A 144179-nucleotide genomic window follows, 5' to 3' on the forward strand; every position below is an offset into this window, starting at 1 on the left:
GAATTTCTTTATTTTCAGATATTAACCCCATTTAACCCTCAAGGGCTGACATTTCTTTCTAAATTTGTCTTACATAACATCTTGTGCATAAATGACCAATCATTGAGTGAAATTTCAACTTTCTCCTATGAACAGTTTCAGAGGAATATTTTGGTTTTCAGGGTTTTACCATCATTTCATACCTTTAGGGGTGGAATTTTTTGAAACCCTTCCTTAGCAAGCACTTAGACTGTGATAGAAATGTATCCCCAAAATCTCATTTCTTTATGTCCAGTAGTTTTGCCTTGGCATTGATTGACAATCAGCCAGGACATTCCCTTTTACGAGTGTATATATATATATTTTAATAATTTAGGAATCAAGTAGGTGAATGAACTGTGGTAGTTAACAGACCATGAAGGACCATTCAATCAAGTTGGCTTGCTGTATCAATCTGAAAATCATAGATCATACTAGAAACATTTACATTTATGTTGAGCAGGTTTCTCACTTAAATTTTACTTCTATTTAACCATGACAAACAAGACTAGGCCTACATATCTCTATTTAGTCCCATTTAATTTACCCATTTCAATGTTAGTAAGGAACTTTTCTTATTTCTTACAGTGCCTTATAGAACTTTAACAGCAACCTTTGAGAAACTCAGTGGCTAATTACAATACTTCCCAGGGCTGCCTTATCACCATTTGGTGCTGAAGATAAAGGAGTTACTGGTAGGTGAAAGTCAACCAGTCACATAAATGCATACTTACTCAGACAAGCAAAGTTAGGTTGCTTGTTAGTAAGCCAGTGTGAGTTTCTTGGAGAAACTGGTAAGTTCTTTTTATGTAAGAGACTGGAATGGCATTAGAATTCTACCATAATTTGCAAAACAAAACAAAACAAAACAAAATTGGAGATATTGAATTTTTAAACAATGGCAGACTAGTTAAAAAGTCGAATCCACAAATAATCATGGATTTTATAGAAGACATTCTGAATTGAATTTCCAGAGACAACTAGTAAGCATAAGGAGCAGCAATCTAGTATACTGCAGTATACTCTTCAATTAGCCCTGATTTGTTCATTCCTACTTTCTACAGTGATTTTACATTTTTACTCCTTTCTTTAGGAGACTGCTTATGAATTGTAGGCATGTAGTGTTTCCCAGCAGTTAAGTAGCATTTCCCAACAGTCAAGTTGCAATTAACCACTTTTAGCAAGACTTTGATGCTAACTGCAGGGTTCCAGGCTAAATGTGGTACAATTTATTTTCCACCTTTCCCTTCTGGCAAACCCAGGCCAGTCTTTGTTCTCCTCTAAACTCTGCAAAACTAATGTACTAGTCAGCTTCAAGGCCTTAATTTTCCCGTCTTTCATGAACATTTTATGGAAATGTTTGTTTTTATGACCATTTCCCATTTTGAAGAGTTGAAGATTTACATTGTACTTGTTGTAGTAGGATTGCCTTCTAGGAAAAGTTGTCATGTAAGATTTATTACAAACTTCAAGAGGGTGTATTTATTATTATTATTATTATTATTATTATTATTATTATTATTATTATTATTATTATTATTATTATTATTATTATTATTATTATTATTATTATTATTATTATTATTATTATTATTATTATTATTATTATTATTATTATTATTAAGTGGTTTCTTGGATTGATATCATTGGATAAAATATATCTTATTGCTGTTATCATGTGGTTTTCCATTTGACTGTCTCAAATTCAACTCCCAGCTACAAATTAAAGGATGAATTTGAGTCAAGATAGCCTTAGGTAATGTAACTGGAAAGACATAGTTTAACATTCCAATGTTATCCATCCTAGAAGTTTTTTTTCATCTCTGGTTGAATGTCATGATGGACATCATTGTCATCATCAGTTTCATCATTATTTCTCCATTCCAGCAAGATAGGTGTGGGAAGGGATAATGATCTTCCACAAGACCCTGTTTTGCCACCAATTCTCCCAGTGGCAGCTGACATTAAGGAATGCAGGGTCACATGCTCTACTTGATATTTCTTATTGTTCATATTATTATTATTATTATTATTATTATTATTATTATTATTTTAAAATGCTATTTGTTCGGGGCGTCGACCTAGAAAGATCTTTTGCCCCTACTTGCACCATATGTGAGGAACCTGCATGCATTTTGTAAATGGCGGAAGTATAAAGTGCTGAATGTGAGGAAAGGAACATTAAGGACGTCACGAACACCCAGTCCCCAGGCCAGGGATATTAATCATTTACAATTAAAAACTTCTGACCCAGCCGGGAACCAAACCCGGGGCTACCAGGTGACAGGCAGACATGTTGCTCCCTACACCGCACGACTGGATATTCATATTATTATTAGTTTAATGCATAATTATTTCTTAGTAACAAAGGTCGACTGAACCGATTCATTAATATTAAGATCAACCCTAGCACCAATCTCGCAGTGAATATCAGAGCCATATCACTCTCCTTGCAGGTGGAGTACATCTGAACCCTGCTAGGGGCATGTCAGTTCCTTCCAGGTTGCTTCCAAGATGCCACAAAGTAAAACATGTAAAGTCAAAATTCACTTCGAGGAGGACATGCTCGCTTTTCACCTGCAAAGGCCACTAGTGCAGCAACAAGCTGAAACTTTGAGAACAGAAGTATTCCCCTTTCTTGTGAACAACTGTGCATGTCTTAAATTCTGTTTTATATATTACAGTTTTATGAACATTCTTTGAAAAGAATTAATGTATGACATGCTAAAAATTAAACAATTAGGACCACTTAGACCAGGTCTTTCAATTCAAGGCACATATCATTCTAAAAATAGAACATATAATCTGTCTTTGAGTCCAACCCTTCGTAAGGGTGTAGTGGCATCATGCGACAAGGAACCTCTGCTTTGGGCATGGTGACTTGCTTGCTGTAAGCTCATCCTGGTCAAGCTCTTGATCTGGCCTATCCATCGCAACAGGTGCACGTCCTCTAGGTCTTTGGCTCTTGACATTTTCCTCTATGATAAGTATTTCCATTGCCTCCTGTCTTCTGGCAATATGGCCAAAACATCTGAGTTGTTTTTGGTTGATAAGGATCAACAGTCTTGTTCTGATGCCAAGCTGTTGCAGGATCAATTCATTAGTACGGTGTGCTGTCCATGGTATTCGCAGTAATCTCCTATAGCACCACATTTCTAGAGCATCAATCCTGCAGCAATCCACCATCTTCATTGTCCAAGTTTCTGCTGCATAGGTCACGATAGGGAAGATCAGAGTTTGAATGAGAGTGAGCTTTGTCTTGGAAGTGATGGAGGTGTCCTTCTAGATGCAAGTAAGTTTTGCTGTAGAATTTCTCACAATCGCAATGCGCTTACGGATCTCAGATTCACAGTCTCTGGTATTTGTGACAATAGATCCCAAATACTCAAAGCGACTGACAACATCATAATCAGCAATTCTTGTTATGGCAAGTCTGTTGTTATTAAAACAATCTACAATAGTCACTTCTGTCTTTTTATTGTTGATTTCAAGACCATATTCTCTGCTTTGCTTGTCTAACCTCCACATGATGGTTTCTAGTTCATGATCATCTGTTGCAATTATCAAGTGTCATCCACATATCTGAGATTGTTAATTTTCCTGCCAACAACTGTGATGCCAACACTCCAATCCTTGAGAATCTCCTTCATAATGTACTCACTGTATACATTAAATAGGAGGAAGGGGGGGGGAGAGAGAATGCAACCTTGTTGCACTCCAGCAGTAGTAGAAAAGATGTCTGAGAAGTTGCAATTAACTCTCACTGTCACAGTGTTCGAAGAGTACAATTGCTGAATCAGGTACACTAAATGTCTTGGCGTCTGCATGTCAATGAGTATGGCCCAGAGCTTTGACCATTTCACCTTATCGAAGGCTTTCTTGTAGCCCACAATGTACAGGAACATCTTGACATTGTACTTCCTTGTCTTCTCTATGAGCTGCCAGATGTTTAGGATATGCTCACGAGTTCCTTTGCCTGGAACAAACCCGGCTTGTTCCTCTGATATTTCTGGAAGTAAGAAGGTCTTCATCCTCTCGTTCAGCACCATGAGCAGACTTTACTGGCATGGGAGATGAGGGCGATCATTTGGTAGTTGCACAGTCAAGTGGAGAACCTTTCTTGAACAGCGGTACAAAGATAGAGTATCCGGCCCCGCAGTGTAGGGGGCAACGCGTCCACCTGTCAACCGGCGGCCCTTGGTTCGGTTCCCGGCTGGGTCAGGGGTTTTAAATTGTAAATGATTAATATTCCTGGCCTGGGGTCTGGATGTTTGTGTTATCCTTAATGTTCCTTTCCTCACATCCAACAGTTTACACTTCTGCCATTTACAAAATACACGCAGGTTCCTCACATATGGTGCAAATAGCATTTAAATTTTGTAAAAAATAAAAATAAAAAAATAGAGTGGCACCACTGGTCCGGCCAACTTCCAGATGTCCATGTAATAATAGATAATTAAAATTTAACCAAAATATTTGTAGTAAATATAACTGGAAATGTGTGTACAGATTCTTTTGTTTTTTGTTTACTCTATTTTGTATATTCTGTTTGAAATTCGTGTTGTGTGGACAACAACTTACTGATGTTTCAGACTTAGAACACTTGGATGACCGAGATCGATAGCTGCAGTCGCTTAAATGCGGCCGGTATCCAGCATTCGGGAGATAGTAGGTTCGAACCCCACTGTCGGCAGCCCTGAAAATGGTTTTCCGTGGTTTCCCATTTTCACACCAGGCAAATGCTGGGGCTGTACCTTAATTAAGGCCACGGCCGCTTCCCTCCCACTCCTAGCCCTTCCCTGTCCCATCATCGCCATAAGACCTATCTGTGTCGGTGCGACGTAAAGCAACTAGCAAAAAAAAGAACACTTGGATGACAAAATCAAGATGCATGAAACCTGTAAATACCATTTACTAAACAAAATGTACTTTGCAATGTTAGATCAAATGGATATAAGCCATCAAATAGATGATTATAGATTGTCAACCAAGAACAACATGAGCAAATGAATAAAAATAGACACATTTTGTCAAGATTAATAGATTGCATATAATTTTGTGGGGCTCATGAATTAGCACTGAGAGGCCATGATGAGCAGAAAGACAGTGGAATCCAGGCATATTACATGGACTGGTGGAATTTGTAGCCTCCTTTGGCATGGCTATAAGAGGACACATACACAACTCAAAATGGTTTTAAAGTATATCAAAACAATTCAAAATGAAATCTTAGATGCAATTCTTGATTTGTGTTAATAAACAAGTTGATGAAACTGATTACTTATCTATCCAAGTTGATGAATCCAGTAATATGTCGTGTGTTTTTCGAAGGAGAAATTCATGAATTCTTCTGGGGTTTCTTTAAACTTGAAGAGACTAGGCGAGTTGGCCGTGTGGTTAGAGTCACGCAGCTGTGAGCTTGCATCCAGGAGAAAGTGGGTTTGAACCCCAGTGTCGGCAGCCCTGAAGATAGTTTACCGTGGTTTCCCATTTTCACACCAGGCAAATGCTGAGGCTATACCATAATTAAGGCCATGGCTGCTTCCTTCCCATTCCTAGGCCTTTCCTGTCCCATCGTCGCCATAAGACCTATCTGTGTTGGTGCAACGTAAAGCGAATAGCAAAAAAAAAAAAAGAAAAGAAAAAAACTTGAAGACAGAAGTGCAGATGGAATTAATAATTATGTAATAAAAGAACTAGCAGATGTTGCTGTAGATAAAGACCCAAGTAAAATGATTGGACAGACTTATGATGGTGCAGCAGTCATGAATGAGCAACTGGAGATGTACAAAGGAAATACATCCTGCTGCAAATTGAATGGGTGCTTGCAGAAATGGGCTAAGCATCATTTTATCAGAACAGAGTTAAAGCAACATTTGCAAAAGTCAAGAAATAATTATACCGATACTAAAATATATAAATTTTTGTCATTATTTTATCTTATTTTAAACTTATGTATGCTTCTGATACAATATAAATAAATAAATCAATAGTGTGCAGTATAATAGAACTGTATTAAACATGAAAAGTTCTTGGAAAATAGGATTATAAAAAATTGAAGAGAAATACCACCTTCAGGAAATTGAAATAATAGGGATAATGGTTGGAGCTCGCAGTACTATACCCCGTCACTTCGTTGCCACATGGAAACACTTCCAACTCCCAATGAAGCTCATCCCCGAAATTGCGACTCTCATCCTCCGAGGTTCCATCAAGATCCTGAGACACCACCTCTACAGCTACAGCTCTGAAATGCCGCACTAATTATACTATTCCTTTATAATTTAGAGTTTTCTTCAATTAATAGATCTGTACAGAAAATTTGATATGTTTTACCTTGTAATTAGTGGCAGCCTGTAAATACAGGAGGTTGTTCCTAAGTAAATGGAAATGTATATAGATAATAGTTTACCTCAGATTTGTAAGCAACCTTTATTTTATGATCGTAAAATACCAAAAAGAAGGTGTTTTATGTACAATAGACTATATATATAAAGGTGCTGCATACTTATTTTGGGAAGTTACATAACTTTCCCTCATAGGACAATCATCAGCCATATTGGTCATATTCTAATGCATTGGAGAATGATTCCTCAGCAACTTCTTGGCCATTGCCAGCTGCCATTTCTCTGTAATAGTGGTGATATCTTGGAGGGACATATTCAGTTCAGTTAAATTTTCAGTTCTGTATGTGCTTAGTAGTAACATATATTATTGTAATTAGAATACGTCTGAACGTAGTTTAAAATTATTGTAGAGTACTGTACAGTAGTATACAAGTAATATCTTGTTAGAAATTAGCATACTTATTCTGCCGGCCCCTTGGTGTAGGGGTAGCATTCCTGCCCCTTACCCGGAGGCCCCGGGTTCGATTCCAGGCCAGGACAGGAATTTTTACCTGGACCTGAGGGCTGGTTCAAGGTCCACTCAGCCTACATGGTTAGAATCGAGGAGCTACTTGACGGTGAGATAGCGGCTCTGGCTTAGAAAGCCAAGGATAATGGCTGAAAAGATACGTCGTGTTGACCACATGACACCTCATGGTTTGCAGGTCTTTGGGCTGAGCAGCAGTTGTTTGGTAGGGCAAGGCACTTCAAGGGCTGTAGTACCATGGGGAGGTTAGCGTGCTTATTCTATTATTGTAAAATAATTGTGTAGTAAGGTAGAGGTATCCGTAGAAATTCTTTTACTAGAATTCTGCAGTTATAATTAGGATAGGCTTAACTGCAGTTTAGAATTGTGTAATTCTTGTGTATTCCTTTTGGTATTCAGTAATTAACGGCAATTTTTATCCTCTTATGGTGTTGTAGGATAAAAATAGAGTACAACTAAGTAGTATTTTAGTGTAGTAGTATATTAATCGCTTTATTGTCGTGTGATCTTTGTGTACTATCCTAGACTATATTTCTTTCCTTTCATATTTTTTGCACACAATAAGTTATTTTATTTTTCCTTTTCTTTTCATTTTTTCGTAAAGGATGGCTAAGGAATGCAAGTGTAGGAACTGTGGGTGTGGTGAGACATTGAGGAGTATGGGGGAGGAGTTGGAGAGTTTGAGGGAGATAATTAGGATTCTCTCAGAAGACAGGAAGGAAGGTAGGTCTCCCTCAAACAATGTACAGGATACAGTGGGTGTAAAAGAGGGATGGGAAGGAAACAGGGAATTGTAGAAGACAGGTAGTCCAACGTTCTAAGGGGAAGGAGATTGCAGGCTAAGGGCTCTATTCAGGATCAGAATTCAGGACAGGCGTCAGTGAGAAATTGGTATGAGTCACTGCAGGTAGAACAGCAGAGGGAAGATGAGGAACACGGAACTGTTTCTGAGAAGGGTAAATGTAGAAAAGGGGAATGTACAGTACAGGATAGGAAAAGACAGGTGGAACAGGGTCGTAGGTGGGAGAAAAGGGAGCTTCTGCAGCTGTCAGGAAAGATAGGGCTGACCAGGAGGGGAGGGTATCAAACGAGGTGGGCAGGGTCGAGGCTCTGGTCATGGGGGGTTCGATTGTTAGACATCTGGGAAAGTGTGTGGAGGAAAGGGAACTAGGGTAGAGTGTTATCCAGGAATTAGGTTGAGGCAGATGTTGAGGAAAGTAGAAAAGAAGGAGGAGGGAAAGGAGAAGGTGGTAGTGTTTCACGTTGGATTTTTTTTTTTTTTTGCTAGTGGCTTTACATCACACCAACACAGATAGGTCTTATGGCGATGATGGCATGAGAAAGGCCTAGGAGCTGGAAGGAAGCAGCCATGGCCTTAATTAAGGTACAACCCCAGCATTTGCCTTGTGTGAAAATGGGAAACCACGGAAAACCATCTTCAGGGCTGCCGACAGTGGGATTCGAACCCACTATCTCCCGGATGCAAGCTCACAGCTGCACGCCCCTAACAGCACTACCAACTCGCCCGGTTTTCACGTTGGTACCAACAATGTAAAGCAAGCAGGTATAAGTACCAACATAGTTGGGGATGTGTGGGATCTGGTAAATGCAGCACGGGTGCAGTTTAAGGAAGCAGAGTTCGTTATCAGTGGAATAGTGTGTAGGAGGGATACTGACTGGAGGGTGATTGGGGATTTAAAGGAAACTATGGAGTGGGTATGTGGGAAATTGGGAGTAAGATTTCTACATCCTAATGGGTGGGTAAGAGAAAGGGATCTGCGCTCAGATGGCCTTCACTTAAATAACAGTGGTACGTATAAGCTTGGAAATTTGTTTGGAAGGGTAATAGGGAGATACATTCAGGGAAACGGGGTGGTCTAGGGAGCGGTGATAAGGTTTACAGGGATCTGGAAGTCAAGTAGGGATGACATAAAAATATTAGCATAGAACTGTAGAAGTATTGTAAAGAAAGGAATAGAATTAAATAATTAAATAATATATACTTAACAGATATTGTAATACGAGTTGAATCATGATTGAGAAATGATATAATGGATGCATAAATTTTATCATGTAACTGAAGTGTGTATCATAGAAACAGGATAGGAATGGTGGGAGGGGGAGTATTCATTTGTATGCTACGAAAAGTTAAAGATGGCAAACATGAAATTTTAAGTGTAAGGCTCATTTCTGATATTAATAGGCAACTTGATGTCTTTGCAGTGTACAAACCGGGAAAGGGTAGCGTTGCCACTGATTCAGAATTATTTGATAAGATAAAGAGCTATGTGAGAAGTGACATGGAAAGGAATGTGATTCTAGCGGAGATCTCAATTTACCAAATGTCAATTGGGATGGAAATGTGAACGATAGGAAGCATGAACAACAAATGGCAAATAAACTAATATGGGAAAGGCAGCTGATTCAGAAATTAACGGAACCAACTAGAGGGAAGAATATCCTGGACGTGGTGCTGATAAAACCAGATGAGCTGTATAGAGAAACCGAAGTAAGAGATGATATCAGTGATCATGAAGTGATTATTGTTGTAGTTAAAAATAAATGTGATAGAAAGGAAGGTTTTAAAAGTAGGACTGTTAGGCAGTATCATATGGCTGATAAAGCAGGCATGAGGGAGTTTTTATAAATATGATCGGTGGAAAACTGGTAAATAAAAATGTAAACAGTCTCTGGGATGGGTTTAAAGCAATTGTTGAGGAATTTGAAAATAGGTTTGTACCTTTAAATGTGGTGAGGAATGGTAAAGACCCACCTTATTATAATAGAGAGATATAAAGAGACTAAGAAGGAAGTGCAGGTTGGAAAGAAATAGATTTAGAAATGGCCGTGGAAGTAAGGAGAAACTGAAGGAACTTACTAGGAAATTGAATCTAGCAAAGAAGTCAGCTAAGGATAACATGATGGCAAGTGTAATTGGCAGTCATTCAAATTTTAGTAAAAAAAATGGAATGGTATGTATAGGTACTTTAAGGCAGAAACAGGTTCCAAGAAGGACATTCCTGGAATCATTAATGAACAAGGGAAGTGTGTATGTGAGGATCTGCAAAAGGTGGAAGTATTCAGTCTGCAGTATGTAAAGATTGTTGGTTACAAGGATAATATCCAGGGAGAGGAGGTGACTAATGCTAAAGAAGAATTAAAATTTACATATGATAACAATTACATTTACAATAAGATACAAAAGTTGAAAACTAGAAAATCGGTGGAATTGATAAGATTTATGGGGATATACTAAAGACATTGGGTTGGGATATAGTAAAGTATCTGAAGTATTTATTTGATTGTTGTTTGCATGAAGGAGCTATACCAAATGAATGGAGAGTTGCTATATTAGCCCCTGTATATAAAGGAAAGGGAGATATACATAAAGCTGAAAATTACAGGCCAGTAAGTTGGACATACATTGCATGTAAGCTTTCTGAAGGCATTTTTTCTGAATATATTAGACATGTTTGCAAAATTAATAACTGGTTTGATAGAAGGCAGTTTGGGTTTAGGAAAGGTTATTCTGCTGAAACTCAACTTGTAGGATTCCAGCAAGATATAGCAGATTTCTTGGATTGAGGAGGTCAGGTGGACTGTATCGCAATTGACCTGTCAAAGCATTTGATAGGGTGGATCTTGGGAGACTACTGGCAAAAATGAGTGCAATTGGACTAGAAAAAAGAGTGCCTGAATGGGTGCTATATTTCTGGAAAATAGATCTCAGAGGATTAGAGTAGGCAAGGCTTTATCTGACCCTGTAATAAGTAAAAAGGGCATTCCACAAGGCAGTATTATTGGACCTTTATGTTTTCTATATAAATGATACGAGTAAAGAAGTGGAATCCGAGATAAAGCTTTTTGCAGATGATGTTATTGTGATAGAGTCTATATAAATAAAATTGTAGAGGGTCCGCTGTCTGTACTTTCTTTTGTTTTGCCAATTTTTCAGATATTTATCCGTTTTAGGTCAACTCAAGACCGAATCGGTGGTTTTTACTTTTCGTGTCTGTTTGTTTGTCTGTTTGTCTGTTCCACCATCACGTCGAAACGGCTGGATAGATCTCAACCAAACTTCATATTTAGAGTATACTCATCCCGGGGAAGGTTTCGATATGCATATCATTTTAAAATCTTCGAATAGACGGGGGTTTATAGGAAAACCAGAATGGTTTTTCCACCATCACGTCGAAACGGCTGGATAGATCTCAATCAAGCTTCATATTTAGAGTATACTCAACCCGTGGAAGGTTTCGATATACATATCATTTTAAAATCTTTGAATAGACGGGTGGTTTTCCTCCATTTTCTCTTATACTATTGATTTTCTGTAAACTTCGTTTCCCGTACGTGAAACATCTCTTCATTATAAACAACTTTCGTTTTGTTCATAATTTACCTTACTCTTCACATGACGGAGAAATTTACAATTTTCTGCTGGTATCATGCTCTGCATTGAGTGACCGACAGACCGACAACGAACCTACAGGTTACCATGGCAACGTCTCTGACTGCATGCCAGCAGGGAAGTAACGTATTGCCATTTTCCTCATCATGCTTTTAAATTCGTGGTTGTTCCTTGGGTAGAAGGCAATAGAGGCATCAATCGGCCTATCTGCGGGATATTGGCGGAATATCATTGGAGGTTATAACCGCCCTCGAATAGATTAAGTAATAACACCATTAGTCATCTTCTTATTATTTGTTTATCTAAGAATCACTGGACCTAAATTTCTCCTCTGTTACCGCTTTATTATATTCATAACTCACACTAGCATAATTTATTGAGGGGCATTTGATTTTCCAATACATTCACTTGGCATTTACATATTTGTCGTTATCCAGCTGTCCTCAGTTATAATCCATTTTCTATTACTTTCGACTTTCTTAACTGTATTATTTTCTTCCTTAATTACGCTGTATGTACGCGAGTGCTATAAACTACTGGATGTATTTCCACCAAGATTCATATTTAGAATACACCTGTCCTTGATAGGTTTTAGGGCAAATATTGTTTCTAAATCCCTGAACTGACTGGGGGTTTATACAAAACCGAAACAGTGATTTTGCACTTCCACAAAATATACACAACCAAACTTAATAGAAATCTACCTACCTTGGTAGAAATTAATTTCTAAACCTTTTTTCTCATGTGCATCATTTCGATACGAGGATTAATAAGGGAGACTTAACTCAGGAGCGGGTGCGTGTAAAGCTTATTCCTTACAACTTGAAAACTACTGAAGACATTCGAACCAAAATTTATATTTAGCATCCACCTATCCAAAGGTAGGTTTTAAACGTAAATAACAATTCATGTTCCGGAATGGACTGGCGGTTTATAGGGAACCGAAATGGTGATTTTACTCTTCCACAATATATACAGAACAAGACCAACCTGACTGGAAATCGACCAAACGTGATGGAATTCCACCTCTAAACCTTTTTTGCATGTGCATTTTTTCGTCAGGAGGATTAATAAGGGAGATATCATGAATGGTCACTTTTGCAGGTTAAGTCCAGCGGACATAGCCCAAAAGGTATTTTACATGGAGCAGATTTCTTATCTATATAAATCAAATCATAATGACTGTGTGCCTCTACACTGACTATTTTGGCGAAATTTTCGTACAGCTTTCCGTTTAAGGGGTAATAATGACCATCTCCATAATTTTTGGTTTAGTTTCCTAAAAGTCCTAATTTTTACCCGCCTTGCCCAAAATCCAGATTGCGGCATAATCTGCCAAAAGATAAAGAAGGTAATTGAAATTTGATAAAATTATACGTTTTAGCCTGTAATGAACGGAAAACATCCAAGATCATTAAATTTTTCACTTTTTATCCGCGAAGAATATCGAAATATGCAGGCAATTTTAATGATGGTGCAGACCTTCGGAAATTCCTATCACATAACGGATTGCACAATCTACGTTCAATTTGGAATGATCTAAAACCTTGGTCTTATGACTTTTGCCGTATCTGTATCTCTTTTACGTTTGATTTTTCTCTATTAATCGATGTTAAGTCAATTTGGAATTTTCACATGCATAATTCATACTTTCAGTTACTTATATCAAGTACAGAATCATCAAACTCTTCACGAAAATTGGCCCACCCAGTAGCTATATGTTAGCCAAATGCTATGTATGTAGCTGTCACATAATTATCCGAAAAGTAATGTAATGTGAGATAATCTTACAAAACCTTTACCCTGTTCCACGTTTCTAACTCGATCTGACCCAAGAATAGATGACATATCATCGGACCAGCCATTTAGGCCACTAAATCCAGCGTGTCTTATGGTATAATCCTTTGTCGATATGACGTACGTTTAGTAGCAGTTAATCTGTAAATGAAGGTCTTCAATATTGTAAACACGCATATATTTTCGTATGTCGATCTATATATATTCGCTGATGTCGATTTGTAGCGGTCGAGAAAGGGTGGGTCTGCTATTGTAATCAGTACTCCCCACACCGACTTTGACTGATAGTAGGAAAGGGTTCCTTCTCCAACTCCTGTGTAACTGTCATTAGTAAGGAAGGCTTACAATTGTAATGAATAGTTCACTTCTCGATTTGACTTGCAGAAGGCAAGGGAGCATGCAGTTTTGTTTAAAACTTCCCTACCCGATTGTGTTTGGCAGTAGGCAAGGGTGCCCGCCATTATAAAGAAATGTCCTCATCTAAAATGTGATTGGCATTAGGCATAGTGGCCTGCTATTTTGATGGAAACTCACCAACTTGGTGTGACTGGCAGTAAGCTGGCTGGCAGTAGGAAAATGGGCCTGGCATTATAATGATAACTGCACAACTCAATTTTGAGTGATAGTAGGGTAATTACCTGCCATTATAATAGAAACTCCTCAACTATAATCTGTCTGGAAGTAGGAAAAGGGGGCTGCCATTTTAACGAAAACTCCCCAAATCGATTCTGTCTGTGTAGTAGGCAATGGGGCCTGCAATTATAATGTAAACTTCCCAACTCGATTGTGAATGGCAGTAGGCAAGTGAGCCTGCCGTTATATCACAAATCCGTAACAAACAATTTACATTGGAAACAATGTACGGGGACCTCCCCATGCTCTTTCTCGGATAACGCTAAGAGACATGCAATTTTAAAACAATCTTATTTACTGCATGTACACTATTTACTTCGATATTCGAATACAATGTAGAATACCGTAGCGAAGCACGGGTACATTCGCTAGTAATAAATAAGTTACAAGATTGTGAACAACCGCAAAATGACCTCGATAATGTTGTGAGATGGACAGCAGGCAATGGTATGAGGATAAACAGGGTTAAAAGTCAGGTTATGAGTTTCACAAATAGGAAAAGTCCTCTCAGTTTTAATTACTACATTGATGGGGTGAAAGTTCCTTTTGGGGATCATTGTAAGTATCTAGGTGTTAATGTAAGGAAAGATGTTCATTGGGGTAATCACATAAATGTGATTGTAAATAAAGGGTATAGGCCTAGATCTCTGCACATGGTTATGAGAGTGTTTAGGGGCTGTAGTAAGGATGTAAATGAGAGAGCATATAAGTCCCTGGTAAGACCCCAACTAAGCTAAGCTAGAGTATGCTTCCAGTGTATGGGACCTTTACCAGGATTACTTGATTCATGAACTGGAAAAAATTCCAAAGAAAAGCAGCTTGATTTATTCTGGGTGATTTCCGACGAAAGAGTAGTGTTACAAACATATTGCAAAGTTTGGGCTGGGAAGACTTGGGAAAAAGAAGACTAGCTGCTCGACTAAGTGGTATGTTAGATCAAAAATTAGATGGATGGCTTGTCCGGCGTTTGCTCTATTAACCAGCGTTTCGTCTTAGGTCTGACACTAGACTCTTCAGAGTGGGACATGTCAGACCCTACCCACTGACGCTGGGGTGTATGCAGGTGAACTTATCAGAAGCTTATTTATGAAGCACAGTCTGATAACTGCATACGGGAGATAAAACTCCACAATGGAATTAATGCCCGCCTAGCAATTCCAAATGGAAATTCCAAGTTCCCATGGAGGGAATTAGATTCTTTTCCACCAATAGAGCATATAAAAAATTAGATCAAAAATTAGACGGATGGCTTGTCCGGCGTTTGCTCTATTAACCAGCGTTTCGTCAAGTTCACCTGCATACACCCCAGCGTCAGTGGGTAGGGTCTGACACGTCCCACTCTGAAGAGTCTAGTGTCAGACCTAAGACGAAACGCTGGTTAATAGAGCAAACGCCGGACAAGCCATCCATCTAATTTTTTATCTAATTTTTGATATGCTCTATTGGTGGAAAAGAATCTAATTCCCTCCATGGGAACTTGGAATTTCCATTAAGTGGTATGTTCTGAGCTGTCAGCAGAGAGATGGCGTGGAGTGACATTAGTAGACGAATATGTTTGAGTTGTGTCTTTAAAAGTAGGAAAGATCACAATATGAAGATAGAGTTGGAATTTAAGAGGACAACTTGGGGCAAATCATCATTTATAGGAATGGGAGTTAGGTACTGGAATAACTTACCAAGGGTTCAATAAATTTCAAATTTCCAATAGCTCCATGGCTAAATGGTTAGCGTGCTGGCTTTTGGTCATAGGGGTCCCGGGTTTGATTCCTGGCAGGGTCGGGAATTTTAACCATCATTGATTAATTGTGCTGGCATGGGGCTGGGTGTATATGTTGTCTTCATCATCATTTCATCCCCATCATGACGCGCAGGTCGCCTACGGGCGTCAAATCGAAACACCTTCACGTGGTGAGAAGAATATGTCCTTGGACACTCCCGGCACTAAGAGCCATATGCCATTTCATTTTTCTTTGAAATCATTTAAGAAAACGCTAGGAAACAACGGATGGGGAATCTACCACCTGGGTAACTGTTCTAAATGCAGATCAGTATTGATTGATTGATTAATTTTTCAGGTAGTTCAAGCAATTCCTTAAGCTTTTAAGGCTTTTTTATCCTTGTACCAATGTACATTTGTGGCAGCTCAATATCAGTGGATGATGGCCAAGCACCAATTCTGTTCCTTTTGTTAATGTCAACCAACATGATCATATTCCTCAAAAATACTGTATGAATATTTAAGAAATGCTTAAAATGGTTTATTTCTAAATAGACAGCTTGAAAGTTTACTAATTAGTAGTCCTTGTTACTTTTTCTAGCAAAAGTTAAGTGATCACTAACTTATCATTTCTCATTTTTACTTCTTGATATGGCTTCTTTTACTCTAGATCCTTTCTTAAATCCACCCATTCATCCTGCACAAAAATACAAGAAAAAGTCCCTTTTTTTTTCTTAACTCAACCTAAAATCCCTCCCACAGGGAAGATATTTATGGGCAGGAACTAGATAAAATTCTGTTAGCCCGATTTTGCAATAAAATATCATAAAATTTACAAATTGATATCTCATCACACAGGATTTCCTCATGTAAGCCCAACTCACAGAAGATAGTTTGAACCTTCTGCAATAGATGGCAGCACATAACTCATATTTTAAAATTTATTGGCTAGCCCATTTTTTTTTGTTTTGCGAGAACCCATTCAATTATTCATTGCTATGCTCACCAAGCAGATCTGAATTTTACAACATTTTACACAAGTCTGCATGTTTTTCTCTAATTTTAAAGACATGGGTCCATGACTATTTCCCTTGCATCAGGCTTTGTTCGATTGCAATAGAACAAGAATTTCTTATTATGGCTCAATTTTTCCATTCAGTGATGCCACATGTAGATACACCTTTCAAACAAATTCAAAGGAAAAATATTCTCCCTTTAGATATTCCTCTTCTCTAGGATCTTTTTGTATCTGATTCATTCAGCTGTTGATCCGCTATTTCATCTTTATCCATTTCCCTCTCTTTCAAAGTAGACCTTGGGCATTCTTGTGATTGTCATTTTCATCATTTGGCTGAACAAAATGACAGAAGCTGATTCCTTCCTCATCCCAGCCTGAATGAATTACAAATACATATACTAGTACAGATAACACAGCCATATAGCGGGAGGGGGAGGGGGGCGATTCTTACACACTTTTTATTGGCAAAATATTCCCTTACCCAAATGCAACTATATTGGGAAAAACATGGTTGCTCTCAATTTTACTCTCTTCTTCTCCACCACTCCTCGCTTAATGTATTTCATTCTATGTCCTTAGGTAGTTCTTAACAACATTCATCACAATCTGGATCTTATTTGTCCTCTCTTGCTTTTCATTTCTAATATCAAAGTTTATTTTGGTGCTCTTCCTTCAATCATCTGTTTAAAATAACTTATCTGAATCATCTCAGACTGCTTCTCTTTTTTCTCACTTATATTCACTACCCTTGTTTCTTTCTGTAAGTTTAAATTTTGCATGGGGCTGCTTGGAGGCAATGGCAAGGGCATACTTGATTCAGCTGGAAGAATGTGACCTTTTCTTCTCCATGTCAGGAAGTCAAGAAAGGAAAAAAATTTTCCCTTTAGATATTCCTCTTCTCTAGCATCTTTTCGTATCTGATTCATTCAGCTGTTGATCCGCTATTTGATCTTTATCCATCTCCCTCTCTTTCAAAGTAGACCTTGGGCATTCTTGTGACTAATAGAGACTAATAGCCCTGGAGATTTCTCAGTCTACAATGAAAATGTGTACAGTGACAGGCTACATTTTATACTAATAATAATAATAATAATAATAATAATAATAATAATAATAATAATAATAATAATAATAATAATAATAATAATAATAATAATAATAATAATAATAATAATAATAATAATAATATCATTATTGGTTTTACAAGGGAGTATCAAATATAAATGTGATTTTATTTTTATTTAAATTCATATATTGAAAAACACAATGCAGTTACAATTTATTTTTCCACATAGTTTCCTGCCCTCATTGTAAAAAGAACAGGGTTATGTCACCAGCCAGTTGTGCACGAAGTCTTCCACATTCTCGTCATCTTCAAATCATTGCCCTCCTAGAGCTTCTTTAAGCGGTCTGAACAAATGGAAATTGCAGAGCGATAAGTCCGGGCTGTAAGGAGGATGATCAAACCTTGCTGTAACCCTTTGACAGACCTCCAAATGTCTCAACTTCAGATTTTTGGTCAAAAATTGGTCTGGAACACACTTTACAGAACTATAGGCCTAGGTCGATTGTGATGATTGCTGGACAGCTCCCATAACTGATTCTGACTTTTTCTGCAATTTCTGATACTGTCACCCATTGATCGTTGTCAATAATGTCTATAACTGCATGAATGTTTTCGTCTGTAATGCTGGTCCGAGGATGGCAATTGTGTTGCTGACTTTCCACATGTTCTGGTCCTTCCTTGAACACTTTTTGCCAGGCAAACACATGCGTCCTTGACAATGTTTGATCACTGAACTGTGCAGTCAATCTCTGGCAAATTTCCGCTGCTGTAACTCCATCACGAGCAAGACATTTTATAATTATGAGTTGCATACTGGAGGGGTGCACCTGTTGCTCCAACATCGTGAGCGTTACTGATGAAACAGTGGGAAATATCTAACAGTATGCTCTCCCCACTTCTAACGGTCCTGCCTAAGCATAGCAGAAGCGTGGGGCTAGTCCTACCAACTGTTGATGTTCAGGAACAAAAATGTCCCACTAAGTCCTTTTTCAGTTTTCGGAGATGCCAAGGTGCCAGATTTTTGTCCTGCAGGGCTTCTTTCATGTGCCAATAAATCTACGAACAAGAGGCTGATATATTACCATATCTGAAGTACTTATTTGGTTATTGTTAGCATGAAGGAACTATACCAAATGAATGGAGAGTTGCTATAGTAGCCCCTGTGTATAAAGGAAAGGGTGATAGACATAAAGCTGAAAATTACAGGCCAGTCAGTTTGACATACATTGCATGTAAGCTTTGGGAAAGCATTCTTCCTGATTATATTAGACATGTTTGCAAAATTAATAACTGGTTTGATAAAAGGCAGTTTGGGTTTAGGAAAGGTTATTCCACTGAAGCTCAGCTTGTACAATTCCAGCAAAATATAGCAGATATCCTGGATTCAGGAGGTCAAATGGACTGTATCGTGATTGATCTATCTAAGGCATTTGATAGGGTATATCATGGGAGACTATTGGCAAAAAAGAGTGCAATTGGACTAGACAAAAGAGTGACTGAATGGGTGGCTATATTTCTAGAAAATAGAACTCAGAGAATTAGAGTAGGCAAAGCTTTATCTGTCCCTGTAATAATAAAGAGGGCAATTCCTCAAGGCAGTATTATTGGACCTTTATGTTTTCTTATATCTATCAATGATATGTGTAAAGAAGTGGAATCAGAGATAAGGCTTTTTGCAGATGATGTTATTTTGTATAGAGTAATAAATAAGTTACAAGATTATGAGCGGCTGCAAAATGACCTTGATAATGTTGTGAGATGGACAGTAGGCAATGGTATGATGATAAACGCAGTTAAAAGTCAGGTTTTGAATTTTACAAAGAGGAAAAGTCCTCTCAGTTTTAATTACTGCATTGATGGGGTGAAAGTTCCTTTTGGGGATCATTGTAAGTACCTAGGTGTTAATATAAGGAAAAATCTTCATTGGGGTAATTACATAAATATGATTGTAAATAAAGGATACAGATATCTGCACATGGTTATGAGGGTATTTAGTGGTTGTAGTAAGGATGTAAAGGAGAGAGCATAACATTCTCTGGTAAGACCCCAACTAGAGTATGGTTCCAGTGTACAGGACTCTCACCAGGATTAATTCAGGAACTGGAAAAAATCCAAGAAAAAGCACTCAATTTGTTCTGAGTGATTTCTGACAAAAGAGTAGCGTTACAAAAATGTTCCAAAGTTTGGGCTGAGAAGACTTAGCAGAAAGGAGACGAGCTGCTTGACTAAGTGGTATGTAATAGTTTCAAACAGATTTATTAAAAACCACCATTCCAACACTCTACAATCTTTATATTTAGGATACAATTGTTACATAGATGTTAATGTGGTACATGTTTCGCTTAACTTTGTAAGCATCTTCAGCCACATATAATCCAAAGTTAAGTCAGGGCCCTGAACCAGGTTCCTCATTAAGGTCTAATTAATTCCAATAGTACTAGGTAGAAGAGACATAAAAATTTTATTTGTGGAGTAAGCGATGCTTAAAATATACTGGTAACTGAGATACCTTTAATGAACGTGTCAATAATATCATATATACATGGAATAAAATACTAGTATAACGTCTAACGGTACAAGTTGATTATATGTAGAGTAATCAAAGTCATAAAAGTTGTAACATTATAATTGGTTTTTACAAAGTTTATTAATATTAGTGAAGCATGGATTAATTAAAACTCACAATTAAAATCTTTAAGCTTGATAGAAATGAGAGTCAGGTACATAGAAATCACAGTAGAGTTGTTGAATATCAAGTAGTTGCAAACATTGTTAAAGGCGCTTGTAATGCATTAAAGTATAGAAGTGTTGTTCCACTTTCATTGTAGTGTACTGTAGTCATGAGCTATTTTACGTAGATTCAACGTATGGAGAGTTCAACTAAACCTTAGATGTAAGAGATCACAATGTGAAGCGTTTTGAATGCCCTTATGTTGAAGAGAGGTGACTGGCTTTGTTGGCTGCTTGAGAGATCTGTATTCTAAATATAAGGATTGTAGAGTACTTGTATTGGAATGGTGGTTTCTAATAAATCTGTTCAAAACTTTTATATTACAAACTCCAATACGGTGATCTAAATGAGATTCATAACTTGTAATAAGTGGTATGTTCCGAGCTGTCAGTGGAGAGATGGCGTGAAATGACATCAGTAGACAAAGAAGTTTGAGTGGTGTCTTTAAAAGTAGGAATTTTCACAATATGAAGATAAAGCTGGAATTCAAGAGGACAAATTGGGAAAAATATTCGTTTATAGGAAGGAGATTTAGGGATTGGAATAACTTACCAAGGGAGATGTTCAATATATTTCCATATTCTTTGCAATCATTTAAGAAAAGGCTAGGCAAACAACAGATAGGGAATCTGCCACCTGGGCAACTGCCCTAGAGTGAGTGAGTGAGTAAGTGAGTGAGTTATTTATTTATTTATTTATTTATTTATTTATTTATTTATTTATTTCTGTTTTCTCAGAGCATATAGACCTGTATAGCCTGTACATCTGTTGCACAGAAGGGATTTGACTCAACCTTGTGCCATGGCTTTATCTCTCATTTTGGATTACAAGGAACTGGTTTTGTTTCATGATGTAATGCCTCTCTCGTTTTGTTATGAAGCCAAACATAAGTGAATGTTAGATATGATTTAAAAAGACTTCCAAAGTAATGATAGGATTGAAATTTCCCTTGAAAATGATCTCTTTCTACTTCTCCAAGAAAATGCAAATCTGTCATACAGAAAATTCTGCAGAGATCTAAGGAAATGTAGCCTAAAAGAGAATAAGGCAATTGATATAACACTTCTGAGCTTGTAGTTTTACATGACATTTTATATTGTGATCATAGCTACAGAACCTTCTGTTTAACACATTTCAAATCAAATCAAAAATACTTTATTTGCGAATGAGGTGTCTATCTCGGTGGCAAATGTTACATAAAAATACATTATTATCAAGCACTAAATTTTAAATTAAAAAGAGAAGAATACATTTCATAAAGTACAGTATTATACAATTTACACTAACAATTTCTCTATTAAACACACAGCTCATCCTTAATAAATGTGTATTATTTACAAAATTCTACTCATAATATCTTCTGTACTTACAAACATATCAACTCATCTACAGTATTTGGAATTACTTCAAATAATACTATACAACTGTATAAGATTAAAATTTATATTGCATTTTTTTAAACCCATTTGGTCCCTAACAAGCATAACGACCTGCTGCGTCTGAATGAGAGCCCTTTTTGCCGCCGCTTTTCAGAGTTCCTGAAGGGCCTTCACAGCTACTGTAGCAGTCCCAGGGCTCTCAAAGTCCCGACTGTAGTTCACCTTTACAGGCAGTCCTCTACTTCAGCTATCCAATCTCCATAGATCAGTGGATGGAATTAATTTATTCACAAAAATTATTTATTTACCATAACCTGCATAGGTTGAATGCCCTCTAACATTTATTTTGTCTGTTGCTGTTCATTGTTTTCTTGAATATCTGTACACATTTTGGAAAAGGATCAAATATTTCCCATGGTAAACTGTTCCACTTTTTCATCCCCTTCCCAGTGAATGAAAATTTACTCCAATTGCTTCTGCTAAAATCCCTTCTAATTTGCGATGGTATGTATCAGTGTGGTATACATATTTTTTTCAGAGGCCATTATGTATCACATGCTTTCACACAGATTCGTATCTCTCTGCTTCTTAGCAGATTTAGTGAGGAATTAAATTCTTATCATATAGCCACATGAGGAGTCAATGTATGGGATAACTATCAGTCGTACATGGCAGTAACAATGTGGGACATAAATGACTAGAAATAATGCTCAATACTATCAATAATGGCAGGAATACTTGTTGAGCATACACATTTCTTCAGTCTTCCCGACTGCATTATAATGATTACGAGATGAATGAATGCCTCTAAACAGAACTTGACTGTCATTTGAGGTAACTTTGTCAAGAACAAGAGGCAGACCACGTGTGCCACCAGTGATGCATACCCAGCTTTTCTGTGGGCTGTCATGTTCTACAAGTGGTACACGATTAAACAGATGGAAAAGCACTGTGAATATACTGTCAGCACTGTTAAGAAAAAGTTCCCCCCCTCCCAAAAAAAAAATCTGTATGGCAGGGAGGAGTAAAAATAACATTTAACTCCATTGTGAATGTGTGAACTTAGAATCCAAATCACAGGGACCTGGCTTTTGATTTCAAACACTTCTTGTCGAAGCACCCACAACTTCTGACCCATAGTACAGGAGCTGGTTATTTGGCATTGGTGTGATGGAAGATGATTCCTTCAACAATTTACTCCTCAGTAACTTGTACTTTCTGACAAACTGAAAACAATCTTTTATTGAACTAATAGTTTCATCGTAAAATCCTTTGCTCATTCTTTGGTTAATAGTCATATATCATTGATGTTGTCAGGGAGATCTTTGCAAACTGAAATTGAACAAACCACTTTCCTTGTTCTCAGTCACTGTACTTTCTCCAAAAGCTGCACAAATCTTCCTTCACGATGGTGAAGCATTTTTCTCTTTAAGATGACAAATCACCCGAAAGTACCTAAAACTTATACTTTCCATGTTTAATGAACATTTAAGCTAATAAGATGCATTCTGAGACACATCTCAGTGAGACAAAGACATAGAGGATATGAAATAAGGGGAGATTTTGGCAAACTCTCCATTTTACGTGTGTGGTGGACATGTACCTATAGAATACGCAGCAACAAATCTGAACAAATGTACAATATGTTATAACATGGCAGTTAGGCAGTTTTTGCAATAAACTTTCTTACATGTAAATAATGGATAGTATATTTCAGCCATACAACCCCAACCCACCGACTCCCAGGATTTTTACATAAACTATAGATACATATGAAATATTACAATTATTGTATGTATTATTATATAAATTTAAAACAATTAATATTTGTATTTCTTTCATTTTTCAGTTTGCCTATGCACACATTTTTCCTGGGTGTTAGAAGATGGGCTTCCCTTGCATCTTCAGCCTCTTATTTAATAGATATACACTTGCTATACTTAGCGTTGTGTTGCTTCTAAAATTCTGGCTGAAACTGACAACAGGGAGATGCAAAAGTAGAAGGCAGTTACATGGAAAAACTGTCATAGTTACTGGAGCAAATTCAGGTATGTTAAAGCAATGATTTATTGCCTGTGTTGGCTGACAAGTATGTAAGAATTCTGGTATGAATTCAGTCAAAGAGATTAATTATCAAAAGATAGCTTCAGTTCGATGATTTTCAGATAACATAAGAGTTACTAAGAAAATTAGATTTCAATTGATATACCAGAGTCTGAACCCAGCTCTCTGAAGACAAGTGATGTAACCAGAGAGAAACATCTTGCAGTGCCTTGTGCTTTGTTATGTACCATCCTCTTCCCTTATCCAACTCCTGCCAGGTTGGGACATTTATGGCACTTGAACTTTCTCTCTCCTTCCACTATTCCTCTTCCATCATTTTGTCCCATGCAGGTTTCTCACTGGGCAAGTTGGCTGTGCGGTTAGGAGCGCGCGGCTGTCAGCTTGCATCTGGGAGATTGTGGGTTTGAATCCCACTGTTGGCAGCCCTGAAGATGGTTTTCCGTGGTTTCCTATTTTCACATCAGGCAAATGCTGGGTCTGTACCTTAATTAAGGCCATGTCCGCTTCCTTCCAACTCCTAGGCCTTTCCTATCCCATCGTCGCCATAAGACCTATCTGCGTCGGTGCAACATAAAGCCACTAGCAAAAACAAGGTCAGGTTTCTTCTTCTTCATGCGCTCCTCTTTATTGAATCGATCCATCTTGTTCTAGGTCTCCCTCAAGCTCCCTTTCCTTCAAACTTCATCTCCATCATCTGTTTCGGTATTCTTTCTTTCTCCATTCTCATTACATGTCCAAACCATCTTAGTTTACCCCAAACCCCATGGCACTTAACGCCGTTGAAAGGGCTTTGGCCTGCCCAGCGACCACTGCTCAGCCCAAAGGCCTGCAGATTAGGAGGGGCCGTGTGGTCAGCACGACGCATCCTCTCGGCCGTTATTCTGGGCTTTCGAGACCAGGGCCGCCATTTCACCGTCAGATAGCCCCTCAATTCTAATCACGTAGGCTGAGTAGACCTCGAACCAGCCCTCAGTTCGAGAGAAAAATCCCTGACCTGGCCGGGAATCGAACCCGGGCCCTCCAGGTGAGAGGCAGGCACGCTACCCCTACACCACAGGGTCAGCCAAAAGGGAACTGAGCCAAGGCATGTGGTGTTCCCAAGTTGTTACCCATCCAAATACTGACCACGACCAATGTTGCTTAACTGCGGTGATCAGATAAGCACCGGTGTATTCAACATGGTATGGCCGTTGGCAAAAGGGAACTGAGCCAACAGCACATGGTGTTCCCAAGCGGTCACCCATCCAAGTACTGACCACGCCCAATGTTGCTTAACTGTGGTGATCGGACGAGAACCGGTGTATTCAACATGGTATGCCCGTTATTTTGAATACACTGGTTCTCGTCCGATCTTAGTTTACTTCTATAAATTCTTTCATTTAAGTATTCCATTCTGACCTCCCTTCTTACATATTTGTTTCTCAACCTGTCTTTCCTTATTTTTCCTGTCATACTTCTTAGGTATTTTGCTGATTTGAATTCTACTCTCCTCCCTATTTGTCACTGTCCAGGTCTCAGCCCCATAAGTCAGTAAGGGCGCATCATAAATTTTGCACATTACCAGTAGCTCTTTATACTTCCTTGGTACTTCCTTATTCCAGACAAGGTTTCTTACACTCTGGTAGAATGCATTGCTCTGTTATGTCCTCTTGCTAATCTCCATGTCCAGCCTTGTTTTCTGTATTTAAAAAAAAATTATATTTGTTCATTGCATCGACCTATGAAGATCTTTTGCCACTACTTTCACCATATGAGAGGAACCTGCATGTAAGTGGAATTGTGTAAGTGTAGAGTGTTGAATGTGAAGCAAGGAATGTTAAGGATGACACGAACACCCAGTCCCCAGGCCAGGGATATTAACCCCTGATCCAGCCGGGAATCCAACCCAGGGCTGCTGGGTGACAGGTTTTGATCACCAGTCTTTCTTAATGCCTTCCCTTTGTCTTTCTCCTCTTTATATCACCATAGTAGAGTATTGCTTTTCTCTGCACTGATTTTCATAGCATACCTTTCAATTTTCTCAGTCAATGCATCGAGTTGCTCTTGTAGCTTTTTGCTGTTCATTCCTCAGACCACGATATCATATGCAAATAGTAATAACTTCATCTCTCTATTACCATATGATTCCTTTGTCTCCTTTACAATTTTGTCCATAACCATCAGAAACAAAAGAAGTGACAGCACAGTCCCCCATCTTAGATCAGTTTCATTTCTAAACCATTCCGTCTTTCCAACTGGATTCTGTATACTGCTAACACAGTTGTTGTACATTGCTTGCACTACTTCTACAGTTTGTGTACCCAGTCCCTTTTTGGCCATAGTTTCCCCAACCTCCTCTCCTGGAACACTATCGTATGCCTTTGTTAGATCTAGGAATGTCATGACCAGATCCTTTCCACATTCCAAATTCTTTTCCATTAATTGACCCATGCTGCAGATTGGGTCCACTGTAGATTTTCCACTACTAAAGCCATACTGTTCCTCTTGCAACACTCTTTCTAGTTTCCTTTTCATTCTCTGTAATAATGTTTCCAGTTTTTTTCCACTTGTGATAAGAGTGTGATTCCCCTACAGTTATCACACATATTTTTGTCCTCCTTCTCAAAGACTTTCCCCAGTCTTCTGGTGCTCGTTTCTGTTTTAACAATCTGTATACCCATTGTAGTCCAACAAGGTCTAGGAGCCTTTAAAATTTCTACACTAATTTTATCCATCCTTGGTGCCTTTCCTATTTTCATTTTATGGACTGCTAATTCCACCTTTAACATTGTTATATCATCATCTACTGTTGAGGCATTGCACTGTATTACTACTATTTCCTCTGCACAAGTTCTCACATTCAGCAGGAGTATTTACTCCTTCCATCTTCTCTTCATTTCTTCTGGATGTGTTATCAACTCTCCACATTCCTCTTCCATCAGCTTTGTATATACTCTTTATTGAATAGAATTTGTTTCTGAAATTTGCAATTTTCTCAGGTATTGGCAAAGAAACAGCACGGGACTTAGCTAGAAGAGGTGCACGAGTCATATTAGCTTGTCGAGATATGGATCGTGGTAAGGAAGCTCAAGGTAAGAGTGTCAGCAAGAATCTGTTCCTCATAAATGTAATCTATTCTGGCCAGAATTCCAATACAATAATTGCGAAGTAATAGAAAGTACTGTATTAAAATGTAGTAAATAAGTGATATTTATTTTTGTGCAGTCTGTTTGAAGTACTTTCTACATATTAGAGAAGAAGAAAAAAGCACATGGGCATTGCATGCAACCGGTCTTGTGACTGAAGTAGTGTGAATTATCAGACAAGGGTATACTGGGCATCCTTGGGCTATTAGTCCACACTTGAGATAATTTTCTACTGTATCAGTCAGTTGAAGGTTTCTAACTAAACTGGACAAGGCACATAACAAACTTAAGCAACATTTACAGTGACAAATATCTCTTGTTGCAACGTAAGTTTCAAAGCCACTTGTCCATGGAGAAACACTGCACTGAGTGAGGTGGCTATGGAGTTGGGGTCACGTAGCTATCAGCTAGCTTTGGGAGGTAGTGAGTTCGAGCCCTACTGTCAGCAGACCTGAAGATGGAATCCTGTAGTTTCCTGTGATTCCCCACCATTTTCATGGAGTTGTACCTTAAGGCCATGGTCACTTCCTTCTCAGTCTTTTCCTTTTCCATTCCATTGTCACAATAAGACCATTTGTGCCAGTGCAATGTAAAACAAATAGCAAAAAATTAAAAATTAAAAAGGTAATGGAAACGAGACAGAAAAACTTTCACAAGTGTGTTTATAAGAGAATATAAAATACTTCATTTAGAATGCCAGTGGTTCATGAATTAAACTTGAATGATCCAGATACTTTATCTAATATTTGCTGATGAATTTTACATTCTAAATGGAACAATATAGTGGACTTCATACATTTTCATTGCTAGCAGGTTAACATTGCACTGCCTTATAGGTTGTCAGGTAATTCAGGACAGGAAAAGGGAAGGAAGTGGCCATGGCATTAATTAAGATACAGCCCCAGCATTTGCCCAGCATGAAAATAGGAAACCACAGAAAACCATCTTAAAGGCTGCCATTGGTGAGTTTCACATCTAGGTCACTCCAATGCAAGCTGCATGACCCATACTGCACAGCAAACTTGCTTACTGATTTCACTCTCCTTTCCAACTTAATGTCCCAATACAAGATTTTGGAACTCCTTACAACTCATGAAATCATATTATGCAATGAAGCAGCTGGATAACGTTGCACAATTAGAGTGACATAATTGAACGATAGCTTTTAATTTGTTAAGATAGAAGCCATTCTTTTCAGCGTCGACTTACAGTGAAGTTCGGAAACTATGTGAAGAAGAATATGTAGAACATATGAAATACTCACTAAAGATATATGCACTTACGGTTGGGTAGTAGAACAGTCCAAATGTTCAAGAGGTGTTTGATGAATGGTAATCTCAATCAGACAGTTTACAGGAACAGCCTGCTAGACAGTTTATAGGAACAACTTTCTAGACAGTTTACAGGAACAACCTGCTAACTGTTTGGACTGTCAAACAGATCACAATGTTTAATGCACCTACCCTGTAAATACCAAAATTCTTAATCTTATCCTTTTAATATGGGAAAGCTGCAAAGTATCTGTTGACCTTACAAATGCCACTGTTGTTACTCTTTTCAAAAAAGGTGATAGTAGAGTTTGTGATATCTATCATGGTATATCATTGCTATCTATAGCTGTTCTTGCTAGAATTTTTCTCAATTACCTGCAGATTATTTCTGAGAGGATCCTACCAGAATTGTAGTGTGGTTTTAGAACCATCAGAGACACAACAGGTATGATCTTCTATGCAAGGCAAATCCAGAAAAAATGAAAAGATCAACAGACTCCTTTATACCTAGTGTTCTATGACCTGGAAAAGGCTTTCAACTCAGTCCCGAGACCAGCTACATGGACAGTACTGAAACACTTCGGCTGTCAACAACATTTTTTAGATCTGGTCAAGGCTCTTCATACAAACATGTCTGGGCAAATCATTCATCAAAATATTATCTCCGATCCATTTCCAATCGGTCATGGATTGAAACAAGGATGTGTGTTTGCTCCAACACTCTTCAATCTTTACCTGGCTGCCATGCTACATGGAACATCTACAGACAGCCAAGGTGTAAAGGTCAGATATCGCATTCATGGGGGACGGTTCAGTCAGGCTAGACTTTGCTCCCAAATGCTTACTAATATTACCTCCAGTATGGAATTGCAATATGCAGATGATGCTGCTGCACCTGCTGTCACAGCTGGGGAGCTGCAACAGTCAGTCAGTCATTTGTTTCAAGAGTGCTTGCGATCGTTTTAGTCTCTCCATTAATGTTCAGAAAACCAAAGTACTCACACAGCCTGCACCTGAGTCAAACTGGAGCAGGTTGACCACCTTTTGTATTTAGGAAGTATCCTTTCAACAGATGCTAACTGCTCACATGATGCGAATAGGAGAATTGGTGCTGCCTACCCAGCATTTGGGTGTTTATCTCATTGTGTCTTCATGACCTAGCTGCCATGCTACATGGAACATCTACAGACAGCCAAGGTGTAAAGGTCAGATATTGCTTTGTTGGGGGACTGTTCAATATGGCTAGACTTCACTCCCAGTCCATACTAAGATCATGGTTTACTGTGCTATTGTCATATCAACACTGCTTTACGGTTGTGAAATTTGGACCACCTACCATCAGAATATCATAAAGCTAGAGCACTTCCATCTGCTAAAACTTAGATCCATCTTGAATATCAAATGGGAGGACCATGTCACCAACCTTGCAGTTCTTGAGAAAGCATGTGCTATATACATTGAGGCTACCATCATTGGCCACTGCCTCAGATGGATAGGGCATGTCCATCACATGAGGAATACCATGCTTCCTTGTCAATTCCTGTATGATGAACTCTTCTCGACACAAGACTTCATGGAGCCCCTTTGAGGCATTTCAAGGATCAGCTAAAGCATACTATGAAAAGAGCTAGAATTAACACTCAATCCTTAGATACGCTTGCTGAGAATAGTACACTTTGGTGGCACACTGTTTCTACATCATTTACTGTGTTTGAAGGGGAATGACGTAAACGTGAAGATGTTAAACATCAAGCACAGACGCTCTGTTAAGCTCAGCCCTGTCCTCCCCCAGCCATTCCATGTGATTTGTGTGGACGTACATTTCATGCCAATATTGGGCTACCAAGTCATATAAAATACACTGACTGACAGTGACAATGCAACACCAAGGAGGAGTGGTTCGAAAGGGATGAAAGTTGGGGAAAAAACAGAGATGGCACGGACGAATAATTGATGTTTATTTCAAACCGATATGCAGGTTACACAATGCGCACGGCATCGACTCAGTAGGATGTAGGACCACCGCGAGCGGCGATGCACGCAGAAACACATCGAGGTACAGAGTCAATACGAGTGCGGATGGTGTCCTGAGGGATGGTTCTCCATTCTCTGTCAACCATTTGCCACAGTTGGTCGTCCGTACGAGGCTGGGGCAGAGTTTGCAAATGGCGTCCAATGAGATCCCACACGTGTTCGATTGGTGAGAGATCCGGAGAGTACGCTGGCCACGGAAGCATCTGTACACCTCGTAGAGCCTGTTGGGAGATGCGAGCAGTGTGTGGGCAGGCATTATCCTGCTGAAACAGAGCATTGGGCAGCCCCTGAAGGTACGGGAGTGCCACCGGCCGCAGCACATGCTGCACATAGCGGTGGGCATTTAACGTGCCTTGAATACGCACTAGAGGTGATGTGGAATCATATGCAATAGCGCCCCAAACCATGCTGCCGCGTTGTCTAGCGGTAGGGCGCTCCACAGTTACTGCCGGATTTGACCTTTCTCCACGCCGACGCCACACTCGTCTGCGGTGACTATCACTGACAGAACAGAAGCGTGACTCATCGGAGAACACGACGTTCCGCCATTCCCTCATCCAAGTCGCTCTAGCCCGGCACCATGCCAGGCGTGCACGTCTATGCTGTGGAGTCAATGGTAGTCTTCTGAGCGGACGCCGGGAGTGCAGGCCTCCTTCAACCAATCGACGGGAAATTGTTCTGGTCGATATTGGAACAGCCAGGGTGTCTTGCACATGCTGAAGAATGGCGGTTGACGTGGCGTGCAGGGCTGCCACCGCTTGGCGGCGGATGCGCCGATCCTCGCGTGCTGACGTCACTCGGGCTGTGCCTGGACCCCTCGCACGTGCCACATGTCCCTGCGCCAACCATCTTCGCCACAGGTGCTGCACCGTGGACACATCCCTATGGGTATCGGCTGCGATTTGACGAAGCGACCAACCTGCCCTTCTCAGCCCGATCACCATACCCCTCGTAAAGTCGTCTGTCTGCTGGAAATGCCTCCGTTGACGGCGGCCTGGCATTCTTAGCTATACACGTGTCCTGTGGCACACGACAACACGTTCTACAATGACTGTCGACTGAGAAATCACGGTACAAAGTGGGCCATTCACCAACGCCGTGTCCCATTTATCGTTCGCTACGTGCGCAGCACAGCGGCGCATTTCACATCATGAGCATACCTCAGTGACGTCAGTCTACCCTGCAATTGGCATAAAGTTCTGACCACTCCTTCTTGGTGTTGCATTTGCTCTGTCAGTCAGTGCATATTCCAAAGCAGTGTGAGTTTAAAAATGTAAACTGCTGAATAATTTTACTCAGATATGAGTTTCAGCTGACGGCAACAAGTCCATGATGAGATGCAACAAATTTTCCAAAATTTCCCATTCTGCCAACTTGTGCTTGGATATACCATATTTATCCTCATATATCCCTCAGCAGATTAGAGCAGATGCAGGATGCAATAGTTATGTAGAAATCAAAAGGTTAGCACAGGATTGGGTGACATGAAGAGCTGTATCAAACCAGTCTATGGACTGATGACTCAAATAACAACAACATCCCTCCCTCGTGTATTTCTTCCCTGGCTTTCTAGCAAACTATTTTAGGTTTTTTTATTTTATTCACATAATTTTTTTTTGTCATCAAGTTCAGAAATTTAACTCTTCTAATTTGAAATATGAACTCATCCAATGAGTTCCCCTAATTTAAAAATGGAAATTGTCCATGAAATATAGTAGTCATTGTTAGTCCCAAAGTTTTCAAGATGGAAAACCTGCAGTGGAATGAAGATGTATATTTCTAAAGTTAAATTAGAAGGATAAAAATATAGTGAAAAGAATGCTTTCAAACCCATGAGTAGACAATTTGCCATTGAACTAAGATTAATTTGATATTAAAGGAAGAAGAATGATGCATTTATGAAGATGTATACAAAACTAAGATCATTTCATGGACAGAAAAGCAGAAAAAATCCAGAAATTGATAATGAACTGCTGAATTATGTAGCGGAACAGAGAAACAATGTATAGCTGTATTACTTGAAATGATTCAAGTCAGATGACAGCCGAAAATTCAAAGTGAGCACACAATGTCCTGTTCATTTTGTGAGGCAAAATTGGCTCAGTTTGAAGAGGAGAAAACTCTTGTGCAATGACCGCCCGAGGATTACATGGACAAGGTAATGGAATTTTACAAATTCATGCTCCAGCAAGGAAAACAATATGACTACACTCCCAATCAGATAGGAAATGCAGACAAAAACCCTGTATTTTTGGACATGCCCCACAACACTGCAATAAATCAAAAGGGGGTATTTTCCACAATAGTAAAAACTAAAAGAAAAAAATGAAGCATATTGCAGAGTTATGTTGTCTGTGACTGCTGTTGGTAACTAGTTGCCAATTTTAGCAACTTTTAAATGAAACACACTGCCAAAAGATGATCTCCTGAATGTTATTGTAGTTACGGTCCAAGAAAGAGGATGGATGCCATTTGAATTAATGAAGGACTGGCTCTAAGTTGTGTGAAATTGCTGCCCAGAAGCTTTGCTGAAGAAAAAGTAATTGTTGATTTCAGACAACTTTCACACATATTTGATAGATGATGTGAAAATAGAAATGTACATGTCCAACACTGTTATCATACCAGGAGGACTAACAAGTTTTCTGCAACCACTAGATTTTTCTGTGAACAAATTATTCAAGGACTATCTTTGCAAGTTCTACAATGAGAAGGTGTTGATGTGGTAGCACAATTTAACAGAAACCAGAAAAATACAGTGACCTTCTATTGAAGTGATTTCCTCATGGATTGTGTGTAAAGGGATCTTGATTTATAAAGCAAAGTGCTTCATGAAGACTGGAAATTCCAATGGGCTTGATGACTCAAAGAATCATGCAACATAAGATGATGGAAAGATCAGTGGTAAGGATGAAGATGACATACGTACAATAGAAGACAACTTGAACAGTAGTTCTAGCTGCAGTGAGTGATTTGAGGTATTTATGTTATATTTTAGAACAAAATTGATGGAAAATAGGAGCACTGCTGGAGCAGTATCACTAAAAGGTGATTTGGTTTTATAAGGGATGACCTTGAAGAGAGAGTAATGCAGAAAGAGAAACAATTGTCATACAATGGGCAGCAAGCTTTCTTTAAATAAACAGTTTTATGGTATTAATGTAGACTTTTTTGATTTGCTAAACTCTTCCTGTAACACTTTTCTTCTGAAATAGAATTCTCACACAATTTTCCCTTAGGAAAAATATAGGTTCTTACAGTCAATCAATACTATGAAATATTGGTTATTTAAGCAAACATGATTCACCTTGTTTAATGGCTTCTTCAGTTCATCATTCTTTGTATCAAGAAATTATAAATCATTATAGTTCAATCATATACAAAACAAACAGTGTGCATTCAAGATGTACATATGTCGAATCCTTGTCCCGTTTCTCTATGGGGTCAGGTATGAAGTGAGATGAATCTTTGTAGCATGTTTTTACGAGTAGATGCCCTTCCTAATGTCAGTCTGGCAAGGCTGGCACTGATGCTGATGCTGATGTGTAATTATTTGATAAAACAATCAGATAAGTGGGGAACAACATAGAAAGGAACGTTATTGTAGCGGGTGGTCTGAATTTACCAAATGTAGAAAGACTATTTTCATTGATCTCAGCACAAAGGACTGATAATAGAAACAGTTTCAATGTGGAATCAGTGAAAATCCACTTAATGGTTCAATATAATCTAAAGAAATATACACCGCCAGCCGAAAGTTTCTGTACAAAGCATATGTACCCGCACGAATATGTTTAATGATTAGAGACGGGAATTTGCCTATTTGCCTATTTTATTCCTGTGTTCAGAAACGTAGCCTTTTGAGATATAAATCCGTATTAGGGTCCTTTAGGCTAGATCTTATTGGTTTTATTGTGCCTATAAATGCCTATTTCAGGGGTTTGTGCCCATTGGGAGTATAATTACCTATTTGATGCCTTTTGAATCTATTTTAAAGAAGCCAATTTTCTTCCAGTGCATTATACAGTATTGTAACTGATGTGCGCAACAGTATTATCTCCTCATTTCTCAAGACCTGTTTACCCCACGAACAAAAATGGGAATTCTTGGAAGTCACCAGAAATAGTTCTTGGGAAATTTCCGTCAGGAGAAACAAGGAACAATTTGACCTCAAAGCCTTCAACCCCTCCAACCTTCCAAGACATATGCGAGAACCAATCAACGTCGAACCCTTATACTCCATCCTCGATGTGAACTGTTGTACGTGTACGCTTTATCTTCACAACGTGTTGTGATTTATTGTGAAGAAGTGTGCCTGAGGCAATGCCCAAAGAAAAATCACCAGGCGAGTTGGCTGTGCACTTAGGGGCACGCAGCTGTGAGCTTGCATCCGGGAGATAGTGGGTTCAAACCCCACTGTCGGCAGCTCTGAAGATGTTTTTCCGTAGTTTCTCATTTCTACACCAGGCAAATGCTGCGGCTGTACCTTAATTAAGGCCACGGTCACTTCCTTCCCACCCTTAGGCCTTTCCCATCCCATCATCCCCATAATACCTATCTGTGCCGGCGTGACGTAAAAAAATTGTAATTGCAAAGAAAAATCATGGTAGTCTTACTGGTTGAAGCGGTGGATCACAGGGGATCCCAATTTCACTACGGATGGGAAGGTAGTCTTCTGCCAAGCTTGCTGTAAGGAGGTAAGTTCGTTTGTTCCTTTTATGTTTTTGTGGCTGAACTATGATTGCATTTCATTGTAGCATTTATAGGCCTATTAATTTACATATTTTGGAAAGTTGTTTTGTTGCAATGATGCATTAATCATGAACTTTCAATAATTTATACTGCCAAAATATAAATAATCATTTAATTACTGAATGAGGAGTTAGAACGCTGGTGGTATCTTGTCACAGAGTGGATGAAAATTAAAAATCGGTATTTTGAACTCTGATTCAATTCCTGTGAAAATAGAGATTTACAACTGAAATATTTTCTTTCTTTCTTTCTTTCATAATCTGTTTACCCTCCAGGGTAGGTTTTCTCCTCGGACTCAGCGAAGGATCCCACCTCTACCGTCTCAAGGGCAGTGCCCTGGAGCGTGAGACTTTGGGTCGGGGGATACAACTGGGGAGGAGGACTAGTACCTTGCCCAGACAGCCTCACCTTCTATGCTGAAGGGGCCTTGTGAAGGCATGGGGAGATTGGAAGGGACAGGCAAAGGAGAGGGAAGGAAGTAGCCGTGTCTTTAAGTTGGGTACCATCCCGGCATTTTCCTGGAGGAGAAGTGGGAGACCACTTTGAGGATGGCTGAGGTAGGAATCGAATCCATCTCTCCTCAGTTGACCTGCCAAGGCTGAGTGGACCCCGTTCCAGCCCTCGTGCCACTTTTAAAATTTTGTGGCAGAGCCGGGAATCGAACCTGGGCCTCCGTGGATGGCGGCTAATCATGCTCACTACTACACCACAGAAGCGGACTGCAACTGAAATGTAATTTTAAAAAATAATGATTAACTTTCACCAGCGCTATGTGCAGGCTCTAGTGAACTCTACAAGATGGCATGGCTTGGACGGTGAAATGGTATATGGCTTTTAATGCCGGGGGTGTCCAAGGACATGCTCGGCTCGCCAGGTGCAGGTATTTCAATTTGACGCCCGTAGGCGACCTACGCGTCGTGATGAGGACGAAATTATAATGAAGACAACACATACACCCAGCCCCCGTGCCAGAGAAGTTAACCAATGATGGTTAAAATTCCTGACCCTACCGGGAATCGAACCCGAGACCCCTGTAGCCAAAGGCCAGCACACTAACCATTTAGCCATGGAGCCGGATGGCTTGGCGTGTTTAACAAGGCTACAAAGACTATCTTTACAAGACCAGGCCAGTGAAAAGACCGTTGGTCTGGATTGGTGAGGTCCGGTTAGTAACCGTTGTGCTCGGGGGGGAGGCAAGCAGAGAGAGCCTGGGATGTGTAAGCTCTAGCATCCCATCTAGAGTCTTGCTAAATTGTGACAAAAAGTAAGTTTATGGGCGCATGTCACGGCAATTTCAAATCGCACGGTTTTCTAATTTTCAATGAGGGTGGTGGCCTTGTGGGCACACATGATGCAGGATCTATTGCAGGCAACAGAAAATAGTCTTCATGACAACTGACCCGGCTCACCAAATGCGGCGAATAGCAACATATAAAATGTTCACAAATCTGAGATTTATAGTGCCTCCGTTGTAATTCTATGTAAGAACTGATAGGGGCAGCTTGGCGAGTTTCTGGCAAGCATACAAGAAGGATCTTTTCTCCACACTATACAGGTATCGTTTCACATCATTTTAATTATATTTTCACCCGGTGAACTCGACAGGAAACTGCTAGATTATAACTGAACATTTCTGAGGACATATTTCCATCTAAATTACAAATACTCTTGTTCCTACTTTTGCTCGCATCTGGAAGATAGTGGGTTTGAAACCCCATTGTCGGCAGCCCTGAAGATGGTTTTCTGTGATTTCCCATTTTCACACCAGGAATTAAGGCCTTGGCCACTTCCTTTCCATTCCCATCGTCGCCATAAGACCTATCTGTGTCGGTATGACGTAAAGCAACTAGCAAAAAAAAAGAGAAAGTTGGTACTTTATTTATACTTCTAGAAACATCACCTCTAATAGTCTTTCTCTTTTTTTATGAAACAAATGCATGTTTATACTGTCCGACTCGTTGGCTGAATGGTCAAATGTAACAAAGGCTTTTCAGTCTGTCAAACACACAGCAAATACAATGTAAATTATAACACTATAAACATATTTTTTTATATATGTACAGTGTTGTTTATGTAGTGTAAACTTGTCAATGATAGAGAGGTTAGTGATAACATGAAACAATAATGACAATAATAAAAATATATACAAGTATTAATATAATGAAAACTTACGTACTTATCTAGACTGCCGATGTTAAGTCCGTTGTCACCAAACACTATTTCAGGCTGAATGGTCAGCGTACTGGCCTTTGGTTCACAATGTCACGGGTTCGATTCCCGGCCAGGTCAGGGATTTTAACCTTAATTGATTAATTCCAGTGTGGCGTTTTCTGCATTAGAAATCATCCTAGGTAGGGCCCTCATTTTCACAGACATGCAGGTCACCTAATAGGCCCTCTATGAGTAAAAGACCTGCACTAGGCCTCTCCGGAGGCCATACACCATTATTATGTTTATATGAAGCATTATTGCCAATTAGCCCAGCTGTAGAATTATAAGAACATTGAATTTTAAGTTAATGTTATTATTTTTCAGATCAAATGTGAAAAGATACCATATAAATCCACATAGAAATACTGTGATGCATTTGACACGAGTACAGAAAGTGTTGTCATCGCAGCTTTTCTACCAGTCCACTGTGAACAGCGACCAACACCAGTTGTCTATAGACCTGTGCACTTCAATATCCCCCTACATAAACTGGAGCATCTTCAAACTTCAACAAGCTGCCAGGAGCAATCACTGAGTTGGAGACGAGTGGTTTTCCCCCAGTGTAGTCATTTAGGCTGGCCCCGTGGTATAGGGATAGCGTGTCTGCCTCTTACCCGGAGGCCCCGGGTTCGATTCCTGGCCAGGCCAGGGATTTTTATCTGGACCTGAGAGCTGGTTCGAGGTCCACTCAGCCTACGTGATTAGAATTGAGGAGGTAACTGATGGTGAGATAGCAGCCATGGTCTAGAAAGCCAAGAGTAACGGCCGAGAGGAACCATCGTGCTGACCACATGACACCTCGTAATCTGCAGGCCTTCGGGCTGAGCAGCGGTTGCTTGGTAGGCCAAGGCCCTTCAAGGGCTGTAGTGCCATGGGGTTTGGTGTGGTTTTGGAGTCATTTAGGGTTGTGGAAGAAGTCAGGAGAAGGTCTGACCGAACCTCTGGGAAGGTAGCCGCTATCAGCAAAAAGATCCATAAGGGTCCTGCAGCGGAATCCATGATGGAAAGTGACGGTAAAAGTAGCCAGGGTGCTAGGAGGTGAGGTAGATGAAGCGGTTGAACTAAAACCAGATGAAGTAGCTTCATTGTAGTTTTGTCCAATCACTTCCTGTGATGTTGAGAGATTTCTCTCAGTACAAAACATTCTGCCCGACAGGAGAACGAGATTGTTACTAGAAAACATTGAAACATTGCTTGTTGTAAATTCCTTTTTTAGTAATTGAGCGTGTTATTAAATTATAAGTTTTTTTTTCATGCCTATTTTGTTGCCTATTTTGAATGTTAGTGCCTATTTACATGCCTATTTTGGCTAATTTAAGAGCCTATATGCCTGCCTATTTTAACTGTTTTTTGTGCCTATAATTCTTGTCTCTATTAATGATTGTGTAATGACAGAATATATCACTGTAACCAAGTTTTGAAGGTTTTCGGGCAATGGCAATGAGTTTATGTTCAACGTTCAGCATTAGGAAAAAAAGCATCCTACTGTATAACACCTACAGTGAAACATAGAGGGGGCTCTGTGATGGTTTGGGGTTGTTTCACATTCAGTGGAGTTGGTAGACTGCATCGAATTCAAGGAACACTGGACAAAAATGGCTACCATTCTATCCTATCTCGTTATGCTCTTCCGTCTGGACAGCAACGTGGGTTTGTCCTCCAAGAAGACAATGACCCCAGACACATGTCTCGCTATTGCATGAATTATCTGCAAAACAAACAAAACTCTGGGGAATTGTTTTTAATGGAATGGCCCCCCACCAATGCCCAGACTTAAATCCAATTGTGCTGCTGTGGGAGTAATTGTATTGGAAAGTCCATAAAGAGTGTCCTCCTTCATCAGAAAAGCTGTGGGACATCTTTCGGAATACCTGGCAAAGTATACCTGCATCAATGTTAGAAAAAGTTGTTCTGAGAATGCTGCTTGCAGCAAAGCAGGGTTTCTTTGATGAGAAGAGAATTTGATGTGTGTGTTCTGATGATCTGTGAGAGTAAATATGTACATATTGTCTATTTCTTGTTCAGATGTAATGTAAAAACATTTTGTTTTATTGTAAAATATTAGTTTTAGAATATATATTTGTCAATTCCTTGCATAGATATGTTGTTTTCTTTTAATCTTAGTTCATTCTTTAACAGCTCAAATCTTGTCTGGTAACTTTTGGCTGGCAGCGCACATGTGTTTCATTTTATATGTTAGACACACCAAAACTCCTGAAAAGCAACTGAATCTTCAGAAGAGTACCAGCAAGACATATAAATTATTTTCATTATTTAAATTTTGTAAGAATTTACTGTATAATATAGAAATGGATAAATTTTGTTTATTTGTGTGAAAATTAGAATATATAAGTTTAAATTCATGCTCTCAATGGAGGATGAGAGTGGTTTAAATTACAAGATCTCCCTATAAAATTGCTTTCTTCAAAAAAAAAAATAATTGTGAAACCCAGATACAAGAAAACTAAGGAACAAGTCATCATTTTGGCTTGCAGTAATGCAACTGGCAACCGCAAGGTTAGGGTTGCATTAATAGGGAAATCACAGAAACCTAGAGCTTTCGAAAACCTGAAGAATCAGAAATCATTGCCCCTCCATTACATACATTAGAAGAAAGCATGGATGAATTCAGAAATCTTTAAAACCTGGTTCCAAAATGAATTCATACCAGCTGTAGAGAAATATCTCAAAGACAACAATTTGCTGAGAAAAGCTGCATTGCTCTTTGAAAACATGCCTTCACAATTGCCCATACCTCAGTCACTTTCTTGTTGTCAAAGCCAAGGGCGAGACTGACAGAGGACAATGGAAGTAGCAAATTTGTTTTAGTATATACCAGAAGACACTAGGTCTCACCAGCAAAGGCAAAACAAGTGGGAAAAATGTTGGGAACAACTTCTCCAGTGGATAATCCCCAGTGACTATAGTATATTCATATTAATTTTAAACTGTACAGTTATTACCCTGTTGTTGTTCATTTCCATGGTTGAGTGGTTAGCATCTTGAGATTTGGTCCTCAGGGCCTTAGTCATTGAAATCCAGCAGACAAAGTTTGTTTTCCAGGTGAGGGATGGCACCAAAAGGCATCTGTACACTAGGTTTGGGGCAGTCCGATTGAAATCTGGCAGTTAGGTATAAAATGTTTTATGCCTTAGGTATAATAATAAATAGCCTATCTGAAGCATCAAAGTGCATTAGGTCACGGAGCTAAGGAGTACTCCAGAAGCAGCACACATCACTAGTGTTACCACTCTGTATACTGCATGCTTCTCTCTCAGCAATGCCCCATCAGAACACTGCTGGAACAGGGTTCACTCATCCTTGTGAGACCAATGTAAAGTTGATTCTTCTAAACGGCTATGAAACATAGAAAGTTACAAAACAGATCAATAATGAGCTACAGGTGTTCATTAATAGATGTCTGCATGTATAACAAATGTGAAGTGGCCAGACATAATCTCAAAGGAAGATCTTTGGACCATGACCAATCAGCAACCGATTGATATCCAGATCAAGGAGAGGAAATGGCGCTGGATTAGGTGCACATTAAGGAAGGTGGATGGAGATGTTGAGAGGGCAGCGCTGGACTGGAACCCTCAAGGCATTAGAAAGCAAGGTCAGCCCAAGAAGACCTGGAAGAGGACGAGGATAATCAAAAAGGAAATTGCAGAGTTTGACAACACCCGAAATGTTAAGAAAATGGCCTGGAACTGTACTGTGTAGAGAAATTTTGCCAAGGCCCTATACTCCAGAGGGAGCAACAGGAAATAAGTCAAAGCAAGTCAGTTGGGCAACAAAATATTATATAGACTCTTTAGAGATAGGGCAGTTTGCTATTTGTGTTTTATATTATGGAATGATACAGATTTTACTTTGTTTGTTTCAGATGATATTATAAGGAGTACAGGAAATAAGAACATTGTCATCTATAAAGTAGATGTAAGTTCATTAAATTCAGTTAGAGAGTTTGTTAAGACAGTCAAAAAATTTGAAGATCGTCTTGATATCCTGATTAATAATGCTGGTGCTTCTGGAGTTCCTTATAAAAAGACTGCTGATGGACTCAATTTACTGATGCAGATCAATCATTTTGGACCATTTCTTCTCACAGTACTCCTTCTTGGTAAGTAACATGTTTCTGGAACTACTTAGATCCATGAATAGTGGTGTTTATGATTGCTGACTTATCAGGCATCATTGGTATATGGAACCAGACAAGAGTCACCTCCAAAACTGTCATCATCATCATCATCATCATCATCATTTTCCAATTCCAGTTTCCTGGGTGTGGTGTACAACTGCTCATCATCTCTTCCTGTCTGCATACAACTTCTTTTCCAGGTCATCTTCCCATCTGATTTCATTGTGCCTATCCAGCATTTCCTTCACCTTCCTGTTGGTTGTTTTCCTTGGACAATACAGCTGAAGTATTTCCTGACAGGTTCTTACTCTTCTTGGTCCAATATTCCTGTGCTCACTCTTCAGTTTCTACCTCATTTCTTCTATCACTCATTTTTTGTTTTACTTGATCTAATTTTATTTTCAGCATATTTCTTTCTCTTACTGCTGTCTTCACCTGGTCATTCCTCCTAGGCATTTCATTTTATATCAATTTTACACTTGTTTTCCCACAGATTTTGTCAGCTTTCTTTACAAGAGTTTCTTTGAACAAGGTCCATTCTTCTTTTACCCCTCTAATCTCAGTTTTGAGTAATTTTGTTGTTATCCTTGCTTGGCATTTCTGTTTCTTCTCTGAGTCCTTTATCAACCAGATCTTGATCTTTGGCATTTTCATGCACTTATTTTTGGTGACATGGACATCTTTAAAATCAGCTATTAATAGCCGATGGTCACTATCTGGACACTCACTAGGTATCTCTGACATCACTAACACACTGACCAGTTTTGCCATCAGTGATGATGCGGAATGTCATGGTCTTGAGTTTTCCATTCCAACTGTATCTTGTTTTTTTATGATTCTTCTTCTTCTGATATGCCCAAGTTGTTTTGCATGCAGAAATCAATCAAGTTGTCTCTTTTGGTGTTTCTGCCCCCAGAGCCATGAGGTCCAGTTATGTTTTCACAACCTTCTCTCTCTTTACCAATTTAGGCATTCAGATCACCCATAATTATGGTGTTCTCCTCCATTGGTTGTTCTTCAAGTTTGGTAAGGAATTCTTCTTTTTCATCTGCAGTACATCCTGTTTGAGGTGCATATACTTTAAATAAAGTGTGATGCATATTTCAATCTCATAATCTCATCTGGATGATCCTATCATTCACATAGGTGACATCTGCCTGTACATCTAGATCTTTGTAAAGGAGGAGACCATTTTTGGATTCGCTCAAGTTCCCAATCCAATATACTGCTAACATATATCCATTTCTTTCCAGAGCCTTTCTACTTTGTCTCACTCAACCCCAATATTCAAAGGTTGTGCCTGTCCATAAGGTCTACGAGTTTTTTACATTTATTAGCGAGAGTATGCTGAAGGTTCCAATTCTGAGCTGTTTTTTTGGGTAATGTATGTCTCTTCCTGCACCTCCAATGAGCTTCAGGTTGTTGGCCATCATAATTTTGTGATTTGTTTAAAGAGTTGTCATGTCCAGTAATTTCACATCCGAGGCTTGTTTTAGTTTTGAAAGCAACATTCATTTACCTTGGTGCAGTTGGCTTGCTAAGCCTAACACTGCAGAGGTTTTTTTGTTAGGTATTCCCTGTTGTGGTGCCCTCATTGAACTGCACACCACGCACCTACATCTACAGTCAACATGGCAGAGTGCAGCGCTGGATAATGACGTCATGCCAATATCAGAATAAATTGGCAGTCAGGATGAGCTGCAACACATTGCTGTACCTCGACCCTCTACACCGTACTCCAGCCACATAGGGTATCCCCTATTTGAAAATGTGGTCTGGACAGGTAGACTGACACATGTCGTGAGGTTTCACCTCTGCATGCGCAAGTGTAACCTCTCACTGTATAGTCTTCTTTCCTTTCAGCATTCTCGTGACATATTCTATGTCCCATTATACATTGTACAGAAGGAATTCATTCCTTACTCTTGATTTCATGTGCTTTAAGATAGGGCTTCCAATATTTTTTTGTGTTCCGGCAATGAGAATATTATTGTGACTTAAAGGACACTCAGGAACCAACAACTGTCATTCCACTAATAAGCATCATTTAGTAAATAAAGTACATAGTTAATTTTCATGGTCACCAATGAGAACAACCTTTAGTTTCAGTGCAATTTAAAGTGAATGAATACTTGCAAACTGGTGAATTAATAAAAATAAGTTCATGTTTGTACAAGTATTTGCTTTTGTACACAACTCGAAAATCTCCCTTAGCCTTTTATAATATTTTATAAAAACCCTTTTAGTGCCACGCCTATTTACATCTGCTATAGTAAGAATGCCACCCAGTTTACAGGCCAATTCACAAGATTGAAAGTGATGAACCATAATTCCCCCCCAATTATAAAGTCAGGTATTGGATCATTACACAAAGTTGTTCAGTAAGAGTGGCAGTATTGATACTGATAACACACAATGTCAACTAAGATCTGATTTGAGGGGGAAAACATAGTTTTCAGTAAATTAACATGAAGCAGATTATAATCTTTCAGATGTGAACATTTAAAAATTACCTATTAAATTTAGGCAGTCACCTAAGGATGGTGTGGTAGGATGTTTTATGATGTGTACTCATAGGTGTAAAAGGAAATAGGATTATTCCTTATTGATGAAAATGAAAAACTACAACTTGTTTCCCAGTCATTTGACCAGGTCAGGGGTGGAATGAATGAAGCTCCCATCTCACGGCAAGGAAAATAATTGTGACGGCTGCCGAGGCCTGTCGCACTCCTCTGGGGCAATGATTAATTGCTGACAGATGAAATGAAATGATATTGAAGAGTGTTGCTGGAATGAAAGTTGACAGGGAAAATAGGAGTACCCAGAGGAAAACCTGTCCCGCCTCCGCTTTGTCCAGCACAAATCTCACATAGAGTGACCGGGACTTGAACCACGGAACCCAGCGGTGAGAGGCCGACACACTGCCGCCTGAGCCATGGAGGCTTTACATTCCTTATTGGTACACTTAAGCAAATCGTCCTAAAATTATTTCCATAGGTTAGAGATCCCTCAGATATTGAGCCAGTGGTGAAGGTTTATTTTCTGACATCCACTTCTCTTTGATAGCTTCAGTAGTAGATGATAAAAATTTGTAGTCCTGTCATTATTTTACTATAAGAATTTTCCTTATACAGGGTGGTTGGAACAACATGAACTGGATATATGAATGTTAGAGAGTTGGTCATACTGATAAATAATTTTTAAAAAAATTGATATCTTACACCAGCCATTTTATCAGCTGCTGAATTTAGCCAATCATATTGCTTTGTGGGCAAATTCAAATGGGCTTTGCAAGGCAATATTGCTAAATCCAGATGTGGTTTAGGACCGACGTGAGAGTATCAATCAAAGAAAAAACTTGGCCAGAGGAAGGATTTGAACACAGACCTCCAAGCTGACATGATCGCACCATAGCGAGTACACTATGGTCACACTGACTGAAGCCCACATTGTATTTATGTTTGATGCTGATTTCTTGGCATGACTTTCAAGCCGGTCTTAGGCCATATGCAGATTTAACAACACTGCTTCATAAAGCCCATTTGAATTAATCTGCAAAGTGATCTGATTGGCTAACTTCAGCAGCTGATAAAATTACAATAGTGTGAGATATCAAATTATTTATCAGTATGACCAAATGTCTAACGTTCATATAACCAGTTCATGTTGTTTTTGATCACCCTATACAGTGTGAGTTTTCTACCCCTTTGAATTTTAGATCTTCAACCACCCTTCACACGTCAAGAGCATGGAAGATCTAAATTCCTTTGTCTACTTGTGATATTGTACCATGGGACTGACTAGAACTTGCAGAGGAAACTAGCCTCTAAGGTTAGATGACGTCATATGACATCATCACAGCAAGATAGTTGTAAAAACATACCGTATATGCATCCGGTGGTTATAAAATGCACCTATATGTAAAACAATGATTTGACATATTTTAAAATATGAGATGAATGTTGAAATCAATAATACAGAGGTATTAAAAGTGTTTGATTTGGTGAAATGGAAGTGAACACACATTAAGTATAATTTGTAGATGTTTGACATGTGTTGTTGGCATGACTCAGTTGGCTAAATAGCGTAGGTACTGTCCATCGTGCCATTCACTGATGGTTCGAATCTCCCCTCAGAAGATTTTTGGTTTGTTTTTGTACCAATATGATAATAAACAAACAAAGTAAAGATAAACAAAATACACAAACATTGACTAATTAAAATAGATGGTGCTTACTTGGGGATTCCTGCAGCCTGTAATCAAAAGGAAGAAGTCTTAAATTATACTCCCTGTATTATTATGTTATACTTACATTATATTATCTTCTGCATATTTGTTTGCTTACTGTTTACCCCTGAGTTTAGCTGGCCCTGCAGTGTAGGGATAGCCTGCCTGCCTCTTACCTGGAGGCCCTGGGTTCAATTCCCGGCCAGGTCAGGGATTTTTACCTGGATCTGAGGGATGGTTCGAGGTCCACTCAGCCTATGTGATTACAATTAAGGATCTATCTGATGACGAGATGGCGGCCCTGGTCTAGGAAGCCAAGAATAACGGCCGAAAGGATTCATCGTGCTGACCACATGACACCTCATAATCTGAAGGCATTCAGGCTGAGCAGCAGTTGCTTGGTAGGCCATGACCCTTTAGGGCTGTTGCTCCATGGGATTTGGTTTTACCCCTGAGTTTGGTTGTTTAAAAAATAATGCAGTTCAAATCCAATTTCTTGCATGAGCTGCAGCTATCAAATAGTGAGCAAGGTTGTAGTGTATTTTAATTCAGTAGCATATTTTCACCTATGAAGAATGATACAGAAAATGTGACACATAATACAATAATGGTTCATGTTTGTGGGTTACTGTAGTCACGTCCTAGTTCGTGAACCATGGGCAACGGCTGAGTGGCCTAGTAAGTGGACCTGAGAGTCGGGATACCAGTTGCTATGGAATGGGAGTGGGCATTTCGGACATATTCTGAGTCGTGGCCCTCCTTGTGCTCAGGCGGCTAGGACTATAAAATTCACCGGTGGTCCATAACCCGTTAGAGGAGAGATCCTCACTTGGACTATGTGCAAGTAGGGCAGCATCCTGCTTCATGAATTTACCGAGCTCAGAACACTTTAAGCAAGCCTCGGACCTATGGGAGTAATGGAGTCCCACTCCCATTTGACAGGCGAGGGACTCCTTGGAAACAACTTGGCAAACGAAATGGAATTCGATGGGGAGCTATCAATATTAATGGGGCTTATGGAAGAAAGAAGGTAGAACTGGCTGAGTCAGCAAAGGGGATGCATCTGGATGTGCTAGGAGTAAGTGATATTCGGGTAAGGGGAGATAATGAGGAAGAGATAGGAGATTATAAGGTGTACTTGACGGGTGTTAGAAAGGGAAGGGCAGAGTCTGGGGTAGGGCTCTTATCAGGAATACCATTGCACGCAACATAGTTTCTGTTAGGCATGTAAATGAGCGAATGATGTGGGTAGATTTGTCAGTGGGAGGAATTAAGACAAGAATTGTGTCCACCATGTGAGGGTGCAGATGAGGATGAAGTTGACAAGTTTTATGAAGCATTGAGTGACATCGTGGTCAGGGTCAACAGCAAGGATAGAATAGTGCTAATGGGCGATTTCAATGCGAGAGTTGGATATAGAACTGAAGGATACGAAAGGGTGATTGGTAAATGTGGGGAAGATATGGAAGCTAATGGGAATGGGAAGCGTTTGCTGGACTTCTGTGCTAGTATGGGTTTAGCTGTTACGAATACATTCTTCAAGCATAAGGCTATTCACCGCTACACATGGGAGGCTAGGGGTACCAGATCCATAATAGACTATATCTTAACAGACTTTGAATTCAGGAAATCTGTTAGGAATGTAAGAGTTTTTCGGGGATTTTTCGATGATACAGACCACTATCTGATCTGTAGTGAACTAAGTATCTCTAGGCCTAGGGTAGAGAAAGTGAAATCTGTCTGCAAATGAATAAGGGTAGAAAATCTCCAGGACGAGGAAATTAGACAGAAGTACATGGATATGATTAGTGAGAAGTTTCGAACAGTAGACAGTAAGCAGGTTCAGGATATAGAAGGTGAATGGGTGGCATACAGGGATGCTGTAGTAGAAACAGCAAGGGAATGCCTAGGAACAACTATGTGTAAAGATGGGAAAAGGCGAACATCTTGGTGGAATGATGAAATGAGAGCAGCTTGTAAACGTAAAAAGAAGGCTTATCAGAAATGGCTCCAAACAAGGGCCGAGGCAGACAGGGATTGGTACGTAGATGAAAGAAACAGAGCGAAACAAATAGTTGTTGAATCCAAAAAGAAGTCATGGGAAGATTTTGGTAATAATCTGGAAAGGCTAGGTCAAGCAGCAGGGAAACCTTTCTGGACAGTAATAAAAAATCTTAGGAAGGGTGGGAAAAAGGAAATGAACAGTGTTTTGAGTAATTCAGGTGAACTCATAATAGACCCCAGGGAATCACTGGAGAGGTGGAGGGAATATTTTGAACATCTTCTCAATGTACAAGGAAATCATCATGGTGGTGTTGCAAACAGCCAAGCTCATGGGGAGGAGGAAAATGATGTTGAAATGTTGGTGAAATTATGCTTGAGGAAGTGGAAAGAATAGTAAATAAACTCCATTGTCATAAGGCAGCAGGAATAGATGAAATTAGACCTGAAATGGTGAAGTATAGTGGGAAGGCAGGGACGAAATGGCTTCATAGACTAGTAAAATTAGCATGGAGTGTTGGTAAGGTACCTTCAGATTGGACAAAAGCAGTAATTGCACCTATCTACAAGCAAGGAAACAGGAAGGATTGCAACAACTATCGAGGTATCTCATTGATTAGTATACCAGGCAAAGTATTCACTGGCATCTTGGAAGGGAGGGTGCGATCAGTCGTTGAGAGGAAGTTGGATGAAAACCAGTGTGGTTTCAGACCACAGAGAGGCTGTCAGGATCAGATTTTCAGTATGCGCCAGGTAATTGAAAAATGCTACGAGAGGAATAGGCAGTTGTGTTTATGTTTCGTAGATCTAGAGAAAGCATATGACAGGGTACCGAGGGAAAAGATGTTCGCCATACTGGGGGACTATGGAATTAAAGGTAGATTATTAAAATCAATCAAAAGCATTTATGTTGACAATTGGGCTTCAGTGAGAATTGATGGTAGAATGAGTTCTTGGTTCAGGGTACTTACAGGAGTTAGACAAGGCTGTAATCTTTCACCTTTGCTGTTCATAGTTTACATGGATCATCTGCTGAAAGGTATAAAATGGCAGGGAGGGATTCAGTTAGGTGGAAATGTAGTAAGCAGTTTGGCCTATGCTGACGACTTGGTCTTAATGGCAGACTGTGCCGAAAGCCTGCAGTCTAATATCTTGGAACTTGAAAATAGGTGCAATGAGTATGGTATGAAAATTAGCCTCTCGAAGACTAAATTGATGTCAGTAGGTAAGAAATTCAACAGAATAGAATGTCAGATTGGTGATACAAAGCTAGAACAGGTCGATAATTTCAAGTATTTAGGTTGTGTGTTCTCCCAGGATGGTAATATAGTAAGTGAGATTGAATCAAGGTGTAGTAAAGCTAATGCAGTGAGCTCGCAGTTGCGATCAGCAGTATTCTGTAAGAAGGAAGTCAGCTCCCAGACGAAACTATCTTTACATCGGTCTGTTTTCAGACCAACTTTGCTTTACGGGAGCAAAAGCTGGGTCGAGTCAGGATATCTTATTCATAAGTTAGAAATAACAGACATGAAAGTAGCAAGAATGATTGCTGGTACAAACAGGTGGGAACAATGGCAGGAGGGTACTCAAAATGAGGAGATAAAGGCTAATTTAGGAATGAACTCGATGGATGAAGCTGTACGCATAAACCGGCTTCGGTGGTGGGGTCATGTGAGACGAATGGAGGAGGATAGGTTACCTAGGAGAATAATGGACTCTGTTATGGAGGTTAAGAGAAGTAGAGGGAGACCAAGACTACGATGGTTAGACTCGGTTTCTAACGATTTAAAGATAAGAGGTATAGAACTAAATGAGGCCACAACACTAGTTGCAAATCGAGGATTGTGGCGACGTTTAGTAAATTCTCAGAGGCTTGCAGACTGAACGCTGAAAGGCATAACAGTCTATAATGATAATGTATGTATGTATGTAATACAATCTCCAATTCCCTCTACTCTTCATTAATTTATGTCTACAACATTGGCATCACCTACTAGGATGGTTTAAATTCACAGTCTCAGAGAGTATTTGCATAATATCCAAGTTTGTTAATGAAAGAGAATTTGCTTCATGTGTACAGTAGCATATGGAAATGCCAAGACAATCTTATACATATTTATATAGAGAGTAATATAATTAATAATTTTATGTACTTGTTACCAGAATAGAACATGGTATTGAAAGAATAGAACAACCAAATACAATGGATTAATTACTACAAACTAGCCTAAATTAAACATCTTTGTTTTATGCATCCCTTTATTTATATGACCACAAATCTAGTCTGTTCCTTACTTTTGCTTTTGAATCCTGAAGTTAATATATTTTCTTGTCATTTTATTTCTGTTTCTCTTCTATAGATTTGTTGAAAAAATCTGCACCAAGCCGGATTATAATGGTGTCATCCATCTTGCATGCACAAGCGATACTGGATCTTGATGATTTAAATTATGAGAAATCATATAGCATAGCTACTGCATACAATGACAGCAAACTGGCTAATATTTTGGTAGCCAATGAACTTGCTAGGAAGTTACAAGGAACAGGTAGGTATTAACATTTTCCATCCCATGTCCAAGTTAATTCTGAACCAAACATATATTCTACCATCCCAACCACGAATTAACTCTGATTTCAAATGTCACACTCTCTCCCAGTCCCCAGTTGCTGCATTTCTGTTATTTTTTTTATTTTTTATTTTTTTTACAAGTTGCTTTACGTCGCACCGACACAGACAGGTGTTATGGTAATGATGGGATGGGAAAGGACTTGGAGTGGGAATTAAGAGGTTGTGGTCTTAATTAAGGTACAGCCGCAGCATTTGTCTGGCGTGAAAATAGGAAATCGTGGCAAAGCATCTTCAGGGCTGCCGACAATGGGGCTTGAACCCACTATCTTCCGAATGCAAGCTCACAGCTGAACACCCCTAACTGCACGGCCAACTCTTTCGGTGAAGTGGTATCATCTGATGTTGTTCTGTGAACAACAACAACAGTAATAATATCAACAGAAATGGCATATGGCCTCTGGAGATGCTTGGTACAGGTCTTTGAGTTTACGCCCATGGGTGACCCGAGCGTCTTTGAGGATGAAGCCCTAGCTACAATGAAACCTAATATTGAAGTCAACCATTCCTTGAGCAAGAGGAATTAACAAATGGGATTCAAACCCGGGACCCCTTGTCCAAAGGCCAGCATACTAACAATTTGACAACAGAGCTTTGCAGTGCTGTGTGAAAATGACAGTTGATTTAATTCATCACTTGACAATATTCCTACCATAATTCTATGACTTGTGATGAATGTTGACAGCTGTCTTCTGTCTTCCTACAGGTCTCTACCCAGGCTTAATGAAAGCATGATTCAGAATGATATTTTAGGTATTGTCGGGAATGGTGGTAAGTGTGATTTTATGACGATGGTGAAAATGAGTTTGTAGTGAATGAATCTGCAGAAATTGATCACACAGTTGTTCAGTTCCTGTGAAAGAGGCCAGAAATTACATTTGTTAATGTTTTTCTACCATGATTGTTCAGTAACTTTGTAAATATTTGTAACATCTTTTTCAACTACTTTAGCCCATTTGGCCAGTGCAGAAACATCTACAACCGGGCGAATTGGTCATGCGGTTAGGGGTGCGCGGCTGTGAGCTTGCATCTGGGAGATAGTGGGTTCGAATCCCACTGTTGGCAGCCCTGAAGATGATTTTCTGTAGTTTCCCATTTTCACACCAGGCAAATGCTGGGGCTGTACCTTAATTAAGGCCATGGCCGCTTCCTTCCAACTCCTAGGCCTTTCCTATCCCATCGTTGCCATAAGACTTATCTGTGTCGGTGTGATGTAAAGCCACTAGCAAAAGAAAATCCATCTAGGAAAACCTGGATTGGGCATCATGAAGGTGAATTAAACTTGTACTGTAAAGGTTAAATTGTGTTAACATTAACAAACCAAAGGAGCAAATATTGTTCAGAAGAATTATTACAAAACAATAAGTTAAATTGTATAAGATCCACCTTTTCAATACAAAATATGTTTTTGATTAAAATTACAACCTCTTTTTATTAAATGGTACCAGTTTCAACATCCATGGACATCATCATCAGCCAAGTAGGGTCATTATAATAAGATACACATTAAAGTTAAAACACATAAAATTGACCCTCATAATTAAAACTGTCTATAATAAGTTAAAATACAAAACATATTTATGCTAAATGCCCAGGTTTGAATATGTATTGAGTACAAGTTTGATGACTTGTTAGTCACAAATAAAATAAAAAACTGAAGCTGAGAAGCCTCACAGAATATAAGTTTGAAGTTTTTGACAGTCTTAAAATTTTAAATTTGGGTGCTTTGTACAGCATTGGCAACCAACGTATGTAGAGAAATGTATGCTAAGTGCGATGCAGTAATGTTAAATATGTTGAAAGAAGTGGATGATGTTCCTCTGTGAGCATGAAAACAATACTAAGTCAGTAGATAATACATATAAAAACCATTTTCGTAATATGATGTTATGTCGTATTTTACTGGAGCGAATGGATCTTGTGACCGGAACTGTGTGTTGAAGAAGTTAAAATATTCTCGATCCAATGCGGGCCTGTAGTATGAAAGATAAAAACGAGTTAACCTCGGATAGTGGAAATGGGGCAAGAAAGTAAAGCTTTGTACAATTTAACTTATTGTTTTGTAATCTCTATTCAATACGGACCAAACATGAAATTCTTGACTTTAAATAGAAGAATTATTAGCCATAGAGTTATAGTTGTGTATGATCCTCTGAATGGCCAAAAAATTTCTTGATACAAACCTTTGTGAAGTGAAAATTCAGCAATACAAGCAAGCAAATTGATAAGGGTTGCATTTAACTATACCTCTAAACAATTTGAGATTTAAATTTAAGTTTACATTACCGGTCACTTTACCAATAATAATAATAATAATAATAATAATAATAATAATAATAATAATAATAATAATAATAATAATAATAATAATAATAATAATAATAATAATAATAATAATAATAATAATAACAATAATTGTTCCGGGGTTTATCGTGGAACACAGAGGTGAAAGAAGGTGCCGAGGTGAATGAGTCTAACTACAATATCAAGAATTGAATTTAAAACATAAACAGAAGGTTATATTTTTGAAAAACAACAAACTTAACAACTTTTTACTTAGTGAGATAACAATGACATTTCAAGTACAAAATAGCAATGGAAAAACAAGACTTAGAAAAATCCAAAATTTCAGAACTTTAACACTCTTGGGCTACAAGCCCCTAGTTTACAATTTGTGAGCTCCCAGCTGAAGTTTTACAGATGAGCATAAATTTGTTCTTAGGACAGAAATCTCCTAAATTCCTGGAGCACTTGCTCGCAAAATACAACATCTAGCCTTAGAGAGGCATACAGTAATCTTACTTTGAAAAAGAGCTAACAGGCTCTCAGTTTTCCAAGTCTATTCAAGGCAACATCAACTTACAGTTCTGGCCTCTGAAGGCACAACTTACAATAGGAAAATGATTATACAGGGGTATAACCTAGTGGGCCTTCATGTAAAAGGAAAAACGGTTAAATAAATGGCATGAACAAAAGGGAATGGAGGCGAATACCTTGCCCTCCTAGATATGAACACTTAAAACCTAAAAGGGCACTAGGGCGATGAAACAGGGGCTATTTCCAAACTATGGAGGTGACTCGTATAAGAATAGATTAGAACATTACAGAAAGGAAGAAAACCAGTTACCAAACGTAGTCACCTCAAACCAATATGAAGGGGAGCTCGAGAAGGTACATCACTCTCTATCCCCGATTTACGGTTAAAGATTTTATGAAGTCTTTACATTAGCCTGCTGAACGTTACATTTTTAGGAAAACTAGGTTACATAGTTAATGATTCGGACCTTTCCCTCAGGTTAAACTGTGGAGCTATCAAGAAATAAAGATGTTATGAGGCCATTACCTTGTCGGTGTACTGCTGCCTGCAGAAAGAGGCGCAGCCCGCCTCCTGCTTTGACACACACACTAGTTCAGATGACGATCAATAGCCCAAGAGACAAGAAAATCTGCAGTTTATAAACCCTCAGGGGAAGTTCGAGACCATTCATGATTAAGTAGCCACACCCTCTCAATTTTATTGGTTCATATAAAAGTTGCACTGAAAACCGAAGAAGAAGAAGAAGAAGAAGAAGAAGAAGAAGAAGAAGAAGAAGAAGAAGAAGAAGAAGAAGAAGAAGAAGTAGAAGAAGACTGTGATTGGTAGAAAATTAATTACAGAAATTAGGGATTGGCTGGATTCAAAACTGGCAGAAAGAAAAGGTAAATATTGCCAACCCAAAAATAAATGAACATCAATTAGTAAAAAAACTTATGAATACAAAACTTCTTTAAATCAAAAGTTCTTTCACTTCACACCAGGGTGCTTGATCATATTTTGTTTGTAGTGACATCTATGGAAGAAAGTCCAAACTTCTTGATGAATGGCAAACAAAACAAGTAGAAATACAGTCAGTTCAGGAAAATTCACAATAACAAAATTACATTATGGTCCCGGGCCTGGTTAAGGATAGCATACCTTTCAAAGAATTAACACATTTATTACAGATGCAAATGCCTTGCTGGGTTTTCCTTTGGTGTGTTAACATGTACAATTAATGTAAAAGATACATGTTTTAAGGTTTAAGTCAGCCTCAGGCTTTAGAACAAGTACAAAAGGGCCGGGCTTCATGCCCAAAAATATAATATAAAAATTACAATTATAACAAAAATATGAAAGCAAGTTTTAACTCTTCAGTGCTCCCTTCAGTTTTCAAGGCATCTCGTGCACACAGTGACTCTAATCGCTAACACGTACAGACTCACACCTTTGCTTATTTTCTCTAAGAGTTCACAAATTTTCGTAATTCTGAACACCACAATATGAATCCTACATGAAGGGTCACAATAAACCCTAAATACAGTGAGATATTACCATATGGGAGCTGCCTCCAACCAGGCTTTACTCCCGATTTGTTTAAGGCAAGGCATAAGGTAGTTGTTAAGCATCAACATGCAACATCAACCCAAGGTCACTCGACTGCAACTCAATAAAAGGAGGTGAGTTAATAAACAACTCAGCTCACAGCCAATTTAACAGGGAACAAACCAGATATACTCCAACATTTTAACCCAACTAACCTCAAAGGTGGCAGCAAATTCCGAAGTGCCGGGACGTGTACATATATTTAAAGGGCACTGTAATACAAACATCTCATGTTAACAAAGGTTACACAAATCGTAAAACGTTATCCTCCCTTCGTTACCCCGCGCTGAAACTCCAAACTTTATTTAGTGAACTTCTTACCTCCAACACCATGGACAGTCAAGGGTTCAAAACCCGAGTGAAACCAGCCGCTCTCACTCCAAGCACAGAGTAATTGCCAAGCAGCTGGCTACAATTCAAGTCCCCAACCTCGCCCTCAGCTTGACACAGCAAAGCGAGCGGCCGACGGGAGGGAGGGGGAAGGCCAGCCCAATTGGCTAGATAAGAGAGGATGGCACGTAGCCATAGTAACCTGCACAAGGCAATTGCGCGGAGGAAGGGGGAAGGGAGAATATCAAATATTTAAAACATGTCCAAAGATATAAATAGACACACATACTAAGGATATAAATAAGAAATATTAAACTGTAAAAGCCAAACATAGCAGATATAAGGCAAAACCTAAATCTTAAAGGGCGCTACCAAGTAGCCAAGACAGCCCGAAAGAGGCGGGGAATTTGCCTAAAACATATGGCACAGATTTCCCCTCCCATGACCCTTACCGGAAGGGAGTGGGCAGGGTGGGGAGGGTGGTTTGGGGATCCCTTCACAAGAAGGGGCATCTTTTCTTCTTTTTTTGAACAAACACACATACAATAATTTTACACATAAATATACATCTTGATATACTATCTTCATAATTTCTGTTTTCGACAGGCTATTTCTTGAGGTGATCAAAGATGAGGTATGAAGAGTTGATATGTCTTCCCGGGATGACACGATGACAAATGACGTTGATATGATGAGTCCCATAACACACACCAAGACCAGACTGGGCAGCGTAGCCAACATGTCCGCATGATGGTACGGCCGTGGAGTAGGTGGACCAGCACGCCACCCAAAAATTGTAACAAATAAGAGAGTTCCAAAAATCATAACTTGCAACAAGGAGACACACGCTGGAGTTTGCAAGAATCTGCCGCTGAGACACGGCCACAGGAGAGTAAGATGCCCAAGAACCAGCTCCAGTGGGGGGCCCTCCCTCGATGCTTGGGGCACAGGCGACGATCTTCCCGACACTGCAAACACAAAGCAGAGAGCCAGCAGCACGTTGAAGCATGTAGTTAGGCAGGCGATGAGGCAGAATGTCAGTCAAGGCGCCACAGTGGCACAACCAATGGTGTGGAGGTAAGGAAAGTAGAGGGTGGGGGAAAACTCCAGGAGGATTTACAACACATTCTCACATAGAAAAACCACTTAAGAAGGGCGAAATTGCCAAGATAATTATATTACCCATTAGGAAAAGAAAAAAAGAACCAAGGTAGAACAAAATCAAAAGGTAATAATTAACAGAAACATGAAGAGCGTGAAGGCCAACCCTCAAGCGGATTTAACCTGGGACAGATGCACTCTCAAAACTCTCTCGGTCTCCAGGTCACTGACCAGCAAAGTGACAGGGGTGAGGAAATCAAGAATAGTATAGGGACCTCTGAAACGGGGAGCTAATTTCCCAGATGGCACAAAATGTTTAATAAACTCCTTGTCACCGACAACCAAGTCGGTAGATCGGCGGCCGTGATCGTAGCGGACCCGCTTCTGCTCATATGATACCTTAAGGTTATGTTTGGCTTTCTTCCAAATCTCCCTAATGTACTGAGCTTTGTCCTCAGGCAAATGACTAAGATCGGAGACCATTTCACCTTGAGAGGGCACCATACATGAAGCTAAAGCAGAATTACGCATGGACAAACCGATTTTTTTCTCGTTCAGCAAACTTGAGCCTGTAAATGCTATTTTGCATGTCTAACACAAGTCCAGCATAAGCAAAAAAAAAAAATTAAAAAAATTTTTAAAAAAAGCCCCAAGAACCACAGGACACTATAAATCCTTGGCCACATAAAAGCAAGACTTCCGCGTAAAGTTGGAAATGCGAAAATTACATTTGATTAAACCAATTAGACTACTTCAAGTTTAGACAGGTTGGCCAAAATACATGAAAAAAATACAGGCTGAATATCAGCAATTTTACAGACAGCCTTATGTGAAATAACCCAAGGTATGCTCACGAGAGAAAGAACACTCCCCGAGTCCAAGAGGTCTTGGGCGGGGTTATTATTTAACTCACTGGGAATAAAAGGAGCAGAACCCTTAACATCACCCAATATTTTCAGACAGTCGGGCGGGCAGTCCAAAGCTGACTGAAGGGGGAGACGGGAATCACGTCTCTCTTTAGGGCACCACCTCGCCATGTGTCCCCTTAATCCACATCGAAAACAGACGACACCCGATAACCCCCTATTATTCCTCTCACTACCACCGGCACTAGGTGAGGTATTGGTGGAAGTAAGTGAAGGACATTGATTACGCAAATGATCGAATGCCCCACAAGCATAACACTTCCTAACAGGGGCAGATTTCCCAGACGAAGGTGGCTGGGTATGGTGGTTCGACAAAGGTTCATTCGACTCATGGAGAGAGTCGGCATGCCGAACTCCCTCGGCAGATACAACCACAGCCTCCAGTTCAATAAATGTACGAGGGCGAGTGGCAATGCACAGATAGGACTGATAATTAGGGGAGATGGCCTCCATGATCGTAGACACCATTTGCTCTTCAGAATAACCAACTGCAAACACCCGAGCATAAAATTTAATATCTGAAATAAAATCAGACAAACTCTCGCCTAAACGCTGCACTGTAAAATAATGTTTTGAATTAAAGAATTAAGAGTGGGATAAAATATGTCAACAAGTTCGCATGAAATTGTGCAGGGAAGTTTGGGCCGCTATGGCATCAATGATTTTGTCAGCTAACACACCGGTGGCATAGGGGTAAATTATTTGGAGGACCTGTATGTTCGACATTCCAAAGACCAACGCATGGTCCTGGAATTGGACCAAAAATTGAAGAAACAACACAACCTTGCTCACCGAACTGACCGAATAACAAGAAGCCTTTTTTAACACAGGGCTCAAGGGGTGAGGAAGACCAGAAAACTCTGCGTTATAGAGCACCGAAGTAGACTGCTGATCCTTGCATGAAAGGCCGCTACGTTCTCTTAATATAGGCATAGACAAGGGGGCTGACTGCCCGTTTAACTCAACTCCGTCAACTGCCTTATTCAACTCACTTTCAGCCGGAGTAATGGGAGGGCAAGTGTTCTTAGGTTTAGTCGACACCCTCATCAACCATGAATCAACCTTCTGTAATAATGCGGAGGTTTCCGATTGCAATGCCTCAACCTGAACCTTAAGGTCATCTTTAAGTTGTAAGGAGCGCAAATCTTCAATCCTTTGTAAATAGTGGTTCAGACAACCTTGAACCCTCTTTAACTGATGAACTGAAGCAATATCAGTTTCCAAAAAATCCATGACTGAGATGATCTCTGTTAAGTTTGCCCGGATCAAGGACGTCGCCCCACCGACCTCGCTGTCAGTATAAACAGGCACGGTAATAGGTTTGTCAAGGTTCGACCTTAGTAAATTCTCATCGCTTTTCATAGTTCCTTTTGACTCCAAGTTTCTGTTGAGCAATTCATATAATAACTCCTCCTTTCGGAAGGACCCCGGATAAGGGTCATCTCAAGCCACCATTATGTTCTAACGCTGTTAGACCCACAGGTTGAAAGAATTCCAAGAGTACACTCAAAAGTAAACGGAATAATACTCGAATTGAAACCAGGCCCATTCAACCGCACTCTGCTACCACTCTGTACCCCTGCGTAGTTTCTCTATCATTCCCACACAGGAGAAGGGAAGAGGAAAAGCTTACGGCCCCGGGCCTGGTTAAGGATAGCGTACCTTTCAATGAATTAACACATTTATTACAGATGCAAATCCTTTGCTGGGTTTTCCTTCGGTATGTTAACATGTACAATTAATGTAAAAGATACATGTTTTAAGGTTTAAGTCAGCCTCAGGCTGTAGAACAAGTACAAAAGGGCCGGGCCTCAAGCCCAAAAATATAATATAAAAATTACAATTATAATAAAAATATGAAAGTGAGTTTTAACTCTTGTAACCGCACCAGGACGAATATCGTTACACATAATAATAAAAGTAAACATAATAATAATAAGGTAAAACCAGTAGTAAATAATATAATACTTAATAATATGAATAAGGAAATAGAAAACATGACGCAGTGGCAGTATATTCACATCAAAACATGGAAACGTGACAAGTATCTTTCGATACGCAATATTAAATCTAATATAGGGAACACTTACAGGCCTTAAAATGACACCTAAGACAGGAGAGTGGAACGTGCGGGAAGCCCTTATGAGGAAATGAACATACAATTATAAATGAATAAATAAATGAACTGCGGATAAACTGATACTTGAGATACAAAACAAAAAGCGTAAAGGAAACAACTAAGGTTTTCGATCACGAACAAACTTTGACATAGAGATTCAGAATTTACAGAATGAAGGGAGGCAACCTCGAATGAAACAAAATTAATTACACAATTCAAGAAAGTGTTATCCTTTACTTACAATTACAACTAGATTTAGAAAAGAAGGTTTGCCTCTGAAAACAACACGTTGAGGACTAGCATAATCGCTAAGTCATATAAATGCTCTATTTTGGAAAATGTGGAAAACTAGAGGAAATTCCAGCACACGAGATGAACTTCTACATAATTACTGAATTTACATTAAGTTGGAATAGTCCAAAACATATGAATGCATTTAAATAGCATAATGCAAAAATGCGCTTACCTTTGGCGGCCGACGACCCATTGCGGGACGGGTGCTAAACACGCCCGCCCGCTGTAGTGATCCAAATTCAAAGACGCGGACAAAGTGACTCGCACACGCGAGGAGCCACAAACAGGAAATAGAGTGATTACAAATGACCAATAGCAACACTCCAGTTTGCCACATTCACCTATTAAAAATTCTAATGTACCAGCCAATAAAAACACTTGTACTTTTGACCAATGATAATGATATTCTAGAATTATGCTTTCTGCTGAATTTGTATCTTCGCGGATATTACAAAACGACAGGAAGGTCCACTTACATATGGCCCACCCTGCCTCACAAGTCATGTATAAAATTTCCACATCCCTTTCCATAGTTAACAAAATAATACAGTTTAAATCAGAAAATGTAACAGAACATAAATCTTCTTTATAGTCCATTTTTCATATGCCTAAATATGTAATAATTTTTAAATAAGAAAGCTTCATACAATAATTTACTTTACATAAACACTTCAGTTCTTTAAATGTTTTTGTTTATCCAAAATGATGACAAGATAAAATTTACATAACATTGCATACATAATAAGGACTTCTGTTGCTTCACCGATTTCTGCTCACCAACGGCCACACTCTTCAATGCTCCCTTCAATTTTCATAATTCTGAGTACCGCAATATGAATCCTACATGAAGGGTCACAATAAACCCTAAATACAGTGAGATATTACCATATGGGAGCTTCCTCTAACCAGGCTTTACTCCCAATTTGCTTAAGGCAAGGAATAAGGTAGTAGTTAAGCATCAACATACAACATCAACCCAAGGTCGCTAGACTGCGACTCAAGGAAGGGAGGTGAGTTAATAAACAACTTGGCTCACGGCCAATTTAACAGGAAACAAACAAGATATACTCCAACATTTTAACCCAACTAACCACAAAGGTGGCAGCAAATTCCGAAGTGCTGGGATGTGTACATATACTTAATGGGCACTGTAATACAAACATCTCATGTTAACAAAGGTTACACAAATCGTAAAACGATATCCTCCCTTCGTTACCCCGCACTGAAACTCCAAACTTTATTTAGTGAACTTCTTATCTCCAACACCATGGACAGTCAAGGGTTCGAAACCCGAGCGAAACCAGCCGCTCTCACTCCAAGCACAGAGTAATTGCCAAGCCGCTGGCTACAATTCAAGTCCCCAACCTCACCTGCACCTTGACACAGCAAAGTGAGCGGCCGACGGGAGGAAGGGGGAAGGCCAGCCCAATTGGCTAGATAAGAGGGGAAGGCACGTAGCCATAGTAACCTGCACAAGGCAATTGCACGATGGAAGGGGGAAGGGAGAATATCAACCGTAAAAGCCAAACATAGCAGATATAAGGCAAAACCTAAATCCTAAAGGGCGCTACCAAGTAGCCAAGACAGCCTGAAAGAGGTGGGGAATTTGCCTAAAACATATGGCACAATTATTATTATTATTATTATTATTATTATTATTATTATTATTATTATTATTATTATTATTATTATTATTATTATTATTATTATTATTATTATTATTATTATTATTATTATTATTATTATTATTATTATTATTATTATTATTATTATTATTATTTATTTTCCACGAATTGTAGATATAATTCAGGGATGGTGAATTTAGAAAGGGCATAGCCCCACATACACAAATGTACCTCCATATCCACTTACAATTACAAATTTTAAAAATACAAGTATAGTCTACAGAGTGTGCTTATATACAGTTACCATATTTACATAGACGTATTATCAGTGGCAGCTTGTGCTGAATTATGTTGGTGGTTCTGCTCTGTGATGCCCAGTCAATTGCAGTAAGTGTAATAGACACATCTAAATTCGTACTGCATCTGGGAAATGCCTGCTGAGCTTGTGTGCAACCGTTCTCCAACTCCAACTCCGAAAATGTACAGAAAATAATACAGTTAGACATACATCTCAATTTGTAAGACCCCAATTTTGACTTGTACAAAAAGCAACCATTAAAATGTTACAAAAAAATAAAGCCTCTCTTCCCCTTATCGAAAAAAGTTGATCTAGTATCGACACACATTTACAGAGGTTCCAAGACCTGCATACATCTTTGGGAGTTACAATCTATTAGTTTCATGTCTGTATTGATTCTTGGTATTCACAGTTACAAAGAATGGGTACCTTCCACCTAATCAATACTTTATACTTCATATAATAAAGTACTTTCAAATTTGTAATTGTGAATCTTTGGGAGTTGTCTTTCTTAATGGAGGGGGAACATCATCTGATGGTACTAACATTCCTGTTTTCATTTTCATGACTACCCAACTCCATGGGCGCCCATATGACAGTTTGTAGGGGTCGGGGGGCCAGACCTGGGGGTATGTAGTATTTTTAATATTTTGGAAGATAAATGGCAACTTGTGCTCTGAGGTAGAATAACCCACGGTATCCCCTGCCTGTTGGTGGGGGATGGTACTACCGCTTCTATGTAATACTGACTTTTAAATCATTTTCTTGAAAGGAAAACACCTGACTACACTAGATTTTTGCCTTTCCCTGAGAGCTGGGGCGGGGGGGGGGGGGGAGGGGGGCGCAGCCCCACCTTGCCCCAGGGTATGGGGGCTTTGTACAAGAGAGGATGTTTTCAGTCATCGGATAGAATTATGCTTACATCCTGGCCATTTACACAAAAGATAGAGAAATATACATACCTCTAATCTTAAAGTATGTTGTTTGAAGACTTAACATGAACAGTAAATTGATTTTGTGTTACTTAATCATAACCATCCTCTTTTATCATGCATTTCTCCTCTATTTGAGCTATTTGGAATTTATTTCTACTAAACAGAAGCATCACAACTATACGGTAGTATCTGAGAATTTTGACATGATAGAATTTTAAACTATATCAATATCCACACAGTTTTAAAAGTTCTCTATTTACACCGATGAGTACACTGATGCAAAACAGCTGAGATTTCAACGTGCTCGCTCGCTGCAGTGATTCTCTCGCAAACAGTGGTGCTGGTGCTACCTCTAGTGTATTATTTACTAACTCTATGGTCACGGGAATAGGCCAGCTTAACTGCAAGACGTGCAGTTCATACAGAACCTTATGGGCGACTCTTAGCCACCTGATGATATAGATATTGATTCCCATAGGGAATCTAAAATTTATATATTTATATATATATATTTATATTCTTAGCCACCTATCGGAAGAAATCTCTAGTTAAGTGTGCTTTCCTAATGTTAAGTCATTCACAGATCTAAACAGGGTTGCCAGATGACCAGCATCTGTATGGATATCGATCTTTAGCTCGATATCAACACTCAATATGAAGGATGGGATCACAAAAAAATTGTGAAATATCGTGTATATATATATATTCCATTGCGGCAAACCACATCATATAAGGTATTAACCCCACTTAAGAAATGTTGGTAGGTCTAAGATATTGAACGCAATTTGAAATTGAAGAAATTTTCATCATCAAACTGAAACAAAAAATAATTCATGCAGTAAAGGGTTAAGAAAATAAGCTCATACCTTATGGTTTCAATTTTAACATTTTCATAGCCCGCCATGCTGAGCTCTTCGAAAGCCCAGCTTCTTGTTCAAGTGGATTTAGAGATTTTGTAGGCATATGTTGTAATCTTTCTGTGATTTCATTTACTTTTTCCTCGTTAAGTACATGTTTTTTAACACTAATCGAGTAAAGAACCAGTTCCTCTCAATTTGTTTACGAGTTTTTGCACGGTCTCCCTATGTGGAGGGATATTATAAATTGTGATATAATAGTTTATCAAGTTTATCAACAAATTTAGCCAAATCGAATTCCTATCACCAATTTCATTATTTCTTCATTCATGATTCGATCTAACCATCTCACCTTCAGTATTCTTCTATAACACCATATTTCAAAAGTTTCTGTTCTTTTTCTTTCTGAGCTAGTTATTGTCCATGTTTCATTTCCATACAATGCCATGCTCCAGGCAAAAGTCTTAAAAAATATCTTTCTAATTCCTATATCAGTGTTCGAAGTGAGCAAATTTCTTTTCTTAAGAAGGGCCTTTCATGCTTGTGCTAGTCTACAAAAGCAAAATGTACACCTTAAGAATAGAAAATTAATTAAGCAGAATAACTTTAAACACTTAAAGAAGATTCAGATATACCATGTATAATTTTGAAGTGAGTTATCACTAAAATTTACTGAAAAGATACATACACTTGGAATTTAAAGACTCTTGCTAAGTTAAGTAAGTGAGCAACATCCCCGTTTGAACATACGGTAGTTGAAGCTTAGTCTTGGCATCATTATGAAGACCCGATAGATAATTTTACATTTTTCACAATTTCAAACATCCTTCCCAGAAACACTTTAATTCTCTTGGGAAATAGCTTGAATCACACACACAATTAATTAATTTGTAATTAAAATGATTTCCAATGGAATAGTCACAGAGAAGCTCCAAAATTAGATGAAGTGTAGCATGACTTACAGTAGTGTAGCGATCATCCCTTCGATGCAATAGTTAGTATACGAACAAGAAAATGATTAAAATATATCTCCAGATTTAAGTGGCACTGAACTAAATCTTGCAAGTTAGCTGATATCGAGTAGCATTGCAAACTTCATTTTCTTGGACATCTTGAGTAGAGCATCACATTCAAAGCAGCAAACAATTGATAAATCTGAAATCTGAGAGTCTCTCCGAGCAGACAGCGTTATGCTCCTTCACCAGCGACTAGTTCCAAACAACTGCTACCAGACAGCAGAGCAATACCGTACAATACCATTTATAATAATGAATTAGGCTAATGAGCATTTAAATTATGTATGTATGTATGTATGTATGTATGTATGTATGTATGTATGTATGTATGTATGTATGTATGTATGTATGTATGTATGTATGTATGTATGTATGTATGTATGTATGTTCAGTCTGTCAGTGCTAACGTTGGTGGGATCCTCAACAGCTCTGCCATCAGCAGTCGTAGATGGCCAAGGCATCACTGAAGTGGCGTACTAGGGAAATGAGGAGTGAGGAAGTTTCCCATTGCTTTCCTCACCCAGCCAGAGTTGCTATTACATATCAGTCTGCCAAGCCCACTGAAATGCATACACCAACCGACCCTATGAGCAACATTTTCACACCATTCATAGCAGGGACTGGCTGCATAAGGATTGGCATTACTAACATCGCTCATACTTCAGTCACTTTCATATTGTCAAAGTCAAGGATAAGACAGAGACAGATGTATAAAAGTAACAAAATTGCTCTAGCCTATACTAGAATACATAATGCACTGTAAACACTAGGTCCTGCCAGCAAAGGCATATTTAAATTATAATAATATTAAAAATAAATAATTTTCATATCTGTAGCTTAGTATAAAGACGTCAGTTTGATAAGTCATAAAGGCACGTGTCAAGTTGAGGAATACAGCCAAAATAAATTTACTGAGGTCAAAATTGTTATGCCCCCATGTGTCATGTGCTGCGAGATGTCCCAGCTGAATTTCTACTACAGTAGAACCCCACTTAACTGAAACCCAGCTTAACCGAAATGCTCTGGCAAAATTGTATTTTAATATTTTGTTTTTACCCTCTTGTTCTTAGCCGTTGATATTAGTAATTCTCTTGCTATATGTGATGAGTAGGGAGCGGATTTTTATGTGCTAAAAATGTGAAAAATATTTATTTTTTATGTGCTGAAAAACTTTAAAATATGTGATAAAAAACTGAAATTATTTTCCTTTAAATATCATATAACTACTCACGCTCAAGAAGTAAATAAGTATAATGCTTTGTAATAGAATATGGTGCCACCAAACGTGCTCCTTAAGGCAAATTGGTGTCTGTGTATGGAAACGTGCTGTATGGTATATTCATTTTTTATATGCCAGAGTAGATATTATGAATGGTTATTTTTTAAAGGTAATGTTTTGTTTAAATATGGCAAAAGCAACCTATCATCTTTGAAAAAATAGTACCAGTTTGTACTCACCCATCACACGCTGGAATATTAGTTGCTAGAAGTAGTCTCAGAATTGCAGTGAACAACAAAGGTCATCTCCAAATTGTCCATCACAAACGCATGCCGATTATCTCTTAAGAACTCCTTATACTGCGAAAACGATCGCTCCACATCACAGGAAGTCAGACGAGCATAGTTAAAGAGAGGAATGTCACCAACAAAAACGCCATCAATTTCGCCAACATGAGCACCCTCTAATACATTAGAAATTTGGCACATTGTTTGAAATCCTCTGTTTTTCCTGAACAAATTTTGATATTTGACCTTTAACAGTCCCTGTACCTGCGAAGCTGGGAATGAATCTAATTTATTTTCAACAGCGCGCACTTCCTTCACTGTTTCGGACAATAGGTTAGTGGATTTTTCAAGTATGTCTATAGTTTTACACAAGAAGCTTAGATTGGCAGATATAAACGCCAAATCATTTTTCAAAGAGCTGTCTTTTAGTATCTCTTGAAGAATCTCAATTGACGACGCATCTTTTTTATCTAGCACGTTCACAACGGATGCAAAACTTTCAAAATTGTCTGCGTAGTATACCACAGCACTAAGCCAGGTACCCCACCGCGTAACAATAGGCAGAGGAGGAAGCGCAAGATCCGGGTTTTTCTCTTTAAAGAAATAGATTCTTGAGGGTGCTTTTACGAAGACTTTTTTGCCATTAGACTCTAATTTATCCACTTGAGGATACTGAGCCCGCACAGTTTCACATAACCCGTGTAGAGCATGAACAACGCATGTTACGTGTATCATTTTCGGAAAGCTCACAGAAAGGCCTTCGGCTGCCTTTTTCATGTAAGCTGCACTGTCAGTAAGGAAAAGCAATACATGGTCGTATTTTATACCTTTTGGCCAAAGTAAGTGGATGGCTTCATTGAATAACCTAGCTACAGTGACATGGTTTGCAGCAAGCATTTATTTACACGCTAGCAAATAAGAAAGTTCGCAAGCAGTTTTGTCATTCTTCAACATTTTCTACTTTTCTGCCACTTAAATCGGTGGTTTCGTCAATGCTCACCCACAGTTTTTCGCTATCACCCACTGCCCGAATTCTCTGTAAAGTTTCTTCGTGACATTTTGGGAGATAGTTTTTCCTTAATGTGGATTCGTCTGGAGGCTCAAAATTAATGTACTTTGTTAGGAAATTTCTCAGTCCCGGATTATTTATTTTACCAAGAGGAATGTCGACACAAACAAATGCCCTGCACACATCTAAATAATACTGGGAATATTTAGATGGGCCTGCATTTGAAGTAGCTGGTTCAGCTATTAGTAATTGTCGCGAACGCACACGCGAAGCAGCCGCAGTATGCTTATTTCCAGACAAATGCTGGATTACTTGAGAAAGTTGATCTGCACGTACTGTTTTACCACACGGTTGGCAAAATAATACTTTTCCATCAGTAGTGAAAAATGTCCGCCTCTGTAGCGTAATGGTTAGTGTGATTAGCTGCCGTCCTCGGGGGCCCGGGTTCGATTCCCGGTACTGCCAGAAATTTAAGAATGGCAGGAGGGCTGGTATGTGATTGAAATGGTACATGCAGCTCACCTCCAATGGGGGTGTGCCTGAAAAGAGCTGCACCACCTCGGGATGAGGACACGAGTTTACTTTTACTTTACTTTTTACTTTAGTAGTGAAAATGCTTTTAAATTCCACTCCATATTGTTGAAGACGTGACCTTGTACTCGACTTCTCTTTTAGCATTATTTTGCAGGCTACGACACACGCATTTATGGTGAATCACTGTTTCGATAAAAAGAATAGCAGCGGACACTGAAGGAAATATTTCTTATAAATCCATACAAAATCACACGACCACGGGAATGATATATGGACCCGAACAGCTAACCTTACTCTTAGGAGTGATGAAATTCCACTACCTAATTGTGGGGCAATATTCTTCCGAGTCTCCCATGTTGTAACAGAATTACGTCACCTCATCTCTCCGTGATTGCCTTTCGCTGATATTCTATAAACAAAACCCGAGAGGGCTGACTCATAAAGAGTTGGAATGACATCATGCAAGGAAACATCTTGTGCAGCAAATCAAATCGCTGTCTAAATGTAACGACGTAGCCAGTGACCAGCAAGTTTTAGAACTTATGGAGGGAAGTCCATAAATAGCCGAAACATTCAGATACATTATGTTAAATACACTGTTAAAAACAATACCGTATTCGTAAAATGAAAATATGAGCATTGTTTTATAACACAGAAGCATTTTAAATTTTATTGATCAACAAATATTGCCGATTTATGTGCTTATTATAGATTTTCTTAAAATATGTATTTACATTTTTAAAATGTGAAAATATGTGTTTTTATGTGAAATAAGATTCAGTTTTTACACTTGGGGATGCACAATAGGAATAATGAACTTCGTAACTTGCGTTAAAACTTACGCAAAAAAATATGTAATTACATAAAAATCCGCTCCCTAGTGATGAGGGCTACTAGGCAAACCCTATTTTCATATTATGACTTAGGCCAGAATGCACGTGTAGCATAAAACAAAACAGTTTCTCGCCCTCTGGTTCATTCCATGATACATTCTTTTCTTGAACAAGCAGGAATTATTATTATTATTATTATTATTATTATTATTATTATTATTATTATTATTATTATTATTATTATTATTATTATTATTATTATTATTATTATTATTATTATTATTATTATTATTATTATTCGTCATGAAGATTATGTAGTCTGTGGGTAACGTTGCTTCAGTTGTGGGAGTTTCATTCCATCTTGTTTACTGCTCGGACTTTTTTTTCACCCAAGGTCGTTCCACTGGCCTTGCAGTTCTTTACTGTAGTCCAATGCTTTTCTTACCGCACTTCAACATGAACTACCTGCTCATAACGGCACTGTATCTTATCTTATTCTTATCCTACGAACGCTGTCCCAGGCATCTGGACTGGGTTCTGTTGAAATACAGTAGCAAGGTACAGTATCCAGTAATCGGCTGTGTTGAAAGTACAGTGGCAAGAGTGTGCTTATTGAACGATGTCAATTAAATGAAAATGCATTGTTGTCAGGATGGAAAAAATAGAGTGTATTTCGACATTTAACTTCTGAAAATATTTGCCATGTGTCATCCGAAAAAACGCGTCAACCGAAGTGGCTCCGCCCCCTTTATTTAGGATTAACGAGGTTCTAGTATATTATTTACTGTAGGCATTTTGCTATAGAACATAAATGGTTAGGATCACCATCTTATTCTTACAATAATGTGTGCTTTGCGCTTAAATGACTGATTCTTACAATTTACTGAGGATTAATTAACAGTAATTCTTGAATGTCTTCATGTTTGCTCCATGGAATCTACAGCTATTGCCATCAGAGACAGTTTTTCCTGCAATATTTTTCCCTTTTATGTTATAACAGTCTCTTCATGTTTTTCCCATTTTAGAATATGTCAGAGCTTCACAAATGATTAAAAATGTCACCCTAAATTGATCTTTAATGTATCAAATATCCAGTCATGGTTGAACATGCATTTCTGATGAGAAAGTATTTGATTATTAGAATTTTTTTGAAATGTTTAGTTTTTAGATCTTTTCAGAAATATCATTAACTGCAAGAATGTCAGGATTTTGATTAGAGCTAGAGATACCAGACAGTAACAGCGAAATTACCAACCATGGTACAGGTTTAGCTCAGGTCCCTTTGATGACTGTATGGACTTCATTTAAAGCCCATTTCATATGATACATTTTTTTATAGAATGATTGAATCTGGTTGGCCTATAATGCACACAGGCTTATAATTTTTAAACTAGACTCTGCTAACAAGCTTTGAACTGCAGTGTACAAAAAAATGTGGACATCCATATTTTGTCCTCGCTGATGTAAAATTCTGTAGGCACATCAGATTTGTACATCTTTAAATAACCTTCTTCCAGGTGTTATGGTCAACAGCTTACATCCTGGAGTTGTGTTCAGTAATATTTGGCGGAGATTTCCTGTCTCGCTTCTCAAGATCTTCTTTGGGTTCTTTTTCAAGGTATGTAAACTTGAGCACTTTTCTATGAAGTTGTAGTAGTTTCTTTCTATCAAAATTATCATTACTGTAATACTGGAAGACTGGGTCAAGTCCTCTTGATGATGTCTTCTGAACTAATGTTATCAGAAGATATGTTAATATTTCTTTCTTCCCTCTTCTATTGATAACCATTACATGATTTTTTCCTGTGTCCCTAGACCTTTGCTATCTGTTATCATATTTGTCTTTTTTGTTTCTTCCCTTTTCTTATCTTTATATAGCTTTCTTATCATCCTACATTTCTTAGGCTGATGACCTACCTGTCAAGCCCACTTAAACAACAATCATCATCATCATCATTGTTGTGATTACTTGTATTTGATTATGTGGACTCGGAAGACGGTGATGAATTGTGTATGTAATGTATTTATTCATTTGTTTGTTTTTGTTTCTCCTCGGTATGTGAATTTTGAAATTGTTTGATTTGTTTGATGTTAATATGATTTTAAGATTATTTGATTGCCATGGTAATTCTGGTGCATACTGTACCACACATGCCACATTGGCGTGGGATATTTCCGGTTTCATAAAGTTGCATAATCAAATCCAAGTAATCACAACAATCATTATCATCATCTACATTTCTCATATCAAGACTGTCCATGAACATTGTTCTTTGTCCTCCTGATCAGCTGGGAAGCAGCGATAAGTTTGTCAGGCGATTGAGAAGAGATGGATGAAGAAGAGCTAGGATTGATTAGGAGAGAGCCCATCTGTTTGAAAACAGCAGTGTATAAAGATGTGGAGATTGTCCTTGACCTTTTGTGTTTTCATGTTTGTCTTTGTCTCTTCTTTCTGTTGTTCCCTCTTACCATACAAACCTTTCATTGTGTTTATTCTATTGTCGCCGGGCTGAGTGGCTCAGACGGTTGAGGCGCTGGCCTTCTGACCCCAACGTGGCAGGTTCGATCCTGGCTCAGTCCGATGGTATTTGAAGGTGCTCAAATACGCCAGCCTCGTGTCGGTAGATTTACTGGCACGTAAAAGAACTCCTGCGGGACTAAATTCCGGCACCTCGGCATCTCCGAAAACCGTAAAAAGAGTCGTTAGTGGGATGTAAAACAAATAGCACTATTATTATTCTATTGTCCATTTCTTTTCATCTCCCTGTTCTATATATAGCTTAATTCTATGATTTCCTTTTTAATTCCTGTCAAGGAATGGAATTAAATCTATAACTTCTAGTATCAGAGATAAGACACTCATTTAGTATGTTGAAAGAAAGTTGTTTTATATATATTTTTGTTTAGGTGTTTACAACATCATGCTCAGTAGCCTCATGTAAACATATTCACTACATGTCAGTTTTGTCTGAGGGCCCATGACATAGCTGTTAGGACCCTTTAAACAATAATCATCATCATTATTATCATCAATTTTGTCTGATGTATCATCCCGGTGTTTGCCATGAGATGAATTTGAAAATAATTTCAAGGATGATCAATGGAATCAAACTAACCTGTCTCCCTACTCCATGGTTACTCTTTAGTATGCTGAACTACTCTCCAGTCACACTTGTAGCTGTGTTGTTTGTTACGTGTAAATGTTGTAGTCAACACACTTCATTTTCTTTTACACAGAAAACTGATATCAGATTTGAGTGTCAGGAACATCCAGTGATGGTAAAATTACAAAATAAAAGTAATTGGGCTAAATTACCTGAAAAAAATGTACTCAGTTATAATTACTAATTACTGTTTCAAAAAGAAAACAGTAAAATGACAGTTACAATTACTTCACAGAACGCAAGTCTTTAGGGAATCACTGACTTTTTTTCACATGGGGATGGAATGATACCAAAGTTTGCAAGGAAAAATACATTATTTTGTGTTTTAAACATAGGGACATTAAGTGGCTGTCATCACCAGGTGAGACTTATCAGATTTTTAAAATGATTCCTCTCAAGCTAAAATTTTGCACATCACTCATGTTTTCATTATTTTCAGGATGACTAATTAAAAATATTTATTCAAAAGAGGAGAATGGAAATGCCTTAATGGCTTCACCATCACATGTTTATTCCAGCTCCATTCTCGATCATGTAACCCCTGTGGGTGGGGGTGGTAGAATAACATCCATTGTATCCCCTGCTGTCATAAGAAGTGATTAAAAGGTAGACCAAGGAATCTCACCTTGGGAGTGTGGGTTGGCAACCACAGTTCTGCTAGGTGTGTCTGACATTGCTTCCACTTACTTGTGTCAGCATCCTTGATTTCATCTTTCCAATCGGACGTCTCTTGTTCAACTATTGTTCTTTCCCGACCTCAACAGCGTTAGGTTTTTGAGGCCCAGGGAGTCTTTCATTTTCATGCCCTTTGTGGTCCTTCCCTATCTTTGCCGATTCCTTCACTTTTCTAAGTGTCGGACCTTCTGATTAGTGTTAATAGAGGGCGGTTGTTCGGTACTTCTTCTTAAAACAATAATCGCCAGCACCATCTCGACCTCGGAGTACAGATGATCTAAATCTCAACCAGCAACCACGACAACCTGCAGATAAATTAATGAGTGTGCTTCATATCTTGGAATGATATCCTTGGCACGACGCCTTTTGAGTTCTGGGGCTCCAAAGTTGCCCAGTTCTCGATACGGTGTATACTGATTACTAGAATGTAATGATTACTAATATGTAATGATTCCAATTTCATTTTCAGAAGTAAATTAAAAGTAAAAATTACATTTTGTGAAAAGCAATGATTACAAGTAAAAGTTACTAAAAATTAATCGTTACATATAATTCAATTACTTTTACTCAATTACTTCCCAACTCTGGTAACATCACTAATTGCTTGTAAACCGGGCGAGTTGGCCGTGCGTGTAGAGGCGCGCGGCTGTGAGCTTGCATCCGGGAGATAGTAGGTTCGAATCCCACTATCGGCAGCCCTGAAAATGGTTTTCCGTGGTTTCCCATTTTCACACCAGGCAAATGCTGGGGCTGTACCTTAATTAAGGCCACGGCCGCTTCCTTCCAACTCCTAGGCCTTTCCTATCCCATCGTCGCCATAAGACCTATCTGTGTTGGTGCGACGTAAAGCCCCTAGTAAAAAAAAAAAATGCTTGTAATCATTTTTTGATATGATATTGAGTGGCTACTCTGTCCCTAAAACACTAACCCTCTTTTACCACACATTATTACTATGGTAACCTTTTGTAAATTTGACTACACCAATTTATAATTGTTATATTCTGCTTAACAGCTAATACTTGGTAAGATATTGTATATTTAGAGTTCTTATAGAATCATAAACCTAACATGAATCAAAATATGTAGATATTAAATAATTTGATGTGATTGTTTATTAAATATAGCAAACTTGATACACAGAAAATATTACATTAACACAATTTATAATAACTTAATTTTATTATACAACACATTAAAATAAACCCATAAAACTATTAATGTGGGTTTTTATAACACAAAGAAATCAAAACTACCATGAAAATAAATAAAATAAGTGTAAATGAGAAAAAAGGCATAAAGACACATTTTACAAGTTCAAGTGCAAGAATTTCCCTGTAGTTCTAATTTGTTTACATGCCTCTCAAAAAACATCCTCTAATAATTTCTTTCTTGATAAATAATTATTATACTGTGATCAAAATCAGGATATTCTGGTCCATCATCTTCAGAGGAGTCAGGTGTAATTGGCGTCTGTTGGGGCTCTGAAGATGATAACGGTTGGAGTGATGTATCACAAACACTAATTTCATTTCCTCCTTCAGGAATTAGATACTCTTTCTCATCTTCGTAATTCAAATATTTATTACATACTATCCACTTCATTCTGTATCGATATTGTAATCAAGATAACAATTAAGTAAAAGGTTCCACCTGATTGATACTTTATGCTTTTTAATTATATTATTATTATATTTACTTAATTGTATCTTGATTCAAATATTTGTCGCCATCACTAGTATCATGAACACTAACATCTTCCACAAAGTTGTCTTCTTCACTCCCTACCTCATCTTCTTCATTTGATTCGTATAATAATCACCAATAATTTTATCTGTTATTTTGGTATTCTCTTCTACAGTGCACTATTATAACAGACGCAGAGTTAATAGAGACATAAAAACAATGTGTGTATACTTAAGAAACAGTAAGTAACTGTTTAAATAGTAATAATAAAGTACGTAACTTTAAGTCAATTCGAAACAAAGCCGCTGTGAGATACCATAAATTAATTCTATATTGCACTATCACTAACTGTTTGTCAATATGATGACACCCACCCACAGTCAACAACTCCTCAAGTAATTCAGACACAAAACTTGGCAGGGACACGCATACACAGAAGGTTTGTGTTCTTGGGCTAGAAAGGCCTATTGTGTTGTAGTATAATTTGTCTTAAGCTCTGGATTTGCTTCCCTATGTGATGTTTCATTAAACATAGACAGAGTTAGCAACACCTCAAATAACTGATCAGCTTGCATCCGGGAGATAGTAGGTTCGAATCCCACTATCGGCAGCCCTGAAAATGGTTTTCCGTGGTTTCCCATTTTCACACCAGGCAAATGCTGGGGCTGTACCTTAATTAAGGCCACGGCCACTTCCTTCCAACTCCTAGGCCTTTCCTATCCCATCGTCGCCATAAGACCTATCTGTGTCGGTGCGACGTAAAGCCCCTAGCAAAAAAAAAAAAAAAAAAAAAAACTGATCAGACAGCCAAGAGGTGGTAGTACTGCATGGTCTGGTGTTTATCGTAACAACTCAGAATGTGATCAGTCTGAGACAATCGTATGCTAAGTAGAGGAAAAAGCTGAAACAACATTAATGTTTAATGGTTATTTCCAAATAAATACAACCTGGCATGATCAATTCATGTGCAAAGAAGATGTTTTGACTAGGAAAACTGTCACGAAGTGTTCTTGTGCTCCACAGTAATGTATGTTAACCAGCTGCTAACATAGTAGTGTACAGTTGGTGCTGTCTTCGCTGGAAGTTTTGTGGATCACCTGCCTTACAGCCAAACTTCCTCCCTTTATGACAGTCATGCCTTTGGTCTGTTGAAGAAAGCCCTTGATCTAGGTTAGGTTAGATTATGTGTATAACTTTTGAACAATTTGTCATATGTTTTTCAAATATGTTCAGGGATCTTCTGGTGTACTTGTGCTAATTCAAGAGAACACTTGGAATGATAACCAAATGCATTTCTGTATTAATTTTAGAACCCCCCGAATAATGTTGTGACAGACCCAGAATTGTCTGGATTGTGCTAACTCAGCAGAACTTTGGAACACTGACATTAATTCTAGAAATTTCTGGATATCTTGTGGTAATAAGATGTTGTGACAAGCCCAGAATTATCTATAAACTTAGCCAGGTTGAGTGGCTCAGACAGTTGACCTCAACTTGACAGGTTCGATCCTGGCTCAGTCCGGTGGTATTTGAAGGCGTTCAAATACATCAGCCTCATGTCGGTAGATTTACTGGCATGTTAAAGAACTCCTGCACCTCAACATCTCTGAAAAGCATAAAAGTAGTTAGTGAGACGTAAAGCCAATAATATTACTATTATTCTAGAAACTTAGCTAGACATCTATATGAATTGCAGTGCAGTCAGGGTGGTGATCAAATTGTCGTCTTGCTGTTGTGACTTGTGCACGAGGTCGAACGAGTCAAGTCAGCTCTCTGTATCGATATCATTCAACAGACGAATTGTAGATTAGTGTGTATGTAATAGTGTACAGTATGATCTGTAAATATATGAACAGACAGTGATAGTAGTAGTTTTATTTTACTACATTGTTAAACTACGATAAATTGGCGACAGTGACGGGGCTATTGTATGCGAATGTTAATGGTGAAATACTTATTTGAATTGATGTTAAGATTATTGTGTATGAGCTTGCATGGTGATTTAAGTATTTATGTGGAAGCGTAGTAGAATCATGAAGATATTCTTCAAGGATCTCACGATCAGTCAACTGAAGGGACAGTTGGAGGATCGCAGACTTCCTACTACCGGAATGAAATCAGACTTGATCAAATGACTCTGGGAACAGCTTGGAACTGGATGGACTTTATATAGAGCTCAGCAAGAAGGAAGAATCATCAGTGCCAGGAAATGGGGTAAGCATCGAAACAATGTTTATACATCTGATGGCCATGGTCCAGGGTTAAATTTCCAGGTCTTCAGTATAGATAGTAAAATCTCGCTAGTGAATTCCCAGATTTCAGATGCAGAACAGAGTCTTAATTTCATGAACATAATAATTTATTAGACTTCCATGTATTTCTTATCAATTATTTTGATGTTCATTTTGTTCATTTTTCATGCATATTTGTTTGCATATATTACTGTACTGTTTGCTTGTACTTAGAAATCCAGAATGTGATCCAGAATGTGATCCAGAATCCAGAATATGTTTACCATATTTCAGTGATGTATAGTTATGTTCTATTTAATTAAGAATTTTGGAAGATTTTAATTCTTCTTCTTCTTCTGTCTCCTCAAGCCAACCTCCATGCAGTAATTTTTCCTATTTTATGTATTCTGTATCAGAGTTACTGTATCATAGATGTTGAAACACTGTCAGAGGTTTCGTGTCCAGGATAATCTCCGCCCACATCCATGTTTCCCTTCTAACTTGCCTTCTATGATCAGCTGTATCAGGCTGCATTTGTCATTTTGGAAGATATCACTTTAAATAGGCTGCTTTCCTGTGTTTTGCAAGGCGTAAGACTCCATATGATTCCCCAACATGACCTCCTTTTCGGTGAAGTGGTCTACTCATGGAATCTTAAACATTCTGCGATGCATACACATTTCAAAAGTTTACAGTTGGTTCTTTAATGAAGCCTTTAGTGTCCATTCTTCGACACCGTAAAGCAGCACCGGTAACACTTAACACTTCATGACATATGAATGAGTTTTAAATCAGAGCTTATGGCTGTACATGGTATGTTTTAATTTCAAAAACATACTACTTTTAATGGTAATTCTAGCTAGGATTTCTGGATTTATCTTGATTTTTGTCAATTTATGCAAAGTACAGTAAATTGATTCAGTTATTGAAGAGTTATGTATAAAATTTAAGTCCACAACCTAAAATGGATTGTATGACATCCATGTATTTATTAGCAAAATGATCAGATTTGGGAAGTAATTGAGTACAAGTACTTGAATTACTTGTAACAAAGACATTTTTAGTGATTTTTACTTGTAATCGTTACTTTTCCCAACATAATTTATACTCGTACTTTACTTTTTGAAGCAAAATTGTAACCATTACATTCTAGCAAATGATATACATCACACTGAGAGTTTAGTAATTTTGGAGTTCCACCAAGTGTATAATTGAAAGGATATGATGTGTACTTGTTCATTTACTCGCAGCTTGTTGTGGTTACTGGTTGAGGTTTAGTTAATTGTATACTACATCTTTGCAAGTTTGCATATCGTCCCCACTATGGCAGACTAGCAAATGTGCAAATTCTTCATTTTTCAGGAGAGTTAAAAGAAACTTTGACTGCTCACGTAAAATCCATTTTTGTATTTACAATTTTGTTTATTTGTGAAAATAATCTTATTTACCATCATGCTCAAGGGTAGTTTTGCATTTTGTGCTTTTCTTAATTTTTAGGGTAGAAAAAGCAGTATCGTTACTTTGCCTGAGTAAGTTTATTAAACTTCCCACTGATGATCAGTGTAGTAAGGTGCTGATTCTGCGCTACATTTGTTCTTGTTTTACTCATGTTTAAAGATTGTTTTGCATTTTTTGCTTCTCTTAGCTTTTAGAGCAGAAAAAGCAGTTTTGTTACTTTGCCTGAGTGAGTTTATTAACCTTCTCGATTATCAGTGTAGTAAGGCCTTCATTATGCACTGAAACTGTTCCTGTTTTACTAATAATGATCTATTATGTAGATTCAATTGTACTTAAGAATAATACAGTTTTGAAGAAAATAAGGTGTGTGACTAATATTTCTATTTAAAAATTTTTACATTAGGAATTGAAGACACTTTCAAGTTGTAACTAAATCATTAAAGTAAATACTTGACAATTATTGTTCTACTAAAAACACACTTTTCCAATCTATTCAAAGTCGGACTCCTCTGAAATGTTTGGCTCAGGTAGAGCATCTCTTGCTGTTGCTGATGAGGGAAGATTTTCTTAAAACCCATGGTATGCCTTTAGGATTTGCAGGTCATTGCAAAGTTTTAGAAGATCCTTCCATTTGGCATCAGAAATGGGGAATCTTGAAGAGTAAGTTTTCGCGGGTTCACACTTTAATGGGCGGCCCTTTCTATGCTTGAAAGTTAATTTTTTGAAGATGCTTTCTTCATACCCAGTCTTTATGTGAACTGTACATGGTTCACCCTTCGTGTAACGAAACCCCACGGGTTGTCGGAAAGGCAAAGAAGTATTATCTTCCTCAGCTGTAAGATAAGCCTTCTTTGGGTTGAAATCAATGAAGTTGTTGTGCACAAATGCAGAAACATTGTAGGGTGCTGGATTTTTTGCATGCATTTCTTATCTGTTGAACCCACCCTTCTGGAGTGTATACTGGGAGTTTTTTTGCAGACATGAATATGTTTGGTGGATGGAGTCACATTCCATCAAACTATGCCCCGATTCAAAATATATATGAACAATCTGCTGAAGTTTTGGGTGTTTTTGTACTGCTTCTATGCACACACACAAAATTAGTGTTATTTTGCTGTCCTCCACAGCTGTCTGACATCATAATTACTGTATCCGCATTAGGATATTTCATGAGCAAAGCGTAAATGCTACTTGAAATTTCCAGGAAGTAGCAGGTGGTTTTCGTCTCCTACCAAGTGGACAGTGCTACTACTAAGGATCACTGTCCTAATCTGTCCTCTGGTGAGGGCTTGCTAAATTCAAGTGAACAAACAGCAATGTTAAGTCTGGTACTAGTAATCAAACATTCTATGATGTAGAACACAAACTCTTTTCATTCTAAATAAACTGTATATAACCTAAACTTAGTAGCGATCCTCACGCATCGAGAAATAAAACGCGGGAAGCAGCATATTATTCCACAGCACACCTGGCTGGCACTTTCATTAGTTTGCCGCAGTGGATGTTCCAAACCTCAACTATGGTGACTACGGCAAACTAACAACAATGCAGATTCGCTACTTATGCATAGTGGAAAATACTAACAACGCAGATTAGTGAAATCAACACAGCCGATTGTGGCCAAAGATACAGACACAATACTTTGCCAGAGGGTAGATCATATACCAATAGTAAAATTTAGACCTTAAATGCAGATTCGCTATTTTTTCACTTTCGCTCGTTTGCCAGAGCATGGACGATATAGTCTATAACGGAACCAGAATAAGCATGTCACAGTGAAGGTGTTAAGGAATTTCCATTCCTCTGTTTGAATAAATATTTTCAGTTAATTGGCTCTCAAAATAATGAGAACACTAGAATGAAATGCAAACTTTGTTTGTTTTGCAAGCAATAATTTTCAGAGTGTCAAGCTATCATGTTTAGTCTCACGTAGTGATAATAGTCACTTAATGTCTCTATGCAAAATGTTGTGTCAGATTTCACTTTGGGAAAATCAAATAATCATAAATATGTCCTTCAGTAAATGAAACTCAAACTGATAACTATTACTTTATTTGCATCTAACAAATAGTTTTCAAGAGACATCTGTATGGTATTTGGAGTCTACCAGTGTAGCATTCAGTGCATCAAAAGGGGGACACATATTCAGCGCCTATGAAACTACCACGTATGAAATAATCTGTTGTCTAGAGTATAATGAGATGAGGCCTCTTTGATAAAAGAGCCTTTATGTTGTTGAGGATGTTGAGGTTTCAATGTAGCAACAAATGTCACTTACCGGCAGGACTCATTACTAAATGAAGTTTACGCTTGTAGATTTATCTTTTGTTGCTTTTGTTCTGGTGAGAAGGATGTAGTTAATATGTACATGTTGCAACTAAACATACCGGTGCTGAAACCCAGGATATTTCTCCTGATATAGTGTAACCAGTTCTCTGTACATTCATTGGTATAATACTTACAAAGGTAGATTATCATACGGCATTTCGTCTTAGATTTTTCTGTTCCCGTAGTAACTTGAAAAGTAGCAGCTGTTGCGGTACAGGGCTATGGAGGTGGCGTGCTATATTGTCCTCATATCTTCTGAGATTTTAGTGCTGCTTCTGTCTCTTCATTGAGAAATTCCATTAAGGCCATCATATGACCTTCTTGGATATTTTTGCATTTGGCATGGATCAACCAACATCTGCAGATCTCAGCTGGAAATACTCTTAGGAGTTTTGGCGTTGGCATCTAATCATACAGGTTTACATCTTCCTCTAGGACCTTGAGGGCTTGCATTCTTTGGTGGTGGTCCAAGAATATTCACCGGAAGATGAAAATGTTTGAAGACTTTTGGCAAAAAAGGAATACCTCCTTCAGCTGTGGAGTGACCACGAGGTCAAGTCTCTAACCGGTAAACATCCAAGACTTCGAGTAGGAGATGTTGCCCTCTTACAGGAAGACGTCCTGCCTAGACATATATGGAAGAGAGCCAGAGTCGGCAAAGTCCTTCAGGGGAGAGGTGGCCAAGTGAGGACAGCCATCCTACGTCTGCCTGATGATTCAAGAGTTAGTCAACCAGATCAACTAGTGATTCCTCATGAAATCAACCAGGGTGGAAAGGATGTTGAGATTTGAATGTAGCAGCAAACACCACTTACCAGCAGGACTCATTACTGATTGAAGTTTATGCTTGTAGATCTTTCTTTTGTTGTTTTTGTTGTAGTAATAAAATGTTTTAGTGAGAAAGACATAGTTAATATTTACATGTTGCAACTCAATATATGTGTCTCTCAGTCATGGCCATCTTTCAGTAGTTCATATCTCAGCCTGTAAGATCAGCTGATCATCGGTACTCTAGTGTCCCTCTTTGATAATATGACTTTCAGTCATGGACATCGTACTTCACACTACAGCCTGCGCTGTTGCTTGGTAACATCATTCCACACATTTTATATAGCCAATTTCGTGACAAATTTTTCAGAAGACCCCCAGCCATAAGACATGCTTATATCAAAACAGAAATTGAAGTAACATCTTTTTCCTTGCAAACAATATTGTATTTAGTAACATTGTACTGACACCGAGGTGTCACAGTTAATCGCCTTCTCCCCCTCCCCTAACGTTTTTGGGCCTGGGCTAATCCCTGTGGAAATTAGTGTCTTTCTACTTCAATTTTCTGTGTATTCCGTTCGCTGAATTTCTTATCTCCTTCTAGTTTTATGATTCACTACCACTTTATGGTAGGGCTCTGGTCCGTGTAACGACCTGATCTAAAGGGCTCCTTGTACGTACTAACATCTGTGCAGAGAACTGGTACTACGATGCTCAGCTCCTTGACCAATGAGAGCTCATCTTGAACACTGAGCGTTGGCTTGTTGAAGCTCGCTCGAAGCGAGAGACTCATTCTTGTGCTGGCGTCTGGTTGGTGATGGACGCGTGTAGTAGGTGCCTCGTGATGGTGAAGATTTTACTTGGAACAATGGAGAACGGCTGAATACTACGTGTGCGAGGGCTCTCCTCCTAGCCCTCAACATGAGGTGATACCTCATTCATTGTGAAAACGTCCACAGACTGTATGTATTTTATTTATGTCTATCCATCTGCATTTGGGAACCAGAGTATTAAATGGCGACGCGGCGTGGCTTCAAGCTTCTGTTCTATTTTCGATATTGATGAAACCAAAAAAAAAAGTAAACTGTACGGATGTCTGAGACGTGTCTTAGACTCTAATGGTTAAAATTTGTTCACTCTCGGCTAATGATATGTTTAAAAAAAAAAACTTGGGTAGTATGTCTTTTAAGAGCATATTCATTTAATCACGTGCTGTAATGGTGATATAAACTTGTAACGTTGTTCTGGGCGTATGGTAAATTTCATTCTAAATTGTTCAAGAGGAAAAAGGAATATGATATAATACTAATTTTTACTCTACTGTTAAGCTCATCACAATTTGGTCTAACTTGAACTACTTAGCCCTAACCAAGTCCCGGTTTGTTTATTTATTTTTGTGGTCCGGTTTTATATATTTTTTTTTCCGTCTTGGTCCGTACTACCTAAATAGTTGCCTTTTTGCCTCGTTCCTGGTTTCCTTTCGGTGTGTATCTTTGATTTTGGCTTGTTTTGAGCATGGGCCTGTTACCATGACAACGTATGTTGTACGGACATTGTTAATGAAAACATTTCCGTTGATGAAGGATTTTGGTTCCTTGTTTGCCTTTCTGGGCTTGATTACCTGCATTTCCTTTCTATTTTATTGAATGTTTTGTGCTTCCCCTTTTCTGTACCTTGTTTTGAATTTTCCGAATTCAATTTTTATTTTTAACTTCTCCCTGCCCGTAGTGTTTAAGGTGAATTTTCTTTCTGGGTTCCTGGTAGGACCTGTGCTTGAGTAGGACTAGGTGGTTCATGTGGTTTTTGGTAGTTTAAAGGTTGATTCTTTATTTTAAGCTGATACGATTTTCATTATTAAATTACTTCTAGTATAGTGGGGCCCCCTAATAACTTTTAAATACGATTAATTTATTTTCTTGGTAATAATTCTATTTCATGTTAATTACTAGTCTTTCTATTTTACTACGTGGGCGTTTTCTTATTACTAATTGGAAGGTTTAACTTTTCTCTAATAAATTTTACTTACCTTGCATGAAAATACTGGTGTTGTTCTTTCAAATGAATTACTCATCTGATACTGGATTTTTATTTTACTTGGTTTGATGTGTCACCCACTTCTTCTTGTGGTAAGTAATTTACTGATTTTATGGTTACGTTTTGTGGGTGCCTAGTTACGCTTCCTGACCTACTTTTGTCTACTCTGACTCTTGGTGTGTTCTATTTTATTTCTTGTTGTTTTATACCTTGCTGGCCTTACCGTAGTGTTCTGGGTTTGACTACGTTCGGGTCAGTATTGTGGTAGCTGAGCTGTGTTTCTTTGATTCATGGACCTGTGGCTCGTACCTACCCGAAGGTTATTTGCATCCTCACTTGACTTTGTTTTACTGAGTATCAGATGGTAATTAATTGAAGGAAGTACATAGTGTTAACCTGACGTAATATACTTTTGTAAAAGAATTGCAACCATCTTATTCCATCCTTGATTTGTTTTGTTTCATATTGTCTTTCGTCATGGCCCGACCTGTTATTCACCCTCACCACCTTCGCAAGTCGGAGTTGCAGTATGAGCTTGCGATCCGAGGTTTAGAACCAGTGGGTACTGTTTCAGAGTGTGCCACCTTACTTTCAGCTCATCTCCAGGTGCCTCTTAACCTATCTAAATTAGATATCTCCAAGATTGGTGAGTTTTTACATGTAATTAATTCTTCTTTAAATGAAATTTCCATAATTCTTAAAGAATTTACTGAAACGCCACCTACGAAGTCTCAGGTTAGTAGACTCAAGGCTAGAGTGTACCACCACTCGGGGCGTATCCAAGATCTCCTTACTTTGAAAACTGAGGGGGAATTCATTAGCGAATGCACCCAACTTTTGACATTAGCGTCCAGTATTTCTACTGAACTTGATTTAATAATTGCAAGTAGAGAAATGGAGAACTTGTCGGTTACAGATAGGACTAATCCTCTTTGTAATAATGAAAGTGTAAGTCAAAATTTATCTCCTCCTATTCAAGGTGCATGCTGTGTAACTTCTCCTGGCCTTGAGTCTATTTTATCACAGTTAAGTGGTACATCGCATAATTCCTTGAAAGAGCTGTTTCACGGTGTAAAGAATTTCTCCGTAAACTCAATTGAGGAGTGCCTTAGATTTTTAAGGTTCCTTGTAGAATTGCAAGAATCCGCTAGTGTATACTCTGTTGATGAGCTAGGCATGTATAGGGCCTTATTTTCCCATTGCGAGGGTATTCTAAAAAAGGAAATTTCCGAGGCTATCTCTCAAAGGTGTAAAATTGATGAATTTCATGAACTAATTCTTAACAAATTTATCCCCTCCTTAGCCCTTCAAAGTCTCATCCCTCAGTATTGCTTCCGAACTCAGTACCTTCACGAAAATTTGCTAACGTACATTGTTGATGTAAAGTTCTATTGTAAAGTGTTTCGAATTTTGGTTCCTGAGGAAGAAATGGTAACTCGCATATTAAAAGGTATATCTCCTGCTTATCGATCTTACCTTTCCCTTGTGAAATGTCCTACTAATTTCATTGAACTCGAGACTGCGTGTACCTTCGCTGAGGATGTAAAGCACGGAGACGCCTCCAGGCCTGTCCACCTTCCCCCTCCTCTTACCAATTCTAACTGTACTGGTTATCCTAAGTTTTGTGTGTGGTTCTACGGAACATCTAAGGAATTCGTGCCCGTCTAAGAGTAATGGACGTGATGTTTGTTGTTATCTTTGTGGCTCTAAGCAGCACACTAAACTTTTTTGCCCAAATTCATTTCAAAGACGCCATAAATGACTAAAACCTAAAAACCAGTCTCATAAGTTTCAACCTTTTAAGAATGTAGGGGACTCTGATGCGGTTATTTGTCCTCGTAACTGTAACAGAATTTGTGGAAATGTTGTCTCTGTAGGAACCTTCACCAGTGTTGAAATGAATAATGAACCATTGATGGCTTTGATTGACTCAGGGAGCGTTGTAAATTTAATCAATTCTGATTGGTATTCCAAAATGAAATATGCTTGTAAGTTACCGTCCTTACAACCTTCTGATGTAAAGTGTGTTGCTGCTAATGGTAATTATGTAGAAATTCTAGGGATCGCTGGGGTGAAATTGAGAATTGGAAATTTCACCTGGAAAGTGTCTTGCCTGGTGGTTCCTAACCTTTCGTGTAATTTGATTCTAGGAACTGGGTTTTTGTCCAAAACTGGACTTGTTCTCGACCTTCAAGACAGGAAATTTTTCTTTAAGTTTTCCCCTGCTAATAAATTTAACTTGTCTGATGATTCTAAGGGTAATTTAAATGCGAATTGTGTTTCTGAGTCAGTCCCTGATGAAATTAGCAATGTTAAGGAATTAAAACTTAATCATTTGAGTAAGGAACAAGCTGATGAAATTCGTGCACTTTGCAGCGAATTCCCTGAAGTGTTCACTAGTAAACTAGGGGTAACTGATGTTATGGAGTATGATATCGAACTAACTGATACCAAACCTGTGAGATCCCCTCCATATAGACTCTCTCCTCCACGTATGCTGGAATTGAAGAAGATTATTGAAAAACTTCTTGCGGAAGGGGTTATTCGACCTTCTAGCTCCCCATATGCCTCTCCTGTTTTCCTTGTTCCCAAGTCCACTGGGGGCTTTCGGGCTGTTTTGGACTATAGAAAATTAAACCAGAAGGTGGTCCTTCAGTCTATCCCGTTACCTGATCTGCACACATGCTTTGGGTGGTTTTCTGGGGCAAAGTTTTTTACAGTACTGGACCTTAACCAGGCCTACTATCAAATTCCTTTATCCAAGAGGTCCATTCCACTAACTGCCTTCATCACTGACTGGAATTTGTATGAATTTGTCAGATTACCCTTCGGTTTGAACTCTGGTGCTGGAATTTTGACACGTTTGCTGGATACTATCTTCTCTGACATTAAATTTAAATGTGTTTTTCACTATCTCGATGATTGCGTTGTCTATTCTAAAACCTTTGAAGAACATGTGATTCATGTACGGGAAGTCCTTGAGCGCTTGAGGAAAGCTGGCTTGACTGTTAAGCTTTCTAAGGTAACCTTCGCCCAGCCAAGTATGTCTTTTCTTGGACATATTGTGTCTTCGAGTGGAATCTCAGTTGATCAATCCAGGACCCAAGCAATTCGTGATTTTCAACCTCCTAAAGATGTCAAAGGCATTGCCCGTTTTGTGGGAATGGTTAACTTTTTCAGGAAATTTATTCCTAACTTCGCTGAGGTTGCTGCTCCTCTCAACCATTTAAGGCGAAAAGATGTTAAGTTTGTCTGGGGTCCTCTCCAACAAGCAGATTTTGAGAAATTGAAGTTCGCCCTCTCGAACGCCCCTGTTTTGGCAATTCCTGACTTTTCTAAACGCTTCATTGTTCAGACCGACGCATCTGGAAGAGCTGTTGCCGGAGTACTCTTGCAAGAGTACGAGGATGGTCGTAGACCTGTTGCGTATGCCTCCCGAACCCTCAATGATCTTGAGAGCAAATACTGGATTTACGAGTTAGAATGCCTTGCTGTCCTATTCGCTCTCGAAAAATTTCGGCCCTTTGTTGAACATGTAAATTTTGACCTGGAGACGGATAATCAGGCGTTGTCGTGGGTTTTGAACCGACCCAAAAGAACTGGGAGAATCACCCGTTGGGCACTTAGGATTTCTGCCTTCAATTTTCAAGTCAAACATATTAGGGGTACAGATAATGTCATCGCTGATAGTCTCAGCAGAATGTTTGATGGGGAACCTTGTCCTGAGGTAAAATCTAATGTTGAAAATTTTGATGATGGTAACATGATCAAAGTCAATGCCATTCTTTCCGAGCTACCTTTGCTTTACCATGAAATCGAAGATCTCCAGAAATCTGACCCTGAACTGAATGAAATCGTAAACAAAATTTGTAATGGGACTCTTGTAAAACCTTATTCTCTTGTCAAAGGTGTTCTATGTTGTAAGGGACGAGGAGACCATTGTTTCAAAATTGTTGTTCCCAAGGTACTGGTACCTGTCATCTTCAAGTATTACCACCACTGTCCCATTGGAGGTCATTTAGGAATGTTCAAAACTAGGCAGAAAATTAGGGAATTTTTCATCTGGAAAAGAATGGACAGTGACATCAGAAGCATGATTAAATCTTGCAAGGTTTGTGCCATAAGTAAACCCAGTCTAAACAACCGTGTGGGTTTCTTGTCGTCCTCACAAGCTTCACGCCCCATGGAACGTCTGTTCATCGACTACGTGGGACCTATGGTTCGATCTTCTTTGGGGAACACGCACATTTTCGTGTGTGTCGATGCGTTCTCACGGTTCACTTGGCTTATTCCAACTAGGTCTACAACTTCTCGCTCCACTATTAACTGTCTAAATTATATCTTTGCTTCTTTTGGTCCTCCCAAGTTCCTTGTCTCTGATAACGCTAGTGGGTTTACTAGTCATCTGTTCAAAAAATACCTTTTCGAGTTGAGCATTTCTCATGTCACTACTACCCCATATTATCCTAATCCATCCTATGCTGAGAGGGTAAATAGAAATTTGAAGTCTGCATTGATAGCCTACCATCATCATAACCAGGCTAAGTGGGATTCCTGTTTACATTGGCTAGCTCATGCATTTAACTCTGCCATCCATGAGTCTCATGGGAAAACGCCCATGTCCCTTATGTTTTCCTACACTCCATACTCCCCAATGTCAAATGTACTAGGCATCGATGACCTTTTGCCTGATTTATCTAAACCTCTCGATGTCCAGAAGATTTGGGACGAAGCAAAGAAAAATCTGTCTGTTTCATATGAGAAGACCAAGAAAAGGTACAATTTGGGTAGGAAAACAACTAAGGTAAAGGTTGGTGATACAGTCTTCATAAAATGCTACCCAGTCAGTAAAGCTGTTAATAAGTTTTCCGCCAAACTGGCACCCAGGTATCAAGGTCCTTGCACCGTATTGCAATTTCTGTCCCCAGTATCAATGTTAGTGAGCGATCCGGTTGCTAAAAGGATAGGAGAGTCTATCTGTCACAAGTTAAACCTAGTTAATGTACAGTACTGGTTCCTAATTCCCTTCCTTTGGGTTTCTGCTTTGTGAAGTTCTAAGGTACTGAAAGGGACATACAGCTGAGAACTACATTTCTGTGAGCTAATTAAAAGTAAAATATCATCTTACTGTTTAAGTGTAATTTAATTCTACCTGGAGTTTTCATTGTGGTACATGTTTCTGTGATTTTAAACGCTATGTTTGATATGTTTCTATTTGTCTTAGTACTGGTATTGTTTCTGGTGTGAACGTTGTGGTTTGGTGGTGTGTGGAATCTGTCACATGACTGTTTCTTGGGGGCCTATACTCCTTATATCTTACCTTCTCTGGGTTTTAAATTTTTAAATATCATACCAAATCTGCTTTGGGTGTGGGTAGGATTGGATAACGGATACTCGGAGACTTCCTTCGGTCTTCTTGCTGCTCACACTTTGGGATAGCAAAAATTTTATGATCGTGTCCTGTTGATATGTATTTATCCTCCTGTCCAGGGTGTCCATTTGGTAGCCTTCTGGACTATTGGTTGCTCGTTTTAATCTCGTCACCTGGGTGATTGTTATAAAATATAGTTTAAAAAAATATATATATTGGTTGAGTTTTAACTATCTGGGGGTTGATTTAATCATGGAATAGTTTCTGTTCATATCTTTGTCTTGTTTCTGGTTTTGGTGATCTTATCCATATTTATCTCTTGGAAATTAGTCTTACTCTGTTTCTTCATCCATCCCTTGTAGCAAGGTTTATTTGGAAAATTAGCTTTAAAATCTTACTCTGAATTTTATTTATGGCCTATTATCGATTTTCAATAATAACTATCCCTGAGTACCCTTTGATTAAGCTTCGAAAATTAACCCTTCTACTTGCTGCTGATCAGTCGTTGCAATAAGTTAGTTTTGGTCATATCCTTTGAGGGGGTTGTTAGTCGTGGGGTGATCTGTTAACCTGTGTCGGGGTTGGTAGACCGTTTGCTTCGTGCATGGATCTTGGATCTTTATGGTTTCTCCATCTTTAGCAACTGGTTTCTGGGCCTCTTCATGTCTAATGCTACGTTGCCCTCTGGTAATTATTCTAAGAACTGACTGTAGTACCTCTATTGTAAGTAATCTCAATTTATTCTTTACTTAACTTATGGTTTTCCTTATGTTGAAAATTTTATCCCATTGTTTTTTGAAATTTTGTTCTGTTTTAAAACTTCCTTGTTACTATTGTTGGTATAAGGTTGTCCTCTATGGTATTCACGGGTCTTGTGGCATTTTATTCCGCGCATTACTATCATCACTATGATACTGAAGTATTTTCTTGAATCTAGTATCTTCTTCTTGATCTTATCGTTCTGGGCGAGTTGTAGTGTATATGTTGGGCTGTTGACTGTAACCATCTTCCATCTATTGATATTATGTTGAGTAGTGTAGTCAAGGCATGGACTTGAATCCTGAGAAGTTATCCTCTTTTACCTAGGTGGTAGGTTTGCTAGTCCTGAATTTGGCGGTGGTGCGGTATTGCACCATGTTTGGTTAAGATGCTGTGTGGCATGTTGTTGTAAAGGGACCCTGTTGTATTGACTCTTGGTGCTGGTGCTTCTGTGGGATTTCTGTGAGGCAATATTAGTTGTATTATTGCACTCTGGCGGGTGTTTAAGCACCTTTATTGAACCATTGTATCTTTAGGAAGATGGGAATTAATAGTGTAGATTGTGTCTACCACGTGTGTAGTATGTTCTGGTCTTGGTCAGTGAAAATTGAGTTTGCCCGCATAACCTATTGCTCTGATGTCTTCCTATCTATGATATTTGTGAAGCTCTATTTTCTTAAACCTACCTTCTATGGTTATTTTCCCTTCAGTCATTTTGCCAACATTAGTAGATATTGTTGATTTACCTGCTTTCCGTTCTGCGTTCAGGATAGTTGAGCGTGTTATTGCCTACCTGTGAGCTATCGCTTGTGGAGTCATCTTGCCTATTTATTTTCTGGCCCCTGTAGTCATCTAATTGAGGTATTTTAATACCTTTTCTGTTTGATTGGGTGTACTATAGTGGAAAGTGTTTTAGTTTTTCCTCTTGCTGTGTGGGTTGGTTATGTGACCCCAAGTTATGTCCTCCTGAAACCTTATCCATCAATCCTTGAACAGTGATTCCCTTTGTATTAGTTTGTTCCTTGTTTAGTATGCCTCTGTGGAATGATTGTCGATGACAAATCGTTGCGCTCCCTACTCCTGATAGTACTAGAGGTCTCCAACTCATTCTACTTATGGTGTCCTTTGCTTGGAAAGACAGTTACCATTAACTCATTTGTGGCTTCACAGTGCTCGTACTCTGGTCGATAGTTGCTCTGATTGGTGTGTCCCTTTCTTTTGAAAAGTCTTTCTTGCAGGGTCATGCGAGGTCAATTAACTATGATTTAAAATCTGCATTCCTTAATGGTCTAATTATTTGGGTTGAATTATGGTGGGTTCTTAAAATTTAATGAATCATTGGCTCACTGATCTGTGGATCTCAGTCTGTTGTTTTTTTTTAATTGTTCTTTCTTGCCTTGCCCGTCTCGTGTATGTTTATGTAAATCCTTTTCTTTTGGGGGATTGAATCTTGGTGTATTGTTTGTTTTGAGGATTTACCTTATTGTTGGTAAGGGTTCTCCGGTGGAGTACGTGAATTGTTTATCCTTCTGGTGGGTCCCTGTATTGGTGGGGAAAGCTTGGTGACGTTACGTCTTTTCTACTTATCCATTTTCAACGTTTTAGTTTAGCGTTTTGAACCATTAGTATATTGAGGTAAGTACTGTATTCTTGACATTTGAGATCCACCTTTGGAGTGCGGTGGGTTAAGCTTACCTTTGCCTATGTCGATCTAATATGTATGGTGTTCTGGTGATTTTTGGTGCTGATAGTTTATTTGGTTCGAGACCTGTCTAGTTTGCCTAATTTGTGTTCTAGTGTAATTTAGTTTGGGGGTATGCTCTAGTCCTGAGTCTATTGATAATTTTACTAATTTAAGATTGTATTATGAGATTTATCTTTTGTCTTTCGTTATAAAAAAAATTTCACCAATCTTGAGGGTTTTTCCCTCTTCTTCCTTTTCCTGTTTGCTCGCGGTATCTTCGTATTGTCGGGCATTTTAATCTAATTTCGAAAGGATGCAAGATGTTGCATTTCTTAAAACCTGGAACCCGAAAACTAGTACTCACTTTGATATGGTAATTTCAAAGTTTAATGTAAAATGTACAGCCGAGAGAGATTTCTAAATTAATTATTGGAAGGAAACCCTATGTATGCCTTGTGTATAACCTTTCATGAACTCTAAGGGTGAACTTTTCTTCGTGGTGTAATCACCACCGTGTAAGCAGTTGTAATCAAAACCTAAAACTATTGGGAGTCTACTAAGTCGAAGGTGTGATTCTAATTAAACTGTGTTCTACCAACTTCTTCAAACTAATTGTGGTTGTGATGGACCGATTCCTAAGAGAAACTGTGGCGTGTAAACTATTGAAACCTTGTGCATGGAAAGCTGAAAATATTGTGAAAAAGGTTGAACTCAGTGTTGACTGTAATTAATGCTGTAGAAAGTGATTCTAAAGAGCTACCGCCTTACTGGATATTTATTATGTTGAACGTGGTACTTGTGGTCGCTTTAATTTTGGACTATAATGAAAATTTTGGTTACTTCTGACCTCAGTGCCGAAGATATGTACTGGATAAGCAAAGCTTCGGAGGGGGTGGCTGACACCGAGGTGTCACAGTTAATCGCCTTCTCCCCCTCCCCTAACGTTTTTGGACCTGGGCTAATCCCTGTGGAAATTAGTGTCTTTCTACCTCAATTTTCTGTGTATTCAGTTCGCTGAATTTCTTATCTCCTTCTAGTTTTATGATTCACTACCACTTTATGGTAGGGCTCTGGTCCGTGTAACAACCTGATCTAAAGGGCTCCTTGTACGTACTAACATCTGTGCAGAGAACTGGTACTACGATGCTCAGCTCCTTGACCAATGAGAGCTCGTCTTGAACACTGAGCGTTGGCTTGTTGAAGCTCGCTCGAAGCGAGAGACTCATTCTTGTGCTGGCGTCTGGTTGGTGATGGACGCGTGTAGTAGGTGCCTCGTGATGGTGAAGATTTTACTTGGAACAATGGAGAACGGCTGAATACTACGTGTGTGAGGGCTCTCCTCCTAGCCCTCAACATGAGGTGATAACTCATTCATTGTGAAAACGTCCACAGACTGTATGTATTTTATTTATGTCTATCCATCTGCGTTTGGGAACCAGAGTATTAAATGGCGACGCGGCGTGGCTTCAAGCTTCTGTTCTATTTTCGATATTGATGAAACCAAAAAAAAAAGTAAACTGTACGGACGTCTGAGATGTGTCTTAGACTCTAATGGTTAAAATTTGTTCACTCTCGGCTAAATTTTAATGATATGTTTAAAAAAAAAAAAAAAAACTTGGGTAGTATGTCTTTTAAGAGCATATTCATTTAATCATGTGCTGTAATGGTGATATAAACTTGTAACGTTGTTCTGGACGTATGGTAAATTTCATTCTAAATTGTTCAAGAGGAAAAAGGAATATGATATAATACTAATTTTTTACTCTACTGTTAAGCTCATCACAATTTGGTCTAACTTGAACTACTTAGCCCTAACCAAGTCCCGGTTTGTTTATTTATTTTTGCGGTCCGGTTTTATATTTTTTTTTTCCGTCTTGGTCCGTACTACCTAAATAGTTGCCTTTTTGCCTCGTTCCTGGTTTCCTTTCGGTGTGTATCTTTGATTTTGGCTTGTTTTGAGCGTGGGCCTGTTACCATGACAACGTATGTTGTACGGGCATTGTTAATGAAAACATTTCCGTTGATGAAGGATTTTGGTTCCTTGTTTACCTTTCTGGGCTTGATTACCTGTGTTTCCTTTCTATTTTATTGAATGTTTTGTGCTTCCCCTTTTCTGTACCTTGTTTTGAATTTTCCGAATTCAATTTTTATTTTTAACTTCTCCCTGCCCGTAGTGTTTAAGGTGAATTTTCTTTCTGGGTTCCTGGTAGGACCTGTGCTTGAGTAGGACTAGGTGGTTCATGTGGTTTTTGGTAGTTTAAAGGTTGATTCTTTATTTTAAGCTGATACGATTTTCATTATTAAATTACTTCTAGTATAGTGGGGCCCCCTAATAACTTTTAAATATGATTAATTTATTTTCTTGCTAATAATTCTATTTCATGTTAATTACTAGTCTTTCTATTTTACTACATGGGCGTTTTCTTATTACTAATTGGAAGGTTTAACTTTTCTCTAATAAATTCTACTTACCTTGCATGAAAATACTGGTGTTGTTCTTTCAAATGAATTACTCATCTGATACTGGATTTTTATTTTACTTGGTTTGATGTGTCACCCACTTCTTCTTGTGCTAAGTAATTTACTGATTTTATGGTTACGTTTTGTGGGTGCCTAGTTACGGTTCCTGACCTACTTTTGTCTACTTTGACTCTTGGTGTGTTCTATTTTATTTCTTGTTGTTTTATACCTTGCTGGCCTTACCGTAGTGTTCTGGGTTTGACTACGTTCGGTTCAGTACATAGGCACATTTTAGGTTTTTACAGACTAGAGAAAATACAATGGTTCAAACATTAGGTCCAAATTATGTGGATAGTTGTCAACATTTATAACAGATTACAGTATTTGTAGAACACCATATTTTTAATTTTTAATTTTGTGTGGCTATTTCTAGCCGGGTGCAGCCCTTGTAAGGCAGACCCTCCGATGAGAGGGCGGCATCTGCCATATGTAGGTAACTGCGTGTTATTGTGGTGGAGGATAGTGTTATGTGTGGTGTGAGAGTTGCAGGAATGTTGGGGACAGCACAAACACCCAGCCCCCGAGCCAATGGAATTAACCAATGAAGGTTAAAATCCCCGACCCAGCTGGAAATCGAACCTGGGACCCTCTGAACCAAAGGCCAGTACGCTGACCATTCAGCCAACGAGTCAGACAGAATACCATATGCAGGATTTTAAAGGAAGATCACAAGATTTGTTTTCTTAGAACGAAAATAAGAAAGATTTTAGAATATAACAAAGGGGAACTGTTGTAATATTGTACAAGTTTTTAGTTTGAGTGCTTATTTTAGTGTAAACAGAGTGTCTTAGGATCAAGTCTTACAGATTTTGGGACTTTTTAGAAGATCGCTGAAGAAGAGAACTGGTCAGTTCTCGAAACATGTTTGACCTATAAGTAGCCCTGTTTCACAGGATTCCATTAAGAACCAGTATATTATGACCACCTTTCACCTGCAAAACAGTGACCACTTGGTTAGGCGTTGATTCAACAAGGTTTCAGAAGGTATACTGGTGTATCGGGTACCACAAGCACAACAGCAGGCCCTGCAGTTAGCATACACTGCTGGACAGTGGTAATGTAACACAAACTGCTTCTCCAAGTTGAAATAGGGGCCGATGAACTTCGATGTTAGGCCCCTTAAAACAACAAGCATCATCATCATCATCATCATCATCCAAGTTGAACTACACATTTTCAATAGGGTTCATATCGGGGCTATTTTGTGGGCCATGGCATTAAAGCAAATTCGCTACCATGTTTCTCAAACCAGCCCTTCACAATCGTGGCAGTGTAGCATGAAGCATTGTCCTGTTGGAAGTGGCCACCATCATCAAGCAACACTGTTGACATGAATGAATGGACTTAGTTCAGATACTGGAGAGCTGTTTTGGATTGCTGTACTGGACTAATGAGCCCCAGTGTATCCCATGAAAACATCATCCAGATCATCACACCTCCTCCACCGACCTGTCTCCTCCCAACCATGCAACCATATGCATGTGACATAGTCTCCAATAGAAACTGATGTACACATGCTCGGCCGTTGATGAGATGAACCAGGAATCTGGATCCATCCAACCAGGTGACCATTTACCAATCATCTACAGTCCAGTGGTGATGATTTTGTGCCCACCTCATCTGCTGATTTCAGTGGAGTGCAGTCAGCATTTGGATATGGCTGGGTTGTCAACTCCACAGTCCCATGCGCAGCAGTATTCGATGAACTGTGTGCTGGGGAACATGGATATGGTCATCACTGATGTACCTGTTGGCAATTTCTCTTGAACTGTGGCCCTGTGCTCCCTCTGAACAATGCATGACAGCCTGCGCTGGCCTTTGGCATCAATGAGCTGCTGTCAACACATGGCTGGATGCTGCATCTTTGTTTGCCCATAGTTACACAGTTTTCAGTACGTGCTCACAACAGCGGCAACAGATCAGCCCGAAATTTGTGACATTGAAGAGATGTTGGTACTAAGGTACCATGCCATCACAATTTTCCCTCTATCACAGGGACAGATTGGCAGCTTTTCACATTCTGACACCAGAGACACTACTAACAACAAGCCTGTAGACCTGCCCTATATATACCATGTTACCAGCATGTCACATGTTATTCTCCCCACTGCTGGCATGCTAAGTGTTCCTGGGTTGGGGTAGTGTGATGGCTCATTGGTGTAATGGAGATAATGAGTTGTGTATGCTGGTTTTCATCTTCAACAAAGTTATTGTAGCACTTTTGTAATATTGATGTTTACCTATTTAGTATGTTTTAGGCAGAGTGTAGTAAGAATAACTGATGGTCATGGTATGAAACATTATTCAATTATTATTCAATTTACTATGCCCTTCTGCAAGAATATCAATCAGTCTCACTGTATGACCTGTGTATGTCTCTAATTACTTGTGTTGCTGAATATTTTTAGACCAATGAAGAAGGAGCACAGACCAGTATTTATCTGGCAGTGTCTGAAGAAGTAGAAGGAGTTACAGGAAAATACTTTTCTGATTGTAAGGTAACAAAATCAAATTCTTCTATCATTTTTATTAATTACTTATTTAATTTATTCTCATTTATACTATCATTCACCATAAGCTCCCTTGTGGGTCAGTGGTAGATTGTCAGCCTCCAGATCCTAAAATTGCAATTTCAAACCAGGCAGTTTTAGTGTGATTTTTGAAAGACAGAAAGAAATCCATCCAGAACTCCATGAAATATGATGTCAACATATCAGAGATCTCTGGAGTCACGCTTGGTATTTATCTGACAAAGTTAATTAATGCTCAGCCATAGATCACCCAAGAGAGCTTTGGTTCCTTTGCCATTTGGTAGAATAAAAAGGAATATCAAAATTGACATGCAGGGAGACTAAAGGGCATCAAATTAAAATATTGGTAACATTGCTGTTGCTTTTTATTATTATTATTATTATTATTATTATTATTATTATTATTATTATTATTATTATTATTATTATTATTATTATTATTCAGTGGCAAATGGACTTCTTCCTGTCCTTCAAAAATCTGACTACCTCTGCTGGGTTTGAGCCCACAATCCTGGGATCCGGAAGCAGACACCCTACCACTGATCATCCACCTGTAAACAATTTCCAGGAACAAAAAGTATTTATTGAATGATTAGGCAAAAAGTCTTACTGTACCGTAATTTGTTGTGTAATTTGTAATATGTTGAGTTTCCTTGGTAGCTAAATTGTCAGTAATATGGTTCTTGACCTCCCTTGCGAACCATCTGACCTTGCCGCGGTAGGGAGACTTGCGTGTTCCAATGAAGCAGATAGCCGAGCGGCAGGTGCAACCATATCGGATGGGTATCTGTTGAGAGACCAGACTAAGGAATGGTTCATCGAAGGAGAAGTTTGAATCGTTATGGTAGGTTAGAGAATCTGAAAAGAGAGATGGATAGACTAAAGTTAGATGTAGCTGGTATAAGTACGTAGGCAGGAAGAACAGGATTTTTGGTCAGGCGACTACCGAATTATCAACACAAAATCAAACAGGGATAATGCAAGAGTTGGTTTAATTATGAACAAGAAAATAGGGCAGTGGGTATGCTACTATGACCAGCATAGTGAAAGAATTATTGTCGTCAAAATAGACACCAAACCAGTGCCCACCACAATAGTGCAAGCCTATGTGCCAACTAGTTCAGCGGATGATGAGGAAGTCGAAAGAATATATGAAGAGATTGAAGATTTAATACAATATGTAAAAGGTGACGAGAATCTAATTGTGATGGGAGACTGAAATGCAGTGATAGGCCAAGGAAGAGAAGGTAATACAGTAGGAGAATTTGGATTGGGACAAAGGAACGAAAGAGGAAGTTGGCTGGTTGAATTCTGCACCGATCATAATTTAGTCCCTGCCAATACTTGGTTCAAACACCACAAACGATGGCTGTATACGTGGACGAGACCTGGAGACATGGGAAGCTATCAAATAGACTTCATTATGATACGGCAGAGATTCAGAAACCAGGTGTTGGATTGCAAAACTTTCCCAGGAGCAGAAATGGACTCTGACTACAACTTGTTGGTCATGAAATGCCATCTGAAGTTGAAGAACTTGAAGAAAGGAAAGAATGAAAAAAGATGGGATCTAGACAAGTTGAAAGAAAAGAGTGTGAGGGATTGTTTCAAGGAACATGTTGCACAAGGGCTAAATGAAAAGGCTGAAGGAAACATAATAGAGGAAGAGTGGATATTCATGAAAAATGAAGTCAGTACGGCTGCTGAAGAAATGTTAGGAAGGAAGAAAAGATCAACTAAGAATCAGTGGATACCTCAGGAGATACTAGACCTGATTGATGAACAACAAAAATACAAGAATGCTAGAAATGAAGAGGGCAGAAAAGAATACAGGCGATTAAGGAATCAAGTAGAAGGTGCAAGGTAGCTAAGGAAGAATGGCTGAAGGAGAAGTGCAAGGATGTCGAAGGTTATATGGTCCTAGGAAAGGTAAATGCTGCATGCAGGAAAATCAAGGAAACCTTTGGAGAAAGGAAATCTAGGTGTATGAATATTAAGAGCTCAGATGGAAAGCCACTTCTAAGGAAAGAAGACAAAGCAGAATGATGGCAGGAACATATCCAACGTTGTATCAAGGTAAAGATGTAGGTAATTTGGTTCTGGAACAAGAAGAGGCTGCTGATGCTGATGAAATGGGAGACCCAATTTTGAGGTCAGAGTTTGACAGAGCTGTGAGTGACCTAAATACGAACAAGGCACCTGCAATTGATGACATTCCCTCTGAATTACTGACCGCCTTAGGAGAAACCAGCATGGCAAGGTTATTACATTTAGTGTGTAAGATGTACGAGACAGGAGAAGTCCCATCCGATTTTCGGCAGAATGTTGTTATACCTATTCCCAAGAAAGCCGATGCTGACACGTGTGAAAACTACTGCACCATTAGTTTAGTATCTCATGCCTGCAAAATTTTAACACGTATTATTTACAGAAGAATGGAAAAATAAGTTGAAGCTGAGTTGGGAGAAGATCAATATTGCTTCAGAAGAAATGTAGGAACACATAAAGCAATCCTGACTTTACGTCTGATCTTAGAGGATCGAATCAAGAAGGACAAGCCCACGTACATGGCATTCGTAGATCTAGGAAAGGCATTCGATAATGTTGACTGGACCAAGCTATTTAAGATTCTGAAGGTGATTGGGATCAGATACCAAGAACGAAGAATTATCTACAATCTGTATAAAAATCAGTCTACCGAGCTCAATAGCTGCAGTCGCTTAAGTGCAGCCAGTATCCAGTATTCGGGAGATAGTAGGTTCGAACCCCACTGTCGGCAGCCCTGAAAATGGTTTTCCGTGGTTTCCCATTTTCACACTAGGCAAATGCTGGGGCTGTACCTTAATTAAGGCCACGGCCACTACCTTCCCACTCCTAGCCCTTTCCTGTCCCATCATCGCCGTAAGACCTATCTGTGTCGGTGTGACGTAAAACAACTAGCCAAAAAAAAAAAAAAATCAGTCTGCAGTGATAAGAATCGAGGGCTTTGAAAAAGAAGCAGCAATCCAGAAAGGAGTGAGGCAAGGCTGTAGTTTGTCCCCCCTCCTTTTCAATGTTTACATAGAACAGGCAGTAAAGGAAATCAAAGAGGAATTTGGAAAGGGAATCACAATCCAAGGAGAAGAATTCAAAACCTTGAGATTTGCCGATGATATTGTTATTTTATCTGAGACTGCAGAGGATCTCGATAAGCTGCTGAATGGTATGGACGAAGTCTTGGGTAAGGAGTACAAGATGAAAATAAATCCAAAACAAATGTAATGGACTGCAGTCGAACGAAGGCAGGTGATGCAGGAAATGTTAGATTAGGAAATGAAGTCTTAAAGGAAGTGGAAGAATATTGTTACTTGGGTAGTAAAATAACTAACGATGACAGAAGTAAGGAGGACATAAGATGCATACTAGCACAAGGAAGGAAGAGCTTTCTTAAGAAAAGAAATTTGCTCACTTCAAACATTGATATAGGAATTAGAAAGATGTTTTTGAAGACTTTCGTGTGGAGCGATATCGATTTGGCTAAATTTGACGAGAAGAAGAGATAGAATGATAGGAGACATCTTAAGACACCCAGGACTTGTTCAGTTGGTTTTTGAAGGAAGTGTAGGTGGTAGGAACGGTAGGGGTAGACCAAGATATGAATATGAAAAGCAGATTAGAGCAGATATAGGATGCAATAGTTACGTAGAAATGAAAAGGTTAACACAGGATAGGGTGGCATGGAGCCATGTAGAAATGAAAAGGTCAGCACAGGATAGGGTGGCATGGAGGCTGCATCAAACCAGTCTATGGACTGATGAATCAAACAACAACAATGGTTCTTGGATAGCTGGTTAATTATCATTTTCTTCACAAGCTTTCTCTCAGTGGAAACCGTGTCAGCACAGCTGAGTCTGTCATTGGCTATAGTATCCTGCAAGTATATTTTTAACCTTTTCAGAGTACATATACTCACTACCATATCAAACACACATGTAATTTATTGAATTACTAGCATGTACCCGCAGCTTCAGCCAGTAGCGTCTCAGATGGCAGGTGGGTCTAATGTGGGTATTATTATTATTATTATTATTATTATTATTATTATTATTATTATTATTATTATTATTATGATTATTATTATTATTATTAATGCAGTTTTTGTTTCTTCTTCTGTTGTATATACACTCATATTAAACTTTATTATTACATTTTTATTGGCAGTATCACTACAGTTAAGCATGTTTCATTCTAATGCATGCTAATAATAAAATACTTTAAAAGTTAGGGTCTACCTCATTTTATAAAGGAACTGCACTTGTCAATTCTTCTGTGGTGCAAAATATTTACAACCTATTTTAAATGCTACATACTATCACTGTTGAACAAAACTTATCCAGAACTTATGCTCTTCACTCCGCAACTGCTAAAAGCAAACTTTAAACTAAAATTTGAAATGTGTTGAAAGCTTCACTCTGTGAATGATCACCAGAACATTTTACATGAGGTTAGAAGAATATAAGTGAGTTTGCAATAACATCGCCGTAACACCCGCCGCTACAGCTTCGGCTGCATTGTCCTTTTTTATTGTGGGCATGTCAAAGCTAGCCCCTAGCTCAACATTTTAAAATGCATTGAAACTTTCACTCCCTCAAAGGTTCACTGACCTTCAAAACAGTTACAAATACTCACTGTGAGTACTGAGAGCGAAGTAGCCCCATTGTCAGGATAAACATAGAAAACATGTAATATAATCAGACTATCATTATCTCATATAATTAATTACTTCAGAACAGTTGTAGCAGATATTAATTTAGTCTCATTAAATTAATTATCTAAAATGTAAATAATATACCATTTCTAAACTCTTCCCTGAAAATCTGGTGGGGATAAGCCCCTTTAACCCTTAATGATGCACTGCCCCTAGCTTTACCCATGTTTATTCATTCAGCTGTTAGATGCTTTTAATCCATTTACTTTAAAGCGAATTACAAAACACCGGGCGAGTTGGCCGTGCGCGTACAGGCACTCACACATGCTCCCACGCGCACACACGCCTTTTATTATTATACTGTAGATCATATGACTTTTTAACACCGGAAGTGTCAGAGGATATGTTTGTGTAGCTGTTATTTTGACTGATTACATAAATAATAAAATAATAAAATAATAATAATAATAATAATAATAATAATAATAATAATAATAATAATAATAATGATGATGATGATGATGATGATGATGAAATTTTAACCTTAGTAAAAAAACTAGTTCTAACAAAAGCATCGCAGCACAACCCTAAGAGCTGATGGGATGTAACCTTTTGCTATGAAAGAAAATGAATAGGGTAATTGCCCTTGAATTACAATATTTATATTTTTTTTAAAAGGAAACAATAAAATATATCAAAGTTGAAAGACCTTTACAAAGAGAAATGAAAGAGTTATTAAGCATGCTTGCAGACATGCGCAGTTTGCTAAAAGAAATTTAATTACAAAATTCAAACATCAAAACCTTTATCCGATGATACATGTCGATGAAAATGAGGGCTAGTCCCATTCTATACAAATATAGAAATAAAACTAAACACAGAGGTACTGTAAACTTGCATCATTATCAAAAACTCTTCAGGTAATGTGCATAGATTTTCCGTACTTATACAAGGTGACACAGAACTACCGGGGGGGGCACACCCGAGGGGTAATTAAAACATAATACAAGTTAAGAAAAATGGTATTACCTCCAAACAAATATTATATAAGCTGAGAAGCCGATTCATTTTGACAAATTTAGCAGTGAACGTGAAACTCGAGAGTAAACTCCCATGTAAGAAAAAGGTAATTTATCATATTGGAATGAAGTTAAAAACTGAAATAAAGGAAGAAACAGTACTTATCCTGAGATCGGGTTTCCCATGAGGGGACTGAAGGACAAGCACGTCCGTGCGCTAAGAAGGTCGAATGATCAAAGACACAGATCCTACCTCAGTCCCACCGAAGAAGCAGGGTAAGATCGAGAAACAGGAAATGGTGCAACCACCAAAGAGAATGCAGAATTCACCCTCAACTTTCACATTCACCAGTTACATTCACTTTTTTCTCCAATCAAAAGTATCCTCTTTCTTGCTGACACAGCTATAATAAATGTTCGAGAAAAGTCTTCATTTACACAAGAGGGAATGTGCTTCCAGAACTGCTTGTGTGGTATAGTGCAGGGTGACACACAACAATTTGATCAAAAATGAATATATTAAAATTCACAGATTAATGATAATTTTGATACAACCTTTAAATAAGAGTTTCTAAAATATAATTTTAAATGATCTGGATAGGTCCAGGTTTATGAGATCAAAACAATTCTTCCTAGTCCAAATGTCTAATAAGAATAAAATCTCAAACAACAAAAAATTTAATATTTAATACAACAAAATAAATTTCAAATCATTTCCACTGGTTTCTTTACACTGTCAAACTTCAGCTTTTCTGGCACAAGTCTTTCTATTTGACACTCTTGGGTTACCTGCACATCTGGATGTAGGATGAATGATAATGTGGTAGGAAAAGGGTGAAACCTAACATCAGCACATAGCCTACTCTTGTTGAATAGCACGATGGGGTCTACTCAAAGCTTAACATTCCCATCTGATGGGCGAATCACCATCATCAGCATCATATGCCTTCACTCCATATGAGCACTGCGGAGAGGTCTGGAACTGAATCCAGGCTTTTGGGACACAGGCTAGTGATTAGATATTGTATACCACTACTTCTCTTACCGCGCTGGCCAAAATTCTGATTTTTTCCCACCAACAAGACTCGAACCAGCTAACCACATTGTCGGACCATATAGACTCGACACCTTAATAATCATAGCCACGAGGTGGGCTTACACATGTAATGAAAAGATTTGTGGGTGTTGGAACAGTCTCTCAGTCAAGAATATTTTGTATACCACAAGAATGAGAATTTTCTTGTTAAATTACTGTCAGAATATTTTAATGGCTACATTGTAGAGTTTCCATTTTTGGCATTATATAATTGTTTTTTAAACCAAGAAAATGGCTTATGTTTTCTAACATTCAAAATAATTGGTAAGTTTCTAACAGGACTGGGTCCAATCACTTAGGAGTGACACACTTCTCAATAGAGAGTTGTTTTACAGCATAACTGCAGTAAATGAGTTTCCAGACTTTAAACTCATTATATTAATTATGTTTATAATGATCTTGATTGCCAACAAGAAAGACACAATCAGCATTCGTTCTAAGGACATGTGATGAAACATGTGATGTGAAGTGAATGCAGTATAACTGCCTACTCTTCTGTGACCCTTGTCATGAAGCAATAACTGCATATTATGGCTTTGAAGGCAAGATGTTTCTTGCTTCTCTTGTGGCTATGTTGCCACCTAAAGACTGCTTAGCATGTGAAAAGGTATTAGTACCATCGAATTGTCATTCAATGAAGCATGCATATTAAAGAAAATATTACTATTGTATTTCATAAATTTAATATGGTTGTATTTTCTGCCTGTCTGTTTGATGACTGTGGTTAGACAGTGCTGATTCATTCCTGTGTATGTCCTTTTTTTTTCTCTTATCTATACTTTGACTAGTATCTATTTAAATGAATCAATTTTTTTTCTGTCAGATGGTGAAGCCATCCAAAAGAGCTAAAGATGAAGGGTTGGCAAAGAGATTGTGGGAGAAAAGTGAAGAACTAGTCCAATTACAGGCATCTGAGAGACTGTACTTATAATGAAGTTGGAAGAGAAGAAGAGACTAACATGCTATCAGTCCTCACTATCATGTGCTGTTCTTTAGCCTCATAATACTTTCAATATAACTTGCAAATATACAGGTTGAAGGATAAGTAAATATGTAGTAAGAGAGTGTGAAATTATCATGAAATTTGTATGTTACTGTTTTAATGGAGGATAATGTATCTACAGGGTAGTCCAAAAAATTTAACTCACTGTTGGATAGTATTTATATACTGACACATTTAACTTGCAGGTTCACCTTTTGATACTGTAAGAGTTATGTCATAGTATGTTCAAAATGACCACCAACAACTTCTATACAATGCCAATGTTGCCGAAGTGCAGATCGAACTACAGATGTCAGTGTAACTCGTAACTGGCTGATTGTACGTGGTTTCTATTAATACACTTCATTCTTGACGGTCCCCCACAGCTAGAAGTCCATTGGTGTCAAATCAGGTGACCGAGGTGGGTACACAGTAGCACCACATCTGTGACCTATCCACCGTCCTGGCAGAGTGTTGTCCAAGTACAACCAGACATCTCGAAGGTAGTGAGGCGGGGCTCCATCTTCTTGGAAGTAAAATATTTCATTGTCATACAGGGTTTGAATGGCAGCCAAAATCCTTGTCTGAAGCATATCAAGGTACACGTGACTGGTTATGGTACCCTCAAGGAAGAAGGGACCAATCAAACCAAACAGTAAGCCCTGGTAAATTCACTGCTTAGTCCAAATGAACGTGAGGATTTACAAGGGGCCCAGTGGACACAATTGTGGCAGTTTACTGTACCGTTAAGTTTGAATTGCGCCTTGTCAGACCACACAAATTTCCCAGCAAAATCCTCATCCTTGCAAACCATGCAACCAATCGCAGTAGTAAATCCTTCGATCTGGGTCATCTTCATTCACCGCATGTGACAGTCATGGAACATACACTTTCCACTTTACACCCTTAAGAATGCGTCTCACACTTGAGCGGCTCACCCCACTTCGCGCATGTCCTGGTATGTTGACTTTCGCAGTGATTGTGTATAAAGTTGCAACACCACAGCACTGGACGCTGGGCTTGTAGCTGTTCGTGGTCAGCCGGATCTTACCTTCTGCACATCATGCACTGTTCCATCAGCTTCAAACTTATCATAAATACGGGTAATTGTACGACATGTTGGTTGGAAAGTTCCAAAATCTTCCTGCGACCACCTTTGTACCTCCTGAGTGTACTCGTACATCCAGTACCATTTCGACACAGCTTTGCGTTCAGCAAGTGTTAACCTTACCACAGCCATTGTTGCTAGTCAACTGTTGTCCGCTGTTCTGGCCACCACCACTCGTGCTTGCGCGGTGAATTGCCAGTGTCACCTACCCACAATAAATCTAACTATTACATTATACTTACGTAGGAGATTAATAAGTGTAAGTCCTTCTGTTTTGAAATTATTGAATTACAAACAGTGAGTACATTTTTTTGAACTACCCTGTATTCAAAACTTTCACCTATGAATTTTATTTTTTTTCACTCATCTGTAAAATAAAAATAATAATTTGTACCTACTTTAGTCAGCATCAATAAATATTCATTTGTTTTGATCAGTCTTGTCTAGAATAAGCAGAAAATGATCTGCCTGTCTCACAGGTATATTTTAATCCCAGACACAATAATAGCATTAGCACATGCATACATCAGGGACAGAAAAAGTCAAGCATGTACAGTGAAAGAGGAAGAAATGTCCATTGCTGAAGTGTGAATGAAAATAATGAAGTGTTCTTTGAAAATAAATTTATGCAATCATGGTATGTCCAGGCAGTTGATATTAATATAGAAGCTACAATTTATATTTGAAGTGCAAAAGATTATTCAAACCAAAATTGATTTTTCAGGCATTTATAGAGTGTATGTGATTTTGTGAATACCATACCTTGAACCCTTAATTTTAAACAAAACAAGAAATTTGAAACCCACCAAACATCTCATTATGACTGAATAATAATCACAATCTACAGTTTGATGATCATTGAGTAATGGGAAACATATTTAACTAAATTCTGTACTATCTCTGAGATCATCATCATAATTAACATCATCATAATATCGATGACAGCAGTAGCATGTATTTTTACTAAGTGACTTGCCAGTTTTGATTTATAAATTAAGCTAGATTCCACTTATAACTGTATGTAATTTATCCCTTCACTAAGCCATTCAAAAGATAAACTACATGGTGGTTTCAGGTTCTGTAACATAAGTAGTGAAGTAAGATTTTCAGAGCAAAATAAACTAAAAAAATTCTTCTTTCTTTGATCATGGCCAGCTGTGAACCACATGAAGTAACTTCATTATTTTCTTCCTCCTCTCAACCTCTTGTCTTTCCAGTATTTCTTCATTCTTTCACTATATTCCCTCTCCTCCTTTCCTCCATCCAGACAGATTTATTTTATTTCTTCTCTTTCTCCTGGAATCCCCAACAAACTCCTTAATACTTTTTTCTGAAAATGGCTCTATTATCTCAGTTTTGTGAAACCCAGCTCAGACATATCCTGTTTATCTTCAATTAATGATCCAATTTGTGTTTTGGTTTTTTGAAATAAAAAAAATGATCAAATATTCTCTTCATTGCCTTTTTCTGGATTCTTCTGGATCAAGTGGCCATAAAAGGTAATCCTCCTTTTTCTGATACTGTCTGAAAGCTTTTCATTTTTCAAATGAAGTTTTCTATTGTTTGTCATCATCATCATCATCATCATCATCATCATCTGTTTACCCTCCAGGTTCGGTTTTTCCCTCGGACTTAGCGAGGGATCCCACCTCTACCGCCTCAAAGGCAGTGTCCTGGAGCTTCAGACTCTTGGTCGGGGGATACAACTGGGGAGTATGACCAGTACCTCGCCCAGGCGGCCTCACCTGCTATGCTGAACAGGGGCCTTGTGGAGGGATGGAAAGATTGGAAGGGATAGGCAAGGAAGAGGGAAGGAAGCGGCCGTGGCCTTAAGTTAGGTACCATCCCGGCATTCGCCTGGAGGAGAAGTGGGAAACCACGGAAAACCACTTCCAGGATGGCTGAGGTGGGAATCGAACCCACCTCTACTCAGTTGACCTCCCGAGGCTGAGTGGACCCCGTTCCAGCCCTCGTACCACCTTTCAAATTTCGTGCCAGAGCTGGGAATCGAACCCGGGCCTCCAGGGGTGGCAGCTAATCATGCTAACCACTACACCACAGAGGCGGACTCTATTGTTTGTTTTCATTCATTCATCTAAATTTTTTTTGGCCAATAATTTTTCTTAGTAGGTACTTCCTTTTCCTTCTTTTCTAATTCATCAGTTTCTTCCTTTTTGTTTAAGACCAAAAATTCAACACTTCAGGCACTTTGGTTATATGATAGTATTGTAATGATGAAGATTTTATTTTTACTGACAATGATTCCTTGTTGTAAATATCCTTAATTAATTGATAAGTTAGATCCATTTTTTGTGATCTTCATTTGCTTGCTTCTTTATCAAGACCGTTAGGCTGAATTATTTCTCGAAGACATTTCAATTTGTTTACTTTCTTATTTTTTTGTAAGCTTTTTATATTAAGATATTTTGGAGCATCTTCATTGTTTGTCATAAATTCTGTCTTGTCAAAAGAAATTTGTAGCCCTCCTTTTTCTGGTGCCTCTTACAAAATGTTGATTTGTTCTGTTGCAGTATCTGTATTGTCTGATAGAATAGCTAAATTGCAAAGGCTAATCAGTTCAATTTAATATTGGAATTTTACATTCTTAATTCCTGAATATCTTTTTCTTGAAGTTTGATTTTTCTTGATCATTTTCTCTAAAACAAATCTTGTCTAACACCAGTTTTGATATAAAAAATTTGGAGATATCCCTGAGACTCTCTATTTGGTATTTGGTATTTGCTAATGTCTGCTTTATTAAAATTTTATTTTTGGAACATTTTATTCGTTAGTTAATCTCAGTTTTTCAGAATTTTCTGGTGCTTCATTAATGATATTGTGGACATTCTTGTGATTTATTCTTCATGTTGCATGCCTAATATGAATACAGTCAGCCCAAGGGGCTGTCATATTATTATTATTATTATTATGATATCACAGCCTAGGGCACTGACTTGAAGGGGTTCCAAAATAATGAGAAAGATGGTTCATGGTTCATGTTACATATTGATGAAAAATAGGTAGCCTATTTTTACTATGCCTATGGCCTTAGCTATGTTGAAACACTGGATCCCGTGAGATCTCCGAAGTTAAGCAACATTGGGTGTGGTCAAGAGTTGGATGGGTTGCTACGCGCTGTTGGAGGGGGGTAAGGGAATAGAGGTGCAGAAAGGAACTGGCCAACCTACTGTGCATAAACTCCAGCTCAGGCACACCTCTGCGGAGGTCCAGACCTGGCTTCGGGCAGAATACACCCTTACCTTTTATTTTTACTATAAAAGATATTTCCAGTAGCCGAGTCCCTCTATTGGGTTATATTTAAGTAGGAAATTAAGTAATGGTACCATATAATTAATATACTATATAGGTCATACAGGCCTAATGTACTTTCTGCATCTGTTGACTGTACCTATCTCAGTACCACAGGGACATAGCTTCAGTAAATTAAAACTAACAAAAACATATCTGTGCTGTAAAAGTGCCAAAACATTTGTTAGTTGTGTGAAACATCTAAATTGATAATTAAATTGAAGTCTTGTATCTCGCTCAAATGTTGAATGCTTGCATGGAACACGAACCTACGCAAGGAAAATTTGTGTGAGGTTATAGGGTAGGCTAATCTAAATTCATATACTTAGCAAGGGTAAAGTGTGCATTAAAGTGTGGATTAAAATTTGATGTGAAGTTTTGAAAGTAACACTATATAAGAGTTTAGGGGAGGCAGGAGTAGCAGCAATCAGAGGCAAAACTTGGTCAAGTGGCTATTTCATAGCTGGTTATTATTATTATTATTATTTAATAATAATAATAATAATAATAATAATAATAATAATAATAATAATAATAATAATAATAATAATAATAATAATAATAATAATAATGTTGAATTTCACAGCGGTCATACCCATTGTTCACTGGTTAATTGGCTTCCTCAGGAGATCAGTGGTGGTGTCCGACCCATGATCATGGGTTCAATTCCAACCAACAAAAGAGAACACCGAACCGGAAAGATTGCATTTCATTTTAGCAGATCTAGCTATAAAAATAATACTTATTACTCCTAAAATAGCAGCCCTGCAGTGTCTTCCTACAATGATGTAGAAGTAAACGGGAGTGAAATATCAGCACTCTTATCTATATAATTAAGTCAGAAGGATGAGGTGAGGAGGTATATACGATGAGTAACGCATAGTTGATAGTTAGCAGTGGCGATCTGACAGACTGAAGCCGGTCCCCGCACCTATCAGGCATACAGCAGGAAGCCGCATGTGGGGAGTCGAGGGGAGAGGGACGAGAGTCTGGGCTGCAATATCAGTCTCCGATGCCTTGTTCTCAGAAATACGTGTGACGTTTTTTCTCATTGCTTTCAAGTTCTGTAAATGGATCATTGTGTCAATTGCTTACATTATAATGTGCTTTAGATTTCCATCGTTCTCATTTGAGGTTTGGGCTTCACTGATAGCCTTGGTAGTCCTCAGTATATGCCACTGCTGGAAATATATACTGGTTCTCAATTACTGCTGCAATCTTCCTTGTAGTCTAAAACTATACATGCTAGCCTCTGGCACAGAAAGAAATACCATAACTATGTGTTTGGAAGACTTAGGAATAGGAACATTTTTGTTCTTTAGAGATGCATCTTAACAAAACAAGATTTCTTGGTAATAAGAGTGTTCATTGGATTCTCTGTTTCATTTAGACCTGAATTATCTTGAATTCCTTGGTAATAATTTCCTTTTATTGGGCCTATTTTCCTTGTAGGAGGGTTCCAGTACTTTGTAGGCACAATAATTTTCTCAAATTATCAAAATAAGTAATTTTTTAGCATGATTATTGTAAGGTACTATGTTGAGTTGTGACTGTGATTACCCATACATGTGGGAAATTCTAATAAAAGTAAGATTTTTATTTATGAATTTTTGTGTATTAAAAAATAAATGTCCTGAATTTATTTTTTTAGAGGAGAAAGAGGAATAGCCAAGAAATATTGCTGCTAACTTTTTTTTGTTTTCAAAATAATTACTGATATTGTTATTATGGTTCACTATTGGGCGAGGGAGGTTTCGTGATTACCTTAGTGATTTAGCTGCTGGCTTCCCACCCAGAAGGCTGAGGTTTGAAACCTGATGGATCCTGGGTTGAAATTTTCATCTCGAAAATCATAGTGTCAGGAAAGGCATCCCGTTTTTACCATCCACATCACAAAGTCTACATAACAATGTATAACACACCATTCATTCAAACTAACCTATTAACATACGGTACCTTGAAATTAAACTTCAAAATAACCTGTGATGGAACCACCACCTAGCAGATATTCACAGAAAAGCCATTAATCTTTTCCAAACCCTTCTGGGGATTAAACCCTGCCTAAATCATCAACACTTATAAAACATCCCATTTTCCCTTCATGCAAACATAAGTTATGTAAGTACGTAAACTGACTCAGGCAGAAATTTCTTTCTTTCTTTCTTTCTTTCTTTCTCTCTTTCCCTTTCTTATTCTTCTTGTTCTTCTTTAGTCCTACGATTTTCAAATTTTCTCCGTTTTAACAATGATTTACTGTTAATGATGTATAACAATTTATGTTATAGCAATATAATGCTAAAGTTAGCCACATTCTCATTTTATACAAAATAACATTGCCAAAGAAGCACTAAAGGCTCACTTAAACATTATATCTTCGAGAATTGTTATTTGTAACATAAACCAGTATTATATTTGTATATATTCAAAAGTATGCAGAAGAAGAGGCAAAATACAATCTCAGAAGAAATCCCAATCAAAACAAATATGTGTATATATGATGTAGATGCTTATCAATATGCGCGGTAAATATTGTAGGCCCCTATACATTTTGGTTCATAAACGGGGGCCTAGTGGGTTCCACAATGGCGGGTGTGGTGTGATGCGGTTTGGCCGTGGGAGTGCCCCTCCCTTGGTGGCGGTGATTTCTACGCCAGAAAACAAAATTAAATAATAAACAGTTACATGTGTACAAACATACACTCCAAAATTAAATAAGTTAATTCCCTTTCTATAGTTTGGCTTACGGCCCGTAATAACTGGGTGCGGGGTCCACAATGGCGGGTGCGGTGTGATGCGGTTTGGCAGTAGGGGTGCCCCTCGCTTGATGGCGGTGATCTGTACGCCCGAAAACAAAATTAAATAATAAACAGTTACATGTGTACAAACATACTCTCCAAAATTAAATAAGTTAATTCCCTTTCTATGGTTTAGCTTACGGCCCGTAATAACTAGGTTCGCTTCGCTGCACCACTACTGTACTATTATGGAAGACTGATCTGCCACGTGAAGCCCTCTCACTGTGCTTCCCAACAGTGTTGTAAACTTCAATAAAGAGGAAGTCGCTGCTCAGCCATGGGAAAAAAACAATAATTCAATATTTTGTAGCTTCAAAAAGTAGCTAATTCCCTATAGCCTACAAGCAGTAAGCCTATTGAATTTTCAATTTTTTCTAGCTAAACAGTAACTCAAAACCGCTTGGGTTAGTGTAAAATAGCAAGATTGGCAACGCCTATCCCCAAGCGTGTGCGGGGAAACACCGGGATTGCATCATTTACACATTTACTTTACAACTTGCTTTACATCGCACCGAACAGATAGGTCTTATGGTGAAATGTGTGCTAAAAGACGTCCGTATAGCAGCTTCTTCTTGAAATCAGGTCTTATAAACCTGTTTGCTACCTGTCTGTTCCAAGAAAAGAAAGAAAAATGTATATACGACACTGTTTGGATCATGTTTGAAACTCGACGCAGATGACACGTGCCTGTTTAACGACGCTTCAATTTAAAACAAGAATACTGAAATTATAACCAAATATGGCCTTCTATCTCTAAAATGAGCAAAATATGATCAAAACAATAAAAATAGCCAAAATATGCATTTATATGCAACATCTAATTGCTTTAAACGGGGTCAGGGACCCGTTATACACACTTATTCTTCAGATTTGGGGTAAAATGAGCTCAGGAAATAAATATGACTTATCCTTAACTTCCGAACTTGCATCATCATCATCATCATCATCATCATCATGTGTCGGCAACTCTAGTGATCTGGAGTCCTTTTGAAGTCATTTAGCAACAGAATTTCAAATATAACTACTGGTGACTTCTCTGGCGATTTTAGGAGCACTTTAGAGAAAATTCTGGCAAATTTTAATTTATGACTTGTTAAATTCTGTGAGCCATTTACCGTTTTCATACAGAAGTGTTTGAATTCAGATGCAGATAGTTCTACAATTTGTGTTACGTTTCATAAGTTTCAAGTGCGCGTATAAGTGCTTTTATTTCGGAAATTTATAGTTCATTTTCGACAGCTTTTTTTAATAATTTCATGTGAAATTGTATATGGTATATTTTATTGTTTCTGTGCGTTTGTATAGTAGTATCCCTGGTTGATTCCTATTTGTTTAACATCTTATGTAGGCCTATATTTCGTATAGGCCCTAGTCATTTTTGTTTGGGGAACCAAACGCAGGATTCATATTTACTCAAATTAAAAATATTTTTTTGATAATTTTTAATATGTAACATTTTGTCATGTGTCGCTGAAATAATTGCAAGATAATATAATTTTGGAATTATATTCTGCAGTATGAGCTGTTTTGAAGATCAAATTCAACTTTACCCTATTCTGAAACTGGGAGGAGAGTGAATAAAGAATCTGTTTCAATAGGTCAACAAGCCAAGCTTCCAATTTTACGTGGCTTTCAATCTTGCGGGACATCGTATTTTACGTAGACTTCAAATAAAACCAATATGCAATGACTGGGAATCGAAACTAGTCCGCCTGAGCTAACACGCTTCCTTAATTATTCAATTTCAGTAAATTAATTTTGTAACGGAAATATCGTGGTACTCAGAAGATTAATTTAAAACTGTACAATTAAGGTTATATTTCCTTCTCATTTTTTGTTTGTTTCTTTTCAGAGTTAGACTTTACAAGTTCAGTACCGGTACCAAAATTTTGCTTACAAGTTACGTGACAACGTTTAGAAAATCAAAATAATCAACAAATGACAAATTAGCAAACTTGAGCTTGCAGCTCCCTAATTACCAATGTTACATGAGCACCACTGCTCCCATTAACAAACAGTGAAGGAGACGGGTCTACCAAGTTCTTTTACATCAAAATCAGAGCATCTTTTCTCTACAAGTTAATCTAGGAGACTACTCCCCGAACCTTATGACATTGCAGCCTTCCAAAAGCACCATTCAACAGTTACCTTACTAGAAAGAGTGTCTTTGCTCTATGAAACTTAAGAATCTATTTCCAAAAATTTCCAAGCCTATCAAAGGCACAACGTACAGTTTACAATTCAAGAAGTATACACTGTCTTATGTGCTCAACCTAAAAGGAATGAAATTGAATTTCACAGGGGTATTGAAAAATCCATTCTACCGGGCCTTTGTTAAAAACAATAGGTTAAAGTTACTGGCCCAAAATTCAAAATTGTGTGGAGGCGGACACTTGCACTCCTTGAAATTTGCAATGAAAAGCTTAAAACCCTACTTCGGTTTATGGCCCGAAGTTACAGAGGCTAATCCTATGCTTCTGAGGTGACTGGATGAATAAAATATTTGAGTTACCAGAGTTACAAACAGAAATGTTTACAAAGTCGTAGTCACCTCAAAATTAAGTTGGTAGGGAATCCGAGAGGGTAGCACACTCTCTATTCCCTGATTACGTAAAAGTTCCTTTGGCTAGTTTTGAAATTTACATTAGAAGTTTGAAATTTTTACGTTTTAGAAAATTGAAGTTACGTTATTAAAGATTGGGAACCGTCCTCTTGAGCTAGCAGCCAAAACCTATCACTCAGTTAAACTAGGACTGCCATTACCTTGAACTTATGACCTACTCGACGATGGGTGAGGCACTCCCGCCTCCTTTCTTAACACACACACTGTCGACTGGAACGATCAATAAGACGACCTGGTCGAAAACGTGCCAGCTTTTATACCCGAGAGGAAGGTTTTAGAGAGCTCTGGGCTAAGGCCCGACACACCCGCAATTTTCATTGGGTAATTAAATAAATACTAGACATATTTTGATTGACTTAAAAAATAAATATAAGTACAAAATTTTCTATTGGCCAACATCTTAAGTTGGCGGGAAGAGATCGAAGTGTTGTCGGCTTTAACATGCAAAAACAAAGAATATTCAACTCAATGTAGTAAACCTTAAAATAAATAAAAATACTTAGCAATATTAACCATTCCTCTTCACAACAGAGGGCATAACATCAGTTTTTTTGTAGAGAAATCTGTAGAGAAAAGTCCAAACTACTTGTATTAGTTGTTGCAAACTTCATATATCAGATGGCATTCTCCAAGTGGCTTCATTTGAATGAACGGGGTGGGTGTACCTCCCGATACAACGGAACAAGTCGTTACTAATTCGATTATTTATAAGGAACTGTTCATTCAAATGTCTCATTCCACTCATACAGTTTTACTGACTGTTAAAATAACCATTTTCGTTCGATTACTTCGAAAGTATTTACTCTTCGATTGCCTCATTTGTTCGAATGAAGATTCTAATTAATAATAGAAAAAATCGAATATAATGAAAAAATAGAATAAGCGATTATTTTATATTTGATTATCCCATCAAGTCCAGGTACAGTATATGTAGCTGTCGGGTCACTCGTCAACTATTCGTCAACCAACGTTTCAAGGGACATGCCCCACGCTCTTCCCAAGCCCATTAACGAGGATGCTCGGATATTTCGTTCCAGGAACATTCCGTACCAGGGGCGTAGCCGAGGAGTGGAGGAGGAGGGGTGGGAGTGTACTGGGAGTTAGAATCCCCGCATGGAAATTTTACAAAAAGAAAATGAACAGAAACTGACAAACTATAAACTAAATAAACATTTAGAGACATAATTGTAGAACGGACAAATCTGTTAAATATATTTTCTAAGAAACCTCGAAAGTTGGAGTTTAGATTGTAAACTGAATATACCATTCTCTGTAAAAGTGTTGACTTTGATCGTATGGTTCTTTTTCTGTACTTTTAATGTAAGATTTTGTAGTGTACCGTACCCAGGGGTAAATACCCTCTAGGACGATGCCTCCATTCCTGCATGAACATCCGACTAACTCAGGGTTGGGCAGAGTGTGGGTTGGTTGTCGATTGGGTCAGGATAAAAGTCGAAGTTCTACACTAAAATAGCAATCAATGACAGGAAATGGAGGTATAACACGAATGAGAAACAATCATAGGGGGTAAGATGGATTTATTAATAAATATCCCCGATCAAATTACACGAAAATAATTGAAACAAGAAAAACAAAAATTTGAAAAAATGAACTCAAAGTATTGAAATAAATCGAAATTAAAAACGTTAACTGAATGATTATACAAATTTGACATTAAAGAAACAAGTTCAACAAAGAACATTTATATAAATCAAGACTGAATTTCTTCTTTTAGTCCAATGTTTATGTTGTATAGCAACAAGTGTACGCAAACACTGCCATGTGGTATTTCCGTATGGAGTTTCACACTATCGCATCCCAACGATACGGTTTCAAAGTTAAGTTAATCCCGAGAGTCGCCGAAATTACAATTAAATAAAAGTTACATTATATAAAAAAATTACTACGAAAAGAAAAATAATTAAGACGCAATGGACGCTATGTAATCTATGCAAAATACTAGGGGTAAATCCTACACTATATTTACAACACTTCAAATAATCAAACTAAACATATATATACATCGGATATCGAGTAAAGTCTTAAATACTACACTGATTCTAATGTGAATCCCGGTTCACTGCAAAAGATCTAGACAGAACTAGATAAACCAACAATACTTCAGCACTCGGGCTGTTCCCTTAAAAAAGCAACGAGACAAGGTATACAATCACAAATAATAATGTAAAAACCATCCTGTAAGGGAAAACATATAAATAACCCTTGATATCATGAAGAAAGCAATGGGCAACATTGCCTCCTTCTGCTGCGTTTGAGCGCTCCACAGCGCGGTCATCCGTCATGTACTTCCGGGTAGATTACGAGCTGTAAAGAAATGTTGAACTCTACTATGCTAAAGATTGGATTTTGTCTCCCGAGGCCGCCACAAGGAAATACTGTCTCCTTCGCACATACAGATAAACACAGGCCAGGAATCAGCTTGCCATGAGACTTTCATCAACTACACGGAAACTCACATATATTCATTCCTTCTTAGCATGCTTGGGCCATTTAACAACATCAGACTCAATAGTCTGGAATTAACACTGTCCATTCTGATCACAATATACACTCAGAAGACACTAGGCAGGCACACACATCTGCACAATACTCTTTATCTTGTCAGGCATACAATCAGCCTGCACCAATACATTATAATTCAGCATGCAATTACTATCTCATTATTCCTCATGAATCCCACTGGCCTTTCCACATAATGAGACACAGTTCGAGTCCTTGGCAGACCATCAGGCAAACAGAATCCAACTTAACTTCAAAGATCTTATTTTAACAACGACGTTCTGCAGCTCCTTCTGGCAGCTTCGGTAAAGCCATGCATCATGCAAAATAGCTATACCTGTCTCTCTGAGTAATCGAAATAAAATGAATTAATACGTGTTTAACGTAATATAAAAATGAACCTGTCGATCTAGCCCTTCTAGCATATATATAAGGAAAACTCGGAATATCCTACGCTAAGTAATATACACAAATAAACAACAACTGACCCTATCAATCCCTCATTTTCCCAAACATCTACTCATAAAGCAAAATGAAAATAAAATAAACATGCATTATTCTCGTATCCGAATCTAACATAGTAACAAAGTTAAACAAAGACATGCCATCAGGCTTACTTTAAATGAAAATAAAAATTCTATCTACACTGCCCTAGTACCTTAAAATACCTTACATATCATGCCATAAATATTACATGCGTCTTACTGTATTTACACGTCTCTCGGGAAACCAGGATAGCAGCTTACATCCCCACTGCTTTTGGGATCTACTCCATGTTAATCACATCATTAACATGTGTGAATGCACTTCCTTCCTCTGCAGGCGTATCCATCATCTTGCTGGAAAATAATTCACTGGAACACAGAAGACTATAGTTGATAATCTCTTCGCTGCTTAATGCTGCGAGCCGAAATACCCTTCTCTTTTTACCAGATCAGCAAACACACTGATTCACATATATATTACACACTTCACTTAAAGGGTAAAAATACAGTTTAAAAAGCAGCCCACGGTTCGGTACGGAAGTTCCACGCGAATACGCGCCCGTCGCGAAATAGTGAAACAATAGCACGTTTCCACTACACTTGTTACTCAGCGGTCACTACACCGTCTTTATCAATTTAAAAGTAAACTCAGTCAAAATTATACTATTTCATTTACTCAAGTACAGTAAATATTGCGACTGCACAATTTGAAGTATCAATGAGAACCAGTTACTATTACTGGAATAACACCAGTCACAGAGTTAATGCATCCGCACTGTTCAAACTTTTACCACGGAGATACAGAGTTGGTGCATCCGCAGTGTTCAAATCTTTGCCACGGACTGACGCTCTCCTGAGCTAGGGTTACTGAGGAGGCTTCGGTGACGCCAATAATGCTGGGGTTCCCGGGTGTCTGAACCAACCACCAATCAGAGAGTTCGTCATGTATGATGATACAATACTTATTATGATATATTTACAAAACACAGCTCAAACACTAGCAAATCTCTTCCACCAATTTTTATAATACATTTCCGAATATATCTGACTTCAGAAACTGTGGAAAACCGATTACCTACAGAAACTGACTTTATCCACAGAGCACGTTGGTCATCCTGGAATTAAGATTTGGCGCGGTGTAGCCTCCAGGTTTGCCAAATCTCTAAGTTCCCATTGGCTGAAATATCTTGCTTGGTCAGCATCTGATACACGTGTCGATCCTTGCCAACGCTTGGGTACGCTATCTTTTCTCACGGTCATACGGAAATATGAAGCAATATCCAGCGACTTACTGTCTTGCTCAACATCCGGTATCAACTATCTTGGGATACGATGCTTTAACATGTTAGACTGTAACTTTTATGAATAAATTTCACATATTTGGTCAAATAATATTCCAATTATTATTATGGGCCGGCAGAATACGGCTCAGTAGTGTAGTGCAGTCTGATTATCAACATAATTCGCTTGTATCGTGACATAATGACAAGTCTTGCTTGCGTGCATCACACACGCATAAGCACCTTCATTGTGTTCTATCATAATTATGTAACTATAAACCCCCCACACCTATCGGTCGATCCTGGATACGCTACTGTTCCGTAGCTATAAAATACCTGCGGATGGCTTTCCCATAATCCCCAAATATTTACGCCAAGACAATCCGTAGGCCCTACCACTTGATGTCAGATGATTAATATTTAAAACGTAAGAGGGGACTTCCTCCCCTTGTCGGCCAGTTGTATGCATAATGAAGCGGTATGAATAAAATGGAATCATGAGATCCTACTTGAAAGCTCTCTCATATTTCCAGAACTTGGAATGAAACATCCCATGACGAACTTGCTCTTCGTTTGGATAAAAACACCAAAAAGCAATAAATAACACCAAAATAAAAAATAAAAAACAAATAGAAAAACGAATAAATGACGAGAGCTTAATTTTTTTTACAAGTTGCTTTACGTCGCACCGACACAGATAGGTCTTATGGTGACGATGGGACAGGAAAGAGCTAGGAGTGGGAAGGGAACGGCCGTGGCCTTAATTAAGGTACAGCCCCAGCACTTGCCTGGTGTGAAAATTGGAAACCACGGAAAACGATCTTCAGGGTTGCCGACAGTGGGGTTCGAACCCACCATCTCCCGAATACTGGATACTGGCCGCACTTAAGCGACTGCAGCTATCGATCTCGGTGAGAGCTTAATCATGGCTTATCTAAAACAAGTAAAAATGTTTATAAACTTTATATGAACATTTTGCTAGTCCAAAACCTGGATAAAGTATTCGATACAAATATATGCCCGGGAATCGAACCGTGTCCACCTTTGTGGGGAAGCAGCACACTGAGATAACACGCTCCCTCAATCAGTCAATTTCAGTAAATTAATTTATCAATCATTTTCTTGAAAACGGGACAAAATCATTACTAATTCGATGAAATGAAATGAAATGAAGTGGCGTATGGCTTTTAGTACCGGGATATCCCAGAACGGGTTCGGCTCGCCAGGTGCAGGTCTTATTTGACGTCCGTAGGCGACCTGCGCGTCGTGATGAGGATGAAATGATGAAGACAACACATACACCCAGCGCCAGTGCCAGGGAAATTAACCAATGATGGTTAAAATTCCCGACCCTGCCGGGAATCGAACCCGGGACCCCTGTGACCAAAGGCCAGCACGCTAACCATTTAGCCACGGAGCCGGACACTAATTCAATTATTCCTAAGGAACTGTTCATTCAAATGTCTAAATGTCAAAGTATAAATATTTGATGTTACTCTCTCCGTATCTATTACCAGGATTAATTGACCAAAATACTTGGTATGCAGGAGTAAATTACAGTTCTATAAACAGCTGGTTTCATCCATGTTCAGCCCATCATAAGCAACTATGTTAACGTTTCAGCCTCATGTTCAGATGTTTTATCATTATTTCTCAAAAAGTTAACTATTCAAAAACTTAATCGATATGGACATTCTAAATCACAACCCTATTTATTGCCAATCAAAATTTAACAACAGTGTCATCAGACGTTTTCGCGAGAAAAGATTATAACATTAATGATGTCTCCAAATGATTAGGCCCTACTACAAACGAACACCGTCTCCGGGTCCTCAGCAACGGTACATCGTAATTGAACTCACTATATCCTATGGTGTATAGGGCATTTTCTCGTGTAAATGACTAATTTAACATTCTGTAATCGCATGTTTAAGACGTGAATACGACCGTAATGCACTCTGAATACTTCTCATTCTTTCAAGTGGTACGAATGGCCCTATCCTAAATATTTTAAAGTCATTAGATGACATTTCGCAGATCAAGTGGTATGTAACGTCCGGTGGTACGGAATGTCCCTGGTAGGAATTGTCCGGTATTCATTAGCGAGAACTCACCGGACTCTCTGAGTAGGCCTATAACCCTATCAGCGCAGCTCAACCCATCCCGCAGCAGACCTGAAAGAATCAAACTTGGGACTTTCTTTTTACACTGAAATTCCTGACTCGAGGTTCCGAACTCCGCGTTTGTGTAATGAGGAGTCTTAACAACTACTTAGGAGTAGAATTTCTTCTTTCTTTTGGTGGTGGTGGGGGCAAAACGCCGGCCCCGTATTGTAGGGGTAGTGTGCCTGCCTCTTACCCGGAGGTCCCAGGTTCGATTCCCGGCCAGGACAGGGATTTTTACCGTGGACCTGAGGGCTGGTTCGAGGTCAACTCAGCCTACGTGATTAGAATTGAGGAGCTATCTGACGGTGAGATAGCGGCTCCGGTCTAGAAAGCCAAGGATAATGGCCAAGAAAATTCATCGTGCTGACCACACGACACTTCGTAATCTGCAGGCCTTCGGGCTGAGCAGCTTTCGTTTGGTAGGCTAAGACCCTTCAGGGGCTGTAGTGACATGGGGTTTGGTTTGGTTTAGTTTAGTTTGGTTTGGTTTGGGGGCAAAATAGCGCTCTGCCCCGAAGTCGACGCCACTCCAACAGGATACTATTGATAATAATAATAATAATAATAATAATAATAATAATAATAATAATAATAATAATAATAATGTTAATGAACATTATTGAATAATATTGGATGAACTAGTCTACATGTGACAAGATACAGTAGCGTCCCGTATTTGTGTTACAAGAAAATGGTTCACCTTAATTATTACGGGTGACAAGTATCACTCCTGTACATCAGGCAAAAGGCACCTGACGTGAGCTTTCTCCTCGAGATTTTAAAAAGATATTCTAGCTCAGAATATCTTGATTCACCGTTTTCTCTTGTGCCATTTCCCGCTTCGTCAGATTTAAAGACCTTCTATACTTTTCTCACACTCGGCACGTAATTAAAGATCCTTTCAATATCAGATCAAGGTAAACAATCTCATAAAAAAGATTAGGCACCACCTTGACCTACGACGACTTGACAGAACAGAGACAGTCTCATAGTTTTCGATTTGGACACCTTTTATTAATATGTACCTGATCTTGTTACTCGTTTACCGAGCTCGATAGCTGCAGTCGCGTAAGTGCGGCCAGTATCCAGTATTCGGGAGATAGTAGGTTCGAACCCCACTGTCGACAGCCCTGAAAATGGTTTTCCGTGGTTTTCCGTGGTTTCCCATTTTCACACCAGGAAAATGCTGGGGCTGTAACTTAATTAAGGCCACGTCCGGTTCCTTCCCACTCCTAGCCCTTTCCTGTCCCATCGTCGCCGTAAGACCTATCTGTGTCGGTGCGACGTAAAACAACTAGCAAAAAAAAAAAAAAGTTACTCGTTTGTTACGTTCGTTATAATTTATTATCAATATTTGCGTTCGTTAATTAGTCTGCTGGCAGTGCAAGTGAGAAGTGCTTAATGTAGTCTATCTGTCTTGAGCTTTACTAATAGCCAAATTAACATACATTTAAAAAAAAGAAATTAATTGGTCGACCATAAAAGTATGAGTGAGAACTTCCTGAAAAATCTGCTTCATTCGCCAACACCGCAATGTTAGAGGTAAGCGTGTCCATCACTTGGGTTCAATCAACACAGATCTCCAGGTGACAGATTGCCTATCAATTACTTACCTAGTTTTTTCTTAAATTATTTCAAAGGTTGGAAATTTATCGAACATCTCCCTTGGTAAATTATTTAAATCCCCAATTCCTCTTCTTATAAACGTATATTAGCTCCAGTTTTTCCCTCTTGGATTATTCTAACTTCAATTTCATATTAAATTTCCTAATTTTAATAGCCTCCGTAGCTCAGGCGGCAGCGCACCGGCCTCTCACCACTGGATACCGCGGTTCAAATCCCGGTCACTCCATTTGAGATTTGTGCTGGGTAAAGCGGAGGCAGGACAGGTTTTTCTCCGGGTACTCCGGTTTTCCCTGTCATCTTTCATTCCAGTAACACTCTCCATTAACATTTCATTTCATCTGTCAGTCATTTATCATTGTCCCAGAGGAGTGAAACAGGCATCGGCAGCCGGCACATTTCCTATCCTCGCCGCTAGATGGGGGCTTCTACAGCCTACTTCGTTCGCTGTAGCCTGCATAAGCGGAACCACTATTTCTTTTTCCACATTCAGTTCGCTCAGAAAAAAATGCAGTCTATATTTTGACTGTCACGTACAAGGTATTTAGATCGTTGGGAAGTCAGTAAAAATTCTCTGGTAGGCCCCTGGTGCCACGTGCTGGTTGTACTTTTGTACTTTTCGTACAATATGATAATGAGAAGTGGACTTGTATTACATTATCTTCGAGGCCCACTGCTATTAGGATAACAGAGACCTGAAGCAATAAGTTATATTACCTCTCTGCATTGCCTGCTCCCCTAATAAATGCTTACGTTTGGTTGGAGTCGATGGTGCCTCGACGACCGCCCTCCTTCGAGTTGATTCGTTCGCTGCAGCCGCATTATCGATATTTATTGGCTCTGCTCTCACAGTGCCGCGAATAGCGAGACATTTAGACCCGTTAAGTGCAAAGTTTCCATAAACCCTTTGATACAGTGTTCAATGACGAATGTTTAACACAGACATGGGCGCCCATATGACAGTTTCTAGAGGGGGGCCCAGGCCTGAGGGTACGTAGTCATTTTAATATTTTTGAAGATAAATGGCGATTTTGGAAGATAAATGGCGATTGTATTCTGCGGTAGAATAACCCACGGTATCCCCTGCCTGTTGGTGGTGGACGGTACTACCGCCTTTACGTAATACTGACTTTTAAATCATTTTCTTGAAAGGAAAACACGTGACTTGCCTTTCCCCTGAGAGCTAGAGGGGGGGCGCGGCCCCTCCTTGCCCCCGGTTAGGGCGCCCTTGAACACAGACATTGATCATAAATAGTATGACATATTATTGTGTACATGAATGTGAAAATAATAATCCATTAAGTTTGCTGTAGAGGTCGCTTGGAAATTACATGATCGCTCACTTTTCTTTTTTAACAACATGAATGGGTGGTTTTCAGTTTCTAGTCGGAAAGGGTTGAATAAAATTCCATTAGCGGGGTGAGAGATCGACAAGGGGTAGCCGCCCTAGAACAAGGGGTACCGGTCAGTAACAGACATATATTGTAATGTCATTCAAATTTTCATACAGTATTTATAGAATAAAAATGAGCTTATATATTTTAAATTCTGAAATTCCCCTACCGTACAGCTATCCCCAACGAGGAGTATTTTCTTCTTTGCATATTTGAAAAAATAACCATGAAGACCATCAAGGGAAATCACATGGCTTTCTTGAACGAGTTCACTGCCTCTTAACAAAATTGTTCCTCGGATAATCTCACGGTATTGAGTGACCCACGTTCCAGCCCTACGACCAGGTTCAAAATCCTCGGATTGGCCGAGAATCGAACCCATGGCCTTTGTGGAAATGGCAAAGACGTTATCCCCTACACCTACAAGATGATTCGAAAGCAGACATTAATAACTTATATAAATAAAATTGTAATTTTGTGCACTTCCCGGATTAAGCACAAAAGTCGGACGAAAGTAGTCTTTGTTCAATTTTTGTCTGTGTTTGTTTGTATGTTTGTTAAGGCACCACGGAAAAACGACTGGACACAGTTTCTCGAAACTCAGTGCCACGATTAAAATGAAACATTTATCGCACCAAATGTCCGTATCCCCGTTGGGAAGTAGTGAAAATTATCGTATGGACCTACATCTATATTTTTCAGGTGCCTGGTTGTACTTTTCGTGTACTGAGGGACTTGCATTACATTATCTTCGAGGCCCGATGCTACTAGGATAACAGAAATAAGTAGCAGTTAGTTCACACTACCGTAGGCTATTTGATTCGAGGCTAGCTAGACTACAATGCGTAGCAATATTAAAGAGACCAAAACAGAAAATGTAAATTTAATTCCGCTTGGCTAATATAAGGTGTATTTTTCAATGAATCACCACTGATCTGCATTTAGGGTAGACGCCCAGGTGGAAGATTCCTTATCAGTTGTTTATCCAGTCATTTTTTGCATAATTTCAAAGAAGTTGAAATTGTAATGAACACCTTCCATGGTAGATTATTCTAATCCCTAATTCCTCTTCCTACTAACTAATATTTGACCCAATGTGTCCTCTTGAATTCCACATTTATCTTCATATTTTGATCGTTCCTACTTTTAAAAACACCACTCAAAACTTATTCGCCTACAAATGTCATTCCATACCATCTCTCCACTGACAGCTTTGTACATAGCGCTACCGGGCGAGTTGGCCGTGCGGTCAGGGGCACGCGGCTGTGAACTTGCATCCGGGAGATAGTGGGTTCGAATCCCGCTGTCGGCAGCCCTTAAGATGGTTGTCCGTGGTTTCCCATGTTCACACCAGGCAAATGCTGGGGCTGTACCTTAATTAAGGCCACGGCCGCTTCCTTCGAACTCCTAGGCCTTTCCTATCCCATCGTCGCCATAAGACCTATCTGTGTCGGTGCGCCGTAAAGCAACTAACAACAAAAAAACCCGCTTAGTCGAGCAGCTCGTCTCCTTTCTCCAAAGTCTTCCCGGCCCAAAGTTTGCAACAGTTTGGTAACGCTACGCTTTTGTCGAAAATCACCCTGCAGAAATCGAGCTGCTTTTCTTTGGATTTTTCCAGTTCTCGAATCACTCGCAAGAATCCCATACGCTGGGACCATACTCTAATTGTGGTCTTACCAAATACTCGTATATCCTATACTTTACATCCTTACTACTGTGACCGTATCGGTCATGTACATATTTATTTAATAATTATTTAGGCGGTGAAAACTTTTGTCAAGCTCCCTTGTCCATATTACAGAAAGTTGCATTAGGTTACATCAGTTTGCACGAGACCTACCTTTATTTAGAGTTCCGTTTGTGTGATTAACCCAATGAAGTTCTTTCCTTATATTAACACCTAAGTACTTACAATGATCACCATGAGGAAACTTCACCCCGTCAACGCAGTAATTAAAACTGAGAGGAAGTTTCTTATTTGTGAGACAAAACAAACTCACAACCTGACTTTTCATCCCGTTTACAGTCATACTATTGCCTGCTGTCTATCTCAACATTGTCGAGGTCTTTTGCAGTCGTTCACAATATTGTATCTTAAATATTAGTCTACTCTACATTGTATAACATCATCAGCAAAAAGCCTCATCTCCGATTCCAGTTCTTTGCTCATATAATTTACTATATTGTACCCGTAATGAGACTTCTTAAATCCCAAGGGCATATAGGTAAGCATGAATAGGACGGAGGTACAGAGAGACATTTAAATGAAACTGAAAATTAGGACTGCAACTAAAATCAAACATTCATTTATCACGCAAAATGTCCCTATCATTAAGATGGTAAAGATTATAGTGATGATCATTATATTAACAGTTTACTGCTATATGATTTTTCACGAGAGTTTAATCCTGATGTAAACAAGGCATGTCCACGCCTCAGCCAAAGAAAGAGTTGTGATTCGCTGAGCGTGTACTATCGACCTCCGCCCCGTCAATGTCTCGTGTTCGGACATACAGTGCTGAGCATATTACCTAAAATAGACGAGGAACAGATTTTGAGCTGTGCGAAACTAAACAGAGGGGTCTAAAGGGAGATCTACTGCTGAAGATTAGGGCCTACGTTATTTATTTATTCATTTCTGAATATTAAAGAAAGCTATCGTAGGCTAGAGCACCTCTTGCTCCATTTCTCTCACTGTGAATACTGACACTTTACAGCTGCTGCAAGATGCAACACCTTATCTCCACGCTGTACAGCTTGGGACTTTCCCTCGCTATGAGAAGACTTCCTGCATTACACCACGCCTTCTGCCTTCATATCTCGTTATTTAATCACTGTTTAATTTTAAAAAATTATAGATACACACCGGTATATATGACAACCATATTTTACTTTGATTACGTACTCTTTCAGACTATCTAAATGTAATAAACTAAGATAAAATTAAATTAATGCCACCTACTAATTTTCTTCGAGCTCGCATACAGTCCAGTGAGTACGACGGTTGCTTCTCCAATCAACTACGTCTGTGTCCACGTGCAAAGCCAAGGTGCTCCGCCTATTTGTTTACATCAGGATTAAACTCTCGTGAAAAATCATATAACACACAACATGATCAGTGCATAAAAATATCTCATGATTTGAACTGCCACTCAAAATCTTTCAGTAAATTCATCTAGCATTGGAGCTAGGATAATATTCACAACACGTATGCTAGTCCGAACTCTGATATTTATTCAAACATTTAGTCATGAACTGGAGTCATTTTGATCAATTATACTTAAATAACGAAAAATTTTACTGTGGTTGAAATATTTTTAATATGACTAATAAGATTGGTGTTATTTGACTACATATTGCCTCGATTTAACAACACGTTGTTCTCTTTGAAAAACGCACCTTTTTTTTTTTTTGCGTATGAATCGCATAAATCTGTGGCGGCCTCGAATATTAATATATGTGTACTAGCAATTGTACCCGTGCTTCGCTACGGTATTCCAGATTGTATACGGATATCGAAGTAAATTACTGTACATGAAGTTAATAATAATTTTTAAATTGCATGTAAATTGGCGTTATCCGAGAAAAAGCATAGGGAGGTCCACAGACGATGTTTCCAATGTAAAGTGCGAGTTGTGGAGTTGTGATGATAACGACAGGTGCATTTGTCTACCACACTTCATTATGTTTTAGAAACGTTGAATAGGGTGAAATTTGTGTAAGATTTTCACACAGTGCATTACTTTTCAGATACTTATGCGACAGCTTCAAACATAAGAATTTGGCTCACATATGGCTACTGGGCGGGCAAATATTCGTGTAGAATTTGATGATCCCATCTTTCCTATAAGTGAATCAAACCATCAATTGTACGTGTACAAAGTGCAAAATGTAGGTAAATCCAGAAATAGAGAAAAATTTAATGCATAAGGGATAGAGATACGACAAAAGGTCATAGGATCGAAGTTGTAGATCACTCCAAATTGAACGGAGATTGTGCCATCCGTTTTGTGATACGACTTACCGTTTAGCCACGAAATACATCGAAAGGAAGGACTGCACCGTCATTAAAATTGCCTCCATATTTCGATATTTTTCTGGGGTAAAAAATAAAAATTTTTAACATCTCGTAAATTTTCCGTCGGTTACATGCTAAAAGCTATAATTTTGCTAAATTTCAATTTTCTAACTTGTCTGGGAGATTGTGCTGCGATCTTGATATGGGTGAGTGGGTTAAAAATCAGGACTTTAAGGAAACTTTTAAGCCCATAAAACCTGTAGGTTCAGGATAAATATCACCGACAGGTTTGAAACTCCCAGCATGTACCCCTCAGAGAATTATGAGAATTTGAGATTTTTCTAGGGATCCTGAAGTCATCAGGTTGTCTGGTACCAAGTTTTAAATTTCTAAGATGCCTAGAATGGTCTCACTAATTTTCGTCTGTTTTCATTTTTATGCATTAATTTATATAGAGAGAGATCGCGCCAAACAGACTTCCATTTATTAGGGTGGATAATATTTTACCCGCTTCCCTAGTGGTTCTAGGGGCGTCTTTCTCCCACAGTACGTTTTCCAGGTAGTAAGTCATACTTGAAAGTCATACTGGAACATACACACGTCCATTATCTCGGTCATTTCTGACAATTTATTTTTTCACCCTCTCTCACCCCCTATGCCAAAGGGGGCTGAAGTCAGACTTTAAACATCCGGAATGTTACTATTCATCTCAGCGACCCGGAAAACTATGGATTCGGCAGTATATTCGATTACTATTACTTCTCACTCCCCCTTCCCCCACCCTAAAGGGGGCTAAACTTTGAGTTTTAAAAAATCGGAATGTTGCTATTCATCTCAGCGACCCCGAAAAGTATGGATTCGACACTACTTTCGATGATTTGTATATCTCAGTCCCCTTGCCCCTCCCCCACCCCTAAGGGTTCCTGGGGTGTTTTACCCCCATGTGGTTTGTCTCCTGATATTAAAAATTCGGAGTGTCACTATTCACCTAAGCGACTATGTATTCGACACTATTATTTCTATACCGGTATATCATTATTATTTCTATATATCGCTCTCCCATCGCCCCCCAGCACGAAGGGGGCTGAACTTGGACTTTAAAAAATTCCGGAGTGTCACTGTTTATCTCAGCGACCCCGAAAAGTATGGGTTCGACACTATTTTCGATGATGTTTATATCTCAGCCCCCTCGCCCCCCTGCCCCTAAGGGTTCCTAGGCTGTCTTACCCCCACGTGGTTTTTCTCATGATACTAAAAATCCGGAGTGTACAATTCACCTCGGTGACCCCGAAAACTATGTATTCGACACTATTTTCGTTTAATTTTATATATCACTCCCCCTCGCCGCCACCCCAAAGGGGGTTGAACTTGAACTTTTAAAAAAATCCGGAGTGTCACTATTCATCTCAGCGACCCCAAGAAGTATGGATTCGACAGTATTTTCGTTAATTTGTTTATCTGACCCCCCTCGCCCCCCGCCCCTAAGGGTTCCTGGGCTTTCTTACCCCCACGTTGTTTGTCTCCTGATACTAAAAATCCAGAGTATACAATTCACTTCGGCGACCCCCGAAGACTATGTATTCGACATTATTTTCGTTTAATTTTATATATCACTCCCCCTTCGCCCCCCATGCGAAAGGGAGCTGAACTTTGACATTTGAAAAATGGGGAGTGTGACTGTTCATCTCAGAGACCCTGAAAACTGTGGATTCGGCACTTTTTTCGATTATTTTTATACCTTGCCCCCCCCCCCCCCCTGACCCTCCACCCCTAAGGGAGCTACGGATGGCTTACCCCCACAGTGCTCTTCTCCAGATAGTAAGTCATAAGTGTACCAAGTTTGGATGAAATTGTTCCAGTGGTTTAGGAGGAGATGTGTCATTTACAAACACACGTACATGCATACATCCATTTTTATATATAGTAAGAAGAAAAAGAAGATTATGCTTGCTTTATTATTACATAGAGAAATGTTATTTTGAACACTGCAGAGATCTAAACTTAAACTGTATATCCGTATATCTGTATTATTCGAATCCGAGGAATGAATATTACTTCGCTCGCGGCATGCCCAATCATGAGAATGGCTTCAATAATATGAGTCATCAGTTTCAGAGTCGTGTTCATTGCAGAGGGCAGGATTCTTTTCTTAAGAAGGATAATTGGTGCCACAATCGTCTGCTCTAAGATGTTCGAGGGTACTCCAGGTGACTCCAAGTCTTTCGAAGCTCTGCCGTGTAGTAACTGTAACTTGTAACTGTGTAGAACATCGGGTAATTCTTGTAAAAGTTGCGTGTTGAAAGAAATGAATGACATGATATATGATAGCAAGAATGAAGAGGATGAAACCCGGCGCCGGCACATATGCCACTCCTCTCGAATAGCTCAAGACTTAACGTCCCGATCCGACGGATGAATCATCATCAACACCGTCATATGCCCTCACACCATGTAAGACCAAAAACAGCTTCCTACGTCCTGGACGTAAAATGGTTCCTTGAATATTGTGTTCTCTACCTATCTTATGTACGTTGCCTAGCGACAGCGACTCTATGCATTTAATCTTGGTGACAGCACGTTGAATTGTCGTATCCCAATGCACGTTTTCCGATGGTTTTTCGTTCATAACTCACCAACGAAAGCGAAAATGAAAATTCCGGCTTCGAGGTGCATTCGGACCCCTTTCCATCTACCTGTGTTCAAAATTTCAGACCTCTACGTGCTGTAGATTTTGCTGGGCATCGCGCACAGACAGACAGACAAACACTTCCTTTTATAATATTATAGATAGATAAACTCATATATGTTTTATAAACTCCTTGAACTTTGTTTATGTTTCGAAGACTTTTATATATTGATGTTCTTTGCTTCTTTGCTTCTAATATTATCTATATTCTCTCTGATCATTATTAATGTTGTTCTTTCGTCCCCGCGATGCTTTGAGTGTTAATTAAACACATTAATACACCATCCCTGTTCTATTATTCAAGTACATAATCATCATCAATTATCACATTGGGGACTCCCGACGTGATATTAAAATACGGCGCGGAACACATTTCGTGGTTAAAGTGTGAAAATGACCGATGCCAGCAACGAAACAAATCCACCGCCAACAACAGTATGGAACGAAACGGGTATTGCTCGCATTTCAGTGACGATTCCGCCCATCTGGAAGAAAAACATAAAGGTATGGTTTCGTCAAGTTGAAACACAGTTTACTATGTTAGGTATCACTAACGAAACCACGAAATTTAATCATGTTATTGCGTCATTAGAAGCGGATATTGTAGAATTAATTTCCGACTTTTTATCTCGACCACTAACTACCACTCCGTTCACAGAGCTTAAAGCAAGACTAATTCAGTCAGAGAATAGGAAGGTGACGAAATTACTAACAGAATTAGAATTAGGTGATAAGAAGCCAACTCAGCTCTTGCGTGAGATGCGAACTTTAGCCGGTATGCAAGTCAAGGACGATTTCTTGAAAACCATATTTATGCAGCGGCTTCCTGTTACCGCACGTTCTATATTAGCTACGAGTAAAGATAATCTGGACACCATAGCCACTATGGCTCACAAAATTGTTGGAATTTCACAACCGGAATTAAATGTTTGTGCTCAAACCGCGCAGGCACCATCCACCATTGCAGTCGATAAAATAAATGATGTCAGTAACGATCGTATCTCAAGACTAGAAATGCAGATCGCTGAATTAACACTGAAAATCAATGAATTGAAAGCGTTGTCACGTTCTTCAAGAAGTAGCTCACGATCATCTCGTTCCTCACCAAGAAGGTCACGAGACAGGTCCCGATCAGCCCATTCTTTTAATCCTAATGGAGCACTATGTTGGTATCACTTTAAATATCGCAGCAGGGCAAAGAAGTGTCAGAGCCCATGCTCATATCAACCACCTTCCGCTCAGAATTCTAACATGCAGTCAAACTAAAACGCTCCACACTAGCGGCGGCAGGTGATCGGAGTCATTTTTTCACGCCGCCTATTTCTCACAGACAGAAGTAGCGGAAGTCGTTTCCTGGTCGATACCGGAGCTGATATTTCTGTGATTCCGCCTTCGGATAGTGATCGCCCAAAAAAAGACAGATCGTAAACTTTACGCAGCAAACGGCACTGGTATTAACATTTACGGAGAGCGTCTACTAGTACTCAGTTTAGGTTTACGGCGCAATTTCACGTGGAAATTCGTAATTGCAGATGTGCAATCACCGATTATTGGAGCCGACTTCATTCACCATTACAACCTTATAGTAGATCTGAAGAACAGGCGACTCATTGACCCATTAACATCAGCAGAGACACCTGGCACATTGATTAAAGTCTCTGGCATAGAAACAGTTTATGTAATGCCACCAGATCAAAAACATGCTGACATTCTAAAGAAATTTCCCAACTTGCTCCATGAAAACGTCCATTTCGACATACCAGATACCTCTGTTTATCATACCATTGTCACAGAAGGACATCCTGTAGCAGCAAAGGCACGACGACTACCACCAGATAAACTCAAAGCAGCTAAAACAGAGTTTCAACAAATGATCGATATGAAAATCTGCCAGCCGTCAAAGAGCGCCTTGCGGAGACTACCGTGCTCTCAACATCACCAAGCCTGACAGGTATCCTATTCCTAACCTTCAAGATTTTAACAGCCAACTACATGGAAAACGAATATTTTCAAAAATAGATCTGATCAGAGCTTATCATCACATCCCTGTACATCCAAACGATGTACCGTACCTAAGACAGCAGTGATAACTCCATTTGATTCGTTCGAATTTTTGCGCACCCCATTTGGACTCCGTAATGCGGCTCAAACTTTTCAAAGATTTATCGACAGTATACTCAGAGACCTCGATTTCGTGTACTGTTATATAGATGACATCCTAGTGGCATCACAAGATGAAGAAGAGCACAAGAAGCATCTTCAAATTCTTTTCGAACGACTCAGTAAGTTCAACATCAGAATCAATCTGAATAAGTGCATTTTCAGTTCAACAGAAGTACCTTTCCTGGGATATGTGATATCTGCAGAAGCAATCAGACCACTACCAGAGCGAGTACAAACCATTGTTGACTATCCGCCACCTAACACAATAAAAGAACTGCGCCGGTTTCTTGGCCTCATTAACTTTTACCGAAGAGCACTGCCAAATTCAGCCAGTAAACAAGCAGAGATTTTGAACCTTCTCCACGGGACTAAGAAAAATGACAACAGAATAATTAATTGGACAGAAAACCTTCGACAAGCCTTTAATGATCTAAAAAATAGCTTGGCCGATTCAGCACTTCTAGCTCATCCATCCTCAAATTTACCTCTAATTTTAATGGTAGATGCCTCAGATTATGCTATTGGTGCATCATTGCAACAAATCAAAGACAATGATCTGCAACCATTAGCATTCTTCTCCAAGAAACTGACAAATGCAGAGAGGAATTACTCAACCAACGACAGAGAACTCCTCGAATCACTATACCTCCAACTGTTACCATGGAAGAAATAGCAGAAAGCCAACAATGTGACGAAGAACTTCCACACATTAAGAATACGTCACTTGCACTTCGAACAATAATGTTGCCCAATGGTAAATAACTTGTTTGCGACATGACTGAAGATATGATTCGCCCATATGTACCTCAACAACTACGACAGGCAATTTTCAACTCGCTACACAATCTAGCTCACCCTGGGATTCAAGCATCCATTAATTTAGTAAGAAAGCACTTCATTTGGCCATCACTAAGAAAGGACGTAAAGACCTGGACATCAGCATGTATTCCTTGCCAACGAAGTAAAGTCTGGAGACACACTAACAGTGCAGTGGGACATTATCCTCCAACGGAAGCAGGATTCAGTCACATTAATGTGGACATAATTGGACCACTACCTCCATCACAAGGATATCGCTATTTACTAACAATTATTGATCGTTTCTCCCGATGGTCAGAAGCAGTGCCATTAGCTGACATCACAGCAGAAGCAGTTTCATTTGCCATAGTCTCAACATGGATATCTCGTTTTGGCGTGCCTCATATCATAACTATTGACCGCGGAAGGCAGTTTGAATGTCAACTTTTCAAATGCCTCACAAGCACACTGGGCATCGTCCACATTAAAACGACAGCATATCATCCGGCAGCAAATGGAAATATTGAACGCTGGCACCGTCAATTAAAATCTGCTTTGAAGGCACAAATGTCTGATGATTGGGTTTCAAAGCTTCCTCTGGTCTTGTTAGGACTTTGTTCCTACATAATTCCGCAAGTCAATACCTCGGCAGTGGAAATGACTTATGGCTCAACAATTAGGTTACCAGGAGCATTTCTCAATGAACAGAAATTAGTAACTGACATCCCAACCTTCGTTTTCAAATTGAAGGTACAGTTAAGGAACCTTGTAACTTTTCTATGATAATAATAAATAAAATCATGAATAAAATATATAAATAAAATTACTCAAAAACTTAATAAAATTAATAAGCATAATTAACCGAAATGTCCGTCGTATGGGCGCCAGAGTTCACCAGAATGGATCCCTCGAATTTAGATAAGAGCATGATAAACTGTATATCCCAGGGCGTGTACATAATGCTGCGTACTGGTACATCTGCTGCAGGCCTTACCCAACCTCCTGAAAACGACTAAATAGGTAGGAACTGCACCTAGGTTCATCAATAACACTGATTCTTAAATAGCTAACTATATTCTTAACAAAATCCGTGCATAAGCACCTCATCAACATACAACATTATACATATAATACACACATAAAATATTGCTGGAAGACTCCATATTTACAACAACAACAATAATGAAAATCGTGGGAAAACGAAAGCGAGAACTAAGCTACCATTTGTAGATAGTCCGATGAACAATGTACATGTATGAAGATAAATACCCTTCACTGTCTCTATATCAATTCGACTTTCCGATTCTCATAATCGGCAGTTATCACACAGATATTGTACCTTGTACTACTGTGTTCACATATTTTAACACTTGTTGTGAAGATATATACACACGTCTGTCGATCCTCAACATAAATTATGGAAAGTCTGAGATAGCTTTCACCAACATATAATGCCAGGTCGCCACAAGTGCTACAATACTTAATGCGCAAGCACTCTCCACAATCAGCCACTTTCCACGAACATAACAAGACTACGCTCCACGAACGTTTGAGGTCCAGTCCATTGTAGCCGTGTCACTCCAGTACCGTGTATCAGCACCACTTCCTTCCCGTACAGTGTCAGTTGTTGTTCCTTCTATACAGTGTCACTGGTTGTAGTTGTAGTAGTTTTCCTTCTCGTTCCTTTACAATCACCCTTACAATGTCCCTGGTTGCCGCCGTATGATCAACCTTTATAGACATCAACATCCCCCTCCTCTCAGATGAGACGTCTGGATTGGTGCTTGCCAGCCAATCATGAGTGAACCTCTTGTCAAGACCTTGCTCCCAAGAGATAAACAAACTCTGGGGTTTGCCTCGGATGAGTCAACGAACTTCCCTAATACAACAACAAGCTCATCTCATCAGGCTGGGATATATACATGACTCATGAATTTCCCGACACAAGGGCCTACATCACAACAAACACTGGGGTAGCCATATGACTCAACCAAATTACCAGAGTTATTAAAGCAACGTTTTCCCACTCGTGCAAAACAAATTACTCATACCTACATATGTGGATATCTTCCAGCTTACCAATATAAATGGCAAAACATACAAATGAAATACTGATAATAATAATAATAATAATAATAATAATAATAATAATGACAATAATCTCTAACTTCTACATATAATTCGGGGGTGTGATATATGTACTATCACAACCTATGACCAATCCCAACAGAACATCACGACCACAAATAGATCTTTGTTCACCCACGGCTGATGACCAGCAAGTTCGTTTTCGTTCGATATGTTGCTGTCAGAACACCTCTTCAATCACCATACGACGGGCCATATCCAGTCCTATCTCGCAGTGACAAACACTTCGAGGTGGAGATGCCAACAGGGAAACAAACTATTAGCATTGACAGATTGAAACCTGCCTTCCTTCTGACAGACCAATCATCGGTTGATTGTTTGATTTGATTGATTGATTGATTGATTGATTGATTGATTGATTGATTGATTGATTGATTGATTGATTGATTGATTGATTGATTGATTGATTGATTGATTGATTGATATAACGAGATCTGCACTAACAAACCAAATCGAAAACAATCATATCTTCTGAACACACTAACATAAGAAAATACACACGAAAAAGAAATACACCACTCTTATGAAACTAAAAAATACCGTAATAATATATTTACTGCAGCCAACGGACATCTGTAGTCTAATAACAACAGTTAAAAATATTCTTGCACGTTTCGCTGTACGTAAGTCCCATCACCACAGAATTTTGTTAACGATAAAGAATCACTCTTTTCTCTAGTCCAATAGCACTCATTTTTGCCAGTAGTCTTCCATGATCTACCCTGTCAAATGCCTTAGATAGGTCAATCGCAATACAGTCCATTTGGCCTCCTGAATCCAGGATATCTGCTATATCTTGCTGAAATACTACAAGCTGAGCATCAGTGGAATAACCTTTCCTAAACCCAAACTGCCTTCTATCGAACCACTTATTAATTTCACAAACATGTCTAATATAATCAGAAAGAATGCTTTCCCAAAGCTTACGTACAATGCACGTCAAACTGGCTCGTAATTTTCAGCTTTATGTCTATCACCCTTTCCTTTATACACAGGGGCTACTATAGCAACTCTCTGGTATAGCTCCTTTGATCAAACAATAATCAAATAAGTACTTCGGATATGGCACTATATCCCAACCCATTGTCTTTAGTATATCCCCAGAAATCTTATCAATTCCAGATGCTTTTCTAGTTTTCAACTTTTGTATCTTATTGTAAATGTCATTGTTATCATATGTAAATTTTAATACTTCTTTAGAATTTGTCTCCTCCTCTATGTGGATATTATCCTTGTAACCAACAATCTTTACATACTGCTGACTGAATACTTCTGCCTTTTGAAGATCCTCACATACACACTCCCCTTGTTCATTAATTATTCCTGGAATGTCCTTCTTGGAACCTGTTTCTGCCTTAAAATACCTATACATACTCTTCCATTTTTCACTAAAATTTGTATGACGGCCAATTATGCTTGCCATAATGTTATCCTTAGCTGCCTTCTTTGCTAGATTAAATTTTCTAGTAAATACCTTCAATTTCTCCTTACTTCCACAGCCATTTCTATATTTCTTTCCAGTCTGCACCTCCTTCTTAGTCTCTTTATTTCTCTATTAAATAAGGTGGGTCTTTATCATTCCTTAAAACACTTAAAAGTACCAACCTGTTTTCACATTCCTCAACAATTGCTTTAAACCCATCCCAGAGTCTGTTTACATTTTTATTTACCGATTTTCACCTATCGTAATGTCCGGCTCCATGGCTAAATGGTTAGCGTGCTGGCCTTTGGTCACAGGGGTCCCGGGTTCGATTCCCGGCAGGGTCGGGAATTTTAACCATCATTGGTTAATTTCGCTGGCACGGGGCCTGGGTGTATGTGTTGTCTTCATAATCATTTCATCCTCATCACGACGCGCAGGTCGCCTACGGGGGTCAAATTGAAAGACCTGCACCTGGCGAGCCGAACATGTCCTCGGACACTCGCGGCACTAAAAGCCATACGCCATTTCATTTTCAGCTATCGTAATTTCTTTTTAGAAACTGCCTCATGCCTGCTTTATCAGCCATATGGTACTGCCTAATAGTCCTACTTTTAAGACCATTCCTTTTTTTCACATTTATTTTTAATTACGACAAAAACAGCTTCGTGATCACTAATACCATCTATTACTTCGGTTTCTCTATAGAGCTCATCTGGTTTTACCAGCACCACATCCAGGGTATTTTTTCCTCTCGTTGGTTCCATCACTATCTGAATCAGCTGTCCTTCCCATATTAACGTATTTGCCATTTGTTGGTTATGCTTCTTGTCGTTCGCATTTCCTCCCCAATTGACATCTGGTGAATTCAGATCTCCCGCTACAATCACATTGTACAATAAGAGAACAACGTGTGCAAAATCAGCATCCAGATATAACTGCAAGTCTCCGAAATCATATGTTGAATCTCTCATATAGATCAATCGGATCTCATGGGAGGACTGTACATGTTGACTGGAGTGGACAGCCCTGGTGGCCGACGTATCCAAAGACAGTGATAAGCAGATTCGTGCGCGCTAGTCGGCTGTGGGGTGTTTTCAGTGTATCCAGCAATAAAGTAACGGTTTTGATGGTTGTTTGAAAGATAGTAAGTCAGTGAAAATGAGTTCCTCGGAGATTACATTTTAAATTCTATTAATATAGCGGAGTTTGTAATGAGATGTTTCCACGAAAAGGCGTTTTCATTTTCAGGAAAAATTAGCTCCAAAGGAAAGGAAATGGGACAATATCTGAGTGCAACGTATTGAGCAGACAAGTGAAAGCAACTCAAGTGATTACGTTTGTCAAAACCTTCTGCCGATCGCAAGCGAAGCTCCGGGTCCCAGTTCGAAACTAGAATAAGACTCCCCAGAATCTAGTGATGCTCCGAGTCCGCTACCATGCAAATCGTCCAGTTCTAGTTATGTTCCTAGTCACGTAAAACGTGTGCCAGAAAACATCAGTATGTGGAAGAGAGCTATAAAATTCTGGCTTAACGAAGGTGATTAAAAGCGATTATCACTTTCACACGACCACAAATATTCTGGTTTAGTGAAGTCGGAGCGATATCTTTACATGTGGAAGAAACTGTTGGAAAATACGGCTATGTCGGCAAGTCAGATTGAACATAAAAACATTATGTATGAAAAACTCGATTCCTGTTTCCAGGAGGCAAGAAGGCGAAGGCGAAATTTAAGTGATGAAGATTTATGACTGTGGGCTTTGAAAATTGCACGTGAACTATCAGTCGCAAAAAGTAATTTCTCCGCCTCTCATGCCTGGATCAGCCGTTTCAAGAAACATCACAGAATTGGGAGTGGGACAATTAAGAAATGTGTATCCCGTTCGCATGTTCAGGATGGAAAACAAAAGAATAAGGCTGCAGGAGAATTTCTTGAGACGGCTCGAGAACGATTATACATTGCACTCCGTCCTCTATTTATAACACTGATCAAAGCGGGTTCGAGCGCGAAATGCGATCGAAAAGGACTATCTTGTGTTGGTGAGAAAATCCCGAACACAATAGCCCAATCGGTTTGTTCACTCATATGTTCATACACCATAATACCAACAATCAGCGTGGGTGGTTCTTTGTTCCCTAAATTATTTATTGTACTGCAGGAGCCTACCGGAACGTTCGATTATCTGGTTTCAAAAAATATGTTTAAAGCAGATAGCATCATTGTCACCACCACAAAATGAGGAAAATAGGGAAAAACAGAACTGAAAATATGTTTTAGAGAAGCCTTTTTTTTTTTCCATTCTCTGAAGACAACCTTGCTGTGCTTTTCGATTTGTGGACCACATTCAGTGGTACAACTTGTCATGAAGACGTTCCTCCACGCAAAACCATCGAAGTGCTTTATATGCCTCCAGGTACCACGGGCATAATTCAACCGTTAGACAAATTCTTCTTCCGGCAGTAGAAAGCTTTTTTTACCGCCGATTAACAGAAATTCTGACTTTGCATAGTGATGTTAAAGTTGAGGTTCTCCGCAGAGACACATTCCTTAAACTGCAGTCTTTCATACATTTTCAGTTATCATCTCCACTATTTCGGGATATCATAACATATTCATGGTTAGCAACGAATTGCACAAGAGAGTGAACTCCCGAGTTCGCAGTGCCACTAAACATGGTTTGGAGAAGAAGAAAGAAACGTATGAAAAACAGTGCGACAATGAAGTTCTAATTCGTTGAGCTTGGTGTACAAAAAACTTGTGTTATGATCATGCAATTTATACCAGTAATTTCTGCTACACTTTTGTGAGTGACTGACACAGCTTCAGAGCGGGTCGAGAGCCTGCATGCATATACAGGCCCGCCACACCACATCTCCGAGCGCTGGCTCAGGGCTGTCCAGCTGCGCCACGCGTCACACTCGCGTGCCAGGATTCGAGGTACGATTTCGGAGCCTTGCAGTTAAATCTGGAAGCCAATTCTGCGCACGCTAGTCTCTTACAGTACAACGATTGTGTGTAAAAAAAATCAGAATATGTTTCGATCTGTCTTACCTGATACTGTACTTTCCTTCTAAGTCCAAACCTTACGCTCTTCATTCTTAGTTTGTTTCTAACGATGTTAACCGCACTGAACATGTACTCGAATTCTGTATTTGAATGAGGCGAAGTTAGGGACGAAAGAGAAAATGAGACCATTTCTAAATAGGGATTTTCTACTGCAGAATCTTCACAATGATTTAATTCTAGCTAGAATTCAGTCGTGGAGGATCTATTCGTCCATTTCTGAAAAAAAGATTCCTCCATTAATTTGGAATTTTGTCAACACTTCTTTCATATCCAGACTGTTCTTAAGCATTCACACTTACTAGTTATATTTTTAGGAAATTTCGAAGTTGCTAGGCAGCCGATTTTGAATTTCTTTAACTAGTTTTTGTAACATTTACACACTTTCAATTCTCCGTGGCGTCGTGTAATAAACTGGGATTTTTATTTCCATCTCAACTGAATAACCAAGATATGCTATGCAGATAAGGGAGGCGACCATACGAGACAAGTCTAATCGGAATTGTGGGTGGTTGTACTGTATATGAAACAGGAATATAATATTTCACAAAAGGCCCAAACTAGAAATATTAAAACTTCTTTTTTAACAGTTTGGTCACGTCACACCGTCACAGATCTTATGGTGACGACAATTTGGTGACGATGTGACAGGAAAGGGCTAGGAGTGGGAAGGAAGCGGCCTTGGCCTTAATTAAGAGACAGACCCAGCATTTACCTGGTGTTAAAATGAGAAACTGCGGAAAACCTTCTTCAGTTCTGGCGACAGTGGGTTTCGAACCCACTATCTTCCGAATGCAAGCTGACAGCTACGAGACCTCCAAGCCACGCAGCTACTCCCTCGGTATTAAAACCTGTTACTACACTGTAAACCGCGATAAAAATCCGGAGTTTGAAAAAGAAAGTGGCCAAAATGCCACTAATGGCTTTTTTCGAAAATGCATGGCTAATATAATACTCGAAATGGCCACATCTGTGGCTAAATTGGCAACCCCGATTCGAAGTCTAAACAAAAAAGGCAGTTCAACAATGTTTAATAGAATAACTTTGGAAGGAGAAAACACGTGTCGTCGAGGGAGAGCGGGGCGGGAAAAGACAAAATCTCTAGTCCACGCGCTGGCACGGCCACAGGGTGTGTTCAAGGTCACCTTCGAGGGTGACATTTCTATTATTAGAACGTAACCAGTACACGGGATGTGAGCGCCCTGATAAAAAAAGATAATATAAAAAACCTTCCCTACCTGTTCCTATAGTTCGTCCTCGTCTTTAATAGAATTTCTGCTGAATATACGGGGACCGTCAAAATTAATGGATCACTTGAATTTTGGAAGGAAAAGAACATGTTAAAACAGACAGATTAAATATTACTCAGATATTTTTTCATGAAAATAATTGAGTCCGCCTCTGTGGTGTAGTGGTTAGTGTGATTAACTGCCACCCCTGGAGGCCCGGGTTCGATTCCCGGCTCTGGCACGAAAAATTTGAAAAGTGGTACGAGGGCTGGAACGGGGTCCACTCAGCCGCGGGAGGTCAACTGTGTAGAGGTGGGTTCGATTCCCACCTCAGCCATCTTCGAAGTGGTTTTCCGTGGTTTCCCACTTCTCCTCCAGGCAAATGCCGGGATGGTACCTAGCTTAAGGCCACGGCCGCTTCCTTCCTCCTTCCTTGTCTATGCCTTCCAATCATCCCATCCCCCACCGTGGCCCCTGTTCAGCATAGCAGGTGAGGCCGCCTGGGCGAAGCACTGGTCATCCTCCCCAGTTGTATCCCCCGACCCAGAGTCTGAAGCTCCAGGACACTGCCCTTGAGGCGATAGAGGTAGGATCCCTCGCTGAGTCCGAGGGAAAAGCCAACCCTGGAGGGTAAACAGATTACGAAAAAGAAGAAAAGAAGAAGAAGAAGAAGAAAATATTTGATGTAAGTAATAAAACCAATGTTTCACAATTTAGACTAATATGCGTTTTCCTTTGAAAATTCAAGTGCCGGTCAGTGCAGTAATGTACATTCAATCCAGTCTACTGCCTTCAGAAGTTTGTTTCATCCTTTTTTTTTTTTTTTTTCGCTAAAAACCCACTCGCAACTCAGTCAAGTAGCGAATATTTAAGAATAAGTTAAATACTGGTCCGCCTCTGTAGTGTAGAGGTTAGAGTGATTAGCTGCCACCCGCTGGAAGCCCGGGTTCGATTCCCGGCTCTGAAAAGTGGTATGAGGGCTGGAACGGGGTCCACTCAGTCTTGGGCGCTTAACTGAGTAGAGATTTTCCGTGGTTTCGCACTTCTCCTCCAGGCAAATGCCGGGATGGTACCTAACTTAAGGCCGCGGCCGCCTGGGCGAGGCACTGGTCCTTCTCTTCAGTTGTATCTCCCGACCCAATGTCTCACACTCCAGGACACTGCCCTTGAGGCGGTAGAGGTGGGATCCCTCGCTGAGTTCGAGGGAAAAGCCGACCCTGGAGGGTAAACAGATTAAGAAAGAAGAAAGACGAAAGAAAGAAGACTTAAAGCGGTCCGCCTATTCAATATATATGAAAAATGAAAATCTACAGCCCGTTTTCCAGTCACTGACCCGGTCAGGAATGGAATGAAACCCCTATCTTGCGGCGAAGATAGGAATTGTGCCACCGAGCTCGATAGCTGCAGTCGCTTAAGTGCGGCCAGTATCCAGTATTCGGGAGATAGTAGGTTCGAACCCCACTGTCGGCAGCCCTGAAAATGGTTTTCCGTGGTTTCCCATTTTCACACCAGGCAAATGCTGGGGCTGTACCCTAATTAAGGCCACGGCCACTTCCTTCCCAGTCCTAGCCCTTTCCTGTCCCATCGTCGCCATAAGACCTATCTGTGTCGGTGCGACGTAAAGCCTATAGCAAAGGAATTGTACCAGCCACCGAGGCCTGACGCACTCCTCTGGGGCAATGATCGATGACTGATAGATGAAATGAAATAATATTGGAGTGTGTTGCTGGAATGAAAGATGACAGGGAAAACGAGAGTACCCGGGGAAAAAGCTGTCCCGCCTTTGCTTTATCCAGCACAAATCTCGCATGGAGTGACCGGGATTTGAACCACGGAACCCAGTGGTGAAAAGCCGACGCGCTGCCGCCTGAGCCACGGAGGCTCCACTCAATACATATATAATTTATTAAATCTAGAACATGTTTCTTCCCCTAAGGGACATCATCGGCTAGTATAAATCACACAATACATCAGATATAAGAAATACATTAGTCTAACAGATTGGTAAGATAAATTAAAATCCACTTTTATACACAAGGACATCTAAAAATATTTGCAAACTTGATTAAAGTTCCAAGTCATATTGTCAATAAAATTGATGTGAATTGTTCATTAATATTCTTGATGAAAAAAGTTCGTAGAAACTAACATTTGCATTCGTAAAATCTAAAATGAACATTGATGTGAGTAAAAACCTCTGATTTAAAATATTTCTTGATAAGGATCCTTAAAATCTTTGGTAGAAATTCCTTTAAATTGCATTTAAGAATGAGCCCTTCCGGATTTAAAGTCAAAACGGGCCGAAGCGGTAGAATTAGTTGTAGAATTGAATAATGTTCAGTTTCCTTGTTATTGGCCCCGATATGTGACGAAGAGGACTCACCTCTGCTGAGGTAGGTTATATGTCTAGTATCTCCCAATTGTGACATAATTTTTCAGTAAGACTTGACAGCTTATTGCATTTCAAATAAAATGAAGACATTTTCTGTGGTAACTAGGAAACGGTCCACCTCTGTGGTGTAGTGGTTAGTGTGATTAGCTGCCACCCCCGGATGTCCGAGGTCACAGGGTGAGTTGGCCGTGTGGCTAGGGTCGCGCAGTTGTGAGTCTGCATCCGGGAGATAGTGGGTTTAAACCCCACTACCGGCAGCCCTGAATATGTTTTTCCGTGGTTTCCCATTTTCACACCAGGCAAATGCTGGGGATGTACCTTAATTAAGGCCGCGGCCTCTTCCTTCCCACTGCTAGCCCTTTCCTATCCTATCGTCGCTATAAGACCTATCTGTGTCGGTGCGACGTAAAGCAAATTTTTAAAAATTTAGTTGTCCACCTCAAATAGCTTGTGAACAGAGATATTGACATTCTGTTTTCACTTTCAGTAATATTACAAAGAGCTCATAATCAGACTTGCAGTTCTTTTTCATGGCGTCACTATCTCCTGAGATAATTGTACGAACTTTGTTTTTTAAATGGAACTACACTGTTTTCTACACTTAGCCTTAATACTGCAAACATTACAAATACAGTACCGTGATAATTCTGAAAATCGGACAAGTAGCCTACTTCTCGAGAAAATGTAATGTATTCAAACGTGCTTCATTCGCCAGCCAGGGTACTGCCCTATTCGATTCGCGCTACGTACTGTACGTTCGAAACATGAGCTAGCTGTTCATATGCTAAATTGCTTCACCTCTTTCTGACAGCTGGGTATGATAAAATGTCAGAATGTCTATATCTTGAACGGTTCACGAGTTATTTGGGACGGAAACTAAATAACCCTGTCAGAAACGAATATATTAGGTTCTAGGAATACATTACATTATGGGCAATGCCAGCATGAAATCGGAGATATCACAACATCGACCTAAAAAAAGGCTTATTGTCTACAATATCAGAACTGTCTCCGAACTTTCCACTCACTGAGTTTCAAAAACCGAAACATAGATGTTGAGAAAGAAAAAATAATTGTCATTACGAAAATGTAATATGACCCTGAAAGAGTGATGATGATGTTGATGCCTGTTGTTTAAAGGGATCTAACATCTAGGTCATTGGCCCCTATTGGTACGAAATGAGACGAAATGTAATGACAAATTAAAAGTCCAAAATCCTCCACTGACGAGAATACAAACCGTGAGGACGAAGAATGAGTGGATGGATATGAATTTAAAACAATCAGTGGATGCGACCCGCAATGCCCCACATTCCCAGAAACTAGCGTTAAACAATAGTATTACTGACCAAGGGACTGCTTCTAAAAGCACAATTCTGAATCGATGATGCTTGTAATCTAAAGGGGTCCAAAAACCAGGTTAACGGCCTCTCATAATGGTACTTATCGCTAGGAAAGTAGAACCATGATATTTGCCATGTTGCTGTACTAATCAAAAGTAGCGTAGACTCGCGGTATTCCACACATTATGGTACTATGCACAGGTAAATGTAATGCGCACATGTAACACAGGCTTATGGTGTTTCTCACATTGCGGCGCCACTTACAGGCAACGCAAACCTGTGGTGTTCCTCTCATAGTAGGTACTAATCATAGAGAAGGCAGAACCATGGACGCCCATGCTCACCCATGGTGTTGCTCATATAGTGGTACTAATCACAGGTACTGGAAGACCCAGCCGGAAGCACACACAGTCGCTACTAATCACAAACCTATTGTGTACCTAACATAGTGGTACTAGGCGCAAGTAAAAGCGACCCATGGTGTTCCCTGCGTGATGGTACTAATTACAAGTAGTCACATGGTTCTAATTCAATTATCCTTTGGTCGTCCCTTTTAGTCGCCTCTTACCACAGGCAAGGGATGCCATGGGTGTATTCTTCGTCTGCGTCCCCCACCCGCAGGGGGTCCTGACAGAGTCCCAAGCTCCAACATAAGTTTCACCATTCAAGAAACGAGCTCTGAACAGTCGAAATCAAGAAACAAGTAGTGAAGTAAAACGTGTCTTGTCTCTATAATTTACTCAA

The 144179-nt window shown here is 39.0% G+C and overlaps 1 protein-coding gene, 1 non-coding gene and 1 pseudogene across 2 annotated transcripts; 1 reads left to right on the top strand and 2 right to left on the bottom strand.

The window, feature by feature from the left end:
- Positions 1-712: 712 nt before the first annotated feature.
- On the top strand, positions 713-105548 carry LOC136866789 (retinol dehydrogenase 12-like). The gene is made up of 8 exons (XM_068227062.1): positions 713-812; positions 23493-23691; positions 26686-26778; positions 40987-41223; positions 49831-50016; positions 69399-69499; positions 94965-95054; positions 102713-105548. Exons 2-8 carry the CDS (start codon positions 23529-23531, stop codon positions 102818-102820), a joined length of 978 nt encoding a protein of 325 aa, XP_068083163.1. The 5' UTR covers positions 713-812; positions 23493-23528; the 3' UTR covers positions 102821-105548.
- LOC137499051 (5S ribosomal RNA) lies at positions 24785-24902 on the bottom strand (annotated as a pseudogene).
- On the bottom strand, positions 24915-25033 carry LOC136867548 (5S ribosomal RNA). Its single transcript, XR_010859736.2, has one exon. It is a non-coding gene; the product is annotated as a 5S ribosomal RNA (ribosomal RNA).
- Positions 105549-144179: the final 38631 nt, after the last annotated feature.

The sequence above is a fragment of the Anabrus simplex genome, chromosome 3 (genome assembly GCF_040414725.1).
Source record: "Anabrus simplex isolate iqAnaSimp1 chromosome 3, ASM4041472v1, whole genome shotgun sequence".
NCBI lineage: Eukaryota > Metazoa > Arthropoda > Insecta > Orthoptera > Tettigoniidae > Anabrus > Anabrus simplex.

Bases quoted from the DNA above. Each gene is read 5' to 3' on its own strand.
- LOC136866789 (XM_068227062.1), top strand. From the start codon at position 23,529: ATGGGCTTCCCTTGCATCTTCAGCCTCTTATTTAATAGATATACACTT. The intron at 23,692-26,685 runs GTATGTTAAAGC...CAATTTTCTCAG, and splicing joins AGTTACTGGAGCAAATTCAG to GTATTGGCAAAGAAACAGCA. The intron at 95,055-102,712 runs GTAACAAAATCA...TTTTTCTGTCAG, and splicing joins AATACTTTTCTGATTGTAAG to ATGGTGAAGCCATCCAAAAG.